The sequence below is a fragment of the Leptonotus elevatus genome, chromosome 19, assembly GCF_054856555.1.
Source record: "Leptonotus elevatus isolate MCC_2025b chromosome 19, RoL_Lele_1.0, whole genome shotgun sequence".
Classification (NCBI taxonomy): Eukaryota; Metazoa; Chordata; class Actinopteri; order Syngnathiformes; family Syngnathidae; genus Leptonotus; species Leptonotus elevatus.
The window spans coordinates 5,351,888-5,496,066 of NC_141257.1; the positions used below are offsets into that span (position 1 = coordinate 5,351,888).

Consider the following 144,179-nt stretch of genomic DNA (forward strand, 5'->3'; position numbering starts at 1 on the left):
GATGATGAGCAAACATTGCCCTCCTTTGGCCCTCATTATGCAAATGAGGAATTGTCTTTTCGGCGCGGGGACGAGAAGGCCGGGGTGATTTGTTTCAAGGGGAATCCGCCGCAGCCTGGCAGTCATATGCTGTTGATTAACACGCTAATGGACAGGCAGCCGAGTGGGGTGAAGTCATTTCATACCAATCACTATTCATTACCTAATGAGAGATGATGACTCGGGGACGCTCTCCACCTCAAAAGGCAAAGTTGATGAATCATATTATCATTATTTACCTCTTTAAAATTCCAAACCTGTAATTAGGAGACACAGTGAAAAGGGACGTAGCTCTTTATTTGCAGGCAGACCGTCATCTATCAAAAGATAATGGGATTTTTTAGTCTGCATCTCAACATGCTTACCTGTTGAACCATATGCAATCCAATTAAACAAATCTGGAACGTGCAGCTTCCCATCCACTTTTCAAGGGAATGAATATTGATAAATGGCGTCCTTTTTTGTAAAATTTTCCATCCGATTCACGTCATTCCAATTTTAGCATAACGTCGCTGCATGTGAAAAACACTTATGTCCATTTTTGTCTTTTTTTAATGAATTTTTTTTTAAATATATTTTACGTTTTTTTTGCGGATGTCTGCATTCAGTTTAATCCCCAAAACATGACAATGTAAAAAAAGAAAAGAAAAAAAAAAGACATAAGTAGACATACCTGTAAAATGTTTTTCACATAGCTACGATGGTACTAAAAAAATCCAGGATACAATTTTTTCCCCTCATTCCAAAAATTCAGTTTTTCCCCAAAAATAGTTTTATGCAAAATTCAGTCTTAATTCCCAAATGCACATTTAACATTTACATCGTTCTCATTAGAAAAAAAAATGGCTAATTCAATTTACCTTGGGAAGGAATTTCACATTTTATACAGTAATATTCCTAAATTTTCACCCAAATATTTAAAAAATACACACATTCTCGGTCCGTGTACCTTTAGTTCATTCTATTGTTAGTTCTGAAACACAAAACACATCCAGGGTCATATTTTCAATTTTCATTTTCAAAACAAAAATAGGATAGAAAATTTACCATTGTTAAAAAACAACAACTGTTAAATATGTGGAGTTTTCTACAAAAGCCTCAAATTTCTGTATTTCCTTTTTAAATGTTACATTTTTATGCTTCGATTCAGAATCGATTTTCGATTAAGAAAGATTTTTTATTCAAAATGATTTTTGCTTCAATCTATAGATGTGCAAGGAATCGTAATGATCTACTCCAGTCTGACTCGCGAATGCTAATTAGCGCGCTACTCTCTGCACTTTTATCACTCAAAAGAACAGCTCCACACTGAAAAATTTTAAACTTTTATTGGAATAACTTGATCGTGACTTTTTCCTTCTACTCTCTAACGTGGCTACAATTTAACAGTGTATTAGACCACGTGGAACCACACTGCCCCCTCAGTGGCCAAACCGGGTACAACATGAACAGTGCTCCCAATAAAGGCACACACAGACAAAGGCAAGACAGTATACATTTTTTTTTTAAATAAAATTGATTCTAAATCGTACTAAATGAGAATCGATTTTTTGGCACACCCTGAGTTGCTCAAACACAACTTGTGCTGGATAAAGGATAATCTGGGGCCAAAATTAATAGTGTGATTAATCTGCATTAATACATTATTAATTTCTTGTGATGAATTAATTAGTTAAAACTTCAACCTTGACAGCACTAATTTATGGCCAAATGTTACTATAATTGAAAAGCGCTAATCTGTGAGTGAGGCATTACTTTAAAAAAAAAAAAGAATGATGTGGTGAAATATAAGCGCTTAATTAAGCAAAGTCATTTTCAACAAATGTTTTGTTTTCTCGGCTAAACAGTCGAACCAGTCACTCAATTCATATTCACATCCTCCAGTGTGAATGTATTTATTTGAGTACAATTCTTCCGCGGCGTCCCGCCTCCCAAGGTTAGCGCTCCCCGACAAAACGTTGCCTTTTTTTTTTTTTTACTCCTCTTCTCCTATCTTTGTCTTACTTACCTGCACGCCATTAAAAAGCCAGCGCATCAAACGCGCCTGCGCCGCTCGCGAGGATTTTTCCTTTCAATTAAAACTGACCCTGACCGTTTCTGTCGGGCCTCCTGCGTTCATCAAGTACACTGGAAGTTCCCCACTTATTACTTCTCCTCGCACAACTTGAAGAAGAAAGTGAAACGATAACAAAAAGGAGTCGATAAACTAACCGAATGGGCTGCAAGGTTGATTTGAATTTGTGATTTTTAAATTCACGAGTGTGGTCTGAGGGGGGGGGGGGGGGGGGGCACACCTTTAAATCTTTTTTCTCAACTATCTATAAGAGACAATTCACATCTGCCAGCTATTAAATGGGTCAGTAACTTAGTAAATTAGCCGCTATAACTTTCTATTAATAGACTTCCTTCTCATGGTCTCGAGAGAGAGAAAGGAGATGATATAGCTCAAATGAAAAGGACGAATCGCCGACTTCTCAATTCAATTCAAAAAGTTTAATCAAATTGCCAATTAACTGTATTAACACGGGAGGCTTCGTGTTCAGAATTGATGGATCCCGGTTGCTCCTCGCCGCGTCTTAGTGAAACCGAAAGGGCGGGAGGGGATCCTCGCGAGGGCGACCTTCGGCTCCTGACGCGCTAATTAACTTTGTGTTATGCTTTGAGGATCAATTATTTACCTGCGTTAGCGCAAATGCGTATTGCGGGACGGCTGGACGAGGGCTTCTTGTGTGCAATTATCACCTCGTTATTAATAATCAGCGAGCTTTGACAGTAACATTATTCATTATTTATTTAATAGCATTATGCTAATAAAAAAAAAATGCATTTACATTTTTGAACAATATGTATAAAATGTACGATTAATTTTATTTGCGTATTATCTTTAAAGAGCCGTAATGCCAAAGGTCACATGCCTGCTCCCTAATGAGTCACATGACGCTACTGTGCTCAATTTGGGCATTTTCACTTAGGGGTGTACTCACATTTGTTGCAGTGAGTTTAGCTATTAATGGCTGTATTTTTGAGTGAGTAACGATATCCAAACGTTGCGATATCATGATATGAACATCACGATATGATAATTATCACGATATTGTGGGGAGGATGGCGATATTAAAGAAAGGTCACTCACTATATTGAAAAAGAAATGACCTCATTTACTGCCACAAATTCATTAAAAAAAGATTACAAATTAGAGGCGATTACATTTTTTAATTCTAATAGTAGAAATAGTTACAATGAATTTTTGACGTTTAGAGTCGTCAATGGCAGCGGATGAAATTTATATATATTTTTTAAAGATAAAAAATGTAGGGCGTTAGGCGGTTAAAGTTTTTAATCGTAATTAATCGCATTACTTCACTAGTTAACTCGCGATTAATCACTAATTTCATATATGTTCTAAATGTACAATAAAAAAATTCTAGGTTGTCATACTATTGTCAACAAAATTGGAAACAAATTTAAAATAAAAAAAGTTCTAATGAATTTTTGACGTTTATAGCAGTGAATGAGTAAAAATAAAATAAAAAACACAATGTTGTGCTGTTGTACATAATAGAAAAGCACATAAACAACATACAATCTCTAATAATATTACATTCCCCTTCATCTGACAATTAGCGCGGATTTGAAACAGAAGGGCCAAAACATGCCTTATGAAAATAAAACTGGACTAAAAAATATTGCCACCGAAGGGTGCTCGAACTGCACAAATGAAAATCAACTTGACACTTAACAGATGCGCTTCTTTTAATATCGAGACATGACGACGATATTGTGGCAGTTTTAATATCGCGATATCTCTGCTATTGCCGTTATCGCTACATCCCTAGTAATCAATTTACATAATCTTATAAACTGCACACTGATTACTTTTCATCGCATCATGGCAATTGTGCAATTCTATATGACAGAATAAAGGCTTACGTAACAAAATAAGTCACAAATATATACGATAACTGACAACATCATCACAAAACAAAGTTATAACACTATCCTTGATCTGGTCCATTTTTTTTTGTTTTGTTTTTTAAGTGGTTGACATAAGTGCCCAATGATTTCCTATGGGAAAATTAATTTCATAATTAGAGTAACTTGGAAGTCAACCAGCATCATAAAATGGATTGTGTTGGACTTTTTTTTGTATAATAAAAGTCAAAGCATGCGAAGAGACCCGAGCGAGTGCGGCGGATTCGATGAATGCATGCAGCTGCTTTGGAATTGAGTGCATTTTCGTGGCGAAAAAAGCACACCATATGCACTTGTCACAGAGTGGATAATCCCAAGTTATGCGGGATCGAGGTTAATCTGCGGTTAAAAAATGAAATGGAATCAGAAGCTATCAAGAATCAAATCTCCTGTCTGCCGTGTTTTGCACTTTTGCCGGCGCAGCACATTTCCTAGAAAGTCATTAGATTTTACCCATCGGGACCCGCAGCAGTCGTCTTCTCACTCACCTTCCTTCCCGTCGCCTTTCCTTCGCATGATAGAAAGCAGACCTTTGTAAGGATCAACTATCATTACATGGGATTAGCATTTCTTTGCATGCTGGGATCTTTTTCGGATTACAGGATTACATCTTTCATATTTCCAAACCCTCTCTGTGCTAGATCCACTTTATCTTTTACCATCCAGCAGTTATTGGTATGATAGTGGTTTCCCTTGCCATACGGTTTGTGAACTTTAAAATTGATTCAGCATCAGTGCATCCTTCTTGTTGCCGTTAGTAACGAAGGCTCGCGTAAATGGTCCAAATTGGACACGAGCTCTCAAAATTTACAGTTGCTTTGTTGAAAAGCATCAAGTAAGATTTCACTTTTAATATTGCCTTTTTGTGGTGGCGAGGACAAAACATCGTGTTTATCGTGTTTTCAAAAACGGATTTTTAACTCATTCACTGCCACTGACGGCTATAGACGTCAAAAATGAATTTGAACTATTAGTTTCACCCCCCCCCCCACTTTTGTTAAGAGTATGAAAACCTAGAAAAAAATGTATTGTACATTTAGAACAGATATAAAATTTGTGATTAATCTCGAGTTAACTAGTGATTTAATGTGATTAATTATAATTAAAAATTGTAATTGCCTAATGCCCCAATTAAAAAAAAAAAAGATTATAAAAAATTAGGGGCGTCAGATGATTTTTTAAAAATTTTAATTAATCACAAATTTTATATCTGTTATAAATGTCCAATAAAACAAATTCTAGGTTTTCATACTATTTTTTTTTTACACTAGTCAAGGTAGCTGCTTTTTTTTTTTAGTTAAAGAAGCATTGTGGACTTGGTCACTTCTTTACTCGCAACTGCCACCTATGGCCTAAAGCGTAACTGCAGCTGTGTAAAGCTCATGCATGCCACCACTGTTTTTTCTCCTTTATAAAGTCGACTCCACTTTGGTGACATTGTCGTATTTATGTATATATGAGTATAGTTTTATATTTTTTGTAAATTGGAATCGAATCTATAGGGACAAAAGACATTTTTAAAAGTTCTTCTTTTTTTTCCGCGTTCACCATCAGTTGCGAAGAAAACTTTTTCATATCGACTACGCCTTATGAGTCTCCGGTTTCATTACCTTAAAGTGAAAGTCCAAAGTGCCTCAATCATTATTTTTTACATTATTTTTTTCTGGCCAGATTAAGGAATTTCTTCATCCTGACAGAAAGCTTTTGGTCTAATTATTTCTCTGCGCTTATTACATACAATTATATCAATTTTCTCATCTCACTCTGAGACAGGAAGCAATTAAACGTATTTCCCGAGGCGTCTGACTTTTTTTCTCCCCTTTTTCTTTAACCCGCCTTTGTTCAACATGGCATTTACCATCCATCTCCCTGTCCGGGGCGCTGCCTCTTAGTAAGGCCCCCCCTCTCGTCTTATTGACAGGATGTTGCCCCCCCCCCCCCCCCCCCCCACACCCAACCCCCTTTCACAAATGTATCTGCTTTCATCATCCACTGACCTCTGCAGCGACACGCACGCACTCACAACCTCGGCTGAGAAATGATACGCATGTGACCGCTCAAGTGTGCTCGGCAACAATACTAACAAAATTGGCAGCTATCGTCCAAATCATTTTTTTCCCCGATTTTATCCAGCACCAAGGGAAAAGAAGAAAAAAAAAAAAAAGAAAAGCTGGTCACCTTGAGGAGAAAGGTGAGAGAGAAAAAGTTCTGACTGCTCCGCTCAAGCAGCGGCAATGATGAATAGATTTGAGGTTTTAGCCTTGTCAATCGCAACTCCAAAAAAAATGTCTCTTCTCTAAAAACTGCAGACAAAAGACATCCAGATGGTTTATGGCCTGTCGAGTCTCAAATATGTGACATCAATGCAAAAGCATGCTCGCCTCTTTATTATTATTATTATTTTTTTATTATTATTATTACTGCTAAGCAAGTGTGCTTTTAGGTCTCAGGATAAGGATTAAAAACATTTTTTTTTTTAATGTCAATAAATGTTGAAGCTTAATGTTCAGTTTTAAGATGCGAGGCTGAAAAGTGAGGAAAAAGCGCAGTAGCGCCATCTGCTGGAAAGAATAGAACTTCATAAGCAAGCTGTTTTTCCTCCTTTATAAAACCAAAGTATAGTGTGTAGAAACATATCACTGAAAACCACAAGTTATTATTCTGTTGCATTAATGGTCCCAGATCATTTGTACCTTCTGTCTCGTTAAAATTGTTCTGCATGTCACGAGATGTCGCTGACAAACATACAAAACATGATTTGTAATACATTAATAATTGTCATGAAAAAAAAATTCTGTCGCACGGCGGCTGGAAATCATTGTTCAAATCCAATTGATCTTTTCTTCTGTCTTTATTTAAATGACACAGCAACCGCGTCTGTATTTCTAACCAATTATGAACCTAAATGAAGAACGGCAAATTCTTACATTTGCAGGATTGTGTCTGAATTCCTCTTCCCGGATGAAGACCAAACATCCATTGCTAGAAAATGTCATTTCCTCGGTGAAATATTCCATTAGAGCTCGGACTCTCACCCAAAATTCTTATTCGCGATTCTTTTACCATTTTAGCAGCAGATCAACTCGAACGGTTTAACTAATTGCACCTTCACCCAAAAAATACATCATAGTCCAAAAAAAATGAATAATCAGATTTGATCGTAATGGTAAATGGAGTTCAATTTCTCTATGTTGTCCAAAGCGATTTACCAAGCCTCATATTCACTTCACCATGTTCTGTCGTACCAGCTAGCTAGTGCTAAGCTAACCTGGGAGTGTTATTTTGTTGTGGTTTGACTTAGTTGTGGTTAATATCCAACATATATTTGTAAAACAGTTGTCAGGGGACACTTCCGAAGTTCACGTCATTTGATCTGATATTTTCCTATGAAATGGTGCTGATCAACGTCAGTGCGGATAACGACGCCATATTCGATCTTATTACCTTCAAGCTCTGATGCTTTCATGCGGCTGTAATTACTCCCACTGGTGACTAGCTTATTAAATGACGCACGGCTAAAGTAGCGGCGTGGGACTAATGCTTTTCGCTTCTTTACAATAGCGCGAGTGACGCTTCAATCAACGGGATGGATTTGACGCCAAGTTCACTTTCCTCGATTGTCGGTTCTCGCGGCGCACGTCCGCGCGAATGCTGTAAACAAGGAACACGGCATCTTATTGGCTTCTTGATGCAAAGTGAAGGTGACCAAGCAATTTCTGCTAACTCGCAGCAAACCAAACGCATTACGCCGTGTAAGTGGGTACTCCCTCATCACTCTTGCCGCAATGGGAGAGGTGTCGTTCTGCCGGGGGGAAAATGAGCTCTATTGATTTGAGGGAGGGGGGGGGGGGGGGGGGGGGAAGAAAGTAAAGGGAGTCCACAACGAGGCTCACTTGGCTCACGCGCTCCAAATGCAGTGATAAATGGACGGCGGGACGAGCGCGAACGCCCTGTAATCTGATTGGCTATGGATTGTTGTGCGCTGAACGGATAGCTCTCGGCTTCTCCTCGAACCTGCAAGTCATAAATTGGTGCAGTTGAAACGGGGGCGCCGACGGGGGATTGTTGCTCTGATTGGTTTACTGTGCACGTCAACGCTAGTCAATACAGATGGGGAGTCATTGTTGTCCTACATCATCGAATGGACGACTGTGGCAAATCCGCCTCTGTGGGCAAAATGGAAGCAAACGTGTACTGTACCTACAAAGAGCTGCTGGCACAGTTAAGCCAACAGTATTGTAATCCATGTCCAAAGAACATACCTTGCTGGATTGGATGAATAAAACTGACCTAAAAGTTTGGGCCAATATCGAGAGGCACAGGTATGAAAACTAGACACACTGTAGCAGCCAGGCTAAACAAAATGGCAGCCCATTGATGTTGCACTTTCTTAAAAAGAAGACAAACAATGTTGCAATTAAGAAGGCAATGTTTCAATGTATTAAAAAGAAGACACCCCATTGATGTCGCACTCTTAAAAAGACAAACAATGCTGCAATTCACTAAAAAGAAGACACTAAATGATGTTGCACTTTCTTAAAAAGAAGGCAAATAATGCTGCAATTCACTAAAAAGACGACACTAAATGATGTTGCACTTTCTTAAAAAGAAGGCAAATAATGCTGCAATTCACTAAAAAGAAGACACTAAATGATGTTGCACTTTCTTAAAAAGAAGGCAAATAATGCTGCAATTTACTAAAAAGAAAACCCCATTGATGTTGCACTCTTAAAAAGAAGGCAAACAATTAATGCTGCAATTCACTAAAAAGAAGACACCCCATTGATGTTGTACTTTCTTACAAAGAAGACAAACAATGCTGCAATTTACTAAAAAGACACTAAATGATGTTGCCCTTTCTTAAAAAGAAGACAATGATGCAATTTACTAAAAAGACACTAAATGATGTTGCCCTTTCTTAAAAAGAAGACAATGATGCAATTTACTAAAAAGAAGACCCCATTGATGTTGCACTTTCTTAAAAAGAAGACAAACTATTAATGCTGCAATTTACTAAAAAGAAAACACCCAATTGATGTTGCACTCTTAAAAAGAAGACAAACAATGTTGCATTTTACTGAAAAGATGACAATTGAATGTTTCCCTCTTAAATAGACAAACTACTGATGTTGCACATTCCTAAAAAGGCACTCCATTGTTATTGCATTCTTTTAGACACCCAGTTGATGTTGCACTTAGAAGACAATTTACTGATGTTGCACTTTGCTAAAAAGAAAACACCACCTTGATGTTACCCTTTCTCAAAAAGAAGCCAAACTCTTAATGCTGCACTTTCTTAAAAGAAGGAAGACAAACTTAATGTTGCATTTTCCTAAAAAGAGAACACATTTTATTGGTGTTATACTTTCCTAAAATGAAAATCTTTCAGCTGTTTACGTACTATCAAGTGATGTTATAAGAACATCCCTTGACTATTGTATACATTATTTTGTTTTGAAAATCTTTCATTTAGAATTTACTGATCACATTTTGCAGCCTTCATCTTTTTTTCCTGATTACAAAAAAGCAAAGCAAGTTCAAGTTCAGCAATTTGCGCCATTACTGTACAAAAATGTGAACTGAACTGTGATTTGTGCGAAAAGCCAAAATATGTACCAAACGCACAAATCTGTGTTGTACTGGTAACACCCTTCGTAAATAACATCAAAGTGAAAGCTGCAAGTGTGGAGAAACGGGCCCTTTCCACAGAGACGACATTTGCATATTCACTCTTAAATGTACTGTATTCAATGTAGCTTGTTGATATGACGCTCAGAGTCAACACCCCAAGGCCTTTTCTTTTTTTTCTTTTTTCCCCTGCTCTGGGATTTTTGTTTTCTTTGAGTGTTTTTCACTAATCCCGCTTTTGTCTCCTTGTTTAACAAGTTATGCTGAACACGCTAAAAAAGACGCATCTATTCAAAAGATGTCTAATACCGCTTGTCCCTGTCAATGATTAAAGCTGCTGCAGGAAATAAATTAAGCACACAAAAGAGACACATTATACAAAACAAACTATTTTATTACACTATAGTATCTGTTTAGTAGTATTGGCACAGACGAAGTCGTTTTCTCTGTACTTTACATATTATACACTTCAAAATAACTACGCGGGATGAAATAAATAAATACATTTTTCTCACAGTGATGTCAGACTTTTTTTTTTTTTTTTTACATTCATTTAAATACATGAAGGATTTTCCAGTTTAGGGTTGAAAATAAGCACACTCCTTTTCACACACGTGTGACGGAAAACTGACCAAGGGGCCCATCTGATTGGGTTGAAGATTAATTTGGACGGCCTGAAGAACTGGTCAACCATTTTGGATATATTTTAAACTGATAACTTGTTTTCACGGTAGCGGGAACTGATTAGAATGGGTAGTTTTCCCCCCCATTAGTGGATCAAACTCTTAACCAATGTGCTGGTCAAAATAACCCAAATGAGGTATAAGGGAACCAACCCAATTTTTGGGGTTATTCAGTTAACCCAAAAAGTTGGGTCAAATAAGTAACGCACAAAACAATGCAAACAATGTGGCTGTTTTGTACAAAATAAACAAACAAAATTGGGGTTTTCATACAAAACAGCCCCCCCAAAAATAGGTTGCTTTTGATCTAACCCAAAATGTTGTGATAGCCACTTTTTGGGTTATTTTTAACCCAACTATTTTAGAGTGACATAATCCAGCATTGCCTCACTTATTTTTGGGCCCAGTTAGCTACTTCACCCAATTTGGGTTACTTTTAACTCACCAGTTTAAGATTTTACAGTGTCATCAGCAGTTTGCAACAGCGAACCATAGAGACGGGAAGAAAAAAATGTAATTAATACGGCTGGGTATAAAAAAAAAAAAAAGATTGGGTCAAAAATTGGACTATGATACTTGGGTCATTTTGACCCAACATTGGGTTGTTTTGTAACTACCAACCCAGTGGTTTGGGTCAAACTGACCAAAGTAGCATATTGGTCCCATTTTTGGCCCAAATTGTTTTTTTAGTTTTTTTATTAGTGTGTAGACCACAGATGTCACTTTAAGTTGACCTGTAAAGATTAGAATGCATTTCAGGTTCATCCCGAAATTTCGCCTCAGGGCCGTTTAGGGAAAAATGATGTTTCTTGAAAGGATCCGTTTGATTCCTTCTTAATCGCACGACGAGAAAAGTATGCTTTGCGCCATCATCGACTTGCTGGCGGCTCAAAAAGCTCGGGGCTGAGGTTGGGTTCGACGACGTTGGGTTAGGACATGACCTTGGTCTCTCGGGAGGCGGCGCCTGTTTTAAAGGCAAACACACGCGCGAGCTGGGCGAAAAAAAGGATTTTCGAAAGCCGGCTGGAGGTTGACTCAAGGTTGTCGATAAAGTGCACTTGCCGTCAAACCGGGGCAAAGGCTAAACATACACACATTTAATACTTGACTATCAATGCAGGAGAATAGGCAGTGATCCACAATGGCATCATGTAAACTTCAACAGAATGAAAAGACAAGGACACTATAGAGAAAAAATAATATTGGGACACGACTGAAAAATAGAAAATCTTTTTATAGCTACAAAAGCTTACACACTTCTATCTACAAGATTTTGGAGTGTGTGTAGGGGTAGGGTGTTTTTTTTCCTTCTTTTTGGACTGGGGTTGAGGTCAGGGCTCTCAAGTTCAACCACAACCAAACTTATCTAACCACATCTTTGTGGCTCTTGCTTCGTGCAAATGATTGTTTTTTTAATAGTGTCCATCTAATGCAGCACAATTGGATCTATACATAAGTTTACAGTTGATAGCCTATATAAAATATTTAAAGTAGCATTGCATGGGTTAATGACGTGTAATTATACATTAAGATGTATCCGTTTATTTAATTAAATGTAAGTCTAGTGTGTGTTATATTTCCTGGTTGGGTAGATTGAGATAATACTTTGATTTAGCTCTATTTATGTTAGCATATTGCCTTATATACGTTAAAGTCAAACTACTCTCTTAATGGAGTCTGATCAATAATATATTTATATTAATCAATAAAAAATTTTTTTAGCCGGGAATAAGATGAGTCTTAATTTTAGAGTTTACTCTAATAACTCTATGAGACTAAAAGCATATTATTAAAACAAATGTATAATAAGGGGAAAAGCAATTGTTTTTATGGCATCAGTCCTGGAATTTTGAAATCTATTTTAAATACTTACATAGGATCCAAAAATATAAATTAAAAAAAAGCTTTGAGAGAATATCACTTAGTTGGTTAGTGAAAATGTAGATCTACTATGTACTTTATATTATTTTATACATAGGATAACTTTTCTGAACGTCTTATATGCCACATAATACTGTATGTGATTTACATCAAAATATTAGATTTAAAAAGTAAATACATAAATAATAAATAACACAAGTAAAACTGACATACTACAAGTTGGCCATTTCTACGATCAGATGCAAGCCCAGTATGAAAAATGATCTCACAATAATAGTCAAATTTGATTGACATCGTTAGCGAGGTATAAATAAAAGCGACATAACGGGAGAAAACACCAATCAGAATTATTACCATATTTCTTGTATAGATCTTAAATTTGATGTCAACAGATGAATGGAACACGCTCATCAGGATTTCTCCGAAAGGGAACGGTGCACATTTAGCATGTGTTAGCATTGTAGCTGAGAGGTTAGTGATAAGGCAAGCACCTATTGCTGGATAGATGTTACATATTCATGTTACAATTTGCATGGCTACTAGTCACACTCACACGAGGTGAGCGCTTGAAACAGTCACTAACACGCATCGCTAACGAAGAAATACTCGCCTTGTTATGTACATCAGATCGTTGCATGTTGATGATAAGAGACAAGACAGAAGCACCGTTTATTTGAAGTAGTCCAGTCCCGCCACCAGGAAGAACTTCTCCAGGAAAAGTTCAGAGTCCAAGACGGCGATGTGAGCGGCTCGGCCGATCAGCGTGTTGGCCGTGTTGGGCAGAGCATGGAAAACATTCTGGCGGATTAACCGGCAATCTTTGGCCTCCACGAGAGGCTGCAGAAGGTTGTTGATCATCTCCGTGTAGACGGGGCCTGATGGCAAAGAAATAAGAGATATATTTTACTGAGTTAACCATTTTGAGCCGTTAATATTTTGCCGAGAATGAATTTGCTACTTGCTGTCGACTGAAGTTGACGTCACAGTTGCTCAGAGCTCATTGGTTGTTTACCTGAGCCCATGTGATGTCATTTTCAGGCGACAACAAGTGGTAAGATGTGTTTTGAAGAATTGTACATGAAAAATAGTGACGTTATTCTATTGACTATAGATAAAATGCTGCTAAAATTGTGAAATAAGCAAGATGATTCAAATTAGGGCCAGGCCAATTAATTGGTAGATTTTATTGTTTTTATTGCCCCCGCTCCCATTCACAACCCTATCACACTCACCAGAAAAAAAAATCTGCTATTTTTGCATTTTTTTAAATTAATTTTTTAATTTTAGTAATGTAAAACAAATGCTCTGCTTGTAATTCATATATTCTATTAGTTGTAAGTGTAAAGGGACAAAATAAATTAATAATATTCGTTATATATTTTTTTAATTAATTGGCTGAGTAAGCAATTATCAGAATTTTATTCTTAATAAAATTAAAAAAATCTTTATTTTTATTTATTTTTTAACTGCTACCAAAGTTTAATATTTCGCAACTTGTGATATTTATTCACGTAACTGCAATGTATAATCTTGAGATGTTTCTAATGTTGCGACCCTCTATATATATATATGTCAACCAAAATATTAGGAACATGTCTTACACAAGTACAATTTTATAACCTTGCCAGCAAGATGAATTCTCGCGGTATTTGTAAAGCCGACCTTTCTTTTTTAGGTCGGCCCAATCAGGTGTTGTTTAGGCAGGAAAAAACAATGGACGCTGCAATTAATTCTGTTCTCGCAGAATTATTCACCGTTTCCTTGTTGAATTTCAACAGCGAGAGGAGTCTCGTGCATTTTTTATCTGGTAAAGATGTCCGTGGCCTTAATTGGTCAAAACAAAATGTGAAAAGATGCCGCATCGTCCAATCAGCTCGAAGTATTGTACAGCAAGCCCCGCCTTTCCCCGAACGGGTCTGCCTCGTGAAGTACCAGATTGATAATGTGAAGAACTCCCTCGATTGAATCACAATCATCAAACTGGCTGGCGAGGTTAACCATTTTATTAAACAGTTAACCTAAACCCTCTCTGAAATGTCGTAGCTGGTTTACCTGTGGTTTTGTCTTTGAGAGCAGTTTTGCACATCTCTATTCGGGCAGAGTGGAAAGGAACATAACGGTCCTGTGGAGACGCCACCAGCACTACATTCTTGAAGAACTGCAGCCCTGATGGAAATCCAAACAAAATAAAACCCGTTGAAAGAGACTGCGATGCGATGTGCGTACGCGTCTGAGAGCAAAGGTGTCATTTTACTGTAAATGGCACAATCCCAAAGTGCAATGACAGGCGAGACGCAATAAAACAGACGTTTTCTTTTTTTGGTCTCCTGTCAGCGAGTGCTTTTAACAGCGTGCGCTCTGGCGTGTTTGCAGTGATGGGGTGTCAGACTTGTGCCACTCCGCTTCGCGTGCTGATGGCGGCGTGGGTGCAGGGTGGGCGGTGAGGGGGATTGACAAAAAGCATTCCGTGATTATTGCCATCCAAGCCCGTATGGCATATGACTGGGTTGTTGCACTCACACAACACGGGGGGGCCGCTCCCACTCAGAAACATGACACAAATAGGCTTATTGATTTTTTTTTTTTTGGAGCAAAATGGCATGTCGACGGTTTTCCTACCCGGCTTCTGACTCAGGAGATAAAGGAATGTTTTCCGCGGATCCATATGGTCTCTGAAGGTGAGCTGCAGCAAGGATCCTGATTTCTTCAGCTTCTGCATTAACCACAGACCTTCAAACACACGCACGCACGCACACACAATCCTTTGAAACATTGCCTCAAAATTGAGGCGCGCAGTTATTTTTCGAGTAGATAAATACTGTGGAGCACAAAATGTTCGCATTGGGGTACAAGTAGACCATTTGCAGTATCCGCTGAAAGGCAAGATAATTATAAGAAGACATTTTTAATAATTGACTTCTTTTAATATACAAAATTATAGTCCTGACTATGCTACAAACACTTCAAAGTTCTGAAGCGCAATATGTTATGCAGAAAAGCACGTCATAGTTGAAAAAAAATTTGACATCTAATTTGCTAATAATGGTAAACAGTAATTAGAGTACAATTATATAGTGCTTTACACACTCTAAAAACAGTTGGGACAAAAGTAACCCAAATATGGAACGATACACTTTATGGGTCAATTTGACCCAACTTCCTGGGTTGTATTATACAAAATGACCCAATTTTTTGACCCAAGTAAATTATCTGATTAACATTTGAGTTGTTTTACACAAAAAATAACAATTTCTTGACTCAAAAATGGGTCAAATTGACCCAACAAGAGGATCAGTCCGTTTTTTGACCCATAGTTGGGTTATTTTTTACCCAAATGTTTTTAGAGTGCACCATATCCAAAGCACTCATATTCACTTATTTTGAAAACAGAGTGCGTCCAAACGTTGTGTTAACCTATGGAATAGTATTCCTCTTTATTTTAATATAACTTAATTTAACCTCCAAGATCCCGAGCCGTACACTGGTCAACCACAGAACCTTCAAAATGTCCGGCGTCAGAAGCCAACAGTGAAGTAAAGACAAAGGTTTTCATACACAGCATAGTTGGCTAAATATTTCCAGGTGTCACATATAGGCTACTGTACGTATAATGGATGCCAATTTTTCATCACTCCTGTTCCATTTCTATCAGTACATTATATTTGTATGTGTCAAAAATAACCCAAATTGGGTCAAAAAGGGACTGACCCCAACTTTTCGGGCTATTGAATTTACTCAAAAAGTTGGGTCAAATGAATAACCCCAAAAACAACAACAAAATTGGGTTGGGTTATGGGTTATACATTTCATTCGACCCAACATTTTTGGTTAAATAACTCAAAAAGTTGGGTTGGTTCATTTTTGACCCAATTCAATTTGGCTATTCAATTAACCTAAAAAGTTGGGTCAAATGAATAACCCACAAAGCAATATAAAAAAAAAAGGGTTACTTTGTGGGTTATTAATTTAATTTAACCCAACTTTTTGGGTTAAACAACTAAGAAAGTCTATTTTTGCCCTAATCTGGGTTATTTTTTACCCAACTTCTGCGCATTGCTACCACTGAATTTGTGTGTGGCTTGCATGCAAAAAAAAATAAATAATAATAATAAAAATCACTCTCAACCTCACCTGTGCTGACCAGCGTGCTGTTGTTGTACAGCGTGCCCAAGTGCGGGCCGGACAGCGAGAGGAAGGTATGCAGCCTGGGCAGGTAGCAGCGGAAGCGAGGCCTCGTCAGCACCGAGCGGATGATGACGTTACCCAGCGAGTGACCGATGAAGCTGTCGGCGTGAGAAAAGAAAAACAAAATCTTATTATAGACTCTTTGCAGCTGGGAAGCGTGTAATTAAAGAAACTTCATTAACGTGTTAAATGTTTTTCTGACACGGTGTAAGAACGAATTGCAGTGGATGCAACTAAGACTAGTCACCTAGTTTAATTACTCCACCGTTGCTGCAACTCCCTCATCACCATCTGTCGACTCAGTATGTGAAATGAACCGAATACTTTTTTTTTTTGCCTCACTTGCACTCGACTCTCCAGAGAGTGCAGCTCGAGCGAAGTCAGTTGAAACTCCTCTCGCTGGCATTTTGAGGGCAATTAAGTGAGAAGACGAATAGCTTAATTTGATGGGAAGCAGGCAACGCCGTCCCTGCGTTGAGGGTGCAGTCAATCAAAAATACGGTGGAAACATTTGGGTTGTGAATGATAAGAGAGCTTTTCATCCATTCTGAGTCACTTATCAATTTGGAGTTTGCCGAGGTCAGGAAATTATCAAGAGGAGGTTGAACGTGCAGATGTCATTTTGCTGTCTCTGCTGCCCTCTGCTGACATTAAAGGGGAGTACGGTACAGCATGATAATGGGATAGTTAAAAAAAAATAAAAATAAAAAAAATAATAATAATAAAAGAGCAATGATGATGACATTTCCGAATGAACAATACTGAGCTCTTAAAAAAAAATAGAAAAAAAAAAAAAAGGGATAGAGTTTTTCCTATTTTCCTATTTAGCCTTATCTAAATGGCTGTAGTGCAGGTGTACCTATTATTGCGACCCATCCTTTTTTTCTTAAGGCGCAAACTGACCTTATCCTGCCTATGGTGAGATTGTACAGCTGGATGTGCTGAATAATCTCATCCAACAATCTGTCCGTCATGGTGTCAAAATCAGCAAAGGTGTCAGTCTGCGAAGAATAACACATTTAATGTTCATTTAGTTTTTCATTCAAATTGACCCAGGATTTCATCTGCGGACATGCCTGGTTTCTTTCAGACATGAGGAAGTCCAGCCGGGATCCCGGCAGGCCTAACTCAATGAACGTCTTCACCAGGCGAAGGTCTGCGCTGTTTCCTGGAAGCAAAAAATCAGATTATATATATATATATATAACGCACGATGTCTGAATTGGTTATTTTGACAAAGCAGAAATGAAAAAGGATTCTCACCATCGAGTCCGTGCACACACACCACTAGGTGGATTCCGTCGTCAAACTCCTCGTCGTCCTCCTCGGGAGGGAAGTAGGGCAGGTCAGATGCCAGCAGAGGTTGGTCGCTGTAGAGGCCGCCCTGGAAGCTTATCCCTTTAAACAGCTCTTCTTTGGCTTTGAAGAAACTGGAGGAGTTTGCGCAGACAAGCAAATAATGTAACTCGTATAATTTTTTTTTATATATTAGGGGTGTCAAAATGTGTGCGTTAATTAGGAGTTAATTTAAAGTTGCACCAATTATTTTTTTTTTAAACGCGCGACTAATGACCGCCGCATACTTGGAAAGCCTGTACTGGGAGAATTCCAGTCGCCTCCAGGTCAAAATTTGACAGTAATAAATGTAATAATAATGCATATATTTGTGGAGACTGGGGTCAAGTTGTATTTTACAATTTAAAAAAAATGTGCAGAATTTCACGAGTTACTTCACGTTTAAGATTAGGCAGCTCTTTATGAAAAGAAAAATGCACTGAGCTGTCACCAATGTCTTAGAAATGCAATTATGCCATCTCGTGGCAGAAAAATGACCTCAACACAAATCATTATCACACCTTTTTTTTTTTTTACGTACAGTACATTTTTAATTTTAACAAAATTTTATGAATTGGGAAATTACTATATCAATGACTAAAAAAGATGCAGCCATCTTTCTATTCAATTCACATTTTTTTCCCCAACTTTATTGTTAACAAGAGTATGAAAGCTTAGAAAAAAAATATTTTAGAGCAGATTTGCGATTAATCGTGAGTTAACTATTGAAGTCATGTGAATAATTTTATCACCTGCTACCCCTCGTATAAATAGTTTGTTACGATCAGAATTTTATACTGCCGTCAGTATTCTGTCATTATCAGCAACAAAATAATCAAATAGCTATCAAACAGCTCACTGGGTGTACCCCATAGAGAATATGCCCAGCGAGTGTATGAAAAGCCAACCTCAGCATGCGTTCGTTGGCTTCGTGATCCATTCCAAGATGGCTGGCCAACGTTGAGGAGATGATACCAAACGATCCCAGGGGTTGATTGGTAATCGGCGAGGTCGTCTGGCGGGCGGACATGCCACTCATGGACGGAGAGTCTCTCAGAACGGAGGAAAAGGGCAGGCAGGTTGGCGCGCACGACACCGACATGTTCACCACCTCCACCATCTTCTTGTTGACGAAGGCCAGCCCCGAGTTGGGCACCTTCTTCAAAGGTTCCGTCTGATCGTCTGCCACTTTGTTATCCGACGTGTGGTCAACGCGCGACGTGATTTCCTCATTTGTCGGCTTTGTGAGGTCGCAGCCTTGCGAAGCATCAAGTTCGGCGAGTGTTGCGGACTCCTGGTTATGAAATCGAGTCCGGTGTGGAGTTTGGCTCTCGTCGACGTTGATGACACTCCGCTGGTCCGTTGCCTTTTTATGAGCACTTGGCTTGTGTCCACTGCTGCGGGGAAGTGCTTCCAAAGGCGCGAGATGCACTTCCTCCACAGAGACGCTCGCTCCGCCGATGTGATGATTTCCATTCTCCTCGTGGCCGCTCATAACAGGGCCCCCCCCCACAGACTCGCAATTGAGCGCCGAGCCGGATTTGTGGGTCTGCAAAACGTTTTGCGGATGATTTGACATTTCCGAACTGACAGTCCCTTCAGTGCTATTGTTTGTCATTGAACTCGGGTCTAAAACCGATGATCCCGACTGCTCCGAGTTCAAAGAAAAGTGGACTTGATCGGAGTGTTGGCGTAAACTACTTGAGGTGTGTACTTCCTCGTCGGGGCTGCTGATCTGCGGCGCAGACATGGATTTGGTGAGTTTGCCGCCGTGGCTCTGCTGCTCCCGTTCGTCCTCGTAAGGCAAGGAGCTTATCGACGTCAGCGAGGCCTGAATTCCTCCGCTCGGAATGCTACCGTTGCTCTCCATCTGCAGGCCCTCCAAAGAGCTGCGGAGGACCCGGTGGCGGAACATTTTCTGACGTTCGCCGGAGAAATCCAAAGGGGGTCGACCTCGTAGCGCCGCCTCAACGGGCGGCCACGCCACAGAGCTGGGCTCGCTCTCGATACCAGAGTCTGAAATGACAGAGGATGAGCGCTTTATGATCTTGGAGACGACCAGACCTCCTCGACGGGGCACCTCCTTTCCGAGACCACCGGGCGAGGACGATGAAACAGAATGGGCGGAGACCGCGGGGGTGCTAACTGGAGCATCCTCGCCTTCGTCATCCACGAATTGATTTAATGGCACAGACATATCAAAGAAATTGTCCTCACTCTTTTGGCTAATGTTGTCCTTTGAGGCATCATAACGGTCAATGGGATCTTCTGGAACAAGATCCACGTTACCATTCTTTTGGACTTCTGGTTGACAAGAATCAAAATCTGCAGATTTCCCTAGACCTGAACTACAGCTTTCCTCAACTGAGACGTCCTTCGATTCCTGCACATCTGCTACTGGTCGTTCCGTTCTTTCCTCCATAGGAAGAATATCCTGAGAATGTCTGCAGTTGGCCTGCTTTCCAATGAGCGACACGTACGTGGTCAAATCCATGCAGTCGTCACTATCCGAAGGATCCTGGGATACTTCAAAGCATTTGGACCTGAGACTACTTGGGTGTGTCCTGTTGGCAGTCGAGTCGGTCTGATCGTCAGACGTCGCGAGAACCGGCACATGGGGGACCCACTCTGGAAAGACAAAAGCATGACAGGGGTTCTTAACCTTGTTGGGTGGTAATGAACCCCACCAGTTTCCTATGCACATTCACCAAAACCGTCTTTATGGACCGATAAAATATTATTTTGATATTCCATGCAGCCTTTAGCTTTGCTGGCTAGCTTAGTTTTTTTTTCTTTTCTACTCAACATAGTTCATATGAAGGGATTAATTACAATAATAAAGAAATCACACGATGTACCGTCACGATAGTGTGCCAAATTCCCTGCAGAGGCCAAACAAGTGTGGTCACTTGCAGTCAATGATGGTCAAGCGGGGGTATATCATCGTGAAACACTTGAGTCAGGTGCGTGTCTAGACCTGTCAAACTCGTTTGCTCCCAAAAACGTATAAAAAATATTTAAATATTGCCATGGTCCCAAAAACGTATTTATACGTTGTTTAAAAAAAAAAAAATTGTTTTAATGCTAGCGCATACAGAAGACTTTGATGCAGCGGCTGACCCGAAGAGGTCGCTCAAAGCAATGGTAGTTATTACAAAAAACAGCCAGCAGGGGGCAGCAGAGTTTAAGAGATCAACCAGAGCCATGTTGCAATAAGCTCTTTTCCCCACTGTTTTCAACAGATTTGTGAATATCGATGAAACCTAGCTATATTCTAATGCTAATTGCTGCAAAATGGAAACAGATACAAATATTAAAAAAAAAAAAAAATCACTGATGAAAGAAGAGACTCTAATCTTTCTTTTGGTAGATATATTTATAGCAATAGAACACAATATTATGTGGGCCTTGCAAAATCTGTCAAAATCCAGTAAAACAGCCGGGAGGGAAGGGGGTTGCTTCAGTGAAAATAACAGAGTGAATGAGTTAAGAACCACTGTTCTCGAGCCAATCAATTGCCTCCAAACATGTTTTCTTACCTGCTTGAGAAAACTCCACATATCTGTCCTCAAAGATGATGGGAAGGCTGTTCCAGTCACCGTCAATGTCCAGGCACTCGACAGGCAAAGGAGGCATTTTGGCCAAGTAGTCGGAACACCGCACTTCTCCCGCAATCTGGCCCTGTTTGTTGATTCTTGAGCATAAAAATAACCGTTTTATGAAGAGGTTCATCCCAATGTGTTTTTTATCTGGTTTCTTATACTCACAGCTCCTCCTGAAATATCAGCGACGTCCCTTTGGGATGCGCCGTGAAGAAGTACGCTTCTGAAAACCTCCTCACCTGCGACAAAAACGAAATGCGCCATTAGAATCAGACTGCAGTTAAAATGTCACACGCAAATAGAACCCTTGTAAAAGCCTTCCTTTAAATAGGAGGTGATGATCATTGCCTTCTCAAATTTAGAGATACTTTGTAGTCTAAACTCAGGCACTGTGACAGCAAAATCGCCAGCAGGACCGGATCCCTGGTATATTTTTACCCCCAAAATAATTACAGAATATGTGTTAATTGAAAATTCCACTGACGTGTGAAGGCTTGCCAGCATCCCGCCACCACGGGGTACTTCAAAACCAAAGCAAACATGTTCATTTACTTTCAGACAAAATGCAACAAAAGCAGAATCGCCCCACAGAGAGAGAAACACACCGAACAAGCGTTTGTATTCGTTTTAAATGGGCCGCTGATTATACAAAAGCGGTCGCTGCTCGACGACAAAACTGGATTTAAAATGTGCAAGTCCAGCAAGTCTGTACTTCTGTTTGTGGAACAGGTACAAAAACAAACATATGGCATAATAATAATAATAATAATAATAATGAAAAGAAAAACTTACCCTGAGCGTGTGGTGCTCCTGAGCCAGGTAGGACAGCACGTGGGGGTTGAGCACGGCCGCCTCCAGGAAGCGACCCCACAGGGCGGTCAACTGCGCGCAAAGGCGGCCCACGTCCTTGCTGATCTGCTCCGCCACCTTCTCGCCGCCCTCCTGCAGCTGGCGAGCACGGACACGGGGGGGGGGGGGGGGGGGGGGGACATTGCATTTGCCAGAAGTGAGTATCTGGTCCCCTTAACATATTTTTTATCTGTCCTCTTTTACAGATGCATATAAAAGTTTTGCTTAGTTTTTTTTATTGAAAGCTACTGAAAGAGATATGAGGGTGCCATCATTCAGTTTCAAAGCAAAGCATTGTTTATAAATAACCAAACTATCATTTAACGAGCATGGTTTTGTTATCGTAATTATGTTTTTCAATTTTGTCCCCCTATGCATTCGTGTTGTGTGTATGAAACGTGCGTACCTGTAACTCTGTTGCGAGCTGATTTAGTGTCTCTTCGACAGGCAGGACTTCTGGGATAAAGAAGTAGAATTTAGGGAAAATATGTTTAATCAAACTTTATTGATCACATGTACGGTAGTTCGCAGTTATACACAGCAAAGTGAAATCATAGCGAGAGGCTTTTTGTTAGACCTGCACAGTTGAGAAAGAGGACTTACACAAAAGTCATGCAAATAAAAGGGTATAAATAAAAAACGTTGTTTTTTGTTTTTTTTAACAAGTTGAACAAACATAGTTTAAGAAAATAGTACTAAATAGCTACTAGTAGATGGAAAATAATTTGGAAATTATATAAATAACAAATCCTGCTCATTTGAATATGGGGTAATGCTCTCGACGCTGATAAAGTTACGATTATTGATGGGCGAGCACCGATACCATGTGCTGTATCGGGCCGATACCATGTGCTGTATCGGGCCGATACCCGGACTTATTCCAATGTATCGGTACTTACGACGGCGGCCGATACCAGTATTGACCACCATCTTGTGCTCATTTCACGTTTAGGAAATATAAATTAGAAGAGTAGAAAATTGCCATTAATTCATAGGTCTGTCTTTAAAATGATCTGTTTTTGTGCATCAAAAGTACTAGTGGTATTGGTGTTTGGTATCGGCGACTAGTTATAGTTTTTTCATTGCCCTCTTGTGGTTCGATCAAGGGACGCCGTTAATATTTGTCAACTGTGGGCATGTGAAACCCTTTGAGACTCTTTTGTGATTAAGGGCGATATTAATAAACTTGTCTTGACTTGACTAGTTAAGAGTTGAGTACATGTGATATAGGTCTGATAAAAAAAAAAATTGGTATCGACCATTACTAATTGCAACAAGTCGGAGTGCAAAATGATCATAAATTGAGTTAAAAATAATTTTTGAGAGTCCTAACTAAAATATCATACATGTAAAGACAAACCCAACCCAAAAGCCGAACCAACATGTGGTATGCTTAATTTGATCTAATATAAGTTTAACAAGTTAAGCAAAAAATTTAACTCAAAGGGAAAGTTTTGAATCCAGTACTAAATAAAACCTAATTGACACATATTTGAATGACGTAAAATTATTATCTATTGTAAATGAACACTTTGAAAACCATAAATGAAACAAATGTAAAGGAAAACAACACGATTAAGACAACACACATTAACAACATTTGAATGGCGTGTTTGACCATTTGAGACTCATTTTGACCTTGTATGTGTGGAATTTTGCTCACCTGTCTCCGCTGGCATCTGCTCTATCTGCGGCACCTCCTTCACCAGAGCAGTGCAGTAGCTGCTGAGACCGCCATGAGCGGACAGCAGGAGGCGACAAAGTCTTCTGTGCCAAGTGTGCGCTCTCTGCAGGCAGTCCTCACTGGGCACATAAAAGCTCCCCTGGAGAGAGAAGAGCCGAGCAGGGGAAATAAATGTCAGCCGCCATGTTAGGTCAGTGGTGGCCTCTCCCCAAAAATATCCAACCTTGTGCAGCACACATACTTGAACCTTATAAAGCTGCCACTGAAACAGTTGTGAGGGCTGGCGGCTGACCTTATGTACCTGTTAAAAGCGGGCCTTTTTTGCGCATTGGCGTGGTGGTCGTTACGTGGAAGATCAAATAAGGTGGGAGAAAAAAACAAAAAAAACAGCCCTTAAGGCGCATCAACACGTGCATGGAGAGCGACAGGATGTAAAGTCGTTTTGTACTTGACTTTGACACCCAAACCAAAGCCACCTTTATTTTTGAGCAACGGGCTTTTGAGAACTAATGACCATAAAGCACCCATGACAACCATGGACATAATTTTTTTAAAACCAACCTGCTCTCTATTTTGTGCTCAGGCCGGAGCTCTATCCCCATCTAAACAAAATTCTTTGGCGCCGTCTTGTGGCATCTCAATGACATTACAAACTTTTTTTGAGTGGGTGTCAATTACAGGGGATCGGGATTCACTGTACATTTAAAAATGAAAAAAAAAAAAGCACTGTAATAAAGAGTAGTGTGCAGGATAATATTGCATGTGACATTACACAAAAGACCAAGTCAGATAAACACAAGTAAACCCCCTCTGGATGTAATTCCACTATCGACTACTAAATGGCGACACACCGTTTAAGTTCAGACTAAACTCGAAAGAAGAATGAAAACAGGAAGTATTTCAACACAGCCTAATTTTTGTTTCGCTGAAAATGATTGAAAAGCCTATGTAATCCTGTTTTTTACGCCTACAGAAAAGAAGGTTCAATTTTATAAGCGTACATCTTCATTATTGAAAAGCCACAACCATTAAAATCATAACTGCGAGGCAGATGTACTTAACCACTAGTCCACCATGCTGCCTGGAAGCAATTCATAGGACCAAAATAGTAGAAAGAAGCTACAGCAGATGTCCCTCTGACACAGAACCAAATATAAAAACTGTTTATGTTCCTTATATAACCTCTGCAAACAGCTAAGGCCATTGCGGACACGATCACAATTCTGATTTATCGTCTAGAGGAGCCACCATATCAGATATCAGCAGAACTGCTGTTGACTGCTTTCCGTGATGAGAATGTTTTTGCTCTTCCGGCTTTAAAACAAAAAAAAACAAAAAAAAACTAACGGCTCATGCCTCGAGTATCTGCGAACATACTATAATTTACCCCAGGCAAGTTCAGTTCGTGGCCCTGTCATCATAACTGTGCGCGCTCTGTAATCGCAGCGCCGCAGTGTAAGACAACCAGGAAGGAACATCTGTATGTTTACTTTCATAATTCTCGGCACATATAAGCAGCATGTGAGGCCGTTGAGTGACAGGTGAGGAAAAAAATAGCTGTTTTTGTTTGAACTAGTCATTACGCTAAAATGTTTTTCTCTGTACTGACAAAAGTTGGCTTCATGCCACTTCATTTTTTTTTTTTTTTACTTTCATGTCAAGTCCAATTGTGCAATAAAGTTTTTGACTTAAGGAAATGCAGTCAAAAACCGATCCCAAAAAAGGAAGCTGCTCTTCCAGCAAAATGCTGACATTACATCTTTTAAAATAACTTTCACACGCTTAAAAAAAAATAAATAAAAAAAATCTCACGAAATAAAGTTGAGCTAGTAGGAAGCTTTTCACCTGCAGCGACGTGGCGCTTACGAGCAGAACTCATTACTAGGATCAAACGAAGACATCTCACCAAACCCCCCCCCCCTCCTCCTCCTGGTCCTGGTCCACAGCCAGAGCTTATTAAAGTGGCCAGCCGGGGGTGGGAATAAAAGCAGGAGGCGGTAAATGGGGCGCTCATTAAGATTTACAATGGAGACGGTTGACGTCTAAAGCAACGTAAAAAACTGAAACTATTTTACATCCATACTTGGAGGGATTCTTTGAGTGGTCAATTTGTATATTAGCGCTGCGGTTCTCAACCTTTTTTTTTCTATTTATGTAACCCCTGTGAAATATTTTTTTCAGCCAAGTACCCCTAATAAGAGCAAAGCATTGTTGACAAACAGAATAGACTTAAAATAGAGTTCTGTGCCATCTTTGTCTGTTTTATTAAACTTTGGAACCTAATTTCATTCATCCCTTGAGCTTTCTGGAAATAAAAAAAGCAATTATTAAAAAAATAAATAATTAATTAATGATACATTTGTGCACATAACACTTATTACAATTAACTGTTTCTCTTTAGGCTCATAGTAAAGATCTGTTCTAAATTTTTTTATCACTACCTTAATTTTAAATAAAGTTTTGAAATGATCGACAGGTGACGCGAGGTGGCACATGACAGACAAGGTCGAATCATTCTGCTGTGGGGAGACTCAGGTTTTTTTTAGGACAATGAAGTTGAATAACATTTATTTGATCAACTTTACTGAAACATTTGTATAATGTAGTAATTGTTTTTAAAGCATTTTTACATAGATGTTATGTTTAAATTGTTTTGATTATATTTTTTTATTTATCAATTAATCAATTAAGTCATGAAGTCATTCACTGCCATTGACGGCAAAAATTTATATTAACTATTTATATTAGTTTAACATTTTCCCCCCACTTTTGTTAACAAGAGTATGAAAACATTATTGTACATTTAGAACAGATATAAAATGTGTGATGAATCGTGAGTTAACTAGTGAAGTCATGCAATAAATTACGGAAAAAAATTATCGCCTGGCGCCCCTAATTTTTAACTCTTTGACTGCCATAAACGTTATAAAACGTTTAGCATAAACCTAGGGAAGGGCGCCGAGGACGTTAAAAGACGTCCCCTATGTTTTTTTTTTTTTTTTTCAAAAACGGGTGCAGGAAAGCCTTGGGCAGCTGTGCTGAAAGTATCAGGCAGATATGATTAGTCAAAGACTCGTTTTGGCCCCTAGAGGGCAGCGATGACTCTCTTTGCACAAGGTTGGATGGGCCGCCCACCGTGGGCGTCAGTAGAAGACGTGAGGCGGAGCTAGAGTGTTGAGGAGACAATGGCTGGTTCAAGCCATTGTGGCTTGACCAAGCAACCGGTTGCAAGCAACTCACGCTTGAGCATTTTTTTCAAAGACGGAAAGCATCAATCAATACTAAAAAGCGCATTGATGTCGACGATGATGATGACTCCGAGTTTGACGCCAAAGTTGGAAGCCTTGACGCGACTCCTATGACACGTAGTAAGCCTCACCGGCTAAGCGCGGCTAGCGCTGCTAAGGCCGGAAAACGCGCACAATAGCCGGCCGGGTACTTCTACACAATCGGACATTCGATCGGGCGATGGAGAGTTGGCATCGACCAATGCAGATTGATGATGATGATGATGATGAATCCGAGCTTGACGCCAAAGTTGGAAGCCTTGAAGCAACTGCTATGATTACGTAGTAAGCCTCACCGGCTAAGCGCGGCTAGCGCGGCTAAGGCCGGAAAACGCGCACAATAGCCGGCCGGGTACTTCTACACAATCGGACATTCGATCGGGCGATGGAGAGTTGGCATCGACCAATGCAGATTGATGATGATGATGATGATGAATCCGAGCTTGACGCCAAAGTTGGAAGCCTTGAAGCAACTGCTATGATTACGTAGTAAGCCTCACCGGCTAAGCGCGGCTAGCGCGGCTAAGGCCGGAAAACGCGCACAATAGCCGGCCGGGTACTTCTACACAATCGGACATTCGATCGGGCGATGGAGAGTTGGCATCGACCAATGCAGATTGATGATGATGATGATGATGAATCCGAGCTTGACGCCAAAGTTGGAAGCCTTGAAGCAACTGCTATGATTACGTAGTAAGCCTCACCGGCTAAGCGCGGCTACCGCTGCTAACGCCGGAGCTGCACAAGCGGACATTCGATCGGACAATGAAGAGTACCCCGAGTCCAATGCATATTCATCGGAGGAGCGGGTACAGTCTGATCACGGAGAAGACACTGTTTCTGGACTACGATGCCACCATGAATGGAGTGGATAAAATGGATCAGAACATCTCCTACCACCCGGTATAGCAACTGAAGGACACGGGGAAGCGAGACGTAACGAAACCGTAGCATGATCCTGATATTAGACTTGATGACACACTGCAGTATATACTTGCTATTCCCCGGAAAAAAACGGCCTGCAAGAAAGTGGCGCACGCGAAGAGGCAATCTGTTGTGCAAATGCTGTTGCGTCTTTGCACGCAGGAGAGTGTTACAAAAAGAAAAACTGTCGTTGAAACATCCACATATTTGTAAATAGCACCACAGTTGCACACATTTGTAAATAGTTTGCCAAATTGTTGTCAAATTGTTACACTGTTGAATGTAAATAAACGTATTTTGCTATCAAAAAACACTTTTTCATTCTTGGTGGTAGTGTTTTATAGAAGTAAAGCACTATTTAGGTGTTTGTGGCATCATTCATGGACAAAAAGAAGTGTCAAATTCACTAGAATGCATGAAATAATATCGTTTCACTAAAAGCTTGATTTCTCCGTATTTTGGTCCAAAACAGGCGAAATTGGGTCAAACTAACCATTTTCTATTGTTGATTACTAAAGAACGGAATAAGGTAGAAACAAACTCTTTTTTTCTGATGAAAGATGAAAGTCCAATCTTTCATTTGGTAGTACGTGTGTTTCCATAGTCCAAACAGAACATTTTCTGTGGACCTTGAAAGATCAGTCAAAATGCTTAAATCGGCTGGCACTGACGGCATCCCTTTTCTGAAAACGTCTGGCAGTCAAAGAGTTAATAATGTTTTCTTCTTCTTAAAAAAAAAAGAAGAAGTAATTATATTTTTATTTCTTTAATCTTTTTTTTAAAGAAAAAGAAAAGATTATTAAAAATGAGGGGCGTCAGGAGATAAATTATTTATTTTTTTAATCATAAATGACGCATGACTTCACTAGTTAACATTTTTTTAGGTTTTCATACTCAAATGGTACGGCTCAGTGCCAATTCCTTCTAAAATATATCGCTCCAAAAAAGACACATTAGATACATATTTGGAAATATTTCAAAGCCAAAAGGTGCGCTGCTTAATATTTATCGAGGGCCTGAAAATAGACCGGCCGTCCAGGATACTCCCCAAATTCCCGATGGTCAGTCTGCCCCTGACGATTGGATTCAGTTCAATTTGATGCAGAAACAATTCTATCTTGTTAAAGAAGTAAAGTATCAATGTAACAAATTCAGAGCAGATATTTAAAAGTCTGTTAGTCTCCCTCGTCAGATCAGTTAATCCCTGTCATCTGTGTTAGCGTCTGCTTTTTCCAGCCTCAAGTGACCCATTCCGAGGATGACACACACATCCAAGATCTATAATTCCAATTTGGCTGAGCCTTAACGCATCATTACGGCGACCCGATTGCAAACGGCATCCAAATCCATCAAAGTCTGCTGTCTGGGAACGTATCGCGCCGTCGGCCGGAAAACATCGACGTCAACGGGGACTGGACGGACTTCCGAGCGCCGTACCTCGGAGACGACGGGCTTGCAGTAGGCTGCTCCGAACACGAGGTTTTCCACAGAGATGGCAGCTGGCTCACCGGCGCTCTCTGGCGAACCTTTTCCCAGCCAGGAGCCCTTTCCTGTGCGGGCGAAGCTGCATGGAGAAGACATGCTTAAATACGGAATTGATGTCGAGCAAAAACTAGAAAAAAAACCTGATGTTCCCCTGATATCGTATCTTGATGAACGAATGACTAATGAGACTCCATCAGAAGAACCGCCGTTGCTCTTTGCAACGTTAACGCCATGCAAATGCGCTTACCTGATCAGCGGCTGATGCAAGGCAACCAGCGAGGCGTGGATGGAGACCGAAATGACCGACAGGTGGAAGTAGTCGAACATGACAGGAACGTGATGATGCAAGCCTCGCTGCGGGTGGAAGTGGAGGTTGAGGGTGCGGCTGCTGATCAACGGGACCGAGACTATGTCGGCCAACCTGGGAAAGTATGAATACAAATTGTTACAACTCACAAAATGGATTTTTTTTAATCCAGAAATGTCTTCTTTTTTTTTTTTTTTTTCCCCGAGTGGCGACGCCTACTGTTGCTCGTTGTCAGTGAAGTGAAGATCCAGCTTCAATTGGAAGTCCACCTCGCTGAGGGCCTCCTCCACCTGCAAAGACGAGAGCAATTAGAGCGCGCAGACGTCTGCCGAGGAATGAGCGACTGTCCCACGGGAAATGGCGTCGTTCTTGAAGGGACACATTTTTCATCTCGATTTTTTAATTACCGATATTTGCGACTCTAAAATAACCTGATCTGATGAAATTTGAGACAGAAATTTATGGGACTCATCGGAAATATCTGATCAACTTTATGTCCAAACTAGCGGGAAAAGGCACTAAACTACTTCCTGTTTGGTAGCTTGGCAACCGGTTCCAAATATATATATAATATAAATAATAAATCATTGAGTGGTTAAGGTCCTGAATACATTAAAGAAATGCTAATTGAATATATACCCAGTAGGGCTCTGAGGTCTGCAGACTTGGGTTAATTAGCGGAGCCAAGAGTTCAAAGCAAACATGGTGAATCAGCATTTAGCGGTTATGCTGCACGCAAATGGAAGAGGTCAGCCTCAAGTGTAAATGCTTTTAAATTGAAGTCCTTCATTGGATCCCACATTCCTTTGCTATGACTGATTGATTGATTAAAATTAATTCAAATCTATGCTTTTTCCGAATGCATTTATTTCTTTACTTTGCTTTTAACTCATTCAAACCCAAAAACGTATAAATACGTTGTCCTTCACTCCCCAAAAACATATTTATACATTGTTCTTTTTAATCCTAGAGCATACAGAAGGCGTTGGTGCAGCTTCTGACCTGAAAAGGTTGCTTAAGGCAATGGTAGTTGTTACATAAAACGGCCAGCAGGTAGCAGCAGAGCATGAGAGATCAGCCAGGGCCACGTTGCAACAAGCTCTTTTTTCCCCCACTGCTTTTCAACACGTTTGTGAATAATAATGAAACTTAGCTATATTCTAATGTTAATTGCAGCAAAATGCTAAATTTTCCCTGATGAAAGAAGAAACTCTAATGTTGCTTTTTGTAGGTTCCATGTTTGTATAGGAATAGAACACAATATAAAGTGGTCCTTGCAAAATCTGTCAAAATCCAGTAAAACAGCTGGGAGTGAAGGGGGTTGCTTCAATGAAAATAGCTGAGAGTGAATGAGTTGGATGTAAACGCTATAGAAATACAACTGCCTTTCCTTGCCTTGTCTTGCTTAAAACGACGTCCTACATGTCTTCTAACTTATGCAAAGTAAGTGAATTCATGTGCCATAGACTCAAAGGTGCCCATCGCAGCACAAAAACAAAACCGCATGAAAGAGCAGCAGACCAACTAATGGAGTCTTTTGAAGGTTGAAAGTAAAGCAGCCATGTTAATGGATTCACACGGCGGCGGCGGCGGCCCGAGATGAGATTGCATCCCCGCCGCCCTCCGACAACAGCAAACACGGCGATCGTTGCTCTTCGGTATCGACGCCGTCATCGATCAGGCGCGGATTGCACGCACGTACGCAAATGAGGGGGAAACGAGGGGCTATTTTTGTCTGCGCTATCTCCGGATACGAGCAGCAGATAAACCTCCGGAAGGTTAATGAGCCGGGTGCCTTTGGGAGAAGCTCGCTGCTGACACCCGACATGTCTTTAACGCGGCCTGTCTGGCATCAAAAGTATACTTTTATGCAGATTTATATTCTGCACATCCCACCATTTGTCATTCAAATGGTATTTTGTATGAACGATATCTACCTTACTCGTTAGAAAACAAATCACTTCCTGTTCTAATCATCCCTGCTGCTAATACAGTTTTGCGTACGTCACCTTCGCGGCTAACGCAGAAAGCTAAATGACGCGTGTGTCAGGAAACGACGCAATTTTTTTTTATATATATATATATATATATATATATATAAAAAATATATATATATATATAAAAAAATAAAAATAAAGAGCAATGATGATGACATTTCCGAATAAACAATACTGAGCTCTTTATTAAAAAAAAAGAAAAAAATATATATATATATAAAAAAAATATATATATATAAAAAAATAAAAATAAAGAGCAATGATGATGACATTTCCGAATAAACAATACTGAGCTCTTTATTAAAAAAAAAAAAAAAAAAAAAAAAAAAGGAAACGACCCAAAAATATTGGAGTTGAAAATGTGGCTTTGAAGGCCAGCATAACCAGATACACAAAATGATCATATCTATATAAAATCGAGGTTGTAATGTTACATTTAATGAATAAATCAAACAGCATTGTGTATCACCCCCCCAAAATTGGCAATGGAACAAACCCAGAAAGGACACAAAATAGGCGCCCGTGTGCGTGGGAGCACAAAATGTCACCGACGTGACTCACCCTCTCGCCATCCAGCAGCAGATGCACTTTGAAGAGCATGCTGTCGTTGACGGTGATGTCCTCGTTCCTGTAAAGGATCTGGAATATCCGGCTGAACGCGGCGCCGTCGTACACCCCCGGGGAGCTGAAGCTGCATTCGCCCGCTGTGCGACAACACGGCATACATTTGTACATTTTTGGGGGTATTTTGAGTATTTTGGATATATTGTGGCTGGTGTGAATTTGAATCCATCAATATGCGCCATTTGGCAAAGAATAGAGACTAATGGTTTTTTTTCTTCTTCTGGGTGTTACCAGGGCCCCTAAAGTGTCCGTGAAAGGTTTACCTGCATTTGTGGGATAAAAAAATTGTTACATTTTTAATTAGAAAAAATTGTTTTTGTGGACCTAACAGAACAGCTAAAATACAAACCAAAAGTAAAAAAAAAGTTAGTTTTTTTTTTTTTTTTGCCAGCCAAAGACAAAGCATTTTTAAAAGCAACACATTTTTGGAATTGGGACTACATATTCTATCTATCTATCTACATATTTTCCGTGCTCGCTGCCGGCTTTTAGCTGTAAGTTGTGATCAAAAGGAAGTTTTTTCTTAACATTACATTGCTGTTAAAAATCATTTAAGTTGTTGGACTGGTAAACTTTTGTATAAGAAGGAATAAAGATGTCTACGTTAGCTTTTTATGCTAGCTGCCAATACGTAAACCACGACTTGGAAAGCCTGTACTGTGGGAACTCCAGTCGCAACGCAGCAAACACGTCCACGTCAAAATTTAGCAGTAATAGGTTTCATAATAATGCATATATTTGTGGAGACTTGGGTCAAATTGTATTTTACAATTTTTAAAATGACTTCATGTTAAACATTAGATAGCTCTTAATATGAAAAGAAAAATGCACTGAGCTGTCACCAACGTCTTAGAAATGCAATTATGCCATCTAGGAGGCAGAAAAATGACGTAATCACAAATCAATACCATACTTTTTTTTTTGCGTACCATACATATTTTTAATTTTAACAAAATTTTATGACTTAAAAAATTACTGTTTCAATGACTAAAAGATGCAGCCATATTTCTATTAAGAGAGTATAAAAACTTAATTTAATTTAATTTAATTGTATATTTATTAGTTAAACCTTTTTTTATGTTAACAAGATTATGAAAACTGATATAAAATTGAGGATTAATCATGATTTAAATACTGAAGTCATGCAATTAAATACGATTAAAAAATTGTGTTTTGCTTGTTTTTGTTCACTGCCATTGCCATAGACGTCAAAAATTCATTTGAATTATTTCTAGTTTAACTTTTCCCACTTTTGTTAACAAAAGTATAAAAACCTAGATTTGTTTTTGTATTAGAACAGTTATCAAATTTGAGATTAATCGTGAGTTAACTAGTGTCATGCAATTAATTACGCTAAAAAATAAATTAAAAAAATCGCCCGACGTCCCTAATTTAAAAAAAAAATATATATATATATATTTTTTTTTTAAAGAAGAGGTTATTAAAAATTAGGGGCATCAGGCGATTAAAATTTGTAATTGTAATTAATCGCATGACCACTAGTTAACTCATGATTAATCACACATTTTATATCTGTTCTAAATGTACAAAAAAAAATCTAGGTTTTCATACTTTTGTTAACAAAAATGGAAAAAAAAATGTTAAACTCATAAAAATTGTTTAAATGAATTTTTGACGTCTATAGCTGTCAAAGGCAGTGAATGAGTTTTAAGAGTGGACCCAGAGTCTGGACATGAATACATTTTTGGTAGTTTACACTGGTGTAAAACTGTACTGAACGGTTACTAATATATTACATGGAAGCTCATTTAGCAACACTGCACTCCTAAAGCAGAAGAATGGCTTAGACAAATTAAAGCTCCAGAGAGTAAAGCAGCCCGCATAATTGTCTCATAATATACTGTATTAAATAGCCTGCTGCAATCCGGTGGCTGGCTGCGTAGCTCATGGTATTTTCACACAAGCTGCACCGCTGTCCAACTGCGAGCCCCGAGAGGCTTTTGAAACGTCCCGCAGAGACAGTGTGCCTGTTTCGGTCTTCTAGTCTGCTCCTCTCCGCGGGGGATCCCTCCCCGATAATGCTGCCGCTCCCTGTAGCATCAAACAGCCACAAAACGTGGCGAGTGGGAGTGTGGGAGCATGACTCTTGGATGTGTGAAGGAGACTTGAGTGTCAGTTTGCTGCAGTTTGCATCGGATTAGCATTTGAGATGGGATGGGAACTGAAATGTTAACATGCATGAAAAATACTTTTTTATAGACTTGCTTCTTAAATTTAAACATTCTGAGTCATGTTCTTAAAATAGATGAGCAACTATTTATGGCATTATGGTTATTATGGTAACTCAACGGGGTGTCTGCAGATCCTTAAGTCTTAAATCGACAAAATCAGGCTTTGATATAAAGAATAGCTTGTAATCAATAATGCCACAGACACAATAAACTGTTTTTTTTAGTGATTTCGTGTAATTTGCTGACCTGATGGAATAGTCCAAAATGGGTATTGTGCTTTTTGTCATTTTGGGGTCTCGTCGGGGCCCCTGGTGTGTTTTTTGTAGCAAATCTGACGAAGGTGCACCTGATTAAAGGGCCCAAAAATTTGAAAACGATTTTTTTTTTTTCTGGGTGTTACCAGGGCCCCTAAAGTGTCCGTGAAAGGTTTACCTGCATTTGTGGGATAAAAAGAGTTTGTTACATTTTTTTTTATTTGTTTTTGTGGACCCAACAGAACAGCTAAAATACAAACCAAAAGTAAAAAAAAAAAGTTAGCAATTTATTTTATTTTATTTTCTTGCCAGCCAAAGACAAAGCATTTTTAAAAGCAACACGTTTTTGGAATTGTGATTTAATTATAAAATGGGAAAAATCAGCCCTGTGAATTATTATTATTATTATTTTTTGCTATTGCGCCTGATCAAGCTGTGGGCAGTGGTGTGTGCACTGATGATTTTTCTCCATTCCAGGACCCAAAAGTGTGCATAGCCACTTAAAAATAAGCCTCGTCATGACAAAATGGCCCCCGATCCAAACCCCCAAAAGTGCTGACAAAAGTGAAACGGAACCAATTTCATTGAGTGTGACAGAAAACTAAATAAACTAAAAGAACAATGAAGCACAAAGCCAGCTCGCCATTAGTATTAAACTAATTGACCAGGTCAAAACGATAATAATAAACACCATAGGCGTGTTTTTACACAGGCTTTAAACACATGTTGAAAGCAACCAAGGCAATGATCAATCAAAAAATATTACACGCTTATATTCTGTTGCACATTATAGTATTTGGACTCGACTCGTCATGGATGTAACATGTGCGCCAGTCACACATCAAAGGTTTATTGCGTAATGAAACGCTTCCGTCTGTACACGTTTTGGGGGCGTTATCACATCCTGCACTTTAAAACTTGCTGAAATGCCCCGAAGCTTTCGTCGCAGTCATTCTACGCCAGAAATAATCTTCTTACAGCCTCTGGTATGCTACATCTGCTGTGTATTAACAGTGTGTGTACACCGGTATATATTTGTGTGTGTATGCCTCCCTGTCCCTATCAATAAAAACCCACAAAAACTCTCAGAGTACAATTGCTCTTCATGATACTGTGACATTGCACCTTGAAAATCATGATGTTATTGCCAGTGAATGGCCATCATTAAACGCTTCAGTTGAGTGTTTGGCGCAATCCGTCATACACACGATGAGATCGTCTGGGGCCCAATAACTGAAATGTCGAGCATGCACTTTGAGAGAGAGATCACAGTAAAGGATTATTTCCTGTTGCTGCGTATGATGAATACCCCCCCCCCCTACCCCCCGCCCACCCCCTCGCTCTCAAATCGAGGTGAACGGGCTTAATTCATGACCTTGTAAAAGCAGCCGAAAAACAAGACAAGCTGGTTAATGTTGTGCACAACTTGTAAATTATCAGTATTGTATAATTGTATCGTGTAAAATAGCATTTAATATAAATATTTTGGTTTCTAGAAGAAGACTTGAAATGACACAAATAAGTCAAATGAATTTTTTATATTTGTATATTGGTCCACAAACTGATCAATCTGATTGGGCAGCTTGTGAGGAAGTGCTGCTTCCATGAACGAAAACAGTCAGTGCTCTCTTTATGGTGGCCCACCCCCCAATCGACAAAATAGTTTTGGGGTATGAAAAACTGCCGTCTCATCTCATCGTCTCAATTTTCCATTAGCCACCCCTGTTAACAAAATGATTTTGGTTCATGTTGTCGAATTTTGTACGCATCCCTAATTTTTTACATTTATGAAATCAATAAATCACAGCTAGATAAATGACTGCTTATAATTTACGTCTTATTTTAAAATCCCACACAAACCACAGACTGAGGTAAGAAAATAACTTCACACATTGATATTTGTATCAGACTATTCCTGCCATCTCACCGACAAACGACATCAATCAAAGTCATAACCACACGCAGACACCCGCTGCTTGAACACACCAAATTCTAACGATATTCCAAAAAGGTCTCGCAATAAAAAAAAAAGCCCTCTAAAAGAACAATGCCCTTAGTAGAAGCCAGATCCCGACAATTCGACAAACACACGCACACACACACAGAGACACGACTCGCCAGGCCCGGAGAAGCTAAAAATAACTTATTACTGTGAATCATTATTGCCAGTGAATTGGCTTTCCTGGATTGCTGGAGAAGCAGATTGTAAGGCTCGGTCGGGGAAGGTTGCGCGAGAAAAAGAACGCAAGATGTCAAGTATGTAAATTGAGCGCATATGATTGTATTTCAGATTTGCAAGAGGAGGAAAGTCATCATGTGGATTCAGAAAAGGCTGAATGAACATTGATTGCTACAGAAATATGCTACAACCGCCATGCTGGGAGCCAATTTGGCAGGTTAGGGATTATGCCCACGTTGTATTAGATGTTTATAAATTATAATTGTTGAAAGATACTGTATTAGATGCAAATAAATCATTGGCACTCACCTGCATTATCTTGCGTCGTCACTATTAACCTGTGGAGCACGCGAGGGGAGACCTTCAACCCTGTTCGCACCTGGTAGAACCTGATGGAGGACATCATAGATATAAAATGCATGCATAAACACATTTTTACGTAATTTAGCATATTTTTCGTATTTGTTGATTTGTCTTGATAGCCATCATAATGCACTTCAAATTAAGAGCTGTTAAGTTAACTATGCGAAAGCACTGATTAATTGAGTATTCTGTGCTGTGGTACGGTATGTGCAATATAGTGGGCTGCGCAGGGCAGCATTTCCGAAAACATTTATAATAAAAAAATGTAATTATATATATATATATATATATATATATATATATAAATAAAATGTATATTAAAACTATTTGATTTTAAGAATTTTTTGGGGGGTTTGACAAATATTTTTCAATGTAAATTAAGAGGCCATAGTTTCTTAAATCATCCAAAAATGACTGTCCTTGACGCAAAAAAAATAAATTAAAAATAAATAAATATATATATATATATATATATATATATATATATATATGAGGAAATATAATATTTTTCTTGTTTCACTGCCTGCATAAATCAATGTGAGCATATTCACATTTAGTCAATTACTGCATATTATTATGAGATAGCTCGGAGGCAAAGAACAGATTCATATTAATGACATCACTAAGTGCAGCAGTAATAATATGAATATGGTGCTAATTGTGATTGCCTCCGTTCCATTCTAATTTGCACTTAATCACTGCATTTAAATCAGCCAGTGTACATTCAGACAAGGATTAACATTGATTTTAGCTATTGCATTACAGCATAACAAAATGCTGTTGGTTTTTCTTCAGTCATCTTTACATTAAGATTTAATCAGGGCAAGTGTTTTACATTATGTCTGTCCTATGTTATATTAAAAAAAAAAAAGCACAGCAAATGCTAAAATAGTAAAAATGAGACTGAAAGGATTAGTACAATGTTACTCCTAATAAATTGTCTCCATTTAATTATTGTATTAAATTGTGCCGCTGGCCCTGCAGATACGCGTTATTGCCTCGATCTCATACATAATATGAATATGTGCGCTAATAAGTCATCAGCATGGAGCAAGGTGGAAGGTGCTGGCATTTTCATTTGCAGACAAATTGGATTTTAAAGTCCGCACTGTGTGTCACTTGTAGGTTAAATCCATTAGTTAATGAGAATGGCGGCAATAACTATAATGGCGAAGCAAGTCTGTCGTTTCACGCCACTGCACTAGCGGATGTGCAGAACCGACATCAAATGCATACATTTGACCGTTCAGTATATGCAGTGTAAAATATTTCTTACCCTCTCTGAAAAAGATCCACGTTATGGAATTTGTGCAACTCTACGGAAAACTCCAAAGTTCCCTGGACTTCAGACATGATATGATCCCAGTCATCACCTGTCAAAAACAAAATATTTCAGTTCTGCCGCAGCGTCACAAATGATCACGATTGGTCGATCCGGCGTTGGACTGCGTTTCACAATGAGCAAAAAATAAACGTCGTTGCATCTTTACACTTTAGAATACAAAATACAAGTCACTCTGGTCCTCTTGAGGGAGGGGGGGGAGCATTTACACCTAAAAATATCATCATCGTACTTACTGTATTCACAGACAGCCTGAGGCCGAACTGGCACCGACACAGCAGCATGTTTGTTTTCTGTTTAACCAACAATGTCTGGATCCCATTTGCACAAAAACAGACATGGATTTATATTCTCCAGGACACGGCTAAAATTTGGGCAAGTGAACAGGCACTTAAGAGACAAACAATATTCAGATGTAAAACTTATACGCTAAATGTATTAAATAGCTCCAAAATTTGCATAATTTAAAAATTAATGAGATCATCTGTATAAAATACGATTGAGGCAATGGGATTGGATAAAATATTAGTTCTATTTATAGCTACAAATTAAACTTAAAAAGTTGGTTGCTTCTATTAACTGAAAGACAAGCCAGAAGAATAATGGTGATTAAAAATAAATAAATCCCAATCTGTTTATATTCTACTTTCATTTCAAAACAAAAAAAAATGCTTCTTATAAGAGCCAAATATTAATCTCATATCGACTGGCAGGTGGAAATATACTGAAGAGGCAAGAAAACGCCAATAGCAACTGTTCTCTCTCTTATTTGCTGACTCTGCACTTGGCTTGACAATGACAGGACGCTTGGCAGCTCCAAAGAACAGAAGCATTGCGTTCAAAGACAAACACAATCCTTTTGCTCATAAAAAGCCGTTAAATTCTTTTTGCTTCTCAATCATTTCCATTCATTTTGCTGCCTCCTCCTCTGGAATGTGTTAAGTGGGCAGAGAGCAGTCGATTGAACATCATGTACTGCCAGTAAAGACTTAACACGGTCTTCCCCCCCCCATAATAATCTCTTTATAATGTGCTTGTTACATAACACACACACACAGGCAGACGTCACAGATTTTATTATTAGGCTCAGCTTGAAAAAAATTCATCAATAAGTTAATTATGTCAGCAAAGCATGCTGACAAGAGAGGCCTGCGACTGCCATTCGTTCACCTGCGATGACTTTCATGATGCAACACGACCGCATGAGAAAAATATTGATTTGTTCTCAAAAGAAGAAGTGGTGTGTAGAAAATAGATGGATAGGTAACTCTAACACAGTCCTACGCCACAGAAAAACTACAACCAAAACAAAAACTCAGGTGGCCCAAGTCTGGCACGACGCGTGGTCAAAAGATGCGCAGAGGCAGGTTTGACTCTGTGTTGGTATTTTCGCATGCAGCTTGGCGGATTTAGAAATGGCCATTTTACACCATTGCGGCCACATCCACAAATAAATTAATTCATTCATTACAACTAATAAAAATTATCCATCCATCCATTTTCTTAAAGGTGAGGTCTTTAGTTTTCACTCAGAAATAAACACTTCTTAAACACTGGATGTATTCACATCATCCTTCTCAATCAACACCTCTGGGCTGAATTTTGCCATTTTGTTGTGTTTTGCCATGAGAGGGACGTTTGTGGGCGGAAAGTCCATGTTTACCCCTCCAGCCAATCACAGAGCGTGGGTGGGGGGGGGGGGGCAATGGCAGACCGAAGGCAGGCGCAATGTTGACAGGAAGAGTTGGGGTTGAGCCATGGGAGGAGTCAGTTTTGAATTGGTTGTTTACAAACACAAACGGACTAAACTAAAGACCCCAACCTTACACCCTGAACTGGTTGCCAGACAATCGCAGATAATAATAATAATAATAATGATGATAATAATTGTAGGAGCCATTTGGTGTTGTAGAATGTGGGTCACCAAGATGACCTTTACGTGTCACCGTTGTTTCCTACGCAAGCCAGCAGGTGCTCATCAGTTGCAGTTGTGTAATTAGACTGGGAGCAATACAGTTTTTAGACCGCTGCTCGGGTTTGGGCGCATTGTGCTGATTACTGGAAAGATTTGAACAGATTTTGTAGCACTTGAAGCTCGTGAGTAAATACATGTCTTGAAGGTAACACAGCAACAGACTTGTTTTTCCACGCGATCAATCACGTCAAACACTTCAACAGAATCTGCCTGCCTTACAAATTCACATTAGACTACCTGCGCCAATTCTTAGACGTGGTTACGGCAGGCGAACGATATGCCACTAAAATGTCAAATCCATCAGACGCATGTCAAAATTTTTTTAACCAAATCTCCAAATAAGCGCATCGGGGTCTGTGTCTGCCAGTTTTCACCGTAACGTTCCATTTAAACACAGCGATTTGCTGGCAACCCGAACAGTATAGCAAACGGATGGATGGATTACATACTGAATAGCATTCTCAAGGCAGTTTTCTCAGCACTTAATGAAGCGTCCAGTGAGTATAGTTCTACACAGCCAGAGGTCATCCCGGTATAATTACACCTGAGGACACTGCGGCCATGCCCTCAATTTGAATTATTATTATTATTATTATTTATTTTTTTAAAGAAACCAACATATCCCTTAATAAACAATTGCCCGCTCATGCCGGTGGGATTTGATTGCATTTTTGTGCTGTTGCACTTCCCAGAAACTAAAAGAGGAGACGATGTGTCCTTGGCAGGAAAACACTAAGCCAGAAATCATGTGATGTCATAATCTTTGCTGAACCACCCCCCCCCCCCCCCCACGCTACCCGATTGCTGGCGTTTTAAGCTCTTACAACGCAGCGTTTGGACATGGACGTGTGTCATCTCCGCAAATCCATCCTTTGGTGGCGTAACGTGACATTTTCGCCACCTTCCACTCCCCAAGCTCGTAGTCGGCCGCCTCTCGGCAAACTTGTTGGCGCGCCATTCCATCAGTCATGCGCTCGGAAGGGCATGACTGTGACTATTTGTTCTGCAGCCCGTTGCAACGCGCTGACGTGGTCTTGTGCTGTTGCAATCCCGGCAGCAGCAGCAGCAGCAGCAGCAGTCACATGAGAGCAACACTGCTACAGGAACGCAACACGTAATCTCGTCGCGGTTGGCCGCCTCTACATTCTCGGACCACAAAGATGGCCGTGCAGATGTTTGGGACTGTGGAATGGCCGTGGATCTAATAATAGACAACACTGTACGGCTTTATAACGCGAGTCATCCTTTACTTGTTACATTCAGTTGTACTTAGAAAGAACAAAGTCATTATGTCTCCTTTACTTCCGCCATTAAAAATGACTACTAATCTAATGTTTGGTGAGGCAAAAATGATAATGACAATTCAGTTTTACACCAATCCCCCTGCAAATAGGAACAATTGACATCCACCTAAAAAAAAAAAAAAAAAAAAGTTTGGCTATAAATGTCACAAAATGGTGGTAAAGCACTATTTCTATTAGACAAGGCTACGGTCTGAGTAAGTAAAGCTTCTCACTTCAGCCACAAAATGGCACAAAAGCAGTTTTTTAAAATGTATTAGACATGGCTATGGCTTCAGCACAAAAAAAAGTAAAGAGTTGAGTTTTTCGGCAAATATCGGGACATGTTCCCAAAAAGTCAACAAATAGATGTATTTGGTAACGCATGCATTGATTAATTTGCTACATTATCAAAGTATGACGTCGTTTCGAGCCATGGCGGTGGTCAGAGCTGTTTGTTGGTCAATACACATGCGGCAGAAAATTTAAGCAGTTTGAACAAAAACGGCGAGGAGGAGGATTTTGTTTTTCATGTTCTAAAGGATGAATAGATTGGGAATTTTTCAAAAGTACTTAATTTGAACCAAACTTTCAGTGAATCCATTTGAGTTTTATATTTCAAAATAGTGATGGGCGAATACCGATACCAGGTATCGTGTCGGGCCGATACTCAGTTTTGTCTGTTACTTGCAATGGCGATACGAGATACCAATATTGACCGCTCTTCTAGTACCGTTTAATGATCAGGAAGTAGAAATGAGCAGAATTTTAAATTGCCGTTAATTTCATGCAATTTTCAGGAAAAATGCTACATTGGGTTATATAGGTTTTTCTTTAAAACTATGTCATAGTTTTTGGGAAAGTTTATGTACCAAAAGTACTACTGGTATCGGTATCTGTGACTATTAAAGAGTTGAGCCCCAACAAAATTGGTCTCAAACATCATATTAGACATGGCTTTGGCCTGAGCAAAAAAAGACAGTAAAAGTTGAGCTTTTCATCAAATAACAGTGCATGATTTATGTTTCCTCAAAAGTAGAAGAATCTGTAAATTTGTGACTACCAAACTGCAAATATGAGAGTATTCACTCCTATTAAAGCCTTGGCGGAGGTCCGCGCTGTTTGTTAGCACACGTATGCTAAAATTTGGCGTAGATCTTGTTTTCCATAGTCTAGTTAGTGAGTTCAAAAATACCTTATTTAAAGCAAACTTTTGATATTGGTCAATGAAGAATCCATTTTAATTACAGATAAAAAAAAATAATAATAAAAAAAACTTATTTTGGTTGTATGGGATTTTTGGTAGCATTTGTTCGATGTTGACCAATTTGACAAAACTTTGCAAAATGGCAGGCCAAGGGTGGCGAAAGAACATTTTGGTGTAGATGTTTTCTTTTCTTTTTTTCCACTTTTACAGCACTTAACAGATTGCAGTTACGGTATATGTAAATGAGCATCATCTATCTTTAGTTGAGGTCTTCCAGTTCCATGACTTGTGGTTGACCCAACAGTGATGCATTCGAGTAAAAAAAAAAAAAAATGCGGGAAGTAGAACGCAAGCATTATAGCTGTTGCCAAAAATAGCTGCTCGCGATGTACAGTATTAATCATTTGAAATGATCATCTCTAATTAGTCATTTTTGCCTTTCACGCCGCTTTGTCCCACACGGACCGACCCGCCGCACGCGCGCACGTGCAAGCGCCAGCAATGCGGACAAGCGCAAAGTCCGACATCGTTACCTTCGCGGCGATCCAGGAAGTGAGACGATCCAGGGAGTTAATGCAGATGGACGCGCTCCTGTGCAATGTTTATATCTCCGCTTGCACCGTTCCTGCTGCTGCTGCTGCTGCTGCTGCTGTTGCCATGGTTATTCATCCAGACCCTGCGTGTACCGCAGTCCCCCCGCTTTCCCTCTCTCTCGCTCTTCATCAATCCGCGTCTCTCCCATCCACATGGAGAGGAGGAGGAAGAGGAGGAGGGGATATCAAATTCGGCCGTCTGTTGCTTAATCCGCCTTTGTCCTCGCCCTCCAGCATCCAGTCCACTCGCGGAGGGGCCAGGGTACGCGCGGCTGCGGTATTAATAGTAAAGCGTGCAGACAGCGGCGGTGTGCGCGTGTTGTGTGTCCTGCTGCTGCACTCTGGCATCGCGCGGCCAGCCAGCCAACCAGCCGGCTGACATCAGAGCCAGCCCACTAAAAGCTGAAGTGAGCCTTCAAATGAGGAAAGGAAGGAAAAGGGATTCATCGTGCTCGCCGTGTGTCGATGCAACCTGTTAAAGAGCAACATAGTCGATGAGTTGCAGGAAGAGTATGGCAATGTTTGTTACAACAATCCTGATGGTAAATTAACTCCATGGACGGCTATAAACGTCAAAAATTCATTTGAACTATTTATTAGTTTCACTTTTTTTTCCCCACTTTTGCTAACAAGAGTATGAAAACCTAGATTTTTTTTATTGTACATTCAGAACAGATATAACATTTGTGATTAATCGTGAGTTAACTAGTGAAGTCATGTGATTAATTACAATTTTAAAAAATTAATCGCCTGACGCCCCTAATTTTAATTAAAAATATTAAAAATAAGACGATTAAAATGTGTAATTAATCTCATGACTTCAACAGTTGACTCACGATTAATCACTCATTTTATATCTGTTATAAATGTACAATACAATTTTTTCTAGGTTTTCATAAAAAATTAAATTAAATGAAAAAAAATTTAAATTAAGAGAAATAGTTCCCATGAATTTTTGACGTCTATAGTCGTCAATGGCAGTGAATGAGTTAAGTGCAATAAAGGAGTAGATGTAACGTTAAAAAATAAAAAAAAATCTACAAAACAACGAAGAAAGTTGGGTTGTTTTGGATTTTGGGTTGTTTTCTACAAACAAACAAAAAGAAGAAAGAAAAGAAAAAGGGTTTCTCCAAATTGATCCAAGTAGATGGTATGGGGGCTTATTTCAATATATTGGCACAAACCATATAAATAACCCAAAGTTGGGTTAGCCATTTCACCCAATTCTGCTTACTATTAAACCACCCGTTGTAAGAGTGTGTTTTTAGTTTACACAGTCTCTTGCCACAATGTTTAATATTTCTGTAGCCCTGTTCGAATGAATTAGAGACGCATATTCGAAACAGCTCTATACAAAAATAAAAATAAATCACAAAACCCCCGAAGACAGGAATTTCTAAATTCAAGTGAAGCGGCATTATTAACATGTACCGTATATCCCCCACAGTCTTGTCTATTCTTGTGTAAACAGCAGTGACGTGAGGCTCCAGACGGAGTGACTTGATGAGTTCAAGGACAGTGCAAGTGACAATTCTGATAATGGAAAATAGACAAGCTGACGGTGGATGGATTGATGAACAAAACATTCAATCATTCTTTGATTCCGCACTCGTGCGGCTTCTTTAAGATACGTGCCGCGCCGCGTTATTAGCGCTCGCCTCCCATCTTCACCTTGCTTTTAAAAAAAGCCAAAGTCAATGGCGGCTTTTCTCGCATGGCATTCTGCCATCAGCTCGGAGCACTCTTGATTAAGGATGGAGGGCTATTGATTGATTTATTTTTTCTTTTCCCAAATGTCCGCCGGCCGACTATTTAGGATGAAAAAGCCTGGCAGGATTTTCAGAGGATACAGACTTCCAGGTCATCCAAAACAGGATAATATCAGTGACCACTACTTTTAATCTCATTTTATTAGAATCACATTTTATTAGATATTATTTCTTTATGGCGTGCCTCACTGTTCTAAGGTTGCCAGAATGTTCAGATTATTAAACCGGGCCTGTCTGAGAACCTTATGATCATATAGTAGTTATTTAGTTAAGGTCTTGCTACGTTTTTGTTTTATATCTATAGATAGAGAGAGATTTTGTCCAATTCCTTCTCTCTCTTTTTTTCCTTGAGAGAGCACAGTATTGTTCATTTGGTATAAACTATAATCTCTAATTCTATACATTAGTTTTTTGTTTTTCTCTTTTCTTATTTTTTCCTATCTTTTATGTCATTATGATTGCGCCCTGTTGTATTTTTTTTTTTGTGTTGACCCCCTTGTAAACGAGATGTTGCATCTCAAGGGGGCTCATCCCATTTCCAATAACAAATTATCTAAATGTTACAAGATATGTTTTATTGATTTATTGTGAAAATCATACTACAGGTATCACCTAAAAGTGATATTTTGGGGGACATTTTTAAACACCCCTATTAATGCAAGCTGATGTTTAGGTTATACCAGAGAAAAATGTTATTCCTTATTTCCAGGGGAAATGGGTGCAAATCTGCATTTTAAGACTAAGCTCGACTTAACATGCCGTGAACTTCTCATACAACAAATGCATTGTGATATTTGATCAGAGCATACTGACCTGATTGCAGTCCACCTTGCAGATGCGACCACGTAACCTTCGGAGTTTGCGTGTGCTTCAACTATTGTGACTTTGACATTTACAAGGAGGATCCGGCTGGAGTCCAACTCAAGGGCGGAGCTTGTTACATCCACAGGTCATGAGCGTGCTAGTCATGAGGCCTGATAAAATGAAAACAACAAAAAAAAAAGTTGTTCCCCCGACCCCCACCCCCCCTCCCCTCTTACTGCTGCCTCTGTCTGTGCTTGCTCCAACTCTCAATTATGTTAACTGGACACATGATCTCCTCAAAAACTCTATCATTGGCCATTATATTATCTTTATGTTAAAATAGTTGCATTTTCTTATCTCACAAGAAGCTGTTTAAAAAAAAAAAGGTCTGTCTTAAAAATAAATAATGCTCACCTTTGATTGGTACTATGAGTCTCCTGCGGCTTTAGACCAAGTTGTACGCCTTGTAAAAACCACTACGATAACTTTTTTTTTTCTTTTAGAGCAAAATGGTCTTTGTCCAAATTATGGCCCGGGGGCCATTTGTGGCCAACCATCCATTTTCTAGCGGCCCTCAGCATAAATAGAAATGTACTTTTTTGACATTTTTTAAATATCCCCCATGGGTTCGACACATCTCCAAACTAATACATTTGACTTTTAGAGCTTTTCTAGATATGTTTAAAAAAAAAAAAAAAAAAAAAAAAACTTTACTTTATTTTATTTTGCCTCATGATTTAAAATATTTCAGTTCAAGTAAAAATTATTTTCTCATCTTTATGCTGTCTGTATTAAGGTCTGATTTGTGAACATATCACATTAATGATTAACTAAAATCCTCAAGTCAACACTACTTACATTTTAAAAAATCTTTTTTTTTACTGATTAGTCTTGCTTTGGTTCTGAATGTGGCGATCTGCTCAGGGCAGGGGCAGTTCTATTCTAGTGGGATACAGGGCTGTGGGCCACCCCAAAAATCCCCCCCCAAAATAAAAAAAATCCCAAACACCTTTAAGACTTGTTTTAAAAACCAATGCTAAAATCACTATAATACATAAGTGCTTGACAAAGTCGGACAATGTCAAATTGGGTTTGCAATCTTCCATTTCTCTATATGTGGCCCTCAAAGGAAAACGTTTGGACACCCCTCTCTCGTTTCTACAAAGCACCTGTTGACAATGGGAACTTTTTGCAGACAGTCAACACAGCAGGGCAACATGCATGCCAACGCGCGATTATAAAATGCACGTATCATCACCGGCGCTCTGCTTCTTCACTATTACGAGGATAATTATTAAGAGAATTACACACGGGCCGCACATGTTATTAGGGGGCACCCAAGAGAGGCAAAAAAAGAAAAGAAAAAAAAGAACCAGTTTACACATATGGGCCCCAGGGCTCTAGCATCTTTTTAAGTGTCAGTAATAAAAAGGTTGCCACCACCTCCCCAACAACTCCTGGCCAATGGGAGGCCATTAAGCAAACTTTTATTTGGCCTCCGAAAACGATTGAACATCCCCTGCGCGGTCGCTGGCACTCACTCGTCAACATGCGCAGGTAGGACCCGGCTGAGGGGTGGCGGATTCTAATTTGACTTGCAGCTCCAGCATCCGAACGGCACCGCCGATCCTCCATCAAACATGGCCTTCTGCTCCGATGCTTTGATGAGGTAAATAACTCACGTCAGATCAATGTCAAGGCTGCTCGTCACTCAACTTTAGGGTCATTTTGCACAAAGAGCCACCCTGGAAGGTTATTTTAGATTTGGTCAATTATGGTGTGAAACTGAAATTCCTGCCAGGAAAACGAATGGGGAATCCTTTGCAAAAGCTCTCGTAGCACGAAAGGACAAATGAGAAACGACATGACTTGGATTATACAACATAACTAGTGATATAAAATAATGTAAGATATTTTGCAAGCTATTGCAGGTTGTCAATAGGTGAAGGACTTGAACCAAAACTTAGAGGCAACCTCAGATGATCTTAAATGGAAGCGATTTTAAGCTGGTTTTGTTGTTTTTTTCTTCTTCTGCAAAATGATTACATTTTTGGGCGTGTTCCATGTCAAGATCTTAAAATGGCCTAAGGGACTGCTTAGGGTCTTAGTTTAAACACATTTAGGTGATATGAAGGGCCTGTTAAATAAGATATTGGTTTACTTTATTTGGGAAGTAGAAAGAAGAAGAAGTTATTTTACATTTAGCTCCAAAAGTGGACATTTTGAGGTCAGAGTCCAGAGAAATTGTAATTTGTAGCAACACTTGGGGTGGTTCCTATTGATATTCTGCATTAATTGCACTTTACTATGAAAGAGGGTGTTCACTTTTCATCAATACGCTGCTTCCATTCAAATGCTAATCAGCAAACATGAGAGAGAATTGCACGTCTCCATTGCTGTTACCGAAATGAGAATACAGTATTAGCATTTTTGAGAGCACAGTGAGGCTTGCTCAACTTTCAAAAATGATTATAATTAACCAGAATGGCATATCATTATCATATCATAAATTTGTGTCTGATTCTCTGGGAAAATATGTGATACAATCTTAATGATTCTAATGCTTACACGTTGCCCAACTTTATTAAACACGCTAAAAATAATCAATTAGGCAATTATGTATTACTGTAGTTATTTTAGCAGGTTTCAGGGATGGGATGTACCAATTACAGGCCGTATTTCAAGGTATCATTTTCACGATGGCAGCCGACGTATCGACCACCCTCTCCTGTGTCCGTTTTACAATCAGGAACTACAAATTTGAAGTATTGAAAATTGCCATTAATTTCATGCAATTTTAAGGAAACATTTTATATTGGGATATAAAGGTCTTTAAAATGATCTAGTCCAGAGTTTTTAGTTATTTTTTAACAGCCGTCTGAAAATATATCCACATTCATAATAAAAGCAAGAGCAATTGGTGATATGATGTCAAAAGTTATTTCTTATAGATGTAGAGGGCCGCTAGAAAATGGACAACGGGGCCGCAAATGGCCACTGGGCCATATTTTGCACACCACTGTTCCAAAGGGATCATGTGAGATGTGGTGGCCTTTTCCTCATTTATGCAGTGTGCATAATTTCTCGCCCACATTGCAGAATTAATTTGTCTTGTGTGAATATGAATGTCTTAAAAAAATATATAAATAATAATTGTTACATTCCGTTTTCCAAGCGTCAAATATCACACACGAAACAATTAAGGCGTCAACTCTGATGTGATAATGTGAGACAAATGGTTGGAAGAAAAGCTTGTCACCACCTCTCATTATCACCGACAACCTTAATTCATGCAAGACTTGTTCCAAAAAGTGCATTTATGGAAAAGTGACAGATGCGCTGGTACACCTTAGAGACGGACCGAGGTAAAAAAATAAGATGCCATTGGGACCCCTTGGGGGAGTTTGAAGACTCTCTCTTCTCTGACGTCTGGCCCTGCAAAGACCTTGCTGCCGACAAGGCCATCAGTCAGCTCTCTTGGCATTTCGCTCACACGTACGTTTACACCGAGCTGCAAGGGAGTTAACACCGAGAGAGGTTAGGCCCCTTGACGACAACGCCGGAGCATCGGCAACTCTTTCAGAACGAGTGCTGTATATATCTCTGGATGGATTTGGGAGTGGAAAGATTAGTCAAGAAGAGAATTTTAAATACTGAATTTTTTTTTCTTTTTACTTATTGGAAGACTAATTTTGGCACTAATTTGTATAACACGGTTATTTGATCATTTTTCTTTCTTCCTCTTTCTGCAATTTATTTATTATTATTATTATTTCTGTAAAAATAAATACCAAGTAATCATACAAGTAATCGAAAAAGTAATTAAGCAAGTAATTAAAAAAAGTAATCAAAAAATCAAAACAGTAATCAGATTCATTACCTTTAGCAAGATAACTCCTCCAGGTGTTATTGCAGCCATAATACTTTTAATCACCCTTCAAAAAGGGCAAAATTGAAGTCAGCCCACTTTAGTGGCAAGTGACACTAATGAAGAGCTTTAATGCATCACACAGAGATCATTTTTTAAGCTTCTTCCCATATTGTGCACGCATTTACAGTATGTATATTAGATACAAGTTGTCTGGAGTGTATTTGCACAGCAATGCCAATGCAATGTTCACCTTCAGTTGTGAATGATTTTTTTCTCCCTGTGCAGATATCAGCCATGTTCTGCGACGGCATGGAAATACTCGCCTGCCTGCATGGCCCTTCTGGCCCTCCTGCTTGCTCCTGCACTTGGACGTAAGTCACCGCACAACGTGACACGCATTATTAATTTATATTTACAAAACCTTTCATAAAAATTTGGTTGACACCCCTGAATAAGACTGTACCTAATGAAGTGGCCAGTCCACGCATCTGACTAAAGTTCAATCATGCCAGGTCATCTAACATTAATCCACCGAGCAAAAGGGCCCAAATTAGCAGCCATGCTTTTGGTGGTCTGTGTCATGCACAGGATTAAATCCGATTAAAAATCCCCACCTCTGACAATCTCGTTGTTTGCACTTGTTTGGGGGAAGCCGTAAATGTAATATGACTGCAGTAAGATTATATTATATTATTTCAAAAGTACATGCCGGATGCCATGTGACATCTTCATTGTGACGCATGGCACGCTCGTTACAGTAATGATCGGCTTTGCTCGTGTAAAGCCACGGCAGACAGTAACTTTAACAACTTGAGTGTGTGGTCAGATAAGTGTTTAGTAGCAATAAAAAAAAAATGGCATTATAAATTCAGTCTCACCGCTCGGTCTCATGTCTCAGCGTTTATGTGGGTTCGGCGAAGGGCTTCCAGATGTGTCGCTAGCTGACTCAGGTTGTTGTCTGAGGGGACTCCAAAGGGCTGCTACCAAAAGGGAATATGGGAAAATTGAATTGGCAATCAAAAAGGAGCACTATTAGGGATGTACGATACGACTTTTTCCCAGACCAATATTTAAATATCCCAAAGCATCATGACAAATTTTCCTTAAAATTAATGGCGATTTATACATTTATAGATTAAAGTTCCTAATCGTAAAACTGCCATTGGCCACCAAATAAGGCTGGGTATCAGCCTGATACGATAACCGGTATCCCATTCCAACCCAAATTGAAGGCTAATTTCACCGACTTCCCTACCGCTTAAACTGTAGAGCGTCTTTTCTTAAATTGTGGTTTTGTCCACAAGACTTGTAAAGGCAGACTTATTTGACAAAGCTCTTGTACTGAATCCCATTCGCTGTACCGAAGCAAATCGTGTGTGACAGCATGAAAAGCACAGATTATTTAAATACAGCACCATTTTGTTCCAGAAGAAAGTTAAAAAAATAAAAAAAAGAATAATGAAGAAAGACAAACTGTATCTCACCTTGTCTTCCATTCACAAAGGGCTTTGGAAGCAAAGTTTGCAACTGAATATAAAAAAATATATATTCTCAGACTCAGGCTGGACCATAAAACACTCTGTATTACCCAACTTAAACTGAATGCTGTATTTCTGTCCTGCCAGAACTGGACTTCAACCGACTGGACGGCGACACCGTCTGCCCGCCCCTGAGAAGCGGACAGGATGACCTTCCAGGTGAAAAAGTCTTTGTGCATCCTACATCTCCGTCTTGGTGAACTTTGGATACAACCCTAGTCCTCCCACTCTCAGAAAGGCCAGTGAGAAATCACTGAATGCCGTTCTTAAGGGCTAACAAACAAACTCCACTAATTTACCCCATACACTCCTTTAAATAATACAAAGAGGAAAGTTTAAAACAAAAAGAGCTTCTTACAAGTGCTGTGTTCTAACATCGAACAATCCAAGAGGCTCCACAAGTCTACAAAGAGCATAAAACCATCTGAATGCTAGTGCTAGCTACCATTTCCTGGTGGTGGAAGCGGAGGCCTGTTCAAAGAAAAAAAAAAAAAAACTCAGTGGACCCGCCCCCTAAACAATCACGTGGCAGCAATCAGGTCACGGTGAGGCTGAACGGGCAACACATGCTCCTAATTCACTCAATCAAGAGTGCGGGGACACTGCAGCACAAAATACGAAACAATAAATGACCTGTACAATCTGTTTAAAGAGGTGCAATGAACTCCTGCATATTTTTGGTTAAGCCTTCAAAAGTTTTTTTTTTTTAGGGGAAGGGGGGCGGAAATAAAAACAAATCACTCATTTGCAATTAAAATTTGATATGGCACCACCTTGTGGCATCTTGATGCCAAGCTACATTTAGAATAATCATTAAGACAAAAGTAGTGCTCTTGTGCCATCTTGTGGGGTGTACAACTTTTCTTCTTTACTAAACTGCTAATCGATGACTCAATTGCTTTTATCAATGTGTTTAGCAGCACTAACTAGCCAGTTAGTTGCTAGATAGCTGGTGCGGCATAAGTAGCTCCAAATTTGCCCTGACCTCCAACTACTTGCCAAGTTCAAAATCTGTGATTCTCAATATTGCTATCCAATGTGGTCTGACGAGGCGCTGCACTACCCGGAAGAAAGACAATAACCTCAATAACTTCAAAAAGCAGGCTTATCAAATTCCTGCGGACACAATTAATAAATGAGGCAAATAAAAGGTTTCGCTTAAGCTTCAGTAGGTAATTAAAATTATTCAAATTCAACCACATTGTAATAAGTCTGCCCCCAAGGTTGTGCTTGAAACCTGGCTCATTTGATTGGTTGACAGTCCAACACAGAACGCTTGTGAACCACTTCACAAAAATCTCAACTAACTCTCCGTATTTCTACGTAGGTTTCGATTTGATCACCCAATTCCAGCTGGATGTCATCCCCCTAAAAGGCGTGAGGAAGGTGGACGGCTCGACTCCCCTGCAGGTGGCCTACCGTCTGGACCGGGAGGCCAACTTCCAAATTCCAACTATGTGAGTACAATTTTTCAGCGTATGTTTTCAAAGAGCAGCTAAAGACACGCATTCATGTCGCCGGGTGCGTTCGCGATGCAGGTGTTGCATTATTACAGGTCGGCCGCAGATGTGACGGCGTGGCGAGGGACACGTAAATTGATAGTGAAAACGTGTCTGAACATATCTGGCATCTAGCGGACCGCAGAGGGATGTTTTATGATGCATTTCAGTGGAGAAGTTGGAGAAAACAAGGAGATCTTCTTATGGGAATTAGAAAAATAGTCAGAAACAAACAAAAAATAATAATGAAAAGAAAAAATTATTACAAAACATAATTAACTCATTCACTGCCATAAATTTATAAAAAAAAAAAAATAATTAAATTAGGGGCAAGAGGCGATAATTTTTTAAAATTGTAATTAATCGCATTACTTCACTAGTTAACTTACGATTAATCACAAATTTTATATCTGTTCTAAATGTACAATAAAAAAATTCTAGGTTTTCATACTCTTGTAAACAAAAGTGGAAAAAATGTTAAGCTAATGGCAATAGGACAAATTAATTTTTGACGTTTATAGCCGTCAACGGCATTGAATGAATTAAAAAAAGAAAGAACATATTATTAATAATTCGCCAAGCGAATAAAGTTTTAATTGTAATTAAACGCATGACTTCAGTAGTTCACTCGCGATTGCTTACAAATTTCATATCTGTTCTAAATGTACAATAAACAATTCTAGATTTTCATAATCTTGTTAACAAAAGTGGAGAGAAAAAAGTTTTAATTAATTTTTTACGTTTTTCGCCGTCAATGGCAGTGAATGAGTTAAAAATAAATATATAATAAAAAAAATACATTTTAGTGTAACCTATTTATTATGCAGCCTTTGTAGCAAATCCTACTAAATCACGCTTCCTGGAGACAAATCTTGACACGCCTATTTGCTAATGATTTATCTTCTGCTGCGTGTGCTCCTTCAAGGCTATGAAACAAAAGCCAGATAAATAACGAGCGCTGACAACATCACTAGCTTCCTGTAAAAAATTCACGAGTTTGTAATTAAAGGTTGGACTTGGCAGCGTGTTCGGATTAGCTTGTTTCTTGTGCGGTTGTGGGGGGAGGGGCTTCAAATCAGCTGTGGGCTCCAACTGAGATTTAAGAAGAAAAAAAAAAAGATTTAATCAAGCAAGGGAATCTGAACTCCAGGCTAGGCTAAGAAAAAAAAGGGTTTCAGTTATAATTTTCGAATAATTAGAAATTTGTATCTTGCAGCTACTTAATACAGTACTTAGATGCTTGAATCTTTATGGTTTATCAGTAGTGGCTTTTCCCATAATAAATGGATACGTCAAAACAGCAAACTATTGAGTCACTTTGGCAGTCTTGCCTTCACACTAAGTCATGGCGTGCTAATACGTCGACCGCAAATGTAGTAGTCGCCCTCCTGCTGTGTTTGTATCTCAACAATGTTCACGGGTCAATTTGACCCATTCTAATGTTAAATCCTATATAGCCTGAACCATGAAATATATGAGAGAAAATTCTGATTCTTTGTAAATAGAGTATTTATTGGTCCTTTTGAGCGAATTATTTTTATTTATTAATTTTTTGAAAATCATCTTACACGTGTGACTTTTGATTTGTGTCATATTTGATACATCCGGTCACAATGCTTTGAATGTGTATATTTATGTGCTGTCAAAACTATGATAATCAACAGACATATTAAGCATATTAGTATTTCCAAAAGTATTTCCCCTTCAAGATTTTCCAAAAAGGGTCAATTTAACCGGAACATAACCGGAGGGTTAATGGATCGCATGACATGAAAATAAAATAAAACAACATCCAAATAAGCGTTCAAATAAGATGCTGAGCTATGTCGGCGGCCCAGAATTCTTAGCTCACTAGTCGCGGTCTGCGCTCCCAAACCAGCAGGCAGGTAGGGTAGGGTAGGGTACGGTAGCCCCCCCCCCCAAACACCACCATAACAAAAAAATAAGAGGCAAAAAGGGGCAAAAAAGTTTGGCCATCCCTGCTCTAAGTGGTGTGTAATGAAAGCCTTCGTAATGGCCGATTATCCCTTCATATTAGCCCTGCAGGCTTGCCGTTTTTTACGGTAAGACGCGATTTCACAGAAGTGAATTAAAGAGTTTGTTCAGGTAATGGCACTTTACATAATCAAAGCTGCCACCCTTCAGCTGGGGCCGCGTCGACGCTGATCCTCCCCGCCGGCCGGCTCGATCACAAGCTGTTACGTAACCCGGCTGCGCTCTGTCACACTGAATGCTAATGCCTGTTTACCGGCTGTCCAGTCCGGCGGCTGCCTTTTTAAAGTCGGACCTCGCCGTGGTGTTTTCCGCTGCACGTCCCCTTCCCTTCCACCCGCGGGGCAAAAGCAGCACATACTTGAGACGTTCTAACCTCAGGCTAACGCTAGAAAGAGCTCCATTTGCTTTATTGGGTTACAGGAAACTTATTTTATTGCTTCACCTTTGTTGTTTATAAGATGATAAAAAAAAGGGGTTGGGGGGCGGGGGTAGCGGGCCGCGGCGCCCATCTATGAATTCACCACCTACCGTGAATCCGTCTCATTAAAAAACAGAGCAGAGGCTGGCCTAAGTGAAATATTGAATTACACCCACCGAGGCAACATATTCCACAGTGCCTGAATAATGATATGGCAAAATGCATCTAGATTAGCCGCTGAATCTAATTTAGGTATTTTCATGCCAGGTGTGATATTTGAGATTTGACATTAACTTTGACATGACTTTGACTCGGGCTGAACGAGTTTACAAATAATCTAATTGCCATTTTGTTTTCCTTGATATTTCCTTGATTTAGAATACGTGATACATTTTTCAAAAACCTCTTCCTTTCTTAAACAAACACAAGCAATAAAGGAATCCGTACAGGCTCAGATTTATCATACTAGAATGTTTTGTTTTTATATATATATTTGGCTAACGCTAAAATAAAGGCAAAAAAAAACATGAATTAGCATGAATGACAGTTTTCAGACGTGATTGATTGTTACCTGGGCCCTGAGCAACTCTGACGTCAAAATGGCCGCTCCCTGAGATGGAAAAAAGAAAATAATCCGAACTTGCAGCCTTTGCAATTTGAAAATTGCATTCTACTACATTCCAAAGTCGATTTGAATTAGATTTGAGGCACAGTGTTCTTAATTACAATTAGAAAACAAAGCTATTTTCACTTTACAGCAGTCCTTATCAATAAGGCATGAGAATAAAGTGTAATTGCACATCCACTACAGTAGGTGGCAGTGGCGCTTTAGGAGTATGAGAGATGTACTAAACAATTTTATAGAATTTGTTCGGTTGCGTGTAATAGTGTTGTATCTAATGCAGCAATTTTGTTTTAATTGTCTCCCTGATACAAATCTTCTGTATTTTGACGGATTTGTACAATCAATACTTCATCAATTCAGCAAATTTAAAGCCCAATTTCCCCGATCATGGACCTAGGCTGAACTTTCCTCGTGGATTCCCCGATGAGTATTCCTTCATGGTGACATTCCGCATGATCAAGAACACGGTGAGCAAGGTGTGGAACGTCTGGCAAATAGTGGACGAGGACGGTCGCAAGCAGGCCGGGATGAGGCTCAACGGAGACCAGCAGTCCTTGGAGTACTTCCTGACCAGCCCCGACGGCAACCTGCAGACCGTCACCTTCCCCGGCCTGTCTGTGCTCTTCAACACCAAGTGGCACAAGGTGATGATCGGCGTCGAGCGCGACCAGGTCACGCTCTACGTGGACTGCCAGCCCGTGGACCAGAAGCCCATTAAGGGCAAGGGGCCCATTAACACGGAGGGAGACACGCTTATCGGCAGGCTCGATGCTGACCCGGAGGCGTCCGTAGTGGTAAGCGATGTCACCGGATGGTCGACTTTTTAAAATGATGAACATGTACATCCAGTCCAAGAAAGAATTGTAAAATCTCAACAACCGAGACACGGCACTGATCCAAAACCACGTCAGGCTAACAGTTTTGTCAGGCAAGGAATCATTTTCTGGTAACTGCCTGACATACTACTACAACACTACAAGTACTACTACTTCTACTACTACAAGTACTACTACTTATACTACTACTACAAGTACTACAACTTCTTCTACTACTACTTCTACTATTACTACAAGTACTACTACTTCCACTCCAAGTATTACTACTTCTTCTTCTACTACTACAAGTACTTCTACTACTCTAAGTACTACTACTTCTACTACTACAAGTACTACTACTTCTACTACTACTACTACAGGTACTACTACTTCTACTCCAAGTATTACTACTTCTTCTTCTACTACTACAAGTACTTCTACTACTCTAAGTACTACTACTTCTACTACTACAAGTACTACTACTTCTACTACTACTACTACAGGTACTACTACTTCTACTCCAAGTATTACTACTTCTTCTTCTACTACTACAAGTACTTCTACTACTCTAAGTACTACTACTTCTACTACTACAAGTACTACTACTTCTACTACTACTACTACTACTACTACTACAACAAGTACTACTACTTCTACTACTACAAGTACTACTACTTCTACTACTACTACTACTACTACAAGTACTACTACTTCTACTACTACAAGTACTACTACTTCTACTACTACTACAAGTACTACTACTTCTACTACTACTACTACTACTACTACAAGTACTACTACTTCTACTACTACAAGTACTACTACTTCTACTACTACAAGTACTACTACTTCTACTACTACTACAAGTACTACTACTTCTACTACTACTACTACTACTACTACAAGTACTACTACTTCTACTACTACAAGTACTACTACTTCTACTACTACTTCTACTACTACTACAAGTACTACTACTTCTACTACTACTACTACTACAAGTACTACTACTTCTACTACTACAAGTACTACTACTTATACTACTACTACAAGTACTACAACTTCTTCTACTACTACTACTACTACTACAAGTACTACTACTTCTTCTACTACTACTACTATTACTACAAGTACTACTACTTCTACTCCAAGTATTACTACTTCTTCTTCTACTACTACAAGTACTTCTACTACTCTAAGTACTACTACTTCTACTACTACAAGTACTACTACTTCTACTACTACTACTACAGGTACTACTACTTCTACTACTACAAGTACTACTACTACTACAAGTACTACTGCCTTTACTTCTACTACTGCTACTACTGCTACTACTACTACTACTCCAAGTACTATAAGTAGTACTACTTCTACAAGTGCTACAAGTAGTATTTCTTCTACAAGTGCTACTACTACTATTACATTACTACAAGAGATATTTGGAATTTTCCCCTCCTTTCTCAATATTTTTTGACTGTTCAACATATTCAGACCATTTAATGTAATATTCCTATTCATAAAAGCTGACAAATTCCAAAGCCAGTAAGTCAAAATTTCTACATAGAGTTGTGCTTGAAAGTTTACATATTTACGTAAACTTATGAGCACAACTGTACATGTACAAAATCTAAACGTCGCTTAAATGACACGAAAATGCTATGAATTGTCACAGATTGAACACCGCACGCCTACCGATGCATTACAGCGGAAAAACTGCAACCCTGTATCTGGTTTCGAGGCACTACATACAATATACAGTATTATTTTGTATTGAACCATAAAACCATGGTGCAATTGTCAAAAAGCGGATTTCCACATAGAGTGGCATTTTGTCAATGACTGAATACTTCACTAACTGCACCGATGCATTTACTCTACGATGACCTTTCGAGCCACATCGGCAAATCTTCTCCATATGTAGTGACTCTACTGCAATGTATGGTTTCAGTTTGAGCTCCAGTGGATGCTGATTCATTGCGACCCAAAGAGAGCCCAGCGAGAGAGCTGCAACGAGCTGCCCGCCACCGAGGTACGTGCGGCTCAGATGTGCTTAGCATCTGCTGCGGTTTGTGGTTTTCGGCAAAGCCAGCGGCCCTATTGCATGCTGGGAGGAAACAAGGCCAGAAATGCTGAGATGGAACTGTACAAGTGTAAACCAACACGCTGAGGGAACAAGGAGGGCTATACGGAGCATGAATGCAAAGTTTGCTAACAAGGGAACCTTAGTCGTTATGAAATCTTAATTGGTTAGATGGGAGAAATTACAAAGTCAGCCTGCATGCCGGTGGTTAATTCCAAATAGTGGTGGTTACTATTTAATTTGACTTCAGCCAGAAATGGTGTGTGCCACAACATTTCTTGGAAGAGAGCAACCACACTACTGCCATATGAAACTCGTTAAAATGGTCATTTTCTTGTATTATCTGCATTTTAAAAGAAAGGCGTACTTGCATTTAAACAACAATGACCTTGTAAATAAAGTTCGACAGAGACCACCTTCATTGAAAAACATTATGCACATATCTGCCACGATTTTCATCAGTGCTACTGTGGCTCACATAGGACCACACACTTCCTGGACAGATGGATGACAAAAATGTCATTTAAATATAGAAGCCAAGTCTACCATCTAATGGTGGATGGTGATATTACAATTGTAAACTCCACTCGATGCATTTTCACAGTTTTTTTTTTTTCCGGGTACTTTTTTCTGCCCAATAATTAAAAAAAATATTTTGGTTTTTTTGTTTGTTTTTTCCGAGATCTTTATCCCACCGCACCCCTACCACCACCACCCACATTCTCCCACACACATTTTTCATGAAAAACATAAAATTTATGTTTAGCAGCTTTTTGAGGAGAATTTTTATGTTTATCAGCACTTTTGGGAGAATTTTAGGGGTTTGTATAAAAAAAAACTGTAAATACAATATAATACAATTAATGAATAAATAAATAGATATATAAATAAATAGATAAATATGAATTATATATATATATATATATATATATATATAATAATAATAATTAAAAATCTTTTTTCCCCCTTTTTTAATTAATCAAGGGGTCACTCAGTGTGGTTGCTGCCCATCCCTAACTTAGTTGTCTTAGATTAGAATTTATGCAAGCACTCATACCATTTACTGCATTTAGACCGAAAAAAAAGTTGAGAAATTAGTATGATGTTATAAAACAAAAAAATATATAATCTAAATAGTACAAAAGTGATACACTTCAGGATTATGCTATTATGTTTAAAAAAAAAGAAAAAATCCTTTGCAATTATGGGAAAATAAAAATTTTGCAACAGCATGACTCAAATATCTTGTGAATGAAAAATAGAGGATAACTTTTCATCGAAGCATGCGTGTTCGAGTGTGGGATAGCAATTCATTTTATTAGCATGCTTGTTACTCAACATTTTGGTCCCTTTTTAAACCAGATTTCCACCTCAGATAAATATTTACAAGGTTGCCATGAACTGTGAAACTGCATTAATGTTTGCATCTACGCAAAGTGTTCATCCATATGCATTTGCCTGACGAGCTGCCAGCTAACACGTCGGGACGCGGTTGTTTACCAGGGTATGTTATGTACAATGGGCTTTGTATTGAAAATAAGAGCATGATAACTCACTGCAATGATTCTTAGCAGATGCGCTTCTGCTGGCTCTTATGGTGATGAGGGGGCGTGTGGACTTTCACTAACTCTGCTATTTTCTTTCCGATTTCTCTGGCTCCTTCAGATGTTTGCCAATGCTGAGGTATTTATCTACTCGACTTGGTTTTGCTTAAACTCTATTTCAGTGCTCAGGATGCTTGACCGCCTGATTGCTTTTGTTACAAATCTAATTCAGGATATGGTGGCTTGCTGGTTGAAGAAAACATTTGCACATTTGCAATAGCCTGCTAGGAATACTTATTTCAGATGATTTATATTAGACGAGAGCACGAGGAGCCCACCAAAATTGACATAATCATTACATGACCATAGGCAATTTTTTTTCTCCCACTGACTGTCCATTTCCTGTCATAGCCTGAAAGATCAGTCCCAGGTCCCCCTGGAGCCACCGGCCCTGAGGGTCCTCGTGGAATTGCAGGAGAAGACGGCCGAGATGGACGAGATGTAAGAATGTGATATATAAACATTTCTGTCCTACATTTAAAGTCTATAATTTTTTTATTGACTGTTTTAATTTGTCTCCAGGGCCTTCCGGGGTCTCCTGGCAGCCCAGGTCTGGCTGTAAGTATAAAATAAAAAAACTGCCCATTCTTCCTCTGTGGCTCTACTTTTTTTGTCACAACTTTAAATCAAGGTAAAGTGGCTCACACTCACCGACGGAAAACTTAGTCCAAACCATCAATTCTGCAACCCATCCAAGCATAATAGCGCCTGAACATGATCTAATACTTGTAGTTCATTTTCTACGAGGCGCATGAGAATGGATGCCCAGATCGGTTTGGAGAAGCGACGTACTGATTGGACGGGCCCATTATTTGTTTGGAAAACAAAAAGGATCATTTGTCATCATTTACTACAGATGTGTCTTGCATCACTTTTTGAATAACCCGCTTAAAAAAAAGCAAAACATAGCGCCGGATTGCAATTCCCTAAGCCCGATTGCACCCGAGTCCATCACCACATTCCAATTGCCTTTGCATCAACATCCTAAAGACCACAAACATGAACCCGGACAAGCGAAAGCAAAAGGTTAGCTCATCAGTCGTATAACTCTACTCCCATCCAGACTTTAAACAAGCAGAGAAACAATGATGAATCCTCACTGTCACTACCTTTGCACAGTCGACCAACTGTGCGGCGAGGAAGATAAAGCTCTCCTATTTGCGTTGTGTGTGTGCTTGGCAGGGCAGCAAAGGCGAGCAGGGGGAAATTGGACTTCCTGGGCAGCGAGGCCTACTTGGTCATCCTGGAACTCCTGTAAGAAACACCATCAATTATTTTCTGTTCTTTTTGAGGTCTACTCAACTGCCAGTGTCATCTGTGTTTGTTTACTGCAGGGTTCTCCGGGTCCAATGGGTCCCAGAGGGCTAGTGGGCGAGAGAGTAAGGAACCATTTTAAATCTCTTAGTAGTTTTCTAGCAATAAGATGGAAGAATAATCATCCTTGACACTTTCCTTTCTGTCCCAACTCATTAGGGTCTTCCTGGTTTTCCTGGACCTGCAGGTCCTGCTGTGAGTTAACACTATTCTTTTACCAACCAATGACTGCTCCAAGTCATCACTCAATAATTAATCAGTTAAATGTTTTCTATACTGTTGTGTCTTCACAGGGCCCAGCAAGTGTAGGACCTGCTGTATGTGTTCACAACCAACCAGCATCTCAATATGGTCTTATGCAATAAAGGTCCTGCAGTTACTGACTGTGCGTCTGTTTCCGACAGGGACCGCCAGGAAAACCAGGAACCCCGGGAGATGAAGGAAATATCGGTCCTGAGGTCAGAGTCAGGGAATGAACCAATTACAAATAAGAAACATGTTATTCAAAGTAGTCTAAGCAAATCCTACAGTAGTTTTTATGTCAAATAATACCAGAGGTGACAAATCCAGGTCCAGGAAGTTAAAACCCTGCCACAGTTCGGCTTTAGCCATAGGTGCTTCTAATCAACCGGCTCCTGGCTGGTTGGGCCAAAAATATGGCAGGGTTTTTACTTTCTGGACCTGGACTTGCCACCTCTGAAGAATATCATGCGATACTTGAGATATCCACCAATCAAAACACAATCAGTCAAAGATTTAGACCGTTTTTTGATCAATAGCATGGTCATTTAGTTTCATTATGAAAGGTTTTGGTGATACATGTTGCAGGGTGCACCGGGACTGAAAGGGGATAACGGAAACCCAGGACTTCCAGGAATCCCAGGACCTCCTGGTCCAGCGGTAAGACAAACCTGAATGAAGTTCTTGTTGGTGGTGTTTTTCTGGGTGTTTAATTTGGATTTCAAGATACTCGGACTGATTGGTCGACACAATTCTGCCATTGTGCTCTAAATTCTTTCACTTGGTGATGCTTTTTACTGGGAGTCTCCGTTACGGGTGTTTGATCTGTGGAAACATCTAAAGCCCCTTTGGATGTTTTAGATGTGACTCTGCTGTGTTTTAGGGGCCTCCTGGTGCCAGTGGTGAGGGAAGTGGGGAATCTGTGAGTGTCTTTCTGTCTTTCACCCTCTTATCACGTTTCATGGATACACGGTTGTGAAATTGTCAGAGAATGTCTTGTCATTGATGTGACGAACCGCAGAGTTCTCGTTTTTTTTTTTTTTTTTTAATTCTCAGTATGTGGAATGTATTTGTAGTGCCCTGCAGCCTGCCCTGCTGGACCCCAAGGATTGGCTGGGATACCAGGCATGAAGGTGAGAAATGCTAATCAGGGTTCATGTCAAATGAAAATCAGTAAGCCTTGACTTTTGAATTCAAATGGCTAAATATGATATTCATTGATCACTAATTATTGGATTGTTGCCTTCAGGGACACAAAGGTATGCCTGGTGAAAATGGCAAAGATGGTATACCCGGAGAAAAGGTAAACAGTTTTATTGACACCGTAAACACCGGCTGTAAACAGTTTAGTGTGAACATGTGACCTTCTTCATAAATTCCACAGGGAGATACTGGACCTGACGGTCCCCAAGGTACGCCAGGTCGCATGGGAGACGACGTAAGACTATCTATCTATTGTCACAATCAGTGGTGTCAAATCCAGATCCATAAAGTTAAAAACTTGCCACAGTTTGGCTTTAGCTCAACTGGCAGGTAAAAGAGCTCCCAGGGAGCTGGTTTCTGGACCTGGATTTGACACCTCGAGTCACAAAGTTGGTTAACAATTTGTAAACGTCTTCTATGTAATGTAATATTTTCTATCTCAGGGACAAAGAGGACCCATTGGACCACCTGGTACAGCTGGAGAAAAAGGAGACAGAGTATGTTCAAGTTAGGTCTGATCACATTCAAGTCAGGATAAAGATTTGTGTCTTAATAAATACTGCTTCTGTTACAGGGTTCTCCGGGTTTCAATGGCATGCCTGGACCCACAGGCCCACCTGGGGCTCCTGTAAGCAATCTTGTCGTGCATTTACACCAATAAAGATCTCTGGCAGTTTTAATGACACCGTTTATGCCCTTAGGGTGTGGAGGGATTGCGTGGACGTCAAGGTTTGGAGGGACCCAAGGGCGACGAAGTGAGTATTCCATTTCAACATGCTGGATAATATTTAAAATGCCATTTGGAATTTACGATTGGACCATGTGGACTAGGGAGCATTAGGACCTCAAGGAGAGCAGGGTGCTCAAGGAGAAAAGGGAGATGTTGTAAGTTGGATTGATTGGTTTTCAAATATGAATGAATGTTCTGCATTTTTAACAAAGCACTCACAAGTGCGGGTTTTTTGTTTGACTTGTGTGGTGGGGCATGACAGGGAGCGCCAGGCAAACATGGTCTGAATGGAATTCCTGGAGTTGATGGTGCCAAGGTGACTTCTCAAACAAATATAAAATTATATTAAAATGTATTAATGAGGTTTTGGTGTGTCTAAACTGTCCTTCTACACAACAGGGAGAACCTGGTCCAGTCGGAACAGTTGGTGTGAGGGGGGTTGTGGGTATTCCTGTAAGTCCCTCGAATATGTGTTGCTTTCATTACCATTCTTGATTAAAATGTTATGGGAAGTGGAGATTTGCATTATCATGTATGAAGACTATGTCTATGACAAGTCTTTCTTTGTAGTTTCTTCAAGAAGTTTCTTCATGGTGGCATCAAAAACTGAATGGAAATACATTTATTTTACCAAAGACATTTTAAGCGTATTTTCTTACATTTTTCTCTTCAGGGGCTTCCTGGCAAGCAGGGACTAGTTGGACCTACTGGTGAAAAAGTATATTTTTTATTTCAATCTTCTGTCTAATGTTGAACGACAATATCATATGTCCAAAATAATCATTTAGAGACGTACATATTATCCTTAGGGTGACACCGGTGCTGAGGGATCCATTGGAGCTGTTGGACTTCAAGGCAAAACTGTGAGGATCTTAAATTTAGACACTTATTCAATGCTTGTCGTACATTAATATACATGTACGTGCAGGGTGAGGCCGGAACACCTGGATCCGACGGAAAACCAGGAGATAAAGGGTCAACTGTACGTTGATATTTACTCATCATGATTTAAGGGTTTTTATTGAAGATGTGATACGTTTTCAGGGTGAACCAGGGAAACAAGGGCCAGTGGGGCCTGCTGGTCCTCCAGGCATCGAGGTGACACCTTTTTTACTAACATTAGGGCTGTGCCAGAGTGACATACCAATGACAAACAAAACTGATTGGCTTAAAATGGTGTGAAATTGATCCTCGCAGGGTGAAAAGGGAGAAAAAGGCAACACTGGGGAAAAGGGAATGAAAGGTCACACTGGATACGAAGGGGATCAGGTTAGACATTATTCTTCCTAAAACGTCACAAAGCAAACACAGGTCAAAGTATCATTGTTAATGTTCTGGTTATAGGGGCCGATTGGACCAGAGGGACCAAAAGGAAGTTTGGTATGTCGACTGTTCTTCGAACATTTTGCTATTCTAATTTAATAAATATAACATAACATTCGTTTTGTCATTAGGGAAATACAGGTCTTACTGGAGATCCTGGAGTCAAGGGAGACCAGGTATGTTTTGTCTTATAATCACAACATTTGACTTAATGTCAGCTTAAATGAAACATTCAACCTACCTTGTCTTTTTTTGCATCTCTATCAGGGCCCACCTGGTATTCCTGGAATTAAAGGAGAGGTATAAATGTTATTTTAACGCTGAGAAACACAACAAAAAATCCACTAACAGACCTGAATTTAGGTTGGACGTACAGTTTTTGGTACTGTCTGAGTTGACTGGCATTGATTTACACTGTCCTACTCAGCATGGAGCAAAGGGTACAAGAGGAGCAACCGGAGCAGAAGGCAGACCAGGGCAACCAGGCCACGAGGGTTTGGCTGGTCCAATGGGAGCGCGAGGGCTGGAGGGGGAGTCAGGATTACCTGGGGCACCAGGTCCCAGAGGTCTACCTGTAAGTAAGACACTTCCAGAAGTTGCTCTCGAATACAAAATGCACTCATACACATTTATGTACTCACAGGGCCCAAGAGTTAATGATGACAAGCTTCGGGAAATGTGTTCGGGTGTTGTTGAAGGTAGTTTGTGCACTTTGACTTGAAAAAGTGGGACACGTTTACTCGTTCTTCCTCTTGTATATGCAGAACAATTAGCAGAATTCATGAAAGATTTCCTGAAGAGACCCGCTGCCCTCGGAGCTCCTGGTCTCCCAGGACTAGCGGGACCACAGGGCCCTGCTGGAGTTGACGGGGCGCCAGGACCACCAGGGGCTCAAGGACCGATGGGTGCCAAAGGCCATCCGGGCTTCTTTGGGATCCCAGGTGCACCAGGCAATAAAGGTCAGTATCATATAAATTGACCTATGCTAGTCAGAGTCAAGAGTAGAGTATGATCCCATTCCCTATCAATTGGCTCCTTTCTGTAGGTGATCCAGGAGCTAAGGGAGATAAAGGCAATACGGGTGAAGATGGTGTTGGAATTAAAGGAAGTGCAGGACTACCAGGTGCACCAGGTAAAACAACAGTTGACGTGAAGATGCAAAGCAAACCAATCAAATATACAAATCAGACAATTACCACTCAAGTTGTTATCCCTTCACCGGACTACCACCATGCTATCTTTTCTGTCTGGTTTAGCTACCATGTTAGCTTTTCTGTCTGATTTAGCTACACTGCTAACTTGTATGCCTGGTTTAGCTACCATGCTAGGTTTACTGTTTGGTTTACCCACCATGCTCGTTTTTCTGTCTGGTTTAGCTACCTTGTTAGCTTTTCTGTTTGGTTTAGCTACTTTGCTAGTTTTCGTGTCTGGTTTAGCTACCTTGCTAACTTTTCCATCTGGTTTAGCTACCATGCTAGCTTCTCTGTTTGCTTTACCCACCATGCTAGCTTTTCTGTCTGGTTTAGCTTCTACTATCCCTTACTTAAATGATTTGTTTCAACACTACCTCAGGTGCCCCAGGTGCTCCAGGCATTGGCAAAGATGGCAAGGATGGAGAACGTGGTGAACAAGGAAGTCCCGGTGTCCCAGGCCCAACCGGTCAGAAGGGTACCTCTGGTCCGCCAGGTCTTTGTGACCCATCAACCTGTACAAACCGGAATCCAGCACCTCTCTATATGTACAGCGGGAAGAAGTCAGTTTACAAAAAAAAGTGAGACATCAGCGCTCATTTGGCACACTCCGATCTTCAACCTTCAACGGCTGCGTTTCCAGGCTGGTCCACAAGTCCAGTTTGGATCTTCTTCAGGAGTCTACATTGGAACTGCGGATGTTAGCGACACACAAAGACAAGGCACAACTGTAGAAATTGTATAGACATTTGGGACTTGTGTGCGACTTTAATGGGAGCTTATCTGAAGGTGTGTCCTAAAAAGATGCTCCCAAGAACGAGCTTCTGACTTCAACAAAACAAATATGAACAAACTGTATAATAGAAAACATGTCTGACTACATGCATTTCATTTTCGATAAGCTCAGATGACTCTAACGTGTGTTCTTTTACAGCTCCAGACAGAGATTTTGATCCACTGAGTTTCAATGCAATTACAAGCCAGTTCGAATTTAGTAGAATTATCTTTTGGTACTTTTTTCCTCCAAAGCACAATTTCCAAACTAAAACTCTTGAGATTTCATTTGAAGTGCAGACCAGAGGCTGTGCTTGTTGACGTTGGACCATGACATGATTTATTAAAACAATGTCCTTTTTCAAACAGTGTAATAAAGCCATATGTTTTGGAAGTGTTGCATACCTCACGATCCAAATGCACAGCCTTTTTCTGTCACTTAGCAGTAATCAATGATATCATGTCTCCAGTGAAATTGTCCTACATTGGTTGGAAAGTCCCTTTAAAGGGTTAGTCAAGATGTCAGCCCGCGTTGCCTGGATACAAAGAAAAGTCAATATTGTCCCCTTGTGCACACGCACACTGCAAACATTCAGCTCAAATATGACCATCAGCTCAAATAGAAATCATCTCAAGGACGATCTTATCGCGCCTTACGGCCAGTTTGAGGTTGTGTGCACAACAGTGATTAGTGTAACTAATTGTTTGATGACATATTGTAAAATAAGCTCGCTGTCGTCTGGTCACAATCAAAGCCTACGATTGGGGTTTGAGATGAATTTATTTCCAATCTTTATAGTACAGTACATTACATGAGTCTTTCAAATACTTACAATATGCTACTATTTTAAAACACTTTAGCACCATTTTCACCAGATAAAAACTGAGTATATTGCAGTACGGAATAAAGGGACTTCGGATATATTGTTCCAATCAGCAAAGGTAACTAAACAGTTTGGAGTTTTAAAAACGATAAATAAACATAAGACTGATTTTGAAGTTAGGCATTAGCTAATCGTCATATAAATTAGAATATGCTAATAAAGTTCTATAGAGAATAATGCAATAGTTTTGACAATTTCTCCTCTGGTTTGTTGGATTATTATTTTTTTAATTGCTCCTTGGGTTTATTTTTGTAAGAACCAATAGATTTTTATAGAAAGCCAAATGGAATACATAAAGACAACCCTCTAAACTATACTGTAGATGACTCGCACATTTGGCGACATAACAAGAAACTGGGGGGCAAATAGATTATCTTACTTGGCCCATTCTTGTAAGCTCTTAATAAGCCTCACCAAAGAGTGATAAAGTGGCACACGAGAAAGGGGTTCGAAGCAACGTGCCTTAAAAAAAACCCTGAAAAACAAGCAATGAGCAAACAGTTCAGCAAGTCATTGCGGCGACGAATGAGGCAAGTCATTAACCTTCAATAAATGAAAAGTGCTTTAAAAAGTCATTCACTTTTAATTCCACGCAAAATCATTTGCAAAGTCTAGCTTTTTTTTTTTTTTTTTTTTATAAAACAAACCAGATTTTATAATTAAAAACTCTCCCAGAGGTAGAAAGGCTCAAATCAATGAGTTGGGAGAATCGGAGGCGAGTTGCTTGGCCGTAGGTTTATTCCATCGTTAAAGCTTAAACATATCAAAAAGAAGGTAGTATTACTTACCTCCATTTAGGAAAAGCGGGGCAAAATTATCCTATTCAACGCTACATAAGAAGCCCAACTGTGGACTACCATCACTCTCACAAACAACCATTGTTAATACTGCCTAATATTTCAAACATGGCTTCCCAAAGTCCCCCCGCCCCCAGCCCCCGCCCAATATCAACAAAATAATAACCCCTATACCAAGAGATTAGCCAACGGATTGAGCAGCGGACAATCATTCTGGTGAGGAAGGAACTGACACTGAGATAAATCTACAGCTCGACATACCTGGAAGGACCTGCATCATCCGTCTTGTCTCCTGATATTTTACAGGAAGCATGCAAGTCAGGAAAACATTTAGCTGCCCTCTTTGCCCACATTCCATCTTCAGAAGCCACCAATCCCCGTCAATTGCAAGCGTCATACCAAAAAAAAATAAAGAAAACAAATACTGTAATGACCGTCAGCACGTATTGCTTCAGTCCTCCAAAAGTCCCTCCCAAAAAGTTCTTGAGTCAGACACTACATTGTTCATAAATACAACTGTACTTCAAGCTCTTGGTGTCATCTTTTTCAAATTTTAAGTCCCCTTGACATTTTTGGTGTGAGGTCTGTTCGCAAGGCTGGCGTAGTAGGCGCATTGGGAGGGGTCACATTGGCCGGTAGGTCCAGAAGGGCCGGGTTGACCGGCGGGGCCGGGGTTTCCTGGCTCCCCTTGGGCTCCACCTTGTCCTGGGCTTCCGTCTTTACCATAACCAGGCATACCAGCTGGACCTGTGGTAGGCACAAGCACTTTAGTGCTCAAGTTAGGTCATTGCAAATCCATTATTACTGTTGTGGTTTACCTATCGCACCAGGAGGGCCTTGTTCTCCTCTTTCACCAATCCCAGAATCCCCCTTGTCTCCTTTAGTACCTCTTTCACCTGGAAGGAATAATACAAAAGTAGGAAAAAGCCTTGGTTGTAGGGAGATACACACCACTCACAAATACTTATCATCATATCATCCATATCAAGAGAGATCATACTTAACGGTCTAAAATGAAAAAAATTCCCATAACCAGAAACTGCGATCAAATATTGAGTAGATCATCCCTTGGGTAAGTTTTGAAGAGATACAACAAACTCTATTGATAAACAATACATTTGTATTGGTTTGGACCTTGTAGATCTCAGTTTTGGGTTTCATAGCTATGAAACTTAGCTGCCATGTGTAGATGACTTGGAAGTACTGTAACCAAAATTCAGGAAATATTTTTCAGCCGGTGAGGTGGGGGTTTGTGTGGGTGCGTACGGTGGTCGAAATACGCCGGAACCTATTCATCGACTCGGGATGGCGAGGTGCTGGATCGGCCCTGATGCATGCCAATTTTGGCCTGGAATGGACTGGCCTTTTGGGAATCTTCAGAAATTCCCAAGGTAGATGCAATGCCAAAATCGATTTTTTCTCTCCAATTAAGTATCACCCATGTATCTGGTATTCCCATATAACACTTGGAAGCCATTTGACAAATTCTCTAAGATATATAGGTTTTTTTTTGTTTTTTTTACACCCAATCGAATTGGCAGCTTCAAACTCACACCTGTGGTCAACTGTGTGGACAAATACACTGACTACATTTTTTTTTGAAGTTTGAGTGTCTACCTTTAGGACCCATGGGTCCCCTCACTCCTTCGCCTCCATTCAGTCCAGGGATGCCCGGTTCACCGGGTGGGCCGGGTCGTCCAGAATTGCCTTCTTTACCTGGAAGGCCGGGTGCTCCTGGACGTCCCGCTGAACTCTTCACGTGGGCCGGTTGCATCTGAGCCATGAGGTAGGCCAATTTGGCTGCAAGAACAAAAAGAAACACTCCTAAGGAAAGGGACTCTTCAGACAAGACGAGAACCAGAGCAAACTGCTTTCCCGCACCATCCAGTTGCTTCGCCAGTTCCTCCTGAATGAGCCTCCTCATCTGCTCCATTGATGCCGACTCCCCCTGAGGAGATGTTGATGATTCCGGATGACTAAATTATTCGCATGGTAAATGATGGGGTCGGGAGAGGGACTTACTCTGGGGCCAGGCATACCAGGGTTCCCTGAAGGTCCTTGTGCCCCAGGAGATCCCATTTCACCCGGTGGTCCTGACATGCCCATCATACCAGTATGGCCTTTTCTGCCAGGTGGTCCTGTATTTCCTGGAATACCCGATTCTCCTGATTGTCCTTTATCTCCTTTCATACCTGTGTCACCCTGAAATAGATATGAATATTTGTATGTTGTGTTTTTTTTTTTTGTTGGCATGTGAATAAATCCAGGTACTTACTTTTTGCCCCTTAAGACCAAGATCACCTGCTCGGCCTGGGACACCCTACAAGACCCCAAAGATGTAAAAACGAACAAACAAAAAACAAAATAGCAATATGTACTGTACATTAGAAAATATAAGCGATGAGTGTAAGCTACCTGTTTCCCTTCTGGACCAACAGGACCAGGCGGACCCTGGAAAATCGGGATAAATGTTAATACTGGAAAGAAGTGGATCAGGATTTTTAACCAACAGACACACGTACCGCAGGCCCTTTAGGTCCACTGAAGCCTGGTAATCCTGGATTGCCGGGTTCTCCCCTTTCACCTCTTAAACCCTGAATGATGGCAAAGACACGTCTGTTCATCACACACAAAATGGAGAGTTTCTCATACTTGAGTGCACTCCAAAAAAAAACTGCTCCTTAGGGAGGATTCAGTGAGATTAACATTTAGCTTAGCGTTCTAATCAACATGGTGCAGTACCGTGGATCAAAAATAAAGCAATCTTTTATTTTGGATTGAAAACATTTATAAGGGCCAAGGACCAGCATGGATTGTCCAATGTTTGCAGAAATGAATATTGGACTCATGTGGCAACATATAACCGTTACCAAATGTAGCGCTGAGTTCACTTTCCTGCCTCACTTCTGCAATTTCTCTTTCTTTAACCTCTCAGTTTCATTCCCTCTTCCCTCCTTGAGGCCATTTCTGATGATCTGCTCCTCTGCTGACTGATGTCGTTGGGCAGTGACCTCCTTCCAGGAAACCATTTATCAGCCCAAGGACCCGCGGTCTCCTAACGGCGCTCCAGTGTTCATGGCCGGGTCCTTGTATCACCCCCGCACTCCTTACAGAAGTGGGCTGACTGTGAAATCACTCAATTACACGGAGAGCAGAGGCTTCACAAAGCTTTAAGAGGACTCGGGTGGCACTTTGAAGAGATGGGTGTCGGTATTAAGCGAAAGACACTGGGCGAGTCCTATGTCTACCTTGAGGAGGTTTAGTTTAAGAGGTAGGTTGTAAAAATAAACAATGGGATATTAAAGTTTAAAGCCAAAATAAATTATTTAAAGTGTTATTCCCCATCCTCACACACACACACTTTATTAAGAGTTGATCTCATGTTATCATTGCCGAGCTAGAAAGTGGGATAGTTGTATTAGTTAACAAACTCGATAGTTAGCAAATGAATGATAGTTAACCAACTAAATAGCTACTATTCAGCTGTTTTGTTTTGTGAGATAACTAGTAGTCAGTCAGCTATTAGTTAGCTGGCAACTAGGCATCTCATTTTATGCTACTTAACTAGGTAGACATCCAGTCAGTTATTTCGTTTGTCAGTTATTTGGATAGCTTTTTGGTTGCTTAGCTGACTGGTTAATGTGTTAGCAAACTCGATAGTCAGCAAACTGGCCTTCTAATCACTCAGCAATTTAGAAAGTTAGCCAACTGAATACCTTGTTAGTCGACTATTTTGTTTCATTAGTTAGATAACTAGTTAGTAGGTCAGATTTTTTGTAGTCAACTATTAGTGACCTGATAACTAGCTGACTAGTTAATTAGGCAGTTATATGGCTCGTTATTTATTTAAAAAAAATTGCGAGTGAGTGAGTGAGTGAGTGAGTGAGTGAGTGAGTGAGTGAGTGAGTGAGTGAGTGAGTGAGTGAGTGAGTGAGTGAGTGAGCGAGCGAATACAAAACTACATACGAGATTCCTACTAAACCTAATGTAACAATGAATATTTTGGGTGTTTCATTTTGAAATCTTTTAATTCAAAATTGAATTAAATGTTTTGAAAGCTTTTGAATTAATAACAAACTTAGTGTGCATCTTAATTATTTATCTAAGTGCAACCTGTTCCTGATGTTCCACCGCAATCATTTTCTAACAACTAATCTCTGAGCATACAAAGTTCACGGAGAGAAGTACTATGTCACTGTGGCAAATACAACCCTCATCACAACCTGACAGCTCATCTCCAAGATGAAGGCAATGCTTCACATCCACTCGGCGTGCTCCCGTTCTGCAAACATATCTTTTCCTGTTTCTTCTTCTATTTATTGCCAAGCAACGTACTATCACCATCAGTCAAAGTTGTTGTTGTGCCAGTGTGGCTGTTTGCAGATGCTGATATTGTTGTTGCAGAATCAGTCTTTTTTTTTTTTTTTTTTTTTTTTTTAACAACTGGCATAGTGTGAAAGTAGTGACAGATAACTCACTGGAGTTCCTGGGAGACCCGCTTTGCCCGACGGCCCTGGTTCACCCTGCTTGCCCTGGAAGGGAACGACACAAAGAGACAGGAAGTGATGGACTTATTTCCATATATCTGTATGTCTTTCCACTTGACATGACAATGTGCTGAGTCGTGCGTTCATGCTCACTTGCTCTCCTCTTGGTCCAACGAGTCCCTCCGGTCCTGAAGGCCCCTTCGGACCCTGCCATAACAAAACAATAATTTTTAAATATACACATGGAAGAATGAAGCAGCACCGGCCTAAAAGCACCGGGTTAAAAGTTTGTCTCCTCTTAACGATAAATGGGGCAAAACTCTCATTATGTAGAAAGCAATGCGAAATATAGATATGATTAAAGATTATTTTGGCACTCTGCTTCAAGCTTGTTTTAATCATCGGTGGCACTTGGTTCCAGAAGACGACAGGATGCAATGCTGCGCCCTGAAGAATGTTTTATGTGGTTTTAACAGTCCGGGATTTTCTACGGTGGGATATTTATTTCTACTCGACGGCGTAGCTGGGAGGAAAAACTATATTTACGGCATTCAATTATTATAAGGTTTTCACGCTTCCCACGTCATTGGAGGGAAATAAAGCACCTTTACTATATTTCTACAGATATTCATTAAAATTACAGTCAGGGGGATATTATAACTTATTAAAGAATGCTGTACCTCCTTTCCAGGTTTGCCGTCACGTCCAAGAGATCCAGGCTTTCCATCTTCTCCCTGTTTGACGCATGAATGTATACTATTACAAGATACATCAAATGGCGCGCATACGACTGTATGTTCCATTTTATGGACTCGGAATTTGAGCTGACTCATGGTTGCTTCGCTTACCTTTGACCCAGCAGAACCCGGTTCTCCTCTGTGGCCCTTGAAGCCCTGAACAGGAAGAGACAGTGGTGAACTGTCTGTAGCATCCTTTTGTGGTCTTTATGTGAGTTTATGGAGGCTACTTACTGGGAGTCCCCGAAGTCCAGGTTTGCCAAGTGGTCCAGGTTCACCTTGTTTGCCCTGGAATAAAAATAAAAAAAATAACGGTTTCTGCATCACAGCATCCATCAGGTGACATGAAATGAGGCTAAAATATTCTACTTACTGGTTCTCCTTGTTCACCTTGTACGCCGTCTTTTCCGATTTTTCCAGGTGGACCCTGCAATTGAGTGGGATGTATTTAAGCATGACTACAATACTTTTTGCTAATTAAAGACATTATGATCACACTATAGTTGAATGTACAAGTATATACTTTGGATGCCTCGTAATTATTCTTACAATCATGCCAGGAAGACCTGGAGGACCCTGAATCCCTTTGAGACCCTCTTTGCCCTGTTAAAAACAAACAGTCATTAAAAAGATAAAGTGAGTACTAGACACCATGTGTGCTAGAGAGCAGGCTTGTAGACTAATGGCACGTGGCTTTTATAAGTGGGAAAGATTCTGGCCTGACCTTTTCTCCAGTGGGGCCTTGGGGTCCAGGAGGACCAGGTTGTCCATCATTGCCCTGAGCACAAACAAAATGTTATCAAACTGAGTAAACACGCATGGCTTCTGAGACTATTTGGAGAGAGAGAGAGAGCAATTTACCGGTGCACCCATCATTCCAGCAGGACCAGGGTGGCCGGTAGGTCCAGGGTGACCCTGCAAAAAACAAAAGAAGAAATGATTAAGACATAATATAATTGAAATATTGATGTAATTAAAGTTTTTTTCTACCTTTTCTCCTTTATCTCCTGGCATTCCAGCAGTACCACGGTCGCCTTTGAGTCCCTGTGTGGATAAATTAATAAATTTAATTTCAGGATGAAGCTTATCTTTTTTTGTTTTTTAAATATACCAACACAAAACAAATTACAACTTGACTTTTAAATTGCGTGGATAAAATTTTTTTTAAGCAGAGCTGCAGTGTTTGCGTTTGGTGACCATTGCATGTGCCAGATACACAAATCTGCAATACAAATTGACAACAACAATCAGCGGCTTGATGATGAAGTGCTGCCTTCATGAATGAAAACACAATCATTGCTTTTACTGTCAAATCATGTCTTTCTTCACTCAAACCTGCAAGAGTCTGCAAGAAACTTGCCTTGTCACAACGCCCTAGCTTCGCTCTTCGTTGTCATGCTAACAAAAAGGGTTACTCGGCATTGGCCTCGCAGTCGAGGGGGTGCATTGAGCAGTGGCTCATTTGCATGAGATAACACCACCCAGGCTGAGTTCAGCTCAGGCAAAAAAAAGAAAAAAATATATTTAATTTTTTTTTTAAAAAGTTTAAAAAAAAAATAAGGAAAAGAAAAATATATGTACAGTAATTTCTGGACTACAAGGCGCACCTGACTATAAGCCGCGCTAGCTAAATTTGGGGAAAACTTGAGTTTGCTACACATATAAGCCACACCCGACTGTAAGCCGCAGGTGCTTTTAATTTTACCGCACCAGATTTCCGCTACTTTCTTTTCCATAATGAGGCCGCAAATTGTCTCGTTCTGTCTCCCCTACTGTATTTGGGCTCACTTGGTTTGTTTTGCTCTGTCTGACGCTCTCGCGCTTCCTTTATAATGCACCCCATTGTGATCTGATAGATAAGCCGCACCTTTGTATAAGCCGCAGGGTCGAATGCAAGTGGAAAAAGTAGTGGCTTGTTGTCCAGAAATTTTTGTTTAGAAATGTTTTTAAAATCCTGATTTTAAAATCCTGATTTTAAAAACAAGTGAAATAAATCTGATGATGAAATTTCCGCTTTAATATAAAATAAAATGAGAGTTTGGGCTAATACCTGAGCATTAAAAAAAAACATTAATTAGCATTTGCCCATGCCAGCGATAAGGAAAGACATTAATGTGCCAACTTGCCTTTCCCCCATCAGCTCCGGGAGGTCCTTGAGGTCCCGGTAGTCCCGGTGCGCCCTGTAATGACACAGCAGACAATCAGTCTTCGTCCTGGAAGACTAAGCGTGCCCTAATTGCTCACTAGTGCCCCCGGAGGAGGCCCTACTAATGATCAGACTGTGTTGGGGCGTACTGTGATTGATGAGCGCACATTAGTAACTTGGACCTCATGCCTCGTTTTAGGCCTAATGAATGCACCCACACACACGCAAACGCACACTCCATTGACTTTACATTAGGGAAAAGGTGATATTAACAATAATGCAGCATACAAATAACTTTGTCCTACTTGATAGCCATCTTGACCATCTTTCCCAGGAGGTCCATGTTGTCCTTTATCGCCTGGCAATCCCGGAACACCGGCTGGTCCAGGTGGGCCTGCTGGGCAGTCTGAGCAAATGTCCTAAATGATGCAAAGAACAGGATTGCATTGTGTGATCTTTTGCATAACTCTCTTGAAACAAGCAATGGAGCTTACCTTCAGTTTGATGTCAGAAAGGTCAGCTGCTTTTCCCTAAAGAAGATGATCATAAAGTACCAAAATGAATCAGAGGATGCCCATTGGGATAAATTAAAAATAATAAATGCTTAAGAGGTCATTCTATCCATACTTACAGGTTCTCCAGGTGATCCGTTCTCTCCCGGCCTTCCGGGTAGTCCCTAGACAGTGGGTTACATGTACAGAATTATAAACCACATTAAGTCAATATTTTAATTTGTATGGCCAAGACAGAGCCTAAATTGGGACTTACGTTATGTCCTGCGGGGCCATCGGGGCCAGTAATGCCAGGTAGGCCCCTCAAGCCCTGAAAATCGGGCGGGGTTAGAGGGAAAAATAAATTAATAATACCATAATGATAACAAACAATCAAATCAAAAGGAATGCATAATAATTAAATACATTACATAGTCATTACATAAATTAAAAATATTCCGAAATTAAACTTACAGGTGGTCCGGGGTCCCCATTATTTCCAGCTGGGCCCTGTAACGAGACAAAAGGCAGTCATTATAGAGATGTTCTAAATAGAAACTGCACACTATAGTGGAATTGCCGATCATACCTGAGGTCCTGTTTTGCCTTCCCCTGGGGAGCCCCTGTCCCCTTGTAAACCTGGCTCTCCTCTTGACCCCGGGGGGCCCTGACAGAGACAAACCAAGCTTATTACTAATTACTTTTTGTGTTTTGCGCATTAAATATCAGCATCACTGAAAACAAACGGAGATTGCACTCCTCATGATCTGCGCATCTTGGCCACTAGGAGGCAGTATAATACAGAAATACAGATAATCTATGCCTGTGAGTACTATTACATTGTCTGTCTACCATACACAGACAAAAAAACACAGAAAATCCAATTACCTTCGACCCTGGGGGTCCTTCATTTCCCCGTGGTCCCTGCTCACCCTGTCATATCACAAACCACATAAATTAAACATCTTGGAAACACAAACGCCTCATATAAACCTCTTAAGACTAAAATCATTAGGCATTAGAAAGTGTGTACTAGTTCATTTTTCAAGCACATAAATGGCAAGAGCGAGGCCTCGGGGCCGCACCTGGCTGCTGTAAAAAAAAGAAAAAAAGAAAAAAAAGAATGAAATAAATAAATAAATATAAAAGCAAGCATGCTTCCTGTTTGCCCGTCAGCAGCTCTGAAGTGGAAAAAACGGATGGAGGAACATGTTGCGCCGCAGCACAAAATGTGCTAACTCAGCCTTGTTGTGTTGCGGTTCGACATGTATGCCACGTAGTTACATATTTACGAGCACAAACACGTGCGGAAGAAAAAAAAATACGTTGGGAGAGTTGAAGACGGTAAAAAGCTGTTACATAAATATTTATTGATAAATACACGTTGGATGATCATTTCCTGAGACTTGTACGATACACATTTAATTCAAGGGTAATATAAGGTACAATATAAACACAAACTTTAATAATATGGTGTAATGTGAGTGTGGGTTATCGTGGATTTCTTACAGTTTGTCCATCTTTTCCCTTCCCTGTTGGTCCTGGAGGTCCGATCAAACCAGGCTCTCCGGGTGGTCCTCGTTGACCTGCTTGCCCAAGTTTGCCCGATTCTCCCTATAGAGAAAAAAAAAAAAGTAAGGTGGTAACTTTATGACGCTGATAATTAGATATTGCTAAATAAAATAATTAGTATAAAATGTATTAATAAATATTAATACTTCACAATTTGTATATATAAACCAAGCAACTTTGTTATTATTAATATTATTATTGATGTAATTTAAATATTTGAAGAAGAGTTTGAAAACGTAAATATTTGCAGATATTTATGCTTTATCTTTTTCCGACCTTGTTAAACCATTAATTAAGGGTATTTTGAGCACATTTGTTAATTCAGAAGTGTGTATCCAACTGGTAGCCCTTCGCCTGACATCAGTTTAAAAAAATGACTCCTACCTTGTGCTGCCTGTACCTTTAAAATGAAAAAAAATCATAAACTGACCTTGTCTCCTCTCTCTCCAGCCGGACCAGGGGGTCCGGTGATGCCTGGTATGCCCTTAAAAACAATAATAATTGCTCCATCATAAAGTGAGCCGTCGTAAAAACTTGTTAGTCAGACAGTATACATCAAATTGGGCATGCAGACCTACCACATTGCCCGGGAGCCCGCGGGGCCCATGAGGACCAGCTACGCCAGGAGGCCCCTGGTGCAAACACATTAGTGGTTACTATATACTATTTACTCTGTACCATTATTGGGCTTTTTACAGTGAATCAGTTCAAAGCCATTAAACTCACCGGGTCCCCAACACGTCCTGCCTCTCCTTGAAGTCCCGCGTCACCTTTCGGACCCTAACGAGGAAGAAAAAGGTCAACTGAAGTATGATCAACTGATTGATTGATGAATCCAATGTTATTGAATCGCAAGTCCAGCCTTACCGCTAGTCCAGGTGGACCCTTAAAGCCTTGCTCACCAGGTAAACCTCGAGGGCCCTTCAGACAAAGTATGTTTATTAACACATTTGATTCAATTACATTTTTTCTTTGTCATTTATTTGGTCTGTTTTTCTCCCAATTTTAAAATACAGCTTTCGTAAAGCTTTATATTTGTTATTGAAAAAAAATTCCAAATAAGAGTGAAAAATAATATGCAAATAATATCCATGAATGCAAAATTACCATGTGGGACATATTATAATTATTCAGTGTGAACTGTCAAGCATGTCAGTTGTCCAGCTGCATGCAGCACAGGTTCATAATGTTCTTATTGTATCTCTGGTGACATCTAGTGGATTTTTTAGCACATTACAATATATAATTTAGCAATTGCTCTATAACGTTAAAAAAATAAATAAGGTTGAAATATGAAAATCTATATTGACAAAATCCTACCATTTCTCCAGTCTGTCCTTGGTCCCCCTTCTCTCCTTTTTCTCCTGGGTTTCCCTTCAAGTTACAACAAAGTCAGTATGTGTGAGCTTAAGAAAGGAATGAACACTGAAATCATCTCTTAAATATTTGATATTTCCATTTTCAGTGCAACTTTTGTTTATTTTCATGGACGTTGTTTTGTTGAGAGCCAACTTACAGGTTCACCCGGCTCAGGAATGACACTTGCAACCTGTAAAGCAAAAACATATATATATGTCAAATATATATTTATTTATTTATTTATTTATTTTTAAGTGTTTTTTTCCCCCCCTTTCTATTATTGAATGCGATTTACATTTCCGGGCACGCCTGGCAATCCCCTGGCTCCAACTTCACCCTGAAAGCAGGAGAAGGAGGCAATCATATAAAATTAGTTACAGCAAGATTAGCATTATTTAAACGTATTAGAATGATGTATTGGTGCATCATTGGTTAAAAAAAAAAGGACCATTTATTTACCTTGTCACCCTTTCCACCTTTTGGGCCCAATGGTCCCTCCTGCCCCCTGTCACCCTAATAAATGTAATAAAATAGGATGAATCATTAAAAAAAAAAAAAGATCTGGGAATTATTTACGTTTTAATTACGTGTTATGATAAACAATGCTTATTATATACATACAGGACTTCCCCTCTCTCCTCTTGCTCCATCAGCACCAGCGACACCAGGTGGGCCAGCCAATCCCTTTATCAGAAAATAAACTTAATTTCTCAACTCAATTAACTCATTCACTGCCATTGACTGCTATTGACGTCAATAATTCATTTGAACTATTTCTATTAGTTCAATTTTTTTCCACTTTTGTTAACAAGAGTATGAAAACCTACAAAAAAAATTTTTATTGTACATTTAGAACAGATATAAAAGGTATTATTTATTGAAGTCATGCGATTAATTACAATTAAAATTTTTAATCGACTGACGCGATTTAAAAAAGAAAAAAAGATGATTAAAAATTTAAGAGCGTCAGGCGATTAAAATGTTTTATCGTAATTAATTGCATGACTTCATGAGTTAACTCACGGTTAATCACAAATTTGATATATCTTCTAAATGTACAATAAAAAAAATTCTAGGTTTTCATACTCTTGTTAACAAAAGTGAAAAATATTGTTAAACTAATAGAAATAGTTCAAATGAATATTTGACGTCTATAACCGTCAATGGCAGTGAATGAGTTAAAAAAAACAAAAAAAACATTTAACGCTAATAATCCATCTGCTCACTCTCTCCCCTGGAGGTCCTCTTGGTCCAGGAGGCGCATCCTCTCCCTAGGAGGTGTTGAGGGAAATTACATGGCCGTTAAGTTGAGAGACTTGCATATGGAAAAGTCATATAAATAAAAAATAATAATAAAAAAGCTGCCTAGTGTGCTTGTGATGGAGATACAAAGTAATTGCAGTACCTTTGGTCCAGCTTTGCCAGGAAAACCATCTGCTCCACGCTCTCCTCTGGGCCCCTTCAGAGACATCGTACCTTTATTAAAATGTCATACACTACTTCGAAAAAAGGAGTCACATGTGCCAGGCACACTGTGCAGGTAATCTAACGCTAAATTCCAAAAATATTGTCTACTTCAAATAAGATTTTCAAGTAGTAATCAAGCTAACAGAATATAGTTCCTCATTTCAATAAGGTACCAAATATGGTTCTCGTAGTTTAATGTTTCAAGGTACAAAATATGGTTGGTTATTTTGATTGAGGTAATACATTTTCATATATGAGTTTTTTATCAAATATGGTTTCCTATTTCAATGCACTTCAATGTAAGTTAACAATATAGTTTCTCGATTCAGTGCAAGTTACCAAATATGGTTCCTTCATCAGTTCAAGTTACCAAATATGCTCTACGATATAATGGTTCCATCCTTCAATTTGGAACCAAATATGGTTCCTTTACGTCAGTTGCAGTTATTATGTTGTCTTTTATTTGAGTGTAAGGTGCCAACGATGGTGAATTATTTCAGTGCAAAACTTGAAATATAATTACTTACTACAGTGCAAATTAAAATGAGGTTCCTTACTTCATTGTACGTTACCAAATATAGTTACCAATATGAGTTCATTGAAAAGTACCAAATGGTTCCTTACTTCTACATAAGTTAGCTAATATGGTGCTCAATTTCAGTGCTCGGTGCCATAAGTGGTTTCTTACTCAGTTCATTACTAAAAATAATTATTTTCTTTTTTTCCCCCAGTCTAGTGTCCCACATTCAATTCCATACTTCACCACAAGGTGCAAAATATGATTCTCTACTTTTAATGTAACTTACCATTGCGGTTCCTTACTTCAGTGTAAGTTACCAAATATGGTTCCTTGCATTCGTTTGTTACCTAATATGCTCTTCAATTTCAATGTAAGCCACCAAAAATGGTTCCCCCCGCTTCAGTTGAAGTTAACCAGTACGATTGGTCTGAAAATGATACTCACCATAGCGCCATCATTTCCAGGAAGACCGTCCAGCCCGTCTTTACCAGGAAGACCCTTTTGAAGGTCATAAATGGAAGCCGTTCAGTGACGCAGGGATGAAATATTGCAGTGCTTGTAATATATAATAATTTACATTCAACCGTTTAAGTGAAACTCACAGGCTTTCCAGCCTCGCCAGGTTTGCCGGAAAATCCAATTTCACCCGGCAGCCCCTTTAATGATGAAAGACGGAAATTTATTAAACAAGCGCGTCGGGGATTTAATGTGTCTTATTATTAATAAATAAATACATGATTATAGTTTGCTTACAGGCGGTCCAGTGTTACCGCTGTTCCCCGGCGGTCCCGGCGGCCCGTGCGGCCCCTGCGAAGTAAACATTTACAACCTGAATAAAAGTTACAAGTGAAAAGCTTGCAGGGAAATTATTTGGAACGACGACACCCTCGAGACAAGCAAGTCATTTTTTTTTTTTATTCTACTTTGAATAATTGAGTAGTCCGTACTCTTAAATGAAATTTATTTCCTTTGCTCTTGCTCGTTGCTTAGCGATATGCAAATGAAAAACTTTCTTACGGTCGGTCCGGGGAGTCCATCCACTCCGGGCAATCCACTTTCACCTTTCTTTCCCTGGAAGACAAATTAAGAGGGAAAAATGTGAAGATGAAAAATACATTTTTGTTTAAGATGTGCAACAATGAACTCGAACTCACGTTAGGAGAGCAGCTACAATAATTGATTGGGGAATATCTTAATATGTGAGAAGTGAACAGTTTTCAAACTTTTTACACTAAGAAAAAAAAATACTCCGTTCTACAAGCCACTGTAACACGAGTAGCAACATTGTTCTTAACTATAGGACGGAAAAAAATGGATTGAATTAAAAACATATTGAAAATATTTCAAAGCAAATTCTTCAAGGTTAAATTCAAATGCATTGTGCTAAAAAGTTAAACAAAACTTAAAAAAAAAAAAAAGGAAAAAAATAATAATAAATAAGTTAAACATAACTAAACTCTACATTATTTCACATACCACTAGAGGGAGCCCCCACACTACAATTTGAGGAAATCTGCCTTCATTTATTTGCATGTTGGAAGTTACTATTTTGTCAGCGTTTTGACGGAAAAACCACTGGGAAAAACGAAGATCCTTTGGGTGGATGATACATAAAAGCTACACACTGCTCATTAATTAGCGAGAAAGAATTAACGTGGAGGTTTTCTAAAATCGTCTCTCTGGGATACGATTCATTTTACCGACGAGATTAAATGCTGCCAGCTGACACGGGCCACGTGTTTGGTTTGCTGGAGAACGTCTCAAGAGAGGGAGAAGAAAAAAAAATAATCATCCAACCGGAGCTCGGAAGGTTGTTTGTTTGTTAGCAATTAGCTTATTTCCCTTGCGGAGCACAGCCTAAGAAGGAACCAACCAAATCGAGGAATGTTTCCGTTTTCGGCGCAGATCTTACCCTTTGACCAAACTCCCCGGGTTCGCCTGGTATCCCTTGTGGTCCTGGAGGACCCTTTGAAGCAGAAAGGTTGGTTGCATCATCGCACTGCGTGCATCATAACAGCCGAAAGAAAGCAATAAATCCTTACAGGTGGGCCGGGTGGGCCGTCAGCCCCCTGAAGCCCTGGAAGCCCGAGTTCTCCCTGAAATTGGTCAAATGATTAGCATATATTTGCATATTTTAATGAAAACACAAGCATGGCTGTGAAAGTGATAAACAGTGGCGCTCTTGACCTTTTTCTCATTTTGGAAATGTTGCCGCAGTAAGTTTTTTTTTAGAAAATGGCTTTGAAGTGACCCATGCTATATTTAATTGAAACTATTCAAACTATTTTAATATCTAGTTTGTCTCTGCTGACCCCCCCCCCCCCCCCCCAGAGGTTGTGCCTAACAGCACGGAACCTGCAACCTGCGACTCTGGAGTCACATGTGGCTCTTAAGTCCCTCTCCTGTGGCTCTATTAAAAAAAATTCATAGATTTTTTTCTTTTTAACATAGCCTATTTATTTTTTAATGAAATAATTAAATAAAATGAATAATAAAAAATTCTAAATATATCAAAGTCCACATTATTATTTAAAAAGTTTACCTAAAAATGTCCAAAAAGTGACAATAAAATGTCCAAAAAAGGAAGAAGAAAAGCATAAAAATAATTACAATAAAATGTTCATGAAACTGCCAAAAATGTCAGACAATTTATTTTAATTAAATAGGCAGAAAAAAACCCGTTCAATATAAAACGTCCAAAAATGGAAGTGGAAATGCAGAAAATTACCATAATGAGGCAGAAAAGTAAAAAAAAAAAAAGTATGGAAAAATGAAGTATGGAAAAATGAAGTATGGAAAAATACCCCCCCCCCCCAAAAAAAAAATGTTTTGCGACTCCAGACAAATTGTTTTTGTCATTTGGCCTAAAATAGCTGTTTTGACACTAAAGGTTGCTAACTCCTGGGATAGCCAAACAGTTATTTACATCCTTATAAAGTATTACAATAGCAACTCACCTTATCTCCTCTTAGACCTTCTTTTTGGAACTAGAAAAAAAGCAGTATTTATAAAAAATGGAAGTGTCAGTGTGTTAGTTATTTGTTTTAACGTGCACACCTTTTTCGGCCACTTACCACATCGCCAGGTAATCCGGGAAATCCTCGCTCCCCCTGCGACGCAGTTCCCACAAGAAGAAAGAGCACGTCAAAACTAAAAAAACGCTTTATTTTCCCTCAGGCGACATGATAACGAGTAGTTAACAATAACTGTAGTCTGTCGTAAAGGGCAACTGCAATGCATGCTGGGTTGCGTGTGCGTGTCTGCGTGTGCGTGTACATCGGCGAAAAAAGTCACTAATTGCAGGCAGACAAACGAGCATGCTCACTCTTGGTGGCACGGTACGAGACAGAGGAATGTCTGGAGGGTTTGCACGCATTCTTTAAAAAAACGGCTTATACCTTTAGGAAGTGATTTATGCATGACGGTTGGAGCGGGCGGACATACCTTATCACCTTTGACCCCGCCGGCTCCGGGCAAGCCAGCCTGTCCTCTCAAGCCCTTGAGCAAATTTGAGAAAAAATATTATCGTGGTAACAATTAGAAGCAAACCTTTTCCTCTCTTAATACACAACTTACATCTTTGCCGTGAATTCCAGGTTTTCCAGGTAATCCATCCGAACCGTGCCCACCCTAAGAAGAGAGGAGCTTTCAAATTTTTCGGCATGAAAATAAAACATACCCATGAAAAATTACGAGTGAAAAAGAAGTGGACATTTTGTAGCGTTATTCATTTTTTCATCACAAAAATGTAACAGTACCAAAAAGGATTCATGTGATTTTGCAATACACCCAATAAAAAAAATAAATCAAATTTAGCTTCATTGGTTAAATTTTTTTATCTATTTACGCTAGCAATGTACAGGGACCAGGAGAACAATTCAATGCTCTTCCACTAGATGGCAGAAGTACAGTTAACTTGTTTATCCACTGGTTGTCATTCATACAACAGATTTAAGTCATGGCTGAAAATCACAACATGAAGCTTCTAAACTCACTTCAACATTGTTACTTGGCACCAAGATGCCACAAGGTGGCGGCAAAGCACAACACGAAGCTCTGAAAATCACTTCAACAAAGTTACGAGGCACTAAGATGGCCGCAAAGGACCACAGCACCACAACTCAACTTTAGCATCAATACTTGGCACCAAGATGCCACAAAATGGCGGCAAAGCACAACATAACACTCCTAAATTCACTTCAACATAGTTTCTTTGGCACCAAGATGCCACAAGATGGCGGCAAAGCAATATGAAGTACCTCAACTCAATTCAACTCATACTGCACTGTATTCATTTTAAACATGTATTGCGGATGACTTCTTATTTTGAATGCTACTAAGTGTGATGAGATCATTTTTGAGATTTCAACAAAACACTAGCGCAGCCGTTCGGCAGGCAGAGGTCAGGATAGAGGTCAGGTAAGTGACTTGAAGCCTCTTCATCACTTTCAAGTACTTCCCCTCTTTTTGACCCGACAGGAAATTGCCGAATTGCAGTTTGAGCGAAAGGCCGCCTGCGCTGAACACGTCACGGCGAAGCGTTTGATGAGATTTCAGTATGCTGACAACCTGCGTTGCCATGTGGCAAAGTCATCAAGGTGTTTTTTTTTTTGGGGGGGGGGGGGGGGTACTGACTGTTATCCTAGCGGAGGGTCAAGATGAAGTGGCCACTGACAGGTGGCGTGTCCCCTCGCAGCATCACGGCGAAGGGCGCGACGTGTGATTGAGGTACTCCGAACGTTTGCGCAATCCTCGATCAACAGAGCATCCGCGGGTTCAGGAAGTCGCTGCGCCGGAGCCAAAATAAGCCCCCCACATGCGAAGCAGACGGGAAGTGGGACGAGCGAATCAAAGAAGTCACATCTGTTTGTGCAATTTTTTACGTCCGTCGGTTTGCGCTTTCACTAGGACTCGTCCCGCGTAACGTGCTTGTTTAACTTCACTTTTGCATCGTTTAAACAGATGCGCCGACAAGGAACCTGTTCCCACAGATATTGAGTAAGATTTCATATTTTGTGTGTTGATTACTCCCGAGAGAATGCAGAGGGGGGGGGGGGGGGGGGCAAGCCAAGCAAGATGTTTTAATTACTCATCTTAAAGACGTTTTTGTACAATTTCCAATTTAATTCCGGTAATGTGTGTAAACGTTAATGAAGCGACACTCACGCTTGTTCCTGTTGATCCCTTTTCACCCTTTTTTCCCTCGTCACCCTGTGAGAAAACATAAAAAAAGGGTGGCGTCATTTTTAGAACATGATCATTTTTTCAGAATTTGTCACCGAGTAAATGCAGACACTCACAGAGACACCTTTTGATCCCGGTGTTCCTGTATAGCCTGCATCGCCTTGAACGCCCTACGTCGGAGAACAACCACACATGACGACCAGTCAACATTACTGACAATGTCAACATTTGTGAATTGATTGAAAGTTCCTTTAACGCCACAAATTTTTTTTAACGCACGATTAATGATTGCCCCTTACTTGGAAAGCCTGGAATTCCAGTCACGAAGCGTCCACGTCATAATTTAGCGCTAATAATTTGAAGAATAATGCATATATTTGTGGAGACGGGAGTCAAGTTGTATGTTACAATTTAAAAAAAAATACTTAATGTTAAAGATTATATAGCGCTTAACTCATTCACTGCCATTGACGGCTATAGACGTCAAAAATTCATTTCAACTATTTCTAGGAGTTAATTTTTTTTTCCCACTTTTGTTAACAAGAGTATGAAAACCTAGGAAAAAAATTGTACGTTTAGAACAGATATAAGATTTGTGATTAATCGTGAGTTAACTATTGAAGTCATGCGGAAAATTACAATTAAAAGATTTAACCGCCTGACGCGATTTAAAAAAAAAAGATTAAAAAAAAATTAGGGGCGTCAGGCGATTAATCGCATGACTTCACTAGTTAACTCTTGATTAATTACAAATTTTATATCTGTTCTAAATGTACAATAAAAACAATTCTAGGTTTTCATACTCTTGATAACAAAAGTGGAAAAAAATGTTAAACTAATAGAAATAGTTCAAATGAATTTTTTACGTCTATAGCCGTCAATGGCATGAATGAGTTAATATGAAAAGAAAAATGCACTGAGCTGTCACCATCTTACAAATGCAATTATGCCATCTAGTGGCGGAAAAATGACCAACACAAATCAAAATCACTCTGGTTTTTTTAAACTAAATTTTATGAATTATTATGAAATTACTGCGTCAATGACTAAAAGATGCAGCCATATTTCTATTTAACATTTTTTTCCCCACTTGAGTATGAAAAGTTTTTTATTTTCATTTTATTGTACATTTAGAACAGATCTAACATTTGTGATTAATCGTGAGTTAACTCGTGATGTCATGCGATTACAATTTTTAATCGCCTTAACTGACATATAAACAAAAGGGTCTGTAATTGCCTACCGATGCCACACGATGGAAGCAAATGATTCCTTTTTTTATTACATTTAGGGGGTAAATCGGGTTAGATCGAACCCCTGTCAGTCTTAAGGGTTCAACAGAGGTCCGGACACACCTGACTCAAATGATTCATTATGGTTCTCTTGGCAGCAAAGTGCCACTAGATGGTGCCAAAGCAATATTGTTATCGCTATGGCATGAGCGCAAAAGCAGATTTGAAAGTTTTTCAGCGAATGGTGGAGGAGGTTTAAAAAACAAACAAAACAAAAAAAACGCAATTATGCAGGGTTCACTGTATTAGGCTACACTACACTGTGAATGTAATCTATAGAGGAAGTGAATCACCCACCTTTTCTCCAATCAGACCAGGAAGTCCTGTATTGCCCACCCGCCCAACCTCTCCCTATCGAAACAATGACAAAGAAAGTATACAGATGTCAATTTCATTCTCAAAATAAATCCACACGACACATATTTACTTTGTCTCCTTTCTCTCCAGGTAGACCATCAATACCGGGAATCCCACTGACACCCTGTCAGATGATTAAAAACACAAAAGTCAGGACCAATTTGGCGGACTGTTTGGATTCAGAAAGCAAATCGGCTGCGAGTCCAGTTTGAGGAATGCCAGACCTTCTCTCCTCTTTGTCCGGGGGCACCCGTCAGCCCGATGCTTCCTCTGACGCCCTGTTCAAATAAAGGACTCGTTATTTACGTGGAGCGTGAACTCCGGCATGCAGGGCGGCGACGGCGTGCTGTCGCAACCTGTTAGCGCCACAAAAGAAGGTTTAGTCGGTTTAGTCCATCTTTACAAAAATCGGTTAGGAGGTTAAAAATTGGAACGTATGCACTGCTCATTAGCATATTTCAACTGCTGGGACTTTCACCTGGGACATTTACTACTGCCTAAACTAGAGTTCCATGTGATTTATTAGAGCACTTTAAAGAGTACTAGAGCGCTAGCAAAGTGTACCGAGAACTCAAAGAACCTGGATCTTTAAGTAGAAAATCTCTCAAAGTAATGGCTTTAAAATGAGACAGTGAGTGATATATAATAAAGCAATTGAACACGTCACACGAGATTGCCTTCCAGAGACGCATGTATATAATTTGCACACACGTCATTTCTTTCATCCGAGATTAGGATAAAGGCCGTCTCCGCTCGCAAGCGACGTGACTTAAAACAACATTGCTTCACAAGGGGGATTGCCCTTGCAAGCAAAGTCACTGAAAGGTGCAATTAGAGGCAATCAAAGTGGGATGAATTCACTTTCGCCACATGCAACTCAATGACCAAAATTGCTGTTGTTTTTTCTGTGTTTTTTTTTTAACCGCAGTGCAGCGCTGGCTTCTGTCACAATTTGTGCTGTTTAAGCAACAAATTGCACCCAGCTATGGCAGGAAACGGAAAAAAAAATATGCATGCAAAAATGAACAGGGATGCTGAGCAGTAAAAGTGGATTTGCATGCAGACGATATTTTTGTCATTAAAGAGTACATACAATACATACATTCATACACACACACAAATGAATATATATATATATATATTTATATTAGGGATGTTCGATGCCCTTTTTTTTTAGAACACCAATATTCAACACTTGAGTAGTACCAAAAACGGATACCACTACTACGTAAAATTTCCTCAAAAATTACAGATGATTTTAAAGAAATACGTATAATTATATTATAGTATTTTTTTTATTTAAAAAAAATTAAATTAATGGCAATTTTCTATTTCTCAGATTTTTTATTTCTAGTTCCTGATCTTAAAACGGCCACAAGAGGGCGTCACGTGTCCTGATACCTTAACCCCTTTCCCATTTTTTCGGCCGCATTTTTATTTATGTATTTATTTTTACTGATTTAGACTCTTTTCCCCACATAAGAACAACGTTGAAATATATTTTGGGGGTTATCTCATGCTTTTATTTGTTATAGTGGAGGCCAGGATAATATAGCTGCAACGTGTTCGAAACCTACCAAGATTCGATGTAACATTTTTAACATGAACGTCATGCAAATCAACTTGCGATTGTGATTGGTTGGCTAGGATCCAATCATCATCCAAATGATGCGTTGTTATTAGCTTAGACACGGAAATATGTCAATGTCCTATGAGTCCAAATAAGGCTGGTATCACCGATGATGGTATCGGTAATCGCCCATCCCTAATATTTATATGTATTGCGAAACATGCAAAACAGTACAGGTTTAGCAAAATGCATTTAATTAAGTATGAACGCTCATAGACAAACAAAGTGTCTAATACAAGTCCATGCAGCGCCATTAAGCGACAGGCGTACTTACCTTTTCACCTCTATCACCTCTAACAGAGATGACTTTGCCCTGCAAATAATTAATCGACAAGGATTAATTATTATCGAGGCTGGCAGAAAGAGCCAGAAGAGACAGAAAGGAAAAGCATGCGGTCGGAAATGACTTTGAGTGTGTTTGGCATTAAAGTGAGCGAATGATTCGACGTTGAATTGTGTTTTTCCATACACTTTCTCCCTTTTCTCCTCTGAGGCCCGAGAAACCCGTCGCACCTCGAAGGCCTGCTTCACCCTGTAAAAGTCGTTCCGCACAGTCAAAACAACACCGTGAACGTGCGTCGCTGTCTACGAAACTTTGGCTTAAAAGGTAGCGAGCGGTAGAAGACCTTGTCGCCCTTGAGACCCGCACGGCCGGGTGCGCCAGCCTCACCCTGCGAGGAATCAAAAGCAATTAAAGAAAAAAGGGGTTGTGCGGTAATACAAGTCAGGAGGACGAAAGGGAAGGGAAAGAATCGTTCACCTTGTCTCCAGCAGGGCAGGAGCAGTTGCCTTGAGGGGCCCTCTGCTGCTCCGCCGTAGTGGGTGTCGGAGTGGGGATGGCGATAGGAGGAGCCTCGGTCACAACCTTCTTAGGGCACTACAATGACACACAGTATGTTATTGTCACATTTGTATTCATCCATCCATTTTTTTTTTACAACATTTGCCCTCGTTGGGGTTGCAGGTGGAATGAAGTCAGCCAATCGATTCAAAAGTCATTCAGCCATGGACAACGGCTGGCAAAAAACTATTTTGCCCCAACCAGATCAGCAACACTTTGAGAAGCTTTTTATGGCCGCCACAGTGCTCCAAAAGCATAACACAATTTGCTCTACAGATGGCAAGTTTTTTTCGAAATCACCAAACTCCTAGAGCAGGCATTTGCGCAAAGCAAGGGGAAATCAATCCAAATTGCTTGAGCTGTGTGATAAAGCTTTATCTGTGCCGAATTCAGGTTGCTGAAAAGCTTCAAGCTGAAAATTATGATACTGAACAAACTGAAGACAACAACAGATCCTGTTTTAATTCTTTCACTCCCAGCCATTTTCACTGAAGCACCCCCCTTCGCTCCTGGCTGTTTTACTGGATTTTGACTGATTTTGCAAGGCCCACAGAATATTGTGTTCTATCTATGAACACAAGAAAGATTAGAGTCTCTTCTTTCATCAGGAAATGAAAGTATATTTCTATCTGTTTCCATTTCGCAGCAATTAGCATCATAATATAGCTAAGTTTCATCATTATTCATGAATCAGTTTGAAACAGTGGGGGAAATAGCTTGCAACATGGCCCTGGTTGATCTCTTATACTCTGCTGCCACCTGCTGGCCGTTTTTGTAATAACTATGATTGATTCAACTGTTCTATGCGGTTCAGAGGCTGCATCAAAGCCTTCTGTATGCTTTTGCATAAAAAAAACATTTAAAAAAACATTTAAAAAAAACATTTAAAAAAAACATTTAAAAAAAACATTAAAAAAAAAACATTTAAAAAAAAACATTTAAAAAAAACATTTAAAAAACATTTAAAAAAAAACATTTAAAAAAAACATTTGAAAAAAACATTTAAAAAAACATTTAAAAAAACGTATAAATAAGTCTTTGGGGCACTGGTAATATTTAGCAAATGAGTTAAGAACTTTTTGACGGAAAGCGTAAAGAGTATCATGCGTCGGGCAGCGTGGTGGTCATCAATCTTCTCAAACTGGTGACAGAAAAATATCAGCAGGTGGCGGTTCGGGTTATCTCAATCCCAAATTTTGCACATTAGGTTCATTGAATCGCCCATAGGTGCCGTGCTGGGATACGCTCAAACAAGAAAATAGGTAAATAGATCATTGGGGATGTGCAAAAAGGTCATCCCGAGATCTGTCCTTAAGCTCAAGTAGCTTGGTTCAAAATGATGAGCTGTGGTTGCGGGGGGGGGGGGGGGGGGGATTGCATGTCACGATATTAAAAGATATGGCAATATTTCACCAGAACCCACACTAACCAGTGTGTCAAAAAAAAAGCCCAAAATAACATTGATATGTACTCACAGGCCCATTGGGTAAATCGCAGCAGGTTTCCAGTTCAGCATGTTTGGAGTCGCAGTAAATAACCATCCTCTGGAGGTCAAACTGTGCAGTACGACAGACACATGAGCGACGCTGCGGACTGCGAAAAGATTGACGACACTTCGCAATGGCGCTCAGCTCACGTCGATCGGCACGCTGTCGTACAATCTCTTCCCGATGACCGTCTTTCCTTGGATGTCGATGTCCTCCCTGTCGCCAATGGGCAGCGTCTGGATGTGCTTGCAGTCCAGGTAGAGAGACACGGTCTTGGCCTCCACGCTCAGAGCGATCTTGTGCCAGTTGCGGTCAAACAGGTCGTCCACTTCGGAGTTCCGGAACACGGCTCGGACGGCGTCGGTGGTTAAGCCGACGGCGTTGTACTCCACCGCCTTGTTCTCGCCATCCAGCCTGATGGAAACCTGACAGGGCAGATACAGGATTGTGCTGAGAGGAATCTGACGCTTTTGGGCATTCGTGCAGAATTAATTGACCAATGAGTGATCAACATCATTTTATTTGACTTGTTTTTAAATCTATTTTACTCTCATTAATTTAAATTTATATTAGTCATTAACTACAAAATGTAAACAATTACAATAAATTTAACATTTTATTGGTATTAAAAATAGTGGCATTCACAATTAGATCATAAAATTATTTTTGTTTTAATTAATAAATTAAATAAAGGTGTTCATTGCCCTTAAAAATGTTTGTGAATTGAATAAAAAAAAAATACTTTAAATCGTTGAAATGCATTATTCCTTAATATTTTGTGTGTTTATGATTGATATACTGTATTGTAAAATGAAAGTTGAAATACTACAAAAAGAAAATAAGTTAGTAAGCAAATAATTAATATGTATATAAGTAATTAACAAATACATTCATTCAGACATTTTAAAATAGTTAAAAAATAACTACTGTATACTAAATTTAATAGCTATAATCATTACTTTCTAAATTACCAGCTGAAGTAAAATAAATTAAAAAGAGTAACCCTTAAAAATTTATTAAAGTAAAGTTAATTTGTTTAAATAGATTTTAAAGTAGCAAAAAAAATTAACACAGTAAAATGTATCATTTAATTAATTAGGAGTTATTGTAAGGTATGACTAATAAAAAATTACAATGATTTAGACTAAATTAAACTTAATTTACTTGAAAAACAGTTGAAATAATACAAAAAGAAAATAATTTAGTAAGCTAATTAATATGTATATAAGTAGTTAATAAATACATTCATTCAGACATTTTAAAATAGCAAAAAAATAATACCCATGGTATACTCAATTTAATAGCTATAATGATTACTTTCTAAATTACCAAATAAGGTAAAAAAAAAAAAAGAGTAACACTTAAAAATTAATTACAGTAAATTTAATTAAAGCAAAGTTAATTATCTTAAATTCATTTTAAAGTAGTAAAACAATTAAAACAGTAAAATGCGTAATTTAAAACAATTAGGAGTTAATGTAAGATATGACTATTTAAAAATATATATTTTTTAGACTAAATTAAACTTAATTTACTTAACAAAACCAGCCACATTACTTTGATAATAATGATGATAATAATAATAATAATAATAATAATAATAATGAAAGTGGCCTTTGTGAGGGCATTAGCGAGCTAACGCTAACCTGAGTTGACCTCATCATTTGTGAAACGGCTAAAAATAGACCCATTTATTGCATTTTGTGGTTTGCTGGCCCACCTGTGGGATTCCGTATTTGTCAAAGATTTGCCAGAGGTACCAATCTTCTCGTCTTGAGGTTTTCCTGAATTTAAACGTTGTCACAAAGGCGTATTCATCTGGCAGCCCCTGAGGGAACACGTCTCTGTGGAAAGAAAGCGCACTTTGTATTACAACAAATAATAGCTCGTTGAAACATACTATTATCTTCTCCAATTATATTTTCTGTCTCCATGCATATCGCAGTCAGAGGGTGGTCCTGAGACCATTCAATCCTGTTTGTACAAGTGTGTGTTTCTAACCTACGTGTACATGCCCAATAAGTCCCTGAGGGACTAATAAATAGGACGAAGCCAAATGGACCCACAGTACAAGACATGCAATCCAAAGTGAGAGAAGCTTAGCAGTTTAGTGCCGGCATTCTGTCCAAGATATGTGATTTCCTATTGGCTCTTTTGGGCGAATTTCTGGTCGGAATTTGAAACAAAAATGTCTAACTTCCTGTTCGATTTCAGTCGTGGCTTTTAAAAAGTTTTCAGTGCGTCCTCCTACAATATGTCAATCAAATTATGAGTCAATCGGTGAAACTTGTTTTGTAGAATTCAGGGGGAAGCTGTTAAAAACTCAAAAACGTGTAAACATGTTTTTTAATACTTTGTCCTTCACCCCTAAAAACGTATTTACACGTGTTTTATGTTGTTTTTTTTAATGCAAGAAGGCTTTGATGCAGCTTCTGACAGGAAGTGGTGGCTTAAAGCAATGGTAGTTATTACAAAAACGGCCAGCAGGTGGCAGCAGAGTATAATAGATCAGCCAGGGCCATGTTGCAACAAGCTTTTTTTGTCAGTGTTTTCACCAGAAATGTGAATATTGATGAAGCTTATTATTCTAATGTTAATTACTGCAAAACGGAAACAGCTACACAAATATATATATATTTTTTTACTGATAAAAGAAGAGAGACTAATAGAACACAATATTCTGTGGTCCTTGCAAAATCTGTCAAAATCGAGTAAAACCGCCTGGAGCGAAGGGGGTTGCTTCAGTGAAAATGGCTGGGAGTGACTTTTGTGGGTTTGTATTTTTTGTATTTTTAGAAAAGTTGAGGACCACAAAAAGGCAATTTATTAGTCTGTTCCCTTTTTTTTAATGGCAAATTGTCCAAATTCTCTTCAAACTTTGATGCCATGTTGGCCCACTTTCGATGTCCACTTACTCCGTCTGCTGTACAATCGGCATCGTGCCAAGCCGAACATACGCACTCTGACCCTCATCGAGTCGGGTGCCCAGAATATCTCGGACGCTGAAGTACTTCATCAAGTCGAAGCCTGTATGAGAAGACAGTAAAAAAAAAAGCAGCACAAATACGTCACTCCGGCGGTGAGGTCAAGTAAGGATTTATATGGACGTCAGTGTCAAATGTTGGCTTGTGCGTTATAGCGAGAGGAAAAAACAAGTCACTATCACTGGCGTACTCCCGAAATGGGAGTTGTTAAGTGCACGTGTGCGCATGTTTGTCGTTTGAAGTGGCGCGGCCGCAGACCACGTAGCCGTGTGGCGTAGAGGGGACACTCCCTTATACAATAAACAAGCGCGGTCGCTATGGCGACGCCTGCCGGTGGCTGCCGACAGTTTGTCCAGATGATCTGACGGTCATTTTTGTGAACTCTTCTCAAAAGGGGACTATCACATTCGTACAAATTAATTGTAAATCCATGACAGGGCTACTACACATTGTTGGATTTTAACAAGCAATTTTTGAAAGAGGACTTCAAAAACAAAACGGCAAGAATCTTGGTGGATGTTTTTTTGAAATACAATTAAAACAGGTAGTAAGAAACAAACAAGTCCTGTTGCTGAAATGGCTACGTTGGGGTACTTACACGTCGGGGTACCCTGGGAACCCTCCAAGATAAAAATGTTTTTGCCAGGCCTTGTGTGTGCAAAGTTTCATGAGTATCCACTGAGGTTAGGACCCTCAAAAACGGCATCATTTTTCTTTGCAAACAGCACATCGCCACGGCAACGAACTAAAAAGCTTTCGATAAAGGGACGATCGAAAACTCGGCGTGGTGGAGGGTGACTATCCCAAAAACATGTTTTTCTTTAGGAACGCTACGGAGGCTTAACTTGCTTTCTTTATAGGCGTTTCTCATTGCTCGGCAGAGAGCCAGCCGCCGTTCTACGTCACGACGCACGGAATGCGTTGAGACGTGAATAACAATGGCGGCGTACGTCCAAATAAAGTTTCTACAAAATGTATTAAACTGGAAATTAATCTCATTTACATCTTAAGATGAAACACGGCAAGTTTGAAGACGAAATTGTGGAGGAATCCGTTCAAATACGACCTCTATAAAAGGCCCAAACAATGGCGACAAATTTCAAAATAAATCAAAATGGTGGACTTCCTGTTAGGTTTAACACATGGCTTCAAAAGTATTTTTTGTATGTGGAGGGATGTTACATATGCCCCTAAATTTTACTGGCTCTAGGTTGAAAAGTACAACCGGGAATAACATTTTGACTGCTTTACATTCAACAGATTAAAAATATGGAATTGTTCGCCAGCTCGTGTGCAAACTTTGGTGAGTTTTCGTTCATAATTAGGGTCTGAAAAATCCAAATGTTTGCAGAGAACAATAATAGCTCCGAAGAATAATTCCTACAGAAACGATGGGGACCCCATTGCACATTGTTTATTTAAAACAAATACATAGGTAAGGCAGATTAGCATAACGCTAACGCATAACGGGGAATGCTATTTACGGGCTAACGCTACTCAAATGACACTGTTAAATTTCACGGGAATGAATGCTATGGATGTATAAAAAGTGTGTGTTCAATTTCGCTTAAGAACATGTTGTCCTTGGTTTGACAAAACATAAACATGATGAATGTTTCCAGCTGTCTGATTTGACCCTATTACTATTTTTTTAGGCACAGCGCGGCGCACACGCATCGGCCGGCTTGCCTGCTCGCCAGTCGGGTCCACCGGTTTGCATTGTGCGCATTCGCCGCCTCTGTGCGGTTGTTTGGAGGCCATCGTTGCGCAGAGTTGTAATTTGGACTGGCGGCGCGTGCTGTATAATCAAGTCAGAGAGTTATTTTGGACGACTACGAAAACGACCATTTGTGTGTGTGTGTGTTGGGGGAGGGGGGGGGGGTTATTTGAGGGAGATGCCAGATGAGTTCACGGGCCGGTGGAGGTTCTTCTGATGGGAGAAGATATGAATATTTGACGCACAGAGACGCAGCACGTTCAGACGGGAGGCTCCGACCAGACGAATTACAAATCTGGAATAAACCGCAAGTTGCCTCGGTGGTCACGACCTGATAAGTCGCTATGACGTTATGCCTTCATTTTTCCCCGCTTCTTTGGGAACTCGTCGAAAGGTTGCACTTTACAAAGTCTTTCAGATTTGAAGTTCGGAGCGTGTTCAGGGTAGCGGGTGAGGTGGAGTGCAGTGATGGCAAAATGAAGCTTCATGAAGCATTTGCGATATTTTTTGACTCCTCTAGATGGCACTCATGATTCAAAGATGCAATGCAAATGTAATCCATTTTCATTGCACTTGCCTTTATCTTTAAACCAAGAGCACCATCTAGAGGAGTCAAAAATATCGCAAATGCTTCATGGACTGGTCGCCGGTCAACCACAGGGCACAAAGACAGAGACAGAAAACGATTCGCACTTCGCACCAGCTCTGAGTGGGAACTAGAAAAAAATATATGCGGAAGGCTGGCAAGTGAATCAGTAGACTCAGAAAACGTACAGTTCAGGCCAAAATCAGCTTAAATTGACAAATTTTGAGCAGAAAATGACAAAAGGAAGCAACAAAAGGCAAATGACCTGTTGGGTCACGGACATACAGTCGGACGTACACTTGAGATCAAATTTGGGTCATTAAAATGAGTTTGACACCCCTGATCGAAATGATCAGGTTTCTCTCATTTTGCTATTCAGATATTGTCATTGAGAGCATTTATATGCAAAAAATGAAAACTAGTGTATTTTCCAGAGATGATTATGACTTCACTCTAGAACAAGGGTCTCAACCTATGGCCCGGGGGCCATTTATGCCCCCCCCCCCCTCTTTTGCCATGTCATTGCACTGGACATTTTTCTTCTTACGGTCTACCAAACAGTTCAGGCTCAAGACAGCTTTCAGTGAAACATAATTCTGAAGTCGGGCTGGGCAATTGATCACATTCATTTGATGAATTCATCATTTTAAAAATCAACGATTTAAAAATGTTAAATCGTGATATTGAGGTGCATATAAATAAATGCACTCTTCTTTTATTTCATTATTTTTTCTTCTTTTATTTAATTAATTTATTTCATTTATTTAAGTCATGATTAGCTGTTTTCTTGCACAAGCTATTAGGTAAAATCAGATTGCTATTTTGTACATAATTATTATTATTTAAATACATGTTTGTTGGGTTTATGGCCTTGGTTAAAATGTAATCGTCTAGATTGACTGGGGGGGGGGGGGGTGGGGGCGGGGGGGATTTTGTTTTTGGGCCATATGAAGTAGGTTGTTACGCACCATATGAAGCCTGCTCTCTATTGAATACGTATCAAATCGAAACACTGTATTTGTATAAGTGCACAGTAACAATCAGTGAAGAACCTGACCCTAATCTCGGGAAAGTGGAATAGAAATCTGCATAATTAATAACTGGCCTCACGGGGAAACAGACCACTACTGGTGGGTGAATACTAATTGACATGATTTCCCCCTGCAGCATCTCTCATCCCACAAACAGGAGTGCAAACAGTGCGTCCATCTGTTTTCTCTCTCTGCCGCGCTACACGTGGGTGGGAGATCCAGACAGGAACTCGCATCGGCCCGAAAGGCCCCTTGTAACAACATCCAAACTTTCTGGAGAAATGCTGTCCAAGTGTTCTGAGAAAGGTTTAACAGGAAAAGGGGGTACAAAATCTCACGGTACAGTCCAATATTTTTTTTTTCTTTTTCAGAGAGAACCACTTTAGAAGTCCCACATGTATTCTAAGGGCCAATATCAAGTCATTTTCCTATTTGGAAGCGCACGTATTAATGTCATGCAGGTTGCATGTAAAGACAAGGTTGAACATGCGAGTGTGCAGGCAGACAATTCATTAGGTACATCTGCACAATTTCATGTAATCCAACATCGCAGTTACAGCATCCATATGAAGTAGGTGTTACCATGTTTGCCGTTTTTAGTCGTGCTGAACTACCTTCCATCATACTGAGAGCTCTTTGACATATTTCACTTGTGACACCGGGATACAATTTCATTTATTACATGTGATAACAAATGCCAAACGTTTTAAACTGTTCTCGTATTGGATAATAAAGTGTCTCGTGACCGTTATGTGGAACTTCAGGATTTAAAGTTGAAACGCACAATAGCTGAGATTTTTGTCTGTTGGTTTAAAAATGGCAAGTCCGAAACTTTCCAAGGGAATTAACAAGAATGTATGAGCTTCGACTGTAGCACATGGAAATTAGTGGTGATTTTCAAGCCAATTATGTCTTTAAAGTGACTGATAATTAAAAAAATAAAAAATTAAAAAAATAAAAAATAAAAAAATAAATATATATATATATATATATATATATATATATATATTTTTTTTTAAATATTTTTTTAATTATCAGTCACTTTAAAGACATAATTTAAAATAAAAATTATATATATATATATATATATATATAATTTTTATTTTAAATTATGTCTTTAAAGTGACTGATAATTAAAAAAATATTTTAAAACAAACAAAAAAATATATATATATATATATAATTTTTATTGTTTGTTTATTTTCTGTAATTTTTTTATTATTATTATTATTATTATTATTTAAAAAAAATATTATAAAAAAATAATATTATTATTATTATTATTATTATTATTATTATTTTATTTATTTATTGTATTTTAATTTAATTTTTATTTATTTATTTTTTTGTGCTTACCTGGAACTTGCTGAAGGCCGTAGCTGGTGCTGTCCTGTTTAAAGCGATCTGGTTGCACTTTCATGTTTGGACATAGTACATCTGAGGAGAAAAAAAAAAACATGTTAGTATGCAGCTCAGGCAATTATTATAAAAATAAATAAAATAAATAAAGTTGACTTTCAGATGGCATATTGACTCATTGAGAACGGCACCAACTCGTAAAAATATGAAATTCGTGGCCAGCCAGTAATTGCCTATCGATGCCGTCTTATAGCCGCAAACCACTTTGTCCAGACTAAAATGAAGCTGATGGTGATTGTTCCCCTCAAATTCACAAATACCGAACTGAGAATATGGAAGGAAGGTCACCGTAATGTTCCGAGTAATGCATCCGGTGACAGACGAATGCCCTCTGACCGTCTGGGAAAAGGGTGTTCGTTCACGTGTGGGAGTAGAGGGGCTTGTTTTGGTCGAGCGCAAGGGGGCCCACTCCAAAGTCAGTCTTAGATTTCCACACAGACGTATTTTGCACATTGCGATGACAGAAGGAAAGACAACACCGGCGGAAATTGAATGGCAGGTTTGCTATTTGTGTAAAGACGGCATCTCCGTTACTCAAAAAAAAAACGTCCTGTTGATTCTGTTAAGCCAAAGCAAACATTCGTTTGGCTTGGACATATAACAAGAAGACAGGAAGTCAGTTGTTGACCTTCAAATTCATGATAATATTAACAATAAATAGTAAAGTACTGTCATTTATTTTATAAGCTATTGAGAATTTTCGAGCACCAAAATGTTACATTCCAGTTATTTGACGATATTGTGCCCCAACTGTGTTTATCTGCCAATGACTTAGCAGTTCGGCTGGCTGAAGATTCACCATTTTTAAGCACAATTTTATCAAAGCCTAATGGTATGCAGAGCTGCAGTGTTAGCGCAGATTAGCATTAGCAAGTTGTCAACAAAGGAGGAGGAAGCGTGAGATTTAAGTATGGTCAATTCATGGCTCCGCTACGTTAATTGACAAATTTGATGGCTTAGTGATGAAGTGCTGTCTCCAAAAGTGAAAATACACTCTATATCCTTTGTGTAATTTCACAGAATTATGGTTAGGGATGGGCGTGCACCGACACCAGGTACCGTGAGGGCAAAACCCTCTTGTGGCTATTTTACGATCAGGAACTGAAGGTATACATGTCTGACAGATGCCCATTATTTTTGATTGGTACTTTTTTTGGGCCAACTGGATTATTAGTTTGATTTTATTTATTTATTTATTTATTTATTTATTTATTTATTTATTTATTTATTTATTTATTTATTTATTTATTAATTTATTCATTTATTTGATGTATTCATTCAATGTATTTATTCAAATTAATTTTGTTATGTGTTTTATATTAAATAATAAAATATTAATTACATTTTGTGAACAAAAGGAAAAAAGAAAATAATAAATTGTCATTAATATTATTCAACTTTAAGGAAACATGCTCTATATTGAGAGATACAGCCCTTTCTTTAAAATTATACCACTTATACATATAATTATTAATAATTAATAAAAAAAATACTAGTGGTATCAGTACTTGGTATCGGTATCTGTGACTATAAAAACTCTCCAAATGATGGTATTTTTTGAAGGAAATGCATGCTGTCTTCTAAAAATCACAGCATAAAAAAACACATTTGCATTCTTTTGGTAAATTCCAATAAAATCTGACATATCGTTCATCATTTCGGAAGTAATTTTGCTCCTACGTATCTATTTTGGACACGAGGAACGAAATATTTTCTCAACTGCTTTATTGCGATAATGGGACAGGCCTTTATATTGTCTGTGAAGCCCACAAGTTGCAGCAGAATTTGCACAACTGCAAGAGCACATCATGCTTTTTAAGGACCTTTGCCATCGCACGCCGGACACGAACAGCCGAGCGACTCCCTGCACTTGTGGCCCTCCAGGCTATAATTTAGGGATCCGTCTGCAAGTTAAAATGGGAGCAATGCAAAAAGGCTCACACTATGGTAATGGAATATTCAGACAGATTTGTTAGTGTTTGATCAGCGGAAGTTAAACGTTGGTGCCAAACTTTGATGAATTAAAACCTCGTTCTATGCGATTACGGTGGATTCGGACTTTTGAATGTTATTTAGTCATTTATGTACGATTGTGTCTACACTCATATTCACACACATACACAATAAAAAAAAATTTTTTTGGTGTTGCTACTATTGATTAGAAGGTGAAAGTAATTGAACGCTGACATCAGGGCGGCTGCACCGTACACACTTAAAACAAAAAGAGCTGTAATTTTCCGGGTGAAAATAGCCTGCACTGCTCAGCGACTCCACCACTTACAGGCTTCACTTGTGGTCGTTCAAGAGATGACGGAAATAAAAACGTGGGGAAATTTTGGGGAAAATTTTGCCTCCCGCTGCCGTCTGCATTTAAAAAATGCTGCCACTCAAGGGGTCAGTTATGCAAGGTTAAAGGGCACGCGCTTTGAAATAAATAGCCGAGCGCTTTCAAAGAAAGCCGTGCCGCGTTTTTCAACTGAGCAAAGTGACACAATTCAGTGGCAGGGTACAGCGAAACCGCAAAATCACATCGTATAGAATTAGTACTGCATTTCCTCTTTGTGGCATAAGAAACAAGGCCCTTTTTTTTTTTTTTACTCCAGGGGTTATTTTAGACAGGAATTTTCATGTGTTGGAGTGGAGCACATCCATCATTCTCAGTGGCGTATTTATATGGAGAAAAATAGTACGGCACCAACAACTTAGGTAAGCCACATACCGGGAAGTCTTTCGGGTTATTTACTGTTTGTGGGCTTTCTATTCTATGTTATACAATGCATTAACCAACAAAAAACATGCAGAACAAACTAAATATAGCAGACACGGCAGTATGGATTGACCACTTGTTGCTAGGCAGAATTCTTGGTCCCAAACTGTCATATGCTAGTCATGTACTCTTAGCTGTCTGAATGGTAAAGAGAATGATGAGGTATAAATACATAACCACTAAATCAATTGAATGGCTACTCTGTATTGGTTGTAAACACATAGTAGACTATTTATGTGGAGGAAAGAGGGCACCAACTACTTACAGTAAGTATGCAACATGCAGTACCAGGAAGACTACAATGCTACAATATATATATTTTTAAATACACAACTTATATAAAAATGTAACTGCCAACATAGCAATGTAGATTGACTACTTGTTGCTAGGTAGAATTCATTTGTGGCATTTTAGCCCAATCCCAAAAAATAAATACATTTATGAGACAAGTTTGAAATAAACACTATGGATGGATGGAAAAAATTACCCCTCAACCCCACCCGTTGAGGGGTAATTTTTGTGATATAGAAAAATGAGACCAAAGATAAATCTTTTCAAAACTTTTTCTTCCATTAATGTAACCTATAAATTGTACCTTCCCCCCCCCCCCCAAAAGAAAAACAGTAACCACAAATAAATATCTAAAATAATAGGACATTTGAGGGTGTGCACACTTATGCAACCACCATATTCCAGTTGTTTGTACTTCCCCTCTTGAAAAAATAAAAAAGTAAAAATGTTCAAATTAGTTTAACAGGTTTTAGGTCACATTGATGGTGGAAAACGTTTTGAAATGATTATTAAACCTGGAATTTGAACAGGGGTGTGTATACTTGTTATAGTCACTGTATCTTTCTACTGATCATTCCCAGGAAATCAGTTCTTTTTTATATTGATTTTTAAGTATACACTCAGTTAATATCACTTTGCTAACAAGTGGAAAATTGCAATTTAGTAAAAAAAATTTTTAAAAAGCCTCTATAGCAGCAGTAAACTCACCAGGTTATGAGCATGCGCTTTGTGGTCAGGCGGTTAAAATAAAAGGCCGACTGTGACGACGCGCATATTGTAATATGTGTAACGACTGACTTACTTTCGCACAGCCTCCTCCTGAGTCGGCCCCTGATCTTATCGATGGCGTTGAAGTCCGTCACGTGGAACACGTGGGCGTTCTTGGGCTCTGCCGCAATCTCCTCCAGCTCCACCTTCAGGGCCTCGCCGATGCCCACCGCGAACATCCTGATGCCAGCCGCCGCGGCCGCCTTCGACGGCTCCAGAACATAATCCTGACTTCGGCCGTCTGTCAGCAGGATGGCCACCTTCTGGATTCCTCTGGCCAAGGGCCTGGCTCCGTTTCGCTCCGAAAAGACGTTGTTGGTGGTGTAGCTGATAGCATCCCCGGTCATTGTATTCCCCCCGAGGTAGCGTATGTTCCTGGCGGCTTGCTTCACCTCCTCTAAGCTCCTGTACCTGTCCAGGTGGAACTCAGTGGTGGGTCGGTCACTGTAGCGGACCACGGCCACTCGGGTCTTGTCTGGCGCTACGTCAAAGGACTCCACCAGGTTGGCAACCCATTGCCTGATTTTCTCAAAATTCTCCTTGCCCACACTGGACGAGGTATCCAGGATGAATGCCAGGTCATAGTGGACATTTTTGCACCCTGACATCAAGAGAAAAAAAAAAGATACAAATGAAGATACCGGCAGTCCCAAACTAATTAGAACCTATCCAGATGTTCATACCTGCCCTCTGAGCTTCCACTCTCTTTCCAGTGAGAGTCACGGCCAGGATGACCAATACCAGCGTGATCCTAAAGCCCAGTCGGAATTCCATCTTGGACTTGATTCGGGTTGGTTCTCTTTATCTTATTAGCACCATCCAAGTCCCTGGTCTGTGGAAACATTAACAGCGTTCACTTGAAAACAATTAGGAGTAGGAGTCCAAACATTTCAGCAAAGAAACCAAAATGTAACTGGTATTTTTTTTTAATCGTAATTAATCGCATGACTTCAATAGTTAACTCACGATTAATCACACACACTTTAGATCTGTTCTAAATATACAATAAAATGTACAAGTTTTCATAGTCTTGTTAACATAAAAGTGGGGAAAATGTCTAATAGAAATATGGCTGCATCTTTTATACAGTAATTTCATAATAATTCATAAAATTGAGTTACAATTAAAAAGTTGTACTGTACTGTAAAAAAACAAATGTGATATTGATTTGTGTTGAGGTACATTTTCTTCCACTAGATGGCATAATTGCATTTGGAAGACAGTGACAGTTCCGTGCATTTTTCTTTTCATATTAAGAGCGGTCTAATCTTTAACATGAAGTAACTTGTGAAATTCTGCACATTTTTTTAAATTGTCAAGTACAACTTGACACCAATCTCCACAAATATATGCATTATTATTATTAAATGTATTACTGCTAAATTTTGATGTGGCATTCCCCCAGTGCGCGCTTTTCAATTAAGGGGCAGTCATTATTTGCGTGTTTAAAAAATGTGTGGTTCTTTAAATGAACTTGAAATTAACGCACTATTTTTGACACCCCTAGTATTAAAACAATGCCCTGATGATATTTACTGTAAATCAGATGCGTCTTCTAATCTGGTGTCCAGTTTGAATTTCTCAGCGTCTGCGATGAACTTTTGGCAACGGACGTCCTCTATTCTCAGGATAATAACACCTATGACCAAAATACACGAGCCTCCCAAAGGAAACTGGCCTCACCAAAGATTGTTGGGAAAAAAGTGCCAAACTAGTTTTATCATATCCAAACACTCGCCGAGGCACGGGAAAGAATATATGACTTTTGTAGCTTTTAAACTTACTTCAGTTAGAAATCCACAAGAGGTGATTCTAAGTTTCCTTGTCTTCTCCGAGGACAATCATTTTTTGGCTTCATTATGGAAGATTATACAGTTAGGAGCGTCTTTTTTTTTTGCCTGAGTGGCAATAACACAAATGCGTCACATCAACACAAAACCCTGTTTGGTCTTAATGTGCACCGGGGGTTTGTGATGCGGCGGATGCGTGACTGGTCATAGACATAACAGTCTCATCCCGACTGGAAAAGATGCCTCAAGTCACAAGGTGATCGCTATGGGAGGTACGTGGATATGCAACATTATAATTAACTTGCTTACCTTATTCCACCTATTTAAATATTTATGAGCCGTGATCATGAAATTGACTCCATCGGAACTGGGCTGTTCTGTTTATCTTAGAAGACTCGGGCTCATTTAAATCAACTCGCTGTTATTTCCTTTATGTTGCCCGCGTGACGCTTTATTGAGAAAGGAAAAATATTTGATCACTTTTTTTGTATTCGATTAAAACTGTACAATCCGATGCATCCGTCTATGAGATTACGAAGTTTTGCCTCAAAGCTTTCCAATCAAATGCGAACAACAAACGTGGCCCATAAACGCCAGTCGGTATGCTAAAAGCTAATTGGTAGCATGCTAACAACAAAACAGTTTTTTGTTTGTTTTTGTTTTGTAGTTATTAGACTAGCCAACCAGTGAAGAGCATCATTTTATTACAGCGGAGATACAACATACCAAATCAAACTATATCATAATTCATCTTGTTCAACTTAATGCTTTCCATTTCCGTCTTTCATTTGGGTTTGGGTAAATAGTACACTTTTCTTTTGATTGAATTAGCGTCTCGCTGCTAAGGTAATCTACAGCTGCTAAGCTAACAACCTAAGGCTTAAAATCACACAAGAAAAAAAATACTCCAATTAACCTGGTTTTTTTTAAAATATTTTTACAATAATGTGTTTGACCTGTCATAAATCTTAGGTTGTCAGGAAAGAAATGAAAAGTGTGAAGTTGAATTTATACTATAATTGTCTGACAAATTGGAGGTAGCTTGCGAAGCACAATATTATTCACTCTACGTCTTATCTGATGGTACATTAAGCTATTCCTGCCTCTTACTTTCACTGCTTCTATTCAGTGTTTTGGGCATATTACAGCAGCTAATTACCACCAATTTGTCTGGGAACGCTGGACCCAAAGTAATTTGGCCCCCCAACTCTTCAAACTCTCCGCACAGGGTCGTAGATGGTCTCTTTTTGTCTTCCTTGAAAGCAGCCGTGCAATATGTTAAAGCAATAATCGAGCTGTTTTTGCTTTTTGGGTATGAGGGGATGGCGTGCTTGTTTCCACTTTTTTCTATATCTCAGTGGATGGTTGACTTGGGAATGCGAGTGAAGATGCATATAACAGAAGAAGCATCATGTGAAAAAGCAGATCATATTCTCCCTCTTTATAATTTGACAGAAAAAAACTAACAAGGGGATTAAAACGTAAGTGGTGAAGTAGTGTCAACAATTAAAAAGAGGATTTGTTGTAAGAAAAGTGTCGCGTTCCTACCTGCCTTCTGAATCCGCTCCAGTGGAGTTCACGAGCGTGACCCCCCCCCCCCCTTTGCCTGCAGGCCCTTGCCGCCCCCGTATCAGCAGCCCCGCAGCATCTTTATCCCAAAAAATGCACTCAAATGGCGTCAAATGTGTTGAAATAATCCCGGGTGAAAATCCAGTGTGCAGTTAAAAATGCGAGACGGGCTTGAAAGAACCTTGTGGATGCCTGCGCACGGTGGGAGGGAACAGTGGCGTGTGGTGGTGGGTGGGTGGGGTGTTGGGTTTCATGGTGCCGGTGGTGGAGGGGGTTAAAAACGAGGTGGCTTGTGTAGCCTGTGCTTCACTCGCAGCCAATTATAGATGCAACTTTCAGGATATTTTGGGACCCCACCCCTCTTATGCTTTACTCCTTCCTTTCAAGCTCAAGCCTCTCATACTTTTTTTTTTTTTTTTTTTTTTTTACCATCCTGCCACCACAAGTGTCCACATTGCCACAGTGGAGCCGCCCTTTTGGGGCTGCTCCTGCTGGGCTGGGCCGGGCCGGGCCGGGCTGGGCCGCACGCTTCTGGAGCAGGCCTGTGTTTAAGTTGGCCAAATGATTACAGAACAGCATTACTTGCGACGGAACTTCCACTGCTCCTGTGATCCTATTACGCAAATTTAGTGCGGCTCTGACAGGTTTACATGCGTTGGACCGCAACATCTGTCATTTTTTTTTACTATTATTTTTATGCATCATTTGTCTTTTCATTACGTTTTGACCTCATTGGAATTTGTCATTATTTGCTACAACATGCTGGGCTCGTGGCCAGTTAATCACAGGGCACATTTCAACAAACAACAACCGTTATTTGCCTTCGTCTTCAATTAACACAAGGTATAACTTTTTTGGGGGCAGGACATTTTAAACCTCACGCAGAAAGGGTCCAAATATCTAACACAGGAACTTTGAGGTGCTACATTTAATTGAACTATAACAGCCATTATGCACTTAATGTAAATGATTACAAATAGAAAGTATTGAGTCATTGAGAGTGATTTTAAAATGTCTTTTTTTTTTTTTTGGTAATTATTTGGCACACAAAAAAAAATGCTTCTTCTCGATATTTGATTCCCTCCCCTAAGATTTAACTTTATTTTAAACATTCATGAAAGCTAACAATGTTGATGATAAAGAATGTAACATTCACTTCTACTAACTTGGAAATTGAACTGGCAACCAGTCAACTTTTGAATCTCACCTTTAGGAAACTTTTAAGGCCTGGTTTCATGGGCGCTGCCATCTTGGAAATTCCCACGCTATCAAATATGCTGCATTCGGGGACGGTGAGAAATGTGAATTTTGCCATTAGGATCGTCAACATCAAAGGGTTCGAGGCCAATGTAAACAACAAAGATGGATGATTGATAAATTGTTTGTTGTTCTAGTTTACGTAGTCAATAAAAAATAACTTTTTTATGGAATAATTCAATTAATTTAATAATAAATAAAGGGATAAATATGTTTAAAATCGTTAAAATTTTGTTTGGCTATTCATGGTCTGTGTCTCCATGGGGGGTCGCCATCAGAGGCATAGCTTGTCATCAGGCTAGGCAGGGAAATTGCTTGAGGCCCCTTAGCCAGCAGGGGGCCCCAGAGAGCCAACAGATTTGACACAAACCGCATATCCTTCACACGGTCTTATTAGCAGGTTTTGCTCGTCCTTGTGAATCAGATAATTGTTCATATCTATATACATGCGGGGGGGGGGGGGGGGGGCTGCTGTAGACTCACTCTCCCAACCTTCTCTCAACTCTTAAGTAAAAGAGAAATAGTCATCTGACAACCGTCAACGTCAACCTTGAGCAGAGATTCATAATCATGGTTGACAGCCTCCTGTCTCTTTAGTTTTGTTTTTATTATCATAAATCTTTCCTTTCGGACGTATCATTGTGACAGTTTCAACACAACATATATTCGTTACACCAGACAAGAAAAAGGGCTGACGGGATGAAGTACACATTTCCATCAGTTCATCTTCCCCTTTTTTTTGTTAATCGAAAGTTGATTTGTCCAGTGCAGTTTTGAAGTTCATTTCTTACTGTTAAGCCTTGGCGGAGGCCTGCACTCAAGAGACTGCCGTTCAAGATGCTTAAAGCACACTGATGTCATGTGTGGTCAGATTGGGTATAAATATATATATATATATATATATTTTTTTTTTTTTTTTTGTAAAGACATCCGCCACAATCTTGGGTAATAAATCACGAGTGGAGCTGATGTGGCTCTAAAACGCTCCAAAGCTCAACATGTCAACATTTGAAAGCGCCAGACAACAAATAACAGCGTCATTCCATTTTAGGCCTATTTCCGGCACCTTTGTCGCCAAGGAACGTGAGAGCGGCTGAAGCCAGGCTATGTATAGATGATGGGCTCGGTGTGAGGAAGAAGGGAAGTGCGATGATGATGATGATGATGATGATGATGATGATGATGATGATGATGATGATGATGATGATGATTGCGCATGTTATAAGCGATAGTGTAGGTCTGGAGGAGCGTCTGGTTGAGATGGCGAAAGAGAGAAGGGCCATCTGTCATGTGACTGACCGGCCAGCTTTCATCCTCCCACATTTACAAAATGGATCTTCTGTGATGTTCAACATGTTTTTTTTGTGTGTGTGTGTGTGTGTGTGTTTTTTTACTAGGTTCTAGGTGTGAAAAATGACATAACATTTATTTATTTTATTTGAGGGAGAGTTGGTAATGGAAACATTCTGAAAACATTTTCTGTGAATTACTAAAAATTATTGATTCACTGAAAAATTCTGTCCCCCAAAAAAAATTGTCAAAAAAAATGGTCAAAAAAAATCTGTTTAGTTCTATGCAATTGCATTATTATTTTTGTGTTAATGTTAAACAAAATGCAATATTTTTGCATTTAAATAACCAATAAATTGGAGTTGAAGTGGTTGATAAAAAAAATTAAAACAAAAAATATTTGTTTTAAAAATACCGATGACAGTTTTTACTTTTTAACTCATTCACTGCCATTGACGGCTATAGACGTAAAAAATTCATTTGAACTATTTCTATTAGTTTAACATTTTTTCCCACTTTTGTTAACAAGAGCATGAAAACCTAGACATTTTTTTATTGTACATTTAAAACAGATATAACATTTGTGATTAATCAAGACTTAACTAGTGAAGTCATGCGATTAATTATGATAAAAAAAATAATCGCAAAATAATATTTTATTTTATTCTTTAAAAAAAGAAAAGATTATTAAAAATTAGGGGCGTCATTTTTTTCATAATTAATCGCATGATTTCACTAGTTAACTCACAATTAATCACACATTTGATATATCTGTTCGAAATGTACAATAATTTTTGTTTTAGTTTTCATACTCTTGTTAACAAAAGTGAGAAAAAATGCTAAACTAATTGAAATTGAAATTAATTTTTGACATCTATAGCCCGTCAATGGCAGTGAATGAGTTAATACGGTTTCAAAATATAATATTATATAAAATATCATATTTTTTACATCAGAAAATAAAATTGAATACCGCTAACAATATATTGAAGAAAAAAAGGGATTTGAAAATTATTGTTGATAGCTAGTTCAAGTCATTTTTACCAAATTTGCTTGGGGGGGGGGGGGGTGTCACCATGTTGTGGCATGTATAGGTAATTACAGGCCTCCGTAAATAGTGGGAGTTCGCTGTACACTAGTTTTTAGACATTGGTGATTTTTTTTTTAAAGCTTTCAATGTTTACATGTTAAGAGGGCTTTCATCACTTTTTATTTTCATGTTTAAAAAAAATAAAAAATTTACAACCAGTTTTTTTTTCCTTCCTGGAGAAATTCCACGACCATGTCCCTCAATAAAAGCATCATGGTGGAACTTCCTGGCACTTTCGTATCTCCAGCATGCATCTGGCCCCTCGGACCTCCAGCTCGCCTTCCTCCACCTCCGCGTCGGCTTGGTCCTCTTCCAGGTGCCGCTCTCTCCTCAGCCTAACGCGCCTCCCGCCCCTGGCATCTCGTTGCCGGGCCTCGCTGCCAAGCGAGCGCCGCGAGTTAGCAGGAGGCGTCGGTTTGCTGCACAAATGAGCTCCGACGCCTCGACACCGAACCTCGTCCAGGCCGCCGCCGCTCCTGCTTGCCTCCGCGGCCTCCAATCTCGTCAGCTGGGGCCTTGAAGGTCTCGTTTGCGGGGGATTCGAGGAGCACGCCGTGCTCTTTGGTGTCTTTGTCATGGAGGGCGCTTGAGCTTCTCGCTGCTGGCTCTTCACCGCTTGATCAGACAGAGGCGCCAACTTCCCGGGCCGTGCCGCTGGTCCTCTCCCGGCCTCGCTCGGGTTCTTCAGAGGCAAAATAAGATGACCCATGGCCTCCTCACCACGCGTCGCTGACAAATGGCGGCCAGGTGTTTTTGAATGGCGTCCATATTTAGCCGCCAGGCGAAGGTTTTGACCGGTCAGACGCAATGCGGTATTTTTATCTTGGACGGTCGACATTCCTTCCGGTTGGGGAAACCCCTGAACAAAACACACAATCACGTGTCAGTCTCAAAACATCCCATTTGAATGTCAAGTAGAGGCATTTTCACATCACACGCGCATTACTTCAGTGGTTTTGTGCATAAACAAAATCCACGGACTGACTGGACTTTTTTTCTATTTACTGTAGTTTAAATGATTTATTTATTTAAATAAAATTATTTTGCGGAATATGATACATTAAAAAAAAAAACATATCTGACATAAACATGACATGTTAATTTAACTATACTTTTATAAATAGGGACAATGAGAATGTAATTTGCCAGCATTAATTGACATTAGCCAATAGCAGTTAGCCTGATTATAAAAATACAATCCGACAAAATCGTTTTAACAACATCTCAAAGTGTCATTACTTACTATCGCGAGAGTCAAACCAGGGGATACACCGTTGAAAACGTCACCGTCTGTTCTTTGAAAATACAAAACAAACTCACCGCTGTGTCTCGCGTGATCTTTTCTTGAGTCATGCTCTGCTTGTGGGGGAAAAAAAAAAAAGAATGACCAAACCAATTATGCCGCTGCAGCTCGAATAGATTTAAGCAGCCTTAACGGGATTACAGAGATTACGCTCACTAAGAAGTAAAAGTGGCTTCGAAACAAACACCCAAAGCCAAGTAAAAAAAAAAAAAAGTCATCCGAACATCTTCACTGGCTTTTTGTGGCGTCATCATTTTCTGTGCATTAATGAAAATGATTACAACTGAAATGCTACATGTGTGGTTTCTTCATCTTGCCACTGGATGGCGCCAAAGACCACCAATGTGAGTGAGCAGTGTTGTGAGTCTGAGATGTTCAAAATGATGAAACCCGTTATAGTTCTTGAATGTCGTTTAGGTTGTTTATTTATTTTTTTAATACTAAAATTCTCTCAGGGATTATAAGTAGAAAAATGATTTACACTTTATAAGGATAGAATGCTAATATTAAATGGAAAATAAACCATTATTCCCAAAATTATAATTAAATATAAATGTTTTTTTGTGTGTGTTTTTTTTTTTACAAGTGAATAAATGAATGCCCCTCTGGGTTCAGGCAATATTACATTTAATGAAGTGCATTGATTAGATTCTCTCCTGTTTCATTCCTTGTGGGATCTCCCTCTAATCAAAATGTGATAATGAACAAGATTCACCGGCCTGGCATCGTTGTGCAGCTCAATATGAGGAAAAAAATGCACACAAGTTACTGTTTGGACCGCCTGCAGGAAAGTGTCGAAGCACACAACCTCGACAATCCCAGTCGCTGGTTTTAATTTCAGCTCCATTCCTCCCACATCAGCCACCATCACGATTCCAACGCAACTCGGCTGCGTTTATGCGGTCGCTTTCGACGCCAAATTACATCTCTGGACAGCGCGAAGGGGCCCCCGAACGCCCCCTCTGCTTGTGTTCTTTTGTGTCGTCCTCTGCCTCGCTTGACGTTTGTGCGGCGTGGTGTAATTATGGCATCGTGGGCCAATGATCGTTTTCCCCACCTATTGAACACGCAGCTGTGCTGGGCCACCGGATGCAGAAAGAGGAAGTGGAGATTGCGTATTGTCGACCTGAACAGTCAGTGAAATTGTTATCCCGCAACCACGACACTAAAACTGCTTTTTATTATTTTCAACAAAGAAATAGTGACCTTTCACTTTAAACTGCAACCTAGTAGGAACACCGAGCTAGCTGCCTTCGTTTAGCCGGCTAGCTAGTAGCATGACATTAGCATTTTTGGTTAGCCAGTTAACAGCATCCTAACAAGTACAGGTGTGCCTTGACGTAGGACTTTAATTTGCCCGTAAACCATGTTCCTAACAAACTTGCTCATAATTCCAAATACATTTTCCCAACTGAACTAATCTGAAATAAAATTACTTGAGCAATGTGACCAACGGCAGCCATGTTAACTCATTCACTGCCATTGACGCCTCATTTTTAATAATCTTTTGTTTGTTTTTTTAATCGTGAGTTAACGAGTGAAGTCACCCGATTAATTACAATTTTAATCACCTGACGCCCCTAATTTTTAATAATCTTTTCTTCCTTTAAAAAAAAGAACAGATTTAAAAAAAAGATAATTAAAAATTAGGGGCGTCAGGCGATTAGAATTTGTAATCGTAATTAATCGCATGCTTTCACTAGTTAATCACAAATTTTATATCTGTTCTAAATGTAAAAATAAAAAAATATATAGGTCTTCATACTCTTGTTAACAAAAGTGGGGAAAAAATGTTAAACTAATAGAAATAGTTCAAATGAATTTTTGACGTTTATAGTCGTCAATGGCAGTGAATGAATTAATAAGAAAAAAAAAATTCATCAGGCGATTAAAATTTTAATGGTAATTAATCGCATGACTTTAATAGTTAACTTACGATTAATCACAAATGTTATATCTGTTCTAAATGTACAATAAAAAAATGCTAGGTTTTCATACTCCTGTTGAGAAAAGTGAGGAAAAAAATGTTAAACTAATAGAAATAGTTCAAATGAATTTTTGACGTCTATAGCGTCAATGAGTTAATCGTGGAATTTTCATGCAGTGAGCACTTCCAACACCTCTAAAATCCTCCAGAACAAGCAAATTCAAAGATGAATTGAAAATTGGCTTTGATGCATTGACTCGCTGAAACTTGTCTGGAAATCGGAAAAGGCGTTCCCTGAGTAGCAGACGAGTCAAAAAGGCTCCAGAAGATATGTTGAGAAATAATCATGGTTTTACTCATATTTGAAGCAGGTTTTGACCAGATTGCCAACACAAACATATTCCCCAATAATGCATTTTTTTCTCTCCCCGATACAAAAAAGCAAACTCTTCAACCCATCGTCCGATTTTCAAAATTTCTGGTAGGTTGTACGCAAATGTAACATTTGAACCAGACTTAGCATTTTGACAAACTTGGATGTTTGGAAAATGTCACATTGCTAAGTACACTTTTCCAGACCCATATAAATAAATATGCTTTTAGTTCAGAAAAATAGCGCCGTCAATTTATAAAATCATAAGCAAATCTAAAGAAGAAAACTGGTTATATATATATATTTATACATATATATATATATATATATATATATATATATATATATATATATATATATATGTATATATATATATATATATACTACACTCTAAAAAGAGAATTATTGAATCAATTTAAGATTACAATTTGAAATGTTGACCAACTAAAAAAAAAAGGGAAAAAAAGCTTTAATTGGTAACACAAGATTGAATTAAGTTAAATCTTGTGTTACCAATTGAAGCCATTAAAAAAAAAAAGTGAACAATTCAATATGTAATCTTAAATTGGTTCTCTTTAGAGTGTACAGTGTTGTTGTTTGTGAGCCTTTAAGGGGCGTGGCCGTGTGAGTGACGTCAGCCGCTAAACTGCAACCATCGCGGACGATTACGGAACGTCGGAGGAAAAAACCATCGCACCCACGCAAGCTCCGCGAGCACATGCAAATCCCGCAAGACGACCGGAGCTGGGATTCGAACCAAGAACCTTTTCGATATGCTAATCACCCGAGCGACGCGCCGCCTTGCGAATGCTCAGTTATCCAAATGAAGCAGAAAAGTACAGAAAAAGACAGAAGGCTTTCAAAAGCTCAGCATTGTTTGTTTTTATTATTTAAGTGTGCTATGGCTTCACCCAACCGCGCCGCGCCACCTCGTGAGTCACCCGCACCCGATCATGCACACATCCTTTTAAAAGAACACCAAAAAAATAAATAAAGAAATCAACTTTTGCCGCTGTTGACTCGGGGCGCGGACCGCGTGACCGCATACAAGACGCCCGCTGTCGAGATACGGCAGACGCGATTCGTACAATCGCAGCGAGGACGTAAACACAAACGGCGCTCATGGGACACATCGGCGTCGAGATGGGAAATCGCTAACAGACCAAATGGACAAGGACGCCCGCATGCTAACCCGCGTCGAATTTCTCGGCTTTGCGATGTTTAAGGTGCGCGGGAACGCAAACTCGCCTCGCGCCAGCGTGTGCGCGCGCGTGCTCGCCATCTGTCGAGGGGCCATAAGTGTAACATGTGGCGCGTGCGGGCAGCAGACAAAATGTGGCGGATGAGGGAAATTGATCTGACATTTAGGATGTGATCAGCAAATTTGTTTTTCCTAAAAAAAAAACCCACACATTTGGATGAAAAAGGTTCACTTTTGGACCAAAAAAAAGGAGCACAACGTACATCACAAAAGGAAGTCGTAAAAAAAAAAAAAAAGAGAACATGTATTTTTGCGGATGTGACGAGAATAATGTGGCAGCGTCTTCCATTCCACCGTTTCAGGAATAGGTCATAATAGAATTTGAAAGATATTGTAATCTTGCAAAGATGAATTTATAACTTTGCGATGTCGCTTGATTTGGAATATCTGCCGGAGAAAAAGTCAATCACATCCAAATGATCCTAAAAATCACACATTTTACAGGATGTGGATGTCAATGATCAGTAGTTCATATATCAAGCAAAGAATACAAATATTTTATTCTCGACGTCAGAAACTAAGAAAATGTAAAAATGCAATATTTTCAGGCTGATACTGATGATCTGAAAATCATGTGATCGGCCCCGATTTGCGATCAAAGCAACCCTAAATTGTATTTATTTTATTTTTTTTACAAAGATGTTATGGAAATAAAATCCAGACGTTACTAGAATTAAGTTATGTTACACAGGTGAAATCATAACTTTTGCAGAAAACGAAGACAACGCGTGGCTCAGTGGTCAGAAGTTGCGGGTTCGATTCCATTGCCTTTGTGAGCACATCAAAGTATCCCTGAGCAAGACACTGTTGCTGAAAGATGTCAAGCTCTGAATCTCATATTGATGACGTTGCATTTTCAACTTATGACCCAAAAGTAGACCAGCATTGATTCATTTCGGATTTTTAGTTTGACGCATTTCCACACATGATTCCCTCTCCTGAGCCCAAATGCAAATAAACACGTAAACGTGAACCACTACTATTTTCATGTTGAACGGCCACAAATTTACTAACTGACACAGAGAGAGAAAAAAACAAAAACAAAAAAAAAAACAGGTTATAAATTGAATATAATAATAATATATAATAAACAGTTAACTTGCAGCCTGCAAAAAAAAAAAATCCACGTCAACATATTCGTTTTGTTAATGATTATAAATCACTCTTTAGTTTTCATGAAATTGTGTAAAGCACAATTTCTTCAAGGCACATCAATGTGTAAAAAATACATATGCCTCTTTTTTGTTGTCGTCGTATTTATTCCAAAGCTTGATACAAACATAGAAGCCGGTCATGTTCCCATAACGAAACGATGCTTATCTCACACACTTGCCTGTTTACGTTTGTGTCCTCGACCAATCAAGAAGTAGAACGGGTGCCGGTTGAGCTCCTCCCCGTTTTGAGGCGACGGGGCAAGATGGACCGGGGGGGAAGGGGGGTTCGGGGGGCTTAATAAAGGGACGGCTCTTGGTCTTGTGCGGCTTATGGAAAGCTCGAATCGGTCCAAACCAGGGGTGCTCAAGTTCGTTTCTCTCCACTAACACACCTGATTCACGATCGGGATCGTTATCAGGCTTCTTGCCGATTAGCTGATCGTTAGATTCAGCTGTGCTGCGGGAGAGAAAAACATGGAAAACAGGCTGGATTGGGGTGTGGGGGGGGGGGGGGGGGTCTCGAGGACCGGACTTGAGCACCCCTGGTCTAAAAAAATTTAAAATAATAAAAATACAGTCACCATGCGTTCAGAGACCAGCTGTGAGAGAGAGAAAAGGCAGATCGGGCTTTAGAACAGGCCGGAATGGTTTCAAATATCGACAAAGGAGACCCGGCCTGGCGAGATGATGCACCTCAGTAGTCTTTCTTGGAAAACTTCTCGGAATATTGGAAGGACAACTCGGGTATGTACATTGTGTGCCGTTTAGAAAGGAGCAAAGCAAAAAAACAAAGACAAGGCGATTGGTTCAAACCTGAGAGCAAACATTATTGGCGAGTTTGACCAGGCGGGACGTCGGAATGCGGTAAATGGAACGCAAAAATGCGCAAGCAACGTATGGCCGCGTTCACTTTTTGATCCAAGGAGACTTCTTGTAACCAAAACGGAAAAAGGATCATGCTGACGTGGAAAACATTTTCTCATCCGCAAACCCGCTATTGAGGGTAAATTTATTTAGAAATTATATTAAAAAAAAAAAAAAAAAAAAAAAACAACAACCCAGTTTGAGTTCTTCGGTTGTGACGCTTTGCCAAGCTTTTACCGCAGCCTGTTTCAAAATTATTATTTTTTTCGTTTTTTTTTGCAAAAAAAACACCCTTTTTTTTTTTAAATACTTTTGGAGGGTGATCAGGAGTGTTGAACCTCAAACTCTGGAGAGTTTTAGATGCATATTTGATGTCTAATTGCACGTTTTTAAAAAATTACATCCTCTATAGGGTTCGACTCTGGTTATTGACTGGCAGTTTGGTGGACAACCAACCGTTGGTCACAATGTATCAGATTCAGATAGCAACTGTTCCGTTCTTGTTTCAAATGAATCTTTTTTTTTTTTTAATCAATCAAAAAAAAACATCTACATTTTTTGGAGTGGCGTGCTTTAAGGTGGAACTAATCGAAATTGGGATTATTCATTATTATTCAAAGAGGGGACTTCAAAATCTCATTTCTCATCATTCGGACTGCCGTCTCGTCATCTGCCTCTTGACCTGAGTGTTGCTTTATAAAAAAAAATGATGGATGTTCACTTTATTAAAATCCTGACACGGTCTTTTGATCTTTTCTGCCATTTTCGAAGAGGAGCCATCCCTTCAAGATGATTTCACATTGACGCATTTAATAACAAATTCTGGGAAGTGGCACGAAAAAAAAAAAGTGTTTGTGTTAAAGCTCCGGTAAAGGAAAAAACGAGGAGGATGATACTAGTAACGGCAGCATGATCCTTTGGATTCCAAACAAAGCCGGTTGGCGACGGACAAGCGAATGTCTCACACGCGCACAAAAATACAGATTTTTCAATGCACATGCTAATATTAGCGACAATGTTTGTGTGTGTGATGGCTTGTAGAAAAATCCTCTGCGACGGGTTCAAGTTGAAACGAGCGTCCTCTCTTATGAAAAAATAGCATTTCCCCAAGTGTGCATGGTTTGGTAGGAAACCGTTTTTTTAAATTGGAAGGCAACCCAAACATTTTCTTCCTAATAACGTTTTGGCACCCCGACTAGTCTTTAAAGTGGAAGTCAACCTTAAACATTTCTTGACAATAATATTGACCTCACGAGTCTAAACGTGACATTCTGATTAATATGACATTTTTGGAATATGAGTTGGGAAGCAAAATCCAGCTATTTTTAATCCATCTCAGGGGGCGGCCATTTTGCCACTTGCAGTCGACTGAAGATGACATCACAGTTGCTCAGGCAATGACCAATCACAGCACACCTTTTTTTGCTCTGATTGATTGGTTGTTACTTGAGCAACACTGATGTCATCTTCAGTCGACAGAACGTGGCAAAATGGCCGCCCCCTGAGATGGATAACAACAGCTGGATTTTGCTACATAACTCATATTCCACTCACAAAATATTAACCAAAATGCCATATTTTGACTAGTGAGGCTCCATAGAACATATTATTGTCTCCAAAAAAAAATAAAAAATTGGGGGGAGATATACTTCCCCTTTAACACTGTATTCTCATTAACTCATTCACTGCCATTGACGGCTATAGACGTCAAAAATTTATTTGAACTAATTCTATTAGTTTAAATCCCACTTTTGCAACAAGAGCATGAAAACCTAGATTTTTTTTAATTGTACGTTAACAGATATAAAATTTGTGATTAATCGTTAGTTAACTAGTGAAGTCATGTGATTAATTACAATTTTAAAAAATTAATCACCCCTTATTTAAAAAAAAATTAAAATAAGGGGCATCAGACGATTAAAATTTGTATTCATAATTAATCGCATGACTTCAGTAGCTGACTCACGATTAATCACAAATTGTATATGTTATAAATGTACAGTAAACATTTTTTTCTAGGTTTTCATAAAAAAAATTATGAAATGAAAAAAAAAAAGTTCAACTAATAGAAAAAGTTCACATGAATTTTTGACGTCTATAGTCGTCAATGGCAGTGAATGAGTTAATATTCTGTTTGTGGAATATGAATTAAGAAGAAATTCCCAGACATTTTCAACCATCTCAGGGGGCGGCCATTTTAAGAGGTGAGTGTGGGTGGATCGGGGGGGGGGGGGGGGGGGGGGCTCATTTAACAAGTGAGTTGTATCATGTGACGTTTTGCAAGCTGAGCTGATACCAACTGTGATGTCATTTCCAGTTGACAACAAGTAGCAAAATGGCCGCCCCCCTGAGAAGGATAACGACGGATGGATTTCACTGCTCAACTCATATTCCACAAACACAATATTAACAAAATACTGTGTTTGGACTAGCGTGGCTATATAGAACATTCTGGAGAGAATTTTTGTTTGCGTTGACTTGCTATTTAAATAAAAGTTTTCTCGAGTCCCTCCGGAAGGTCTATCAAGTGTTTGCGTGTGGTAATCCCTTGAAAAAATAGACATCCATGCTTCATGCTTTGCATCCCATGAGAGTGTTCTCCATCAGGAGCAAAAAAAGAAAAAAAAGAAAAAAAGGGGAAAGTGCTTGAGGTGAGGTTTTGGCGAGGGCGGGGCTAGATGGACTTCCTCCTCCTCCTCATGAGCTGCAGCTTCTCCGTGAAGCTGTGAAGGCCCGGCGACACCGAGCTGACGGGCGACGGGTAGAAGCTGTTCTTCAGCGTGCTGGGCGAGATCTCCTCGATCTTGTAGGAGATGGAGTGATAGTAGTGTCCCGGGTTCAGCGAGTTCTGATGGGAGAAGGCACACCCCAGCCCGCCCATCAGCGCGCCGGGGGCGGGCAGCTCGCGCGAGTGGTAGTGCAGGCAGGAGCACACCGACTGCAGGTCGCTCATCTCGTCGCGCCGGCTCTCGCGGCCCCCCGCTCCCCCCGCCCGCCGCCGCCCCCGCTGCAGCGACTCGTCCTGGATGCGGATGATCATGCTGTTGCGGTTGCCCGCCAGCGAGGCGCGCTCCTCGGCGTCCCGCCGCTCGTCCTCGCTGTTCATAGTCAGGAAGCGCAGCACCACCAGGTTGAGGAAGGCCCCGATGACCGTCAGGCCCACCAGGATGTACATGAAGCTGAAGGCCACGTAGAGGGGCTTCCTCTGAAGGGCCCTGTTCTTCTGCAGGGCCACAAAGTCCCCGAAGCCGATGGTGGTCAACGTGATGAAGCAGTAGTAGTAGGACTGGAAAAAGCTCCAGTCCTCGTAGTGCGAGAAGGCGGCGGCGCCGATGCACAGCGTGCCGATGCAGGAGAAGAAGCCCACCGTCACCATGTTCTCCATGGAGACGTCGGTGATGCTCATGCCGCAGCACTTCTTGATGCGCTTCAGCAGGTACTTGACGAAGGTGTTCATCCTCTCGCCCAGGCTCTGGAACATCACCAGGGTCAAGGGGATGCCCAGGACGGCGTAGAACATGCAGAAGGCCTTCCCCGCGTCGGTTCCCGGCGCCGCGTGCCCGTAGCCTGGCAGGAAGAAGACAGAAGTGCATGAGTTGCAAGTTTTTGTTTACGGTGGAGGTTGCCAGAAAGAAGCAGAGGTGGGACTGGCACACACCACCTTTTGGGGCGGGCGGGTGGGCGGGGGAGGGGGGGGGGTTATCCAATTAGTTTGCAGGGAGGTAGATGAGTTTGGAAGAGGGAAGACTAATGCAGAGCCAGTGACGCTTTTAGCTAATGAAACTTAAGCTGCTGACTCACAAACATTCAAAAAGACGCCCGTGGTCGACTTTTATAAAAGTCTTATTATGAGGAATGTCTTGCAAACAAACGGCTGTCGCATAAGCGGCCTTGCTGCTCACGACGACGAGTCGAATAATGATATAGTACTGCCACTTTTTTCTTTGCAAATGTCGTCTTGCAAAAAAAAAAAAAAAAAAAAAAAAGACAATCTACAGCTACATACGCTTTCTGTATGCATTATGCAGAATTAATCATGTATTATTTTGTGTCCCATTCACATTTCCAATCTTACGTGTTTTATTATTAAGTATATTATTCATGATTTAAAATAAATAAATAAATATACTGTATGTATATACAATTATTGTCAAGGATCATGTAAAAAAAACAACAACATTTTTTTTTAACAATATCGCTGTAATCTTACACAGTAATTAATACTTTTTATATATGTTTTATTTTTTTTGGTACTTGGTACTGGTATCGGTGATTACCAAAGAGTTGAGCACTTGTGTTAGTATTGGTCAGAAAAAAGTGGTACTGAACATCATGACAAATTAGTATTTTTCAAGTAATATAAAAAAACAACAACAAAAACCACTACTAATGAGAAAAAAATTCTAGAAGAAGTAATAATAAGAATTGTATTTTTTATTTTATTATTTAAAAAAAAAATACGACATTAATGAGAAAAAAATTCTAGAAAAAGTTGTAATAAGAATCGTATCTTTAATTTGATTATTTAGAAAAAAAAGGTCCAATATGAGATTAAAGTTGTATTTCTTTGCGAAAAAAGCTACAATATGAAAATAAGTTGTATTGTTTTATTCAGAAACGGTCTTGATATCAGAATAAAGTGATAAGAGGAATTTTAGTACAAATATTCTTACTATTACAAGGGGACATTTTGAGATCAAATTCAAAAGTATTGTCTTAATATTATGATAATGAAAAAAGAAAAAAAAAATCGAAATAATAAAAGATTAACGTTGCTACTTTTAGAAGAAAACGTGAGGAAAAAAAAGATGATATCAAGTATATAAAAGTTTATTATCGAATGCCTGCGCTGTCAGGTCAATTTGCTCTTAATATTTTTTTTTGTGTAAACTAATCTGCACTCGATGTCCCGCACAGTACAGTATTGTTTTAAACGGCGTGTGCTCTTGTAATGGACTCAATGATGCGTTGTTGTCTTGGGAACGCTCGTATTTGTTGTGCCGTGCGCAGGTGCATTTGTGATGTGCGTGCGTGTGTGTGCACAGGTGACGCTTGTGTTTGTTTGTGCGGAGCCACAAAAAAACAAACGCACCAACACAAAAAGAACGGTTTGAAATGAAATGGGGGGGGGGGGGGAAAGTCGAGGCGAGGAAAGACAAACAATCGTGACATCATCTGTGGTCGCTCACAAATATTACATCATGGGAGAAAGCAAAAAGCTTTTACTATCTTTATAGGTGCCTTCTTTGTTACCGACATGTTTTCGAAGGTTTGAAATTGCGAATACTGTCTACTGAGGAATGCAAGTGCTTCTTCGCATCTGGACTTTTTGGAGTCATTGACGCTGAAATTGAAGTGACATAAGCATGAAAGGGGCAAATTCCATTATGATGTCTCTCCATTATAATATCATACATTTTTCAATTATCTCATCATGCAAATTGGCACGGCCTAATGAATGAACGCAGATTGCGTAACAGTGAGAAGACAAATGATAATACGCGTTCAAGTCATTAACAACCTGACAGGGTATCGTTATAAGACGACTGCATATTATGCATATAATTAATGATGACTGCAGTCATTCAACAAAAAAGGTCCCTTTATATCCAATGGTCTAAAAGCTACATTAAAAAGTGAAAATGTTCTAAATTAATCTGCTCTCTATTGTACATGTCCAGAGATGATACATAACATTAGCATGTCGGTATATTTCCTGTTGCTACAGGATCATTCTTAACTCATTCCCTGCCATTGACGGCTTTAGACGTCAATAATTCATTTGAACTATTACTATTAGTTTAACATTTTTTCCACTTTTGTTAACAAGAGTAAGAAAACCTAGGATTTTTTTTATTGTACATTTAGACCAGATATAAAATTTGTGTTTAATCATTTGTTAACTATCGAAGTAATGCGATTGATTACAATAAAAATTGTAATCGCCTGACAACCTAATTTTTAATAATGTTTTCTTTTTTTGAAGAAATATTATTTTAAAAAAGAAAATAAAAGATTATTAAAAAATGAGGGCGTCAGGCTATTACATTTTTAAATTGTAATTAATCAAATGACTTCAATAGTTAACTCATGATTAATCACAAATTTTATATCTGGTCTAAATGTACAATATTTTTTCCCCCGAGGTTTTCATACTCTTGTTAACCAAAGTGGAAAAAAAAAGTGAAACTAATAGAAATAGTTCAAATGAATTTTTGACGTCTATAGCCGTCAATGGCATTGAATGAGTTAATATGGTGTTAGTTAGTTTAGTTAGTTAGTAATACAACACTGCAAGGGCCCTTTTTGGTCAATAATCTGACAGCTATGTAAATAATTGAACATGTTACTGTAGACTATTTGTGCATGTCTACAGATGCTAAGCTAACATCATTAAGTTAGCATGTTTCTTCTGGCAGGGTTTAATATATTCTCGCTTTGTTCGTTATTTAATTCAAGTTCTAGTGAGTGTTATTCCATATATATATAGTTTGGTTAGAAGTATTTGATTTTGCGGTTTGAGTGGTCTGACAGCAATGTAAATAATTGAACATGCTAACTGTAGACAATTTGTACGTGTGTGTATAGATGCTAAGCTAACATCAGCAAGTTAGCATGATTCTTCTGGTCGAGTTCAGTAAATTGTCGCTTTGTTATTTAATTCTAGATGCTACAAGGCGTTTATCACCCCATCCACTTTGTCTAGGATTGTATTTATACCACGTCTAATAACGCTTTACATCGTAATCCATGAACAAGGAAGTCGTCTGCTCCCAGGCAAACAAATGCAACGCTTTTCTTGTTTCACTTTTTGTTAACAGTTCCACTCTAACCCGCTCCACGGAGAGCCATCCTTGTTAAAGTTGCAGTCGTTCCAAATGAACAGTTGGCCTTGAGAAAGAAAGACAAGGGAAAAAAAAGAAAAAGAAAAAGGGGACCTAAATTAAGTATAGCAGTCACATGAGTCCTCAGGCTGAATGGTTACTTAAGATTAAAATGACTTCCATTCCTGGCTGATGTCTTAACTCATTCACTGGGCATTTTTTCCTGACCCGCCAAGGAGTTGCACGCAAACACCTCAATTACACCAAACAATGGTTGAGTTATGCAGGTGAAAATCAGATGTGAGAGAGCCAATAAATTATTATTGAAAATTAGAAAAAGTCTGCACGGAATGTCGATTAAATCAATGCGACACTTTTCAACAAAGAAATTACAGTGAGTCGTGTTTTGCTGCTGGCTACTTAGCATGCCTAGCTACAATTAGCATGCTTGGATAAAATGCTGTTGAAAATGTGTATTGAAAGTCAACAAAACTGTAAACAGTGCATTGTATGCTGCTCGTTGCTAGTAATTATAAAGCATGCATAGAATGTTTTTTCCCACTTTTGTTAACAAGAGTATGAAAACTTAGATTTTTTTTATTGTACATTTTTATTGTATTGACGCCCCAAATTTTTTATAATGTTTTCTTTTTTCTTTTTTTATTCCTTCACTGCCATTGACGGCTATAAACGTCAACAATTCATTTAAACTATTTCTATTGGTTTAAGATTTTTTTCCACTTTTGTTAAGAGTATGAAAACTTAGATTATTTTTTTTTACTGTACATTTAGAACAGATATAAAATGTGTGATTAATTGTGAGTTAACTAGGGAAGTCATGTGATTAATTATGATTACAATTTTAATCGCCCGACGCCCCAAATTTTTTATAATGTTTTCTTTCTTTCTTTAATTCATTCATTGCCATTGACGGCTATAAACGTCAACAATTCATTTAAACTATTTCTATTAGTTGAACTTTTTTCCCCCACTTTTGTTAACAAGAGTATGAATTTTTTATTGTACATTTAGAACAGGTATAAAAATGTGTGATTAATTGTGAGTTAACTAGGGAAGTCATGCGATTAATTATAATTACAAATTTGAATTACTCGTGAAACCATCATGTTTCATTGAAGTCATACCACAATTCACTTTATATTACTTTTTTTGTCTCTCACTCGCGTCATGCATTATTTATAACGTAGTCAAGGCTGACACTCATTAGTGCCCACGCCCAGTCACGCCATTAACGCCAGCACTTGCTTAAACCAGAGCCTTTTCCTCGTTCGTTTCATCCGCGGGTTCGTCTGCCTCCAACCTTCACAGGTAGCCCAGAGGTGTTCATTGATGCTGGCTTTGGCATTTTAATGAAGGTCAAGAAGAGCGCAGAGGCTAGAAGACGTCAGGCGAGTTAAGGGGCGCGTGGGGGGGTGGGAGGGGGGGTGTCGAGGTTAACTGGGAGATCGTCAACTGTCAGGAATTTGCCTGGAATTTATTTTAACATCAAATGTATGGCATCGCTCTCAGCTATAAGTATAATACATGTTCTTTATATAGTGCAAGTTGTACATGCTACACAATAGAACATGTATTTAAAAATGAACTTAAATGGGCAGTCAACCCCCCCCCCCAAAAAAATAATTTTTTTGTGTGACAATAATATGTTCTATGCAGCCCCACTAGGCTAAATATGGTATTGTGGTTAATATTGTGTTAGTGGAATATGAGATAAGTAGCAAAATCCATTTCAGGGGGCGGCCATTTTGCCACTTGCTGTCGATGACATCAATGTTGCTCAGATCTCAGGTAACAACCAATCACAGCTCACCTGTTTTCTGAAACTGAGCTTTGATTGGTTGTTACCTGAGCAACATTGATGCCGACAGCAAGTGGCAAAATGGCTGCCCCCTGAGATGGATAAAAAACGGCTGGATTTTGCTTCATAACTCATATTCTATAGTTTGACTCATTTGCTCCCAAAAACGTATAAATAAGTTCTATTTGAAATGTTTTAAGTGTCCCAAAGACGTTTGTTTGTTTTTTTATGCTAGAGTATACAGAATGCTTTGATGCAGCCTCTCAACTGCAAAGAACGGTTGAAGAAATTGTAGTTATTACACAAACGGCCAGCAGGGGCAGCAGAGTATAAGAGATCAATCAGGGCCATGTTGCAACAAGCTAATTTTGTCAACAGATTTGTTAATAATGACGAAATTGAGCTATATTCTAATGTGAATTGCAGCAAAATGGAAACAGATACAAATAAACGTCTTTCCCTTTAAAAAAAAAATATTGCCATGGTCCCTAAAACGTATTTATATGTTTTTTATGTTGTTTTTTTTTTAATGCTAGAGCATAGGGCTTTGATGCAGCCTCTGAACTGAAGAGAACGCTTAAAGCAATGGTAGTTATTACAAAAACGGCCAGCAGGTGGCAACCGAGAATAAAAGATCAACCAGGGCCATGTTGCAAAAAAGCTATTTTCCCCAGTGTTTTTTTTTTAAACAGGTTTGAGAATAATGAGAAAACGTAGTTATATTCTAATACTAATTGCTGCAAAACGGAAACAGAAGAGAAGAGACTCGAATCTTTCTTTTTGGTAGCTTCCATGTTTTTATAGCAGTAGAACACAATATTCTGTGGGCCTTGCAAAATCAATCAAAATCCAGCCGGGAGCAAAGGGGGTTGCTTACTTGCTTGAGTGCAAAATAAATCTGTTGAATCATAATTCAAAAGCAATGTCTACTTCCCACTGATAAATTTTCCTTTATTACGACCTTTGTGACCACTGTTCTCTTTCATTAACAGAAAAGTGCCAACAATTTTGTCCACGTGCGGAATCGCACCCGAGTACAATCAGCAGCCACAAAATTAGGTAAGAAAACGTGGATTTTGATTGACACTGTCTTTCGTTCTATTTATTAATCTATTTAGCTGCCTTGCGCGAGAGGGACAAATGCGATCCCGTGCACGTCCCGGGCACGAGATTCAAACTCCTCAGGGGAAGAAATGCTAATAGCAAATGCACGCCACCTGCATTTCATGTTCTCCAGCCAAGTCGGACGAGGCTTCCGTAGTTACTGTAAACGGAAGCCGGCAAGCTCCGAACACGAGGACGCAACAGATGCACGTGACGCGCCAAACAATGCGAGGAAGCTGTCAAGACGACGCACACGTCCTCGCCGGCGTTCGCTTGCCGCGTGACAGCGACAGCTTGTCACTTTCTAAAATGTGATTGGGCGTCTTAGAAGAAGGCTGCTGGTGACCACCCTTGACCCACATAGTCCCCCCCCCCCCATTCCTCATGTTTCCATTCATTTCTCTGGTGAAAAATCTCATTTTAAGAGCGTGGTCAAAGAAGGAATTAAACTCGCAAGTCAAGTTGCCACTGTACAAGAAAACAATGAGTCATCAGCCAACTTATCTGAACTCATTATAGAACCACTCAACAATGCCATTTCGCCCCCCCCCCCCCCCCCCCCTCCTTCCTAGCAACACTGCCGGCCAGAGATAAAACAGGCGTTGGGGGGAGTTTGGGGGATTATGAAAAAATGACTCACGCAAACTTCAAGGTAAACTATAATTTCATGTTCCTATTTGACAGCAATTTGTTTCCTTTTAAATGCGGGCACTTTGAAATGTTTGCCGTCCTCAGTGATGTCAGTTTGCGAGGGAGTGACTGCAGCCTCCCCACTGATGGGATTAATCGCAAACTGCTAGCGCTAATGCACAGCGTACGAATGACATAACAACCTGCTTGGAACAGGATTGTCTTCCTATAAAAACATAATCATGTTCCAACAAGGTAAATGATCCTAATGTATCCTATTTTATGCCATAGGTTTTTAGAAAACTAAACGTTTTTTAATTTCCTTATCAGGTAATAAATAAAAAATTTGCAGATTAATTTTGTTTAGTTTTATTTCTGTCTGGAACAAAACAATTATTTAAAATTATAAATATATATATATAAATTATGATAATTTTATGAGATTTTTTTGGGATTTTTTTCAAAGAAGAAAACCTAACGAAAACAAAATAATTTTGAAAAATTAAATTAATTTTCACATTGTTTAAATTTAATTTGTGTATTAATTATTTTTGTGCTTTTATGTATTCTCTATTATTAGTATTTTTTCTTCACATACTTGCATTGTCACTTTTTATTTTATTATATTTTTTTTATGGCAGCTAGCCTCCATTATTAGCTTAACTCATTTACTGCCATTGTATTAGTTTAACATTTTTTTCCACTTTTGTTGAAAATCTAGATTTTTTGTATTGTACATTTAGTTTTGTACATCCATTTTTTGATTAATCGCGAGTTAACTAGTGAAGTCATGCGATTAATTACGATTAAAAACTTTAATCGGCCAAATTTTTTACATTTTCTTTCTTTTTTTATTTTCTTTATTCACTGCCGTTGCAGGCTATAAACGTCAATGACTAAAACAAAAAAAGTATATTTTTAAATTTTGTTAAAAAGAGTATGAAAAGCTTGATTTTTTTTATTTTACATTTAGAACATATATAATTTGTGATTAATTGTGAGTTAACTAGTGAAGTCATGTGATAAATTACAATAACAAAAAAATCGCCTCTTGCCCTTAATTTTTTATATATATATTTTTAATGAATTTATGGCAGTGAATGAGTTAAAAAAAATCTCTGTTTTTCAGCTAAACCCGATCGAATATGAGAGAAGTGCTTTGGTGCCATCTTTCATCATCTTCATTTTGGCCATTTCTAATTACAGTATAAACCTTTTTGAGGGGGGTGTCAACTACTTTTAGATTTTTTTTAAATGATATATTATATGTTTTTCAACACACAATGACAAGCTTTTTAACCGTATTTTATTTCAAGTGAGAGACTGTTAAGCAAGACTTTCAAAGATTTCACTTGAGCATCTTACCGAGGCTTCTGTCAGCCATCTACCGACGGATCCACTTCACAGCCAAACACAAAAGCTCGTTAAATGACGTTTAGCCGAGAGGAACCTGAAACTGAGTTTTTTTTTTTTTGCCAAAACATAATTTTATTGAGAAACAAGGAACGGAGGGCGGCGGAACTGAAACTGAGTTTTAATGCTACCAACCCAACAAGATGTTTATTATGACCAATAACAAAATGCCACAACTGTGAGGTGGCTGGATTATTTCGGCAAAGGAGAAGTGCTCACTAACAGATTAAGACAGATTTCCTCTTTGAGTTCAGCTCACGCAAAATGGAAGGATGATTCTGTTTCTATTCTTCAGTATATTTTTAGAATCTCAACTCGGGTTTTAATAACGTAAACTCTCTCGGAGAGGTTGCATTAAGGTCATGTAAGCAAACGCTTGCCTTCAAAGATTTCAATTCAGGACCAATGGCGCTCGCTCGCTCGCCCGCCCGCCCGCCCGCCCGCGTCCCAGGTGTCACCCTTCGCCCGCGCTATAGGCTCCTCCTGCACCTAATGAAGCTCGTCGACCTGTGTCAGGAATTACGGCCAAGCGGGCGCTGCTAAGCAACAGGCACTTGGCCGGTTCCCGCTCTGAAATCACTTCCTGAGAGCAAGTGGCACCACTTGGCCTGTTGTGGCCTTGCCCCCTCGGTGCAGTCGCGCTAGCAAAAGCGTTCACCTCAATCACGACAAATGTAATTCACCAAACTGAAACCGTTAACACACTTGTGGGGAAAAAAAAAGAAAAGGAAAAGGGTGTAATGTGCATGCCAGGCCAGTAGTTGGCGATGTCACAGGGCATGACACCATTTTCCAGTGGATTTTTTTTCACCAATGGACTATATGCAACGGCGATGAGCGGGAGCGCGCGGTTGGGGGGCGCAGGGGTGGGGGTGCGAGTGTTGGAACGCGGCCCGGCAGTGGCCGTAAACGGCGCTGATGTGTAAAACTCGGAAGTCCGTGGCATCTACCCCATTGGAGTTTTTGAGATTTTAACCAAAAATGATATTAATAGAATGTAGTGTAACACCAATTTTGTGACTTAAAAAGATTTTTTTTATTTTTTTGATAATCTTTACATTTCACATAAGCACAATGTTCAAATGCCGAAAATAGTTTTGCTGTGACCAGTATTATTTATATACAATATTTGTTTTTGTTTTTCAAAAGATTCAAAATTAATTAACGTATTCCCTCCCAGCCATTTTCACTGAAGCAACCCCCTTCGCTCCCAACTGTTTTACTGGATTTTGATTGATTTTGCAAGGCCCACAGAATATTGTGTTTTATTGCTATAAAAACATGGAACCTACCAGAAGAAAGATTAGAGTCTCTTCTTTCATCAGGAAAAAAAACCTCATTTGTATTTCTATGTTTCCGTTTTGCAGCAATTAGCAATAAAATATAGCTACATTTCATCATTATTCACAAATCTGTATAGAACTGTGGGTAAATGAGCTTTTTTCAACATGGCCCTGGTTGATCTCTAACTACTATTGCTTTAAAGACCTCTTCAGGTCAGAGGCTGCATCAAAGCCTTCTGTATGCTCTAGCATTAAAAAAAAGCATTAAAAAAAAAAGCTTTTTTTATTTTATAAATACGTTTTTGGGACTATGGCAATATTTAAAATAGAACGATTTTATACGTTTTTGGCAGCAAATGATAAATCTTTTTTTTGTACTTTCAACAAAATATATGAAGTAATTTTTTTTCGAAAATGTTGCAGTTTTACAAAAAGCCTCAATATTATGGGGGGGGGGGGGGGGTAATTAAGACTGTAGCTGACATTTTAGGATGACAAAAAGCATGATTTTTCTTAACGATTTATGACACATTTGTTTTTTGTGTCCCCCCCCCCCCAACATTATGAAAGGGCCGACACTTACATTGTCATTCATAGTGTAAAAATTGTTAGTCCAAAATGACAATGAAAAGTTATCAGATTAAATTAATATTAATATTAATATTAAATTATTAGTAGTAATAAAGCCTCTCACCACACTTGACAATTTGGTGGCTGAAAGTGTAGGCTAATCCTTCGACCAGCTCAGAGCAGGTCTAAATTGTGGCGCAAGTGATGTAATGCGATTTTGGTGGATTTGATCAAGATGCAGGCAGACTGACTAAGCATGAGTATAGAATATTGTGGAAAAAGTAGGAAATAGATATATGTTATATATTTATGTCACTCTAATTTGGCTGAAGAATGAGGAGTTCAACATTTTATGAGAAAAAGTTGTAATTTACAAGCCGGGATAAAGTCAGACTTGTGAAAAATTAAAAAACATTTTTTTGCCAACCCTTTTTTTCATTAAAACTAATTCATTCTTACGACTTAATTCTCATAGCGTTACTAAAACTGACCAAATACTCATGAATAATAAGCAAACAAAGAAAAAACACGCAGAGCTTATCTCGCAGGTTTACAACCCGTGTGGGTCAACACTTGTGCCAGTTTGTGTGTATTTGTTTTCCACCCTGCAGGGGTGCCGCATTTAGCAACAGAGACACCACTCGTGCTTATTCCAAAAGAAATAAATAAATAGCGGACCGCACACTGTTCACGAGCCGCCAACGCACATTTTCATGCTGCTGTTGTGTGCCGATAACTCAGAGGAGTTACGCGCGCATGCGCGCGCACGCACACGCACACACACACTCCCACGGAATCAAGTGGTTGTGAGAAGACTGCGTGGGAGCGCATTACAGCGCAAAGGCTTCATGGGGGAAGATAATTGTCAACGTCCAGCAGGAGGGAATTAGCAGCAGGTGGTCCTGGTGGAGTCATGTCGGTCACATAATCATCACTGATATCGTATACTGTACTCTGATCCCCTATTCACGGGGGATAAGGATCGAGCCCTGTCCTGTAATTACCTAAAGATGGTGGAAAAAGGACTAGTTTTGTTGAAATGAAGCTCCTCAACTCACTAGGGGTGTGCCCCCCCCCCCCAAAAATCGATTCTCATAAGAATCGCGATTCTCATTTAGTATGATTCAGTATCGATTTTAAATGTCCCAAAATCAATTTTATTTAAATTATTTTATACTGTCTGTGTGTGCCTTTATTTAGAGCGCTGTTCATGTTGTACCTGATTTGGCCACTTAGGGGCAGTGTGGTTCTACGCGGTCTAATACAATGTTAAGTTGTAGCCACATTAGGGAGTAGAAGGAAAAAGTCACAATCAAATTATTCCAATAAAAAGTTGTTGTTTTTTCAGCGTGGAACCGTTCTTTTGAGTGATAAAAGTGCCGCGAGTAGCGCGCTAATTAGCATTAGCGAGTCAGACTGGAGTAGATCATTACAATTCCTTGCTCATCTATCGATTGAAACAAAAATCTAATCATTTTGAATCAAAAATCGTTCTTAAACAAAACTCGATTCTGAATCGAATCACAGGACACCGAAATTGAATATCCTACTGAGCATAATTTTTTTTTTATGAACTTCTATTTTTCTGAAATATACACACATACTTTTGAAATATATTTAAATATCGTACCCCCACTTGAGAGCCACTGTTTTAAGACGCCAGTGTTTGTTTGTAAGCGAGCCATGTTTACTTCAAGTCCAATTTGTCTTGGCAGATCCGTTTGCCTCAATCATGCAACATATTTCTCATTTCATGACCTCCTCTTTTTTTTTTTAACCGTGTTTTTGCCGTTCGAGCAGCCACAAAATAACAAAACAATCGGCCAGTCAAAGCTAAACATGAATCCTGCTTAGCCTGTTTTCTTTCTCTCTGTTTGCGAAAGCTGCTTTTTATTCCTCACCCAAGATGCGTGCTTGTGTTCAGCCCAGGGCAAAGTGATATACCGGGGACAGATATCAAGCCAGTTGCAATTAAATACTGCAGGGCCACATCTCTAGGTGATACCCGCGCGTTAGAGCACTTTTTTTTCTTTTTTTTTTTACGTTTTAATAGCTTTAGCAATAGCTGATAACATCTTTACAGAGCACTTTATCCTCTGTTCACATTCTGCTGTGAGCGACAAGCCAAATGCTAAAGTTAGCGGCTAACGTGGTCGCGCGCAGACACGTTGTGGAGTGCGCACCTGCTCCATCCGATGAGATCCGGGGCTGTATCAACAAATCCGCCTTGATAAAGATAACAAGATGTCAGAACATCACCAAGGCCAAACGGTAGTAATGTAACGCTAAGAGAATGATTCTGGTTAATGAACAACCTTTTTTAGCATGAATGCTCGCTAAGTACGCTCAGTCAAGATGCGGAACTCAGCCAAGTTTTTCAACTTATTTTCCACCGTGGGGCACATTCATAATTAATTCACAACGAAAAAAAAAAAAAGTTGCCCAAAAGTGGTCCGTGGACAGCAGGATGCCCGCGAGGCTAGCTAAACGCGATAATGGCTCCCCGGGGGGATTTCAAACACGGTCCACAATCGCATCTGGATACTTTGTCCAACATTCTGTGAAAGAACCTTGTTTCAACTAAAGGAAGGACGTACACTCGGTACAAAGACACTATTTGAACACCATATGGTGAAAAAATGTATAAAGGCACTAAATATTTACAACAATTGTGACTTTACTACTACGTTAGCATACCATAGGCTACTTATAGACTACGCCGTGTTACAGCTCTAGGTCCGGATCCCCGCTGTGAACCGAGAACCGACTCGATGTATATTCTTCTTTTTCCCAAAATGCAACTTTAAAGCGACTCGTGTTTGCTATACTCATCAATCTTCACCAATCAGTTGATGATTGTATTTGCTTGGCGCCATCAAACATTTTCACCGCCTATTTGCGCTCTCATCCCTCCTCGAACGGAGACACTTGATCACGTAGCGTGACGGGCTGCTTATTGAAAAATGTCGTGCCGGCGCACTTTGCAGCCAGTAGATTATTTTCACTTTGCCGAGGCCGCCCGCCGTGAACTTGATGGAGGCCTCGGCGCGGATCGATGGGAATGTTTTCCCGCCGTGCCGGTGATCGCTGTGGGATTCGGACGCTCCGGAGTCTGGAATTGCGCTGGGCCCCCCCTCGGAGCGTAACCGTCTGCCCCTCGGCTATTAGAAAATGTGAGCCGCTGTCGAGGGAACAATTCGCGTCGAAGCGTCTTACACGAGTGACACAATGAAGTCAATGGAAAATAGGGGCTCGTCTCGTTTCAGCTGCAAAGCATGCTAGGTGATTAGCAAAAGGAAGCCAAAATCCTTTCACATTTGTAAACAATAAGCTGAAGGACTGCTGCTCAGCTGAACTGAAATAACGACAAATATTTGTTGTGTTGCACCACCAGCATACCTCAAAAGGCTGAGTTGTTTTTTTCCCCCCCGATTTTCTTTTAAAGATATCTAAATAAATCCAGCTGATCCTGTGGGTAAGGAAGATATATTGAGTGGATGTCATAAATAGTTCTCCAGAAGGTCACAAGACTGTCTGGTGGCGGAGTTGCCACTTCTAAAGAGACTAACTGGAAACACAAACGGCCATCATCGGGTTTGCGCAAGGCATTTTCAAAAAAATAAAAGTACATCTGTGTCATTATTTCCAGCAACAGAACAGTTGATTAACTAAAAAAAAAAAAAAAGACGACATAATTACTCAAAAAGTACTCAAGCTATGTCTGAATATCCATTATGTCTATTTATACACGATATTCTGCGGGCCTTGCAAAATCGGTCAAAATCCAGCAAAACAGCCGGGAGTGAAGGGCATTGCTTCAGTGAAAATGGCTGGGAGTGAACGAGTTAATGGCTTACAGTATATATTATACTATATACAGTATATATATATATATTATACACAAAAAAAATGTTTTGTTTGATCTTTCATGTGGCTGTTCAGTGAAAACGGTCTTTATTTATATATATATATATATAAAAAAAAAGTGCATATACAGTAGACCATATATCCGCCCGTGTTGATATTTCCGACATTTAGCCGAGGTGACTTTAGTCTCCTGGCAACGTTGCGCCTGCGTCGCCGCGGCCGCTCTTGTAGCGAGAGCCTTTGGTGCAGCTGTCGTGGCTAAGTGTCACATTCTGTGCAATTACTCCCTCAAATCAACAGAGTCAAGCTGCAGGTCAGTAGGGGTGAAAAGGGAGGGAGGGAGGGAGGGAGGGAGGGATGAAAGGGGACACTTGTCGTTTTTACAATCATCAAGGAAAGCTACTTTTTGACCGTAACGGGGAAGTAGGAAGTGGCCTCAAAAGTCATCAACGTCTTCTTATCAATGGAGTTTTGTGAGGCGACACCTTCAGCTGCAGATTACGTTCCCTTTTTTTTTTTTGTATCTCCTCGGTTTGATATTTAGAGGCAAACAACTAATCCTGTTATCCACTCAACTTGTATTACTTCCTCAGTTAAAACCAACAGGGTACAAATATATATATATATATATATATATATATATATTAGGGGTGTTAGAAAAAAAAACGATTCGGCAATATATCGCGATATTACAGCCCGCAATTCTCGAATCGATTCGATATGCGGCCGAATCGATTTTTTATGTGAATATTCAACAAAACGTCTTACTTAGGGTTAGAATTCACACATTAAGCATGGAAGAATGTTACATTAATGTAATATTAAGCCTTAATATTTTTATTTCAGTGCTGTTCAAACATGAAACAGACTGCAACCTGTTTGTTAAATGCAGTGGGCTCACTTATAAGCCTGAATTTTCAGATCAATAAATACATTTTCATACAAATCTTACAGTGTACATGTACAAGTTTACCGATTGGTATTTTCTCATTTTGAGTAAAAATAAATAAATAATCGCAACAATCAATTTTTAGATTCGTATCGGGATTAATCGGTATCGAATCGAATCATGACCTAGGAATCGTGATACGAATCAAATCGCCACATACTAGGCAATTCAAACCCCTAATATATATATATATATATAAAGCTCATTATAGTGTATGCATAATTTGCATAGTATGCGCGCATGTTTATTCATGAACTACACCCATTACATACAGCAGCTGTTATGATGATGCGCTTTACGACGACTCGCGCCGTAGTCTGCTGCATATCAAATGAGACATAATTGCTGTCGTTAATGGCGTGCGACTACAATGCTATATGATAACGATGCAGGAAATGGACCTAAATGGCCCTGAGATCCCTTTTGAAGCACTTCGGCAGAACAATATATTTACAGGATGTCGTTCGATGAGCTAGCTTGTTTCCACAGGATGCTTTTTTCATTTTTGGACCATTTTTGAATACGTTTGATAAGTTTCGGTGCACTTAAGATAAGTCTTTTCGGAAAAGTAACCGTATTTGATTGCTTCAACTTGATGGGGAAATGAAGAAAAAACAAAACCATATACGGGTTGCAAAAGTGTGCACACCCCTTAAAACTAGTAATGTCACATCTTACAGCACAAGGCCTAGTCCACAGAGAATCAGAGGGATGTCAGTGTGCCAAGATTTGTTAAATATACCATGCAAGAGTCATTAAGTCGAGAGAAAAAATGGCACAACAGAGACTAAAGAACTATTCATCGCTCCAAAATTGATAAAGCACAAGAAGAAAATTGGTGAGAAAGTCTAACAGCAACATCGAAATAGCTGCAGGAATTGCTGGTAAGTAATTCCTGTTTGGTATATCGACGCCTTCTTAGAAGAATTGCCTAAGTCATTTTTTTTTTCCGATTTTTTCGTTCTTCTGTTCTTAACCAGGAACACAAAACATCAGCTATCTTAATCACTATCTTATTTTGTTTCTTACGGAGCGTCACGATGACAGCCGATATAATTAGTTTCCACAAGCAGCTCGGTCGACAAGGTCCAAATGGTTCCCTTATCTTTTCCACTTGTTCAATTTTACCGGGCCCAAATCATCGTTTGATCCCGGGAGCGGGACGTAACCCGGTCTCATTATTTCGCAGAGAAAATAATCCTTGCGGTTGAGAGTTGATAAGACGGGAGGGGAAGAAGTCTCAATGCTACTAGCGCAACACAGTAGTTTTAATTGTGTATTATTTTACCAAAAGTGGCACTTGTGGAATAAACATAACTCGTAAGTGTAAGACACACTCTTACTAGTGTATATGCTGTTTGTTCACACTAGTAAGACCATTCAATGCACTAGTAGATTGACAAGGCACTGTAGTAGAACATTTGTTAAGAGTGGTTTATTCCGCTACTAGTGCAATTTTTGGCCTACTAGTACACAATTAAAACTCACTAGTAAACTACTGTGCTGCGCTAGGAACACCGAGTAGCCATGTGTCACGCACTAGTAGCCTCTTTGTCACGACTCGTAGCACCAAAATGCCCACTAGAAGCTGTGCCTCACCAGTATGCGAATGTTGTCCTGCTCGTGCGCTGAAATTGTCTACAATAGTGACAAAAACATTACTAGTAGTGAATACAATAAATTCTGTAGAGTAAATTTGACTCTACTTAGAGTGGGACCAAATAGCTTCAGGTAAGATTAAAAAAAAAGTAACTCAAGGGTTGAGGAACGAACCTTCAGCTTGGGAGACTGCCACGCTACCATCCGAGCTATGCCACTCCTCCTGTTGACTTTTTGTGTGTTTACTGTAAATTTTACTCTATTTGGAGTGGCACCAAATAGACTCAGTTTAGAGTCAAATTTACTCATAACTAATAAGATATGTTCTACTACAGTGCCCTTGTCAATCTAGTGCATTGAATGGTCTTACTAGTGTGGACAAAGAGCCTACTAGTACACCTTATGGCTAAGCGTGTGCCGGCTAATTATCCCATCCCCCGCAAACCGGCCCGCGAAAGACTTTGGCGAAGCCGTCCTGGTTCAGGCCGCAGGGAACGCGAGCGCTTGATAACAACGTGAATATTACAGCGGCTCGGGTTCGCCGTAGCCTGGAAACAACAGCGAGCGGCGAGTGGTCGGCCGCGGCGCCTCTCTTAAGTGTTGCCTGGCAAAAAAAAAAGTGGAGGACTGACTGGGCCCTGCGGTGCATTAGCCTCTCAAGCCCTCACCTTGAATAACAGCATGTGACTCCCCATTACGGAGCGGCCCCGTGACCTCGGCACAAAAGGGGGGGGGGGGGTTGAAGCGACAATCAGGCAACAAGTGCAACACAGTCAGCCCGACAACACGTTTGCGGCTGAGGCGTACCGGCGGGCGTGTAAAAAAGAAAAGCGAGCGGCAGCTGGAAATAAATCTTCATGACGCAAATGCACGCCGGCAATTAGCATCAAATGGAGGTGACTTATGTCCCCTTTAAGGGGGAAATCATCAACTATAAATGCCGGCTATAAAAACGCAACAGGGGGGGCAGGGAAGAAAGAGAGAAAAGATTTGTTTTCTTTCTTTTTTTATCATCCTGAGCTCTGCACTTAATTTCCCTTTTTGTTGCTCTCTTCCTAATGTGTCCTCCAAAGAGAGGCCGTAAAGGGCACGGGGGAGGAAGGGGGGGGGGGGGGGGGGGAGCATCATAGCTGATGGTGATTGGCTTATCATGGAGGTGTCATGTCATGCCTTAATAATAATGCATATATATTTGTGGAGTTGTATTTAAAAAGTACTTTTAAAAAAAGTTATTCATGTTAAAAAATGCACTGAGCTGTCACCAATGTCTTACAAATGCAATTATGCCATCTAGTGGCAGAAAAATTACCTTAATACAACTCACTATCACACTCGGTTTTTTTTGTGGCCAATCAAGACAATTCCAGAAAGCACTTCAGTTTCTTTGTATCACAATGATTTGTACTACTACTTTTGCAGCTGTACAAAAAAAAAAAAAAAAAACTGTTGCATTTTACCCACGGTTTGCCTCTCTCGTGTCTCAACACCAAGATATTAAGAAAGACCTCTCAACTATCGCAGCGCAGTCCATCTAACGTGTAGGTGTACCTAATGAAGTGGGCCGCGAGGGAGGGAAAACGCACGTGTGACAGGGCAATCGGCAGTGACGTCACTCCCCCTTAACGATGAAGCGCGATTCTTGCCCTCGCAACAATCCGCACAACTTGTAAAACAATCTCGACGCACGTCCAAATAACTCGTCAAGTGCACGCGCAAACCATGGAAGCGAAAGTTGACTTAAATGCGCCAAACGCTGCGCGCTTGTTCCACGATCTGCCAAACTCATCCAATTCAACGCGCAATAACGCAGAGGTTAGCTTTGCGCCCCCCCCCCCAAAAAAACTTTTTTAACAGGCAGCAACATTCATTGCTCGGCGTGCTTGCTCGCCACTTACCGATGGTGGTGATGACCGTGATGGCAAAGTAAAAGGAGCCGGCGAATTTCCACTGCACGCCGGCCCTGTGGGGCTCGGCCTCCATGATGATGGTCTCCAGCCTGCGGTAGTCGTCGTCGCTGATGTTGTACTTCCCCTGGAGGCGCCGCTCCTCGGCTTCCAGCTGCTCCTTCTCCCTCATCTCGAAGTCGGACTCCAGGGCGTCGAAGACGGCGGCCCCCACCAGCAGGTAGGTGAGCGTGCAAACGATCAGGGATAAGGTCCGCACGTTTTGCCGCTTCATGGCCACGAGGAGCCGGCGAGTGAGGGGCTCATGTCCCCTCGTGTTCCCCGGGATGGTGCGACGAGAAGGCAGGAAGCCGAGCGGACTGCGCCTGGAGGCGGCGGCGGCGGCGGCGGCGGAGGACGACGACGACGCGCGGAGGGGCGCGCTCCGATGACGGGGGCCGAGGTGGGCGCCTGCGGGGCTGGCGCTGGGGCAGCGGGACGAGAAGCCCGGATCGCGTTCCTGGTTGGCCGAGAGACACAAAAGACTGCTGGAGCGCCTGGACCAGGAGCCCTGCAGCCGCGAGACCCTGCGCAAGACCCGTCCGAACCAAGTCCTCCCGGTGCGCAGTGCCATCAACGAGCTGCTGTCAGTAAACCGCTTGCCTGCTGGCTTCCGCCGACACCGAGCATCATCTGGACATCTTAATATTCACGCGCGCGCGCGGCGTGCAGGGGGAAGCTCCCGCGGCGTGGCATCCTTCGGAAGTTTTCAGCGCCAACCTGTTCGCCGCAACATCCTCCAGCATGCACTTTTTTTTTTCTTCTTTTTTTTTTTTTTTTTACGCACGCATTCCTCGCGCAGAAAAAAGGAACAATCGGCCGTTGAAAAAAAAATCACCGAGCGAGCATCCCGGCAAAATGTGCTGAGTGGCCAAAAGAAGCCGCGGAGTGAGTGCCACTTGTGGCCGGGTTCAAATATTCCACGCGCGCCGAATGACAACAGGTTCCATCGCGAGGGTATTCAGCTTGCACGCACGCGAAAGCGCGTGCGTGTGTGCGTGCGCGGCGTTTTAGAGGGGGGTGAAGACAAATCATATGCGTAAATGGACCCCGTGTGTGCGTGCGTGACGACCGTGGCACTCGGAGCGGGTGGGGGGGGGGGGGTGGGAGGTGGGTGGGTTGGGCGGGTCGTCCACTTACGCGTCGCCCTCCCTCTCCGTCCACCGACTCAATTAGACAATACAAGGAAGCTATAACAACAACCGGCGGTGTGATCGTGCGAATTCAGAAAGGAGCGTGAGTGAGTTCACCACGCGCGTCGCAAGCTATTTCCACGCGCGCGAAAGAAAGAAAGAAAATCGGTGGGCGTCGCGCTTCTGCATCACTTTTTTTTTTCTTTCTGAAAAGTGTAACACAAATGATGGCATCTTCTGCACCCCCCCTCATTTCAATGTGAGAGAGTGGATGGAGCTGTCCAAGGTGCTGAAAAGCCCGATGGTGCATTTTGCTGCAGCATCACGTTTGTTTTAAAAAAAAATGTTTTTTATTGAATGCATTTCACATTCGGACGAGTTCAAATTAAGTTCGTGAAAAAATTGTCCTGGCATTATCGCGGCGTTTCCCCTCCTGTGCACTGCAGCAGCCTGTTGACAATTATAAGAAGTTAGTCAAAAAAATAAAGTCAAGGAAAGAACATCTTAGGGGTTAAATCCGGAGCACTCGAAACGGTGTGCTGATTCCCATTTGGCTATTTTGGTTGCATCCCACAGTTTGTAACTAAGTAACATCAAATGTAACTAACAAAGTAGAAATTAAGTAATGGTAACTAAGTTACTAATGTGATTGGCTACTTCTGAACACAGTTACATCCCCAGTTTGTAACTATAACAAAGTAACTAAATACTAGTGCTAAGGGTTAGCTGATTAATTAGTCACAAAAAAATATCGCATTGATCATAAATTAACGCAGATTAATCGCAATTAATTTTGACCATAGATGATCCTTTAGCGTGACATCGGATGGCTACGTTTAAGATAAACATAATTTAATAAATGTTTGCGTATCACATTTGGAATATTTGTTTATGTCAAATCTATTGGGGTCATTTTTTTCCCATTTTAAATGACTCAAGTAATTAACTGATTGGAAAGAGAGGAGGATGAGCGTGTGCAGTGGATCAAAAAAAAATGTTGAAGACGTCCTTATAACATTAAATGTCAAAAGAATGAACACATAACCAGTGCTCTTCAAATTTGGTGGGATTTTTTTTTTTAAATTAAAAAAAGGCTTTTTTTATTAAGCGATTAATCGTGATTAATCAAAATTCAAAAATGTGATTAATCAGATTAAATATGTAATCGTTTGACAGCTCTACTGAATACGTAACTGTGGCTGTAGCAAATGTAACTAATGTAACTAAGTTGCTACCATGCGATTGGCTATTGATCTGAACACCATATCCTGTTTATAACTAAGTAACATTAAATGTAACTATCAAAGTAATGGTAAATATGTACTTTTGGTTGTAATGAAGTAGTAGTAACTAAGTAATGGTAAGATTTACGAGTAAAATAAGCAAAAAAATAAAATTAAATAAAGTTCAGGAAAAGCCTACTAGACCATCTGAACTCTAAAACGGTGGCAGAGTTTGAATTTGATTGGTTACATCCCCAGTTTATAAATAAGTAACATTAAATGTAACTAACAAATTAACTGTAAATTGTAACTAAGTTACTGTAATCAAGTAATTCGGTAACTATAAGTAATTGTAACAGTCCTCAAAACATTTTACACCAAGTACTACCTTAAAAAACAAAGTAAAAAAAAATTTTTTTGATTTATAGTTATCTCCCCCCCACCCCCCTCAAAGTCTATAACCAAACCTGCCACTCTTCAACAAAATATATATACACACACACTCCCGCCTAATCAACAGCATCTCGAAGCTATATTTAACTTCCCGGTGGTCAACATCTCAAGTCTCGGGCCGACGCAGACCACCCACAGAACTCACTCGCAGCGGAGACGCTCGCACAAGAAAAGTTTAATTATGGCAAGCGCTTCGCTTGGTCTCCATGGCGATGACTTACAGCACAAGGAAGTTACGGTCTGATTTTCTCGGCTCATCACACAGAAACGTTCTCCGCGTGTGTTGATGTGAAGGAACGACATCCGAATTGGGATTCAACTCGTGGCGAATGGAGTCGGAAATTGTTGCCAAAGTTCAGCGCGGGTAATAAATAAATGACATGCACAGAGTTTCTACTAGTACTACAAAATCAGGTAAAAACGGTAACTGAAATGTCACATTTCTACTAAAACAAACAAAAACATAATACCTCCATAAATAAGAGTACAATTTTCATCATTAAATTATTAAATCAAAACCACAGTTTCTTTACTAAATAGTGCACACTTTTTGTTTGAAATCCTACACAACTCTTACCAATGTTGCTAGCCTAGCATAGTATAAAACAGGAAGCAGTCACGTGAGAGCATAATTAGCATACACCATTTTTTACAGTGAAAACAAAAAATGTAAATTTTACACTAAAGCAGGCCTACATTTTTGTAAAAACTGCCAAGATAGTGTGAAAAAGCTGTTCAAAATAATATATTTAAAATAGGGGTGTCAGGCGATTATTATTATTTTTAATCTTAATTAATCGCATCACTTCAATAGTTAACTCGCGATTAATCGCACATTTAATATCTGTTCTAAATGTGCAATCATTTCCCCTCCTTTCTTGTTAACATAAAAGTGGGAAAAAAATTTAAACTAATAGAAATATGGCTGCATCTTTTAGTCATTGACAGTAATTTTACAATAATTCATAAAATTGTATTAAAATAAAAAAAGATGTACTGTAAAAAAAATTGTGAT

The 144,179-nt window shown here is 39.7% G+C and overlaps 5 protein-coding genes across 12 annotated transcripts; 1 reads left to right on the forward strand and 4 right to left on the reverse strand.

Annotated features, from left to right (window-relative positions):
- Positions 1–11,404: 11,404 nt before the first annotated feature.
- fam135b (family with sequence similarity 135 member B) lies at positions 11,405–52,329 on the reverse strand. Of its 8 annotated transcripts, none has more exons than XM_086062598.1 (22): positions 51,900–52,329; positions 51,796–51,817; positions 51,190–51,291; positions 38,747–38,843; positions 37,417–37,496; positions 32,420–32,562; positions 30,081–30,151; positions 29,802–29,975; positions 29,507–29,633; positions 23,838–23,997; positions 22,581–22,630; positions 22,118–22,273; positions 21,491–21,564; positions 21,263–21,417; positions 18,632–20,351; positions 17,652–17,818; positions 17,465–17,556; positions 17,292–17,389; positions 16,335–16,486; positions 14,823–14,933; positions 14,256–14,369; positions 11,405–13,078 (listed from the first exon to the last, which is right to left on the reverse strand). In XM_086062598.1, the coding sequence occupies exons 3-22, from the start codon at positions 51,200–51,202 to the stop codon at positions 12,873–12,875; spliced, it is 3,960 nt and encodes a 1,319-aa protein (XP_085918724.1). In that variant the 5' UTR covers positions 51,203–51,291; positions 51,796–51,817; positions 51,900–52,329; the 3' UTR covers positions 11,405–12,872. The 8 variants fall into 8 exon arrangements, with proteins under 8 accessions (XP_085918724.1, XP_085918728.1, XP_085918729.1 ...); XM_086062602.1 differs by adding an exon at positions 43,808–44,339 and having other exon boundaries at positions 51,796–52,329; XM_086062603.1 differs by lacking the exons at positions 51,190–51,291; positions 51,796–51,817; positions 51,900–52,329 and adding exons at positions 43,808–44,339; positions 45,299–45,400; positions 46,450–46,622.
- On the forward strand, positions 51,921–67,863 carry col9a1c (collagen, type IX, alpha 1c; the record flags this gene model as incomplete). Its single annotated transcript, XM_086063318.1, has 36 exons — positions 51,921–52,008; positions 53,177–53,306; positions 56,784–57,180; positions 59,153–59,233; positions 60,950–60,967; positions 61,240–61,329; positions 61,411–61,446; positions 62,071–62,142; positions 62,223–62,267; positions 62,362–62,397; positions 62,496–62,519; positions 62,607–62,660; positions 63,031–63,102; positions 63,326–63,364; positions 63,519–63,575; positions 63,692–63,745; positions 63,827–63,880; positions 64,089–64,142; positions 64,220–64,273; positions 64,347–64,400; positions 64,477–64,530; positions 64,638–64,691; positions 64,775–64,828; positions 65,049–65,093; positions 65,185–65,238; positions 65,304–65,357; positions 65,420–65,473; positions 65,573–65,644; positions 65,720–65,755; positions 65,830–65,874; positions 65,966–65,998; positions 66,126–66,272; positions 66,342–66,396; positions 66,463–66,657; positions 66,744–66,830; positions 67,271–67,863. Coding segments are annotated over 36 exons (2,751 nt in total), but the record flags the coding sequence as incomplete, so codon positions are not given.
- Positions 67,864–69,525: 1,662 nt separating this feature from the next.
- On the reverse strand, positions 69,526–107,851 carry col22a1 (collagen, type XXII, alpha 1). The gene is made up of 65 exons (XM_086062740.1): positions 107,815–107,851; positions 105,160–105,308; positions 104,511–105,077; positions 100,588–100,668; positions 95,829–95,940; positions 94,634–94,757; positions 93,063–93,338; positions 92,902–92,982; positions 91,346–91,462; positions 91,212–91,256; positions 91,055–91,117; positions 90,860–90,898; positions 89,180–89,233; positions 89,026–89,079; positions 88,896–88,949; positions 87,423–87,476; positions 87,289–87,333; positions 85,699–85,752; positions 85,567–85,620; positions 85,197–85,232; positions 85,080–85,109; positions 84,165–84,218; positions 84,035–84,088; positions 83,140–83,193; positions 82,876–82,929; positions 82,725–82,778; positions 82,567–82,620; positions 81,541–81,594; positions 81,362–81,406; positions 80,757–80,819; positions 80,595–80,648; positions 80,431–80,472; positions 80,293–80,325; positions 80,097–80,150; positions 79,644–79,697; positions 79,503–79,556; positions 79,355–79,408; positions 79,207–79,260; positions 78,714–78,818; positions 78,093–78,137; positions 77,794–77,871; positions 77,679–77,714; positions 77,482–77,535; positions 77,345–77,389; positions 77,208–77,243; positions 77,019–77,132; positions 76,694–76,747; positions 75,558–75,611; positions 75,429–75,482; positions 75,292–75,345; positions 75,117–75,170; positions 74,941–74,994; positions 74,802–74,855; positions 74,679–74,723; positions 74,511–74,564; positions 73,984–74,037; positions 73,822–73,875; positions 71,866–71,937; positions 71,759–71,794; positions 71,619–71,663; positions 71,366–71,545; positions 71,225–71,291; positions 70,961–71,143; positions 70,162–70,239; positions 69,526–70,090 (listed from the first exon to the last, which is right to left on the reverse strand). Exons 2-65 carry the CDS (start codon positions 105,248–105,250, stop codon positions 69,897–69,899), a joined length of 4,869 nt encoding a protein of 1,622 aa, XP_085918866.1. The 5' UTR covers positions 105,251–105,308; positions 107,815–107,851; the 3' UTR covers positions 69,526–69,896.
- Positions 107,852–111,683: 3,832 nt separating this feature from the next.
- LOC147157633 (uncharacterized) lies at positions 111,684–113,643 on the reverse strand. The gene is made up of 2 exons (XM_086063319.1): positions 113,545–113,643; positions 111,684–112,331 (listed from the first exon to the last, which is right to left on the reverse strand). The coding sequence occupies exons 1-2, from the start codon at positions 113,641–113,643 to the stop codon at positions 111,684–111,686; spliced, it is 747 nt and encodes a 248-aa protein (XP_085919445.1).
- A 6,986-nt stretch (positions 113,644–120,629) lies between these two features.
- kcnk9 (potassium channel, subfamily K, member 9) lies at positions 120,630–141,422 on the reverse strand. The gene is made up of 2 exons (XM_086063558.1): positions 140,308–141,422; positions 120,630–121,921 (listed from the first exon to the last, which is right to left on the reverse strand). Exons 1-2 carry the CDS (start codon positions 140,927–140,929, stop codon positions 121,029–121,031), a joined length of 1,515 nt encoding a protein of 504 aa, XP_085919684.1. The 5' UTR covers positions 140,930–141,422; the 3' UTR covers positions 120,630–121,028.
- Between the last annotated feature and the right edge of the window lie 2,757 nt (positions 141,423–144,179).

Excerpts from the sequence above, each read along its gene's own strand:
- fam135b (XM_086062600.1), bottom strand. Across the intron at positions 23,998-29,506 it reads GCAAGCCCGTCGTCTCCGAG|GGGAGCTTTTATGTGCCCAG; the intron begins GTACGGCGCTCG and ends TTCTCTCTCCAG. Across the intron at positions 21,418-21,490 it reads CTGATATTTCAGGAGGAGCT|AATCAACAAACAGGGCCAGA; the intron begins GTGAGTATAAGA and ends TTTATGCTCAAG.
- col22a1 (XM_086062740.1), bottom strand. The coding sequence starts at position 105,250 with ATGGAATTCCGACTGGGCTTTAGGATCACGCTGGTATTGGTCATCCTG. Across the intron at positions 87,477-88,895 it reads CTGGTCTGATTGGAGAAAAG|GGCGTTCAAGGCGATGCAGG; the intron begins GTGGGTGATTCA and ends TCTCCGACGTAG. Across the intron at positions 85,110-85,196 it reads CCGGATTACCTGGCGATGTG|TTCCAAAAAGAAGGTCTAAG; the intron begins GTAAGTGGCCGA and ends CTTTTTTTCTAG.
- LOC147157633 (XM_086063319.1), bottom strand. The coding sequence starts at position 113,643 with ATGGTGGCTGATGTGGGAGGAATGGAGCTGAAATTAAAACCAGCGACT. Across the intron at positions 112,332-113,544 it reads TCCTGCAGGCGGTCCAAACA|GGGTTTCCCCAACCGGAAGG; the intron begins GTAACTTGTGTG and ends TGTTTTGTTCAG.
- kcnk9 (XM_086063558.1), bottom strand. The coding sequence starts at position 140,929 with ATGGCACTGCGCACCGGGAGGACTTGGTTCGGACGGGTCTTGCGCAGG. Across the intron at positions 121,922-140,307 it reads CACGGTCATCACCACCATCG|GCTACGGGCACGCGGCGCCG; the intron begins GTAAGTGGCGAG and ends TCTTCCTGCCAG.